The sequence below is a fragment of the Leucopleurus acutus genome (genome assembly GCF_964270905.1).
Source record: "Leucopleurus acutus genome assembly, chromosome: 16".
In the NCBI taxonomy this organism is placed as follows: Eukaryota; Metazoa; Chordata; class Mammalia; order Artiodactyla; family Delphinidae; genus Leucopleurus; species Leucopleurus acutus.
In genome coordinates, this window is record NC_139158.1 from 74,581,803 (window position 1) to 74,725,981 (window position 144,179).

General features: G+C 49.0%; 1 protein-coding gene across 3 annotated transcripts; it reads right to left on the bottom strand.

The window, feature by feature from the left end:
• Nucleotides 1-811: 811 nt before the first annotated feature.
• Nucleotides 812-113,480, bottom strand: SULF2 (sulfatase 2; the record flags this gene model as incomplete). Of its 3 annotated transcripts, none has more annotated exons than XM_082856781.1 (20): nucleotides 812-982; nucleotides 1,942-1,995; nucleotides 2,237-2,270; nucleotides 2,965-3,088; nucleotides 4,148-4,290; nucleotides 4,486-4,655; nucleotides 5,064-5,123; nucleotides 6,050-6,144; nucleotides 6,612-6,708; nucleotides 6,833-7,049; nucleotides 21,767-21,959; nucleotides 23,865-23,994; nucleotides 25,185-25,241; nucleotides 26,671-26,799; nucleotides 30,966-31,141; nucleotides 32,335-32,485; nucleotides 37,115-37,284; nucleotides 47,509-47,660; nucleotides 96,797-97,036; nucleotides 113,306-113,480. In XM_082856781.1, 20 exons carry the CDS (start codon nucleotides 113,478-113,480, stop codon nucleotides 952-954), a joined length of 2,598 nt encoding a protein of 865 aa, XP_082712907.1. The 3 variants fall into 3 exon arrangements, with proteins under 3 accessions (XP_082712907.1, XP_082712908.1, XP_082712909.1); XM_082856782.1 differs by having other exon boundaries at nucleotides 2,237-2,261; nucleotides 113,306-113,453; XM_082856783.1 differs by lacking the exon at nucleotides 1,942-1,995 and having other exon boundaries at nucleotides 952-982; nucleotides 113,306-113,453.
• Between the last annotated feature and the right edge of the window lie 30,699 nt (nucleotides 113,481-144,179).

Below are 144,179 nucleotides of genomic sequence, written 5' to 3' on the forward strand. Positions count from 1 at the left end.
CTTTTTAACTAAAAAAAACCAAACACACCCAAAAGACTCCTAAGAGTGGCCTTTTAGAAAATGTCAAAGGTTCCCTCATACCACCTGCTGGTCACTGGCTGGGGTTTCCAACGTTGTTTGACAATACTTAGACTACAAAATTTCTTTACAAATACAGTTTTATTAAAACTTGGGACATACATCAACTTCGTGTCTTTGCAGGACTTTAAAAAACATCAGTTCTGGGACAGATAACAAAGGAATCCTGGGAGAAATGGCATCTGGTCAGGAAGAGGAAAGTGTACAACTGCACGGGCTTTTCTTTTACAGGGGCCACAGCGTTTATTGACACCACCACTCTTGAAAATTGGGCTTTCTTATTAGTCGAATCCCCCTAAAAGTTCCCGAGCTGGTTACATGTAAATAGTCACATATATACAGTGAAGTCAGTTTCTTCAGAGGCAGCCAGGGTTCTAGTGTGAAGTATAAATTTATGACTTTTGTGCTGTTGACTCATTGTGAAACTCGGTCACCATTTCCTGCCTCTGTCCTGCTTCCTAGTTCCTTCTTTGTGAAGGGCCAAAAGAATAAGAGGATTTAAAACAGGGTGGTTCTTACCCTGTGCTTTAAAAAAATTCCAGTGACTTTCACCCTTGGGGAAAATTTCCAAGAAAACCTCTCTGTTGTTCTTCCCTTGCGAGCCTCTCAGAGAGGGTTAGTGGTGACCTTTTGATATGAAAATGCATTTTGTGCAGCTGGTGAGGTATACTCCATAGCAAAAGCAGGGGCAAAAACGGACTCCCAAGTCTCACTACTCCTGGATGCTTCTCTTCCAGAATCTGCCGCGTTGACTGAAAGCGAATTCTGTGTGTCTCAGGCTTCTTGGCTAACATCATAGGTCTGCTGGAAGTCATTCAGAGTTTTTCATTGTACAGGTGATGCCTCTGTTTTTGGAGGTCCATCTCATGCTTCTTAACCTTCCCAGCCTTCCCACAGTTGTCCCCTGTGGAACAAAGCAAACTCATTTACCACGCTGCTTATGGATTTCTTAATTGGTCCTACAGCTGAGTCAGCTTCGCTTCAAGGATGTGGCTGCTGAGAAAGGAATATTTCTAGATCCCTCAGGGCTTGCTATCACCTAATCATCTAGATTGTCAGTTGGCTTACAGAGTCAGTGGCTGGCAAAGATGTCATTTAAAGATCTGGATAGGATAGTGGCTAAGGAGAAAGTGAGATGTAAAGATCAAGTGCTTTCATTCTGGTAGCACCAAAGAAATGCTTAACTGGCCCATTATTTTTCCTGTTAAAGCCACACAGGTTTATATGCATATAAAGACAGAAATGAATAGGCCACAGGTTGCAAATGGCAGCTCACCAAGGGGGCTGGTTGGCCTGCATGGTAACTTCATGTCAGATTAGTTGCCAACATTAACAAATTCTCACACATATCTACGTTTCTGGATTTTCTCGATGAAGCAGAGGATTCAAATTGCATCCCATTCCATTCTCTTTAGACCAGAGTGACCTCTCCAGGTTGCCACAGCCTCCTGGCCCCTACCAGCCTCTGTTGGCCCTGGAGTTCGTAGCACGGATGTTTTGGAAACTATTCAATGAGGCCACCTTGCCGCTGACACGGTGGACCAAGTAGCACCTCTGCAGCCACAGCCTTCAAGACGCCTGGCACTTAGCTGACTGACATGGTTCTCAGCCTCTCAGGAAGGCCTGGAGCTTACCAAGCACAGATGATGACGTGGAGAACAACGGTGTATTAGACAAAGTATAATCTAGAACATGAAATATATCCAAGTGTGTTATTTTATGGGAAAGACTGACATGACTGCTTCCCCTCTTACGGGAACAGAGGAGAGGAATAAGTGAGAAAGGGCACGCATGCAGAACAGCCTCGGCAAAACAAAGTGGATCAGGCCAGATGTCGATTGGTAAACTGGTTCCTCAACTCACAGTGATTTGGAAGAAGGTCTCTTCATTTCTGGCCACTTTCGACGCTGAAACTGCCTAAGGTTTCGAGTGTCAGAAGGAGAAAGAGTGTTAACCGTCACCAAGAAAGAAAAAGCGACCCCCAAAGAACTAGACAAAGAAGGTCTCTTAGTGGACACCTATCGCTGGTGGGTGAGCTAGGCCCCTGGCAGACCAGAGAAAGGTAGCATCCCAACCTCACACGTGCAACCTCGAGGTTAGACTACAGGATGGGCCACCATATGGGGCGACTGTCAGGCTTTAAAAGCAAAAGCAATACCTGTATTGTTCATAGCTTCCCGCATCTTTCAGTCCTAAAGGAGGGAGAAATGCACGACATGGAAACAGGTAAATAAGGGCAAAAGTGGCACAAACAAGGACAGGCTTTGTAACTGCCTCTTTTTCGTCTTTAGAACACTTCAGGTTTCTTTGTCACAAACCCATGATGTTGGTAGTGGCTCCTAGACAGAGGGGACTGAATCACCAGGTGAGCGGTCCCTAAGACTCTTGGTAGGTCGCCTACACTCTCGTGGCCTCTTACCGATTTCAGGCTCCTGCTGCAGTCACTCAGCACTGACCTTGGTCATAGCGGGGGAGCCACATGTGGGCACGGAACACCTATGCTACAGCGGACAGAAAGCCGAGGGCAGCGGGGAGATCCCGAGTGTGGGCTCTCGGCAAATTTCCCAGAGGACGTGGTAGTGTGACCAAGTGCGTGGGCTCTGGACCCAGTCACGTCACTCATCCATAAAACGAGGACAAGCAGATTCACCTCAGAGGCTTGTCGGAGGCCTGTCAGTTAATGCAGGTAAAGCACTCAGCACCCTGGTGGGCTGACAGTGAAGGCACTTAGCCTAAAAGCACGTGGTTGGTGAATGTTAGGAAGGTGATATTATAGCTACTGGTGAGAATTCACCAACTCCTGGTGATTCTGGGTTCCCTCTTCAGACAGGACCTCCTCTGTCCCCTCCTGTGGTCACCCCGCACCACGCTGGGGCACCTGCTCACCCAGGTCCATGTTCCGGGTCCGGGGGTTACACTGCCTGTAACCCTTGCAGCTCCTCAGCTCCATGAGCTGCACATGTAGCTGATTGAGGATGTCCCTGTCCAGGGTGTTCACTGCATTCATCAACTGGTTGGAAAAAAGGTAGGTTATCAGTGAGGTGAAGACTCCCCCACCCAGCCCCCTTCTACCATCTGGGGGACTGACTTCAGGCAGGTGGGGAGTACAAGGTGTGAAGGGATGGTGACCTGTACTTCCACAAGAGCTGGGGTTTGGAACAGTTAGAACTACCTTTTGCCTCTAGCCCCACGTGCATGAAATCTCAAAATAAAAACCGCCTCTGTACACGTCACATTGAACTCCTGGAGCCACTGGTCAGGAAATTTACCAAGCTTGCAAAGAAGCTTGGAACCCAGCCCCGTATTTTTAAGCAGCCTTCCTTCACAGCCCCTCAGGTCCTCTTGATGGAAAAGCAGCCATCTGGCGAAGGGCTGGGTGAGTGACCTTGTCCTTACCTGCTCTGGGAGCCGCTGGTGACCCACTAACCTACCAGCTCTGTCGCCCCCTTTTGTAAAATACAGGGATGACCTATCAAAGGAGAAAGACTGGTGGCCTGTACGGTAATTAGAGCAAAACAAGACAATCGAGTTGCTTGCACTTACAAATCGTGTAAAAGATTACTTTCAGACTTTTCTTGAAACATGGAAGACTGGGCAATGCCGAGGCCATGCTACTGAGAAGCTCTAGCGCTGAAGCTGGGTCGTGACCATCTGTTTCAGAAGGGACACGCACGTTCCAGTCACCAGGCTCCGTGGCCGCTTCAGTCCCGCATGGATTCAGTTGGGTTAATATAGGGGAAGCGCCGAGTAAGGGCTGCCTGAGTGTTAGTTACCGGCCTGTCGTCTGTAGGGTTTGGCCTGACCCTAAGGACCCCTGAGCCTCCAAAGTTCTAGGCGTCTTCCCAAGATCCCACAAAACCTGCTGGAACCGTGCCAGGTGCGTAAGTTGGAGGGAAGAGGCTGTACCCGGACGCAGGAAGGGCAGATGGCACAGAGTCCCAGCCTTCCTGGTGGCTTCAACTCACTTCTGCTGTCGTGGGGACTCAGTGGGACTTGAAAAACCGGTTATCACTTCCTCGGGGGGCCTACCTGGCAGGGGCCCCATTTCTCCAGCCTGTGTTGTCCGTACCTGGTAGGGGTCTGTGTTGAGATCGAAGTACTCTAGGAAGCCAGTTGCAAATTCACAGAAGAGGAAGTTGTGGGTCTCATTGATGGTCCTCATGCACCAGTACGTGTTGTTGTTGGCGCTGGTGCAGGCGCAGAAGGGCCCCACTGCCAGGGAGGAGAGCACGCCCTGAGCCGGAGAGGCCCTGGCTGCCAGCCCCTTCCTGCCGGAGCACTTGACCCCTGAGGTTGCTGGGGGACCTGTTCCTGAAAGACCCTCAGGGTCTGTCCAGGAAGCACTCACAAGCTGGGGGGCACTGGGACCCCCGGGAGGACCCCCCGCCCTGGGCCCGGCTGGCTCACGCGTCCAGAGGGGTGCCGTCTGCCAGTGCTGGTTGTCGTGGGTGAAGCACGTGAGGCCGGGCATGCTGCACGTGTCGTTGTTCTGCAGCCGCCTGAGCAGCTTGCGGAGTTTCTTCTTGCGCTTCTGCTCCCGCAGCAGCCACACCTTGTCCTTCTCCTGCAAACCCTTCCTAGGGGCACACAGGGCCGCACCCCTCACACCTCCCCTGACCCCACCTTGGAGCCTCTTCCTGCCCAGGGAGCCAGGGTCATGGCCCTGGAGGGTTCCCAAAGGGAAGGCCCTTTGCCCAGGTCGCACTGCTGGTCCTTGGCAGGGCTGGGGCCAGACGAAGCTCCTGTCGTCCGAGGTTTAGCTCCTGCGGCAGCACAGGGCTAGGGCGCTTCCTGCTCACACCCGCCCCTGGGGCCTGTGTCCCGCCCTGCCCTGCAGTAACCCGCTCTGGCCACAGAGGGGCACCCGGACCCCTGCTCGCTGTTGATCTGGCAGTCGGGCCTCTGCGCCTCCCAGGGCAAGGCCAGGACTTGGCTTGTCCTTGTTTGTTTTGGCTTAAGGGAGGGCCGGCCGCCGCTGCCCTTACCTGAACGGATGCAGGCTGGAGCCTTTGTGCTTGAGGCGGCCTTTGTGCTGGGCGTGGTAACTGCAACAGACCCCCAGCCTGGCTTTCAGACACTGTGCCCAAGGCCACACCGTGGGGTGGCTGCGAACCGCGCTTCTCTGGGATCCCTGTTTCTCCTTCTGGGGCGGTGCTGGGGAGGTACTATCCCCTGAGTGGCAGCCTGCCCAGCTCCTTCCTCCATACGTGACCTGGGAGCCCCCGGCTGAAGGCCTCAGCCAGACATAGAAGGTCGGGGTAGAGGCGAGTTAACCAAGTCTGGAGACTGGGCCTGGCTCTGCCTGGCTTTAGCCTCAGCATCTCCAGGCGGGTTGCCCCCAGGCCCCCACCCACCTCACGCCTGCTCAGGGCCAGCCCTGGGGGAACCCATATTTTGTAAGCCCTTTCTGGAAAGGCAGCAGTGACTACAGCAGCCACTAACCACATGTGGCTATTTCAGTTTTAATTAAACTACCAATTCGGTTCCTCAGCTCCAGTGGCCGCAGTTCAGATCTCAGTAGCCACGTGTGGTTGGCTGGTGGCTACCATACGGGTCAGCACAGATGCATGCAGCTGCTTCCATCACCAGAGAGGTTCTGTTGGACGGCACTGCTCGCGAGTTCAGACCCTTGGGCTGGGGGTTCCCTGAGCTGGTAACGTGGGCCTTGGGCCACGTGGGCTGTTCCCGGAAGGGCAGTCAGCAGAGGCACTTTTCCCTCCCGGGAACCGGCTCCACAATCAAGGGCCTGCCTGTCAGCAGTGCATGAATCTGGGTGGTACCCGAGGGGCGGTGCTTTCTGCCCAGTGGCTGACAACGGGGATCTGAATTATTACTAATTATGTCTATCCTAAGCAAGGAGACAGGGATATAAAAATAACGAAAGGAGTCACAGAGGAGGGGATGCTGCATCTCTAGAGTGATCCCGCAAGAGCACTGGGGCCTTCCCGGGGCCTTTCTGCTCCCTCCTCACCTGACTTTGTGACAGTCACATTCTTCTGGCCGCTTTTTCTTCAGGTGACCTCGGACTTCCCTCAGGTTCTTAATTTTGTTCTGCAGGGTCTCGATCTGAGGGAGGGAGCAGGAGAGGAGGCCGTGAGCCTCTGGGGGCTGGGTCAGCAGGGCTGGCCTGGCGGGGCCTCCCAGCCACTGTTCGCGTCTGTGGGTGCTGGGCGGGGGGGCGCTCCTTGGTTCCACTTGCTAAAGGAACTGTGGGTCATTCTCCTGTCTTGTCCTGCCCGAGAACCCGCTGAGCCCATGGGGGACTTCAGGGTCTCCCCCCAGGCCTGTTGGAAGGGCTGAGTGTGGTGTGAGCATCTTGTCGATCACAAAGGGGTACGACGTGGTTGTGCTGTTCCCCCCACCCCAGTCTGGCAGGAGCTGTCTGTCTGAGGCCAGGACCGACACTGCCGGCCCTGGTGAAGGATTCTGCGGGGCCTCCCTCCCCTGGGCCTGGCTTCCCTGCCTCCGGCTGTGGCTGGAGGCCCCGCCGAGCTCGGGGTCGTGAGAACCCTCCCGGCCCAGACTCCTGTCACCTCGTGGTCAATGTGCAGCTTGTGGTCCTTCCAGGCCTGCAGGGACTTGTACAGGTCCAGGTCGCACTGGACCGTGTCGTTCTCCAGGATGTAGCACCTGTTCGAGAGAAGGGGTCACGTGGGGCCCTCGGGGCGTTGAGGGGGCCCAGGCAGGGGCTCAAGAGATGTGGGCACCCCTGCCAAGGTCCAGCCACCCCCCAACCCCCACCCTAGACTCTCACCGATGTGTGACTTTAATGGGGTTGGGGGCTGAGTAGTCCGGAAGGCCCCCGGTGCCACTGAAGTCCCCGCCGTTCCTGTCGTCTTGGTCCTCAGGGGCGCCTGGCCAGTGCCGCTTGGTGCGGTTGCGGGGCTGGGACCAGTCGTCCAGGCCGACGTGGTGCCCCTCGACGGCCACTGAGCGGATGGAGCGATTCCGGGCGTAGCTGGCCTTGTACTCTGTGGGGTCAGAGGGGTGGCTGGGCTGGGAGGCTGGCCAGGCTCCCTGGGCAGCAGACTCTTGATTCAGACAGGGCTGTGCTCCCAAGCCAGGGCTTCAGTGCTGCCCGAGACTGGGGGGCTCAGGAAACCTACCTACGGGAAAGTGGGCCCTGGATCCCAGTGGAAAGGACCTCAAGGTGATTCACTTGGGGAAACTGAAGTCCCAGAGCTAAGAAGGAATTGGCCTGAGATAATCTCAAGGAGGAGCTGTGCATAGGTAAACTGGGACATCCACACGATGGAGGATTCGAACACAGAGAACTGAAGCAACAATGCCGACGAATGTCAAAAACACTAATGTGTGAAGGAAGTCAGATACAGAAGTCACACATTGTATGATTCTATTTACATGACAGCCAGGATAGGTGATCCAGCAATTCCACTTCTGGGTATTTATCTGAAGAAAACAAAAATACTAACTCAAAGACATCTGTACCCCCCTGTTCACTGCATTATTTACAATAGCCAAGATATGTCCACCGATGGATGAATGGATACAGAAGATGTGGCACGTACACAACACACACACACACACACACACACACACACGCACACTGGAATATTACTCAGCCATCAAACAGAAGGAAATCTCGCTGTTTGCAACAACAGAGGTGGACCTTGAGGGGATTATGCTAAGCAAAATAAGTCAGAGAACGACACATAGCATATGATCTCACTTATCTGTGGAATCGCTAAAACCAACCAACCAACCAAGCTCAGAGAGAACAGATTAGTGGTTGCCAAATTGGGGGGGGGGTGGGAGGTAGGAATGGTGGGCGAAATGGGCAAAGGGGGTCAAAAGGTACAAACTTCCAGTTACAGAATCAGTCAGTCCTGGGGATGTAATGCACAGCATGGTGGCTATAGTTAATAATAATACTCTGTTGCATATCTGAAAGTTGCTGAGAGAATACGTCTTAATAGTTCTCATCACCAGAAAAAAATTTTTTGTAACTATGTTAAGTGGACTTGTTGGCGTGATCATTTTGCAATATATACAGATATTGAATCACAATGTTGTACACCTGAAACTAATGTAACATGTTAATTATACAGCAGTAAAACTCCACAAAACAAGATAAAAAAAACCCCATTAATTTGAACTGGGTAAAAAAGAGCCAAGCAGCACATTCTCCCAGACAGAAAAGGGAGGGGGGGGCTTGGGGAGGTCACTGATCTTCTCAGAGTCTATTTCCCCAGCAGTGAGCTGCATGCTCTCCACAGGGTGGGCCGTGAGGCGGGGCTGAGAGGTGTTTTTTCCTAAGCTCTAAGTCACCTATGGAAAACTGAGGGCGTGCAGGTGCTGGGGCTCAGAGCAGGCCACCCCAAGATGCCACAATGGCATGTTGATTATTTTGAATTAAAGTTCTTTGAAACACAGCTGGTGGGGGAAAAAATGCTATTAAAAAACACTCTGACTCCACCTCTTTCCCCCTGAATGCGGGAACCTCTCCTCGGCCTGCAAATGACCAGGAGGCGGCTCAGCTGGACGGAGGCTGATAGTCAGGATTTGACAGGAGTGATACTTGAGGCCTTTCCCCCTAAAGTTAGTTAGTTTAAGGTTGAATTCTGTACTCGGGAGGAAAGCATCCCAAAGCCTTTTCGAACATTTCATGCAAACTTTTCAAAGGCACACTGCCTTTAACTTGGAAGCCCCAGTGCACAGGAATCTCTTCATATCTGCTCTAATGGGAAACTGTTCCCTGATATCAGAAAGCAAATTCACAACAGTTTGGTAGGTTGGTCTAGGCTACTGCTAAGTGTAATAACGGAGGCTGGAGCTCCATTCTTCGAAAATAGTTTCCAGGAATGCAGAAAAAAAGAATTAAAAGCAACAATTCTTGCTTTGCAATTTGAACCTTTAGGGAAACAAAAGCATCACACCTACGGTCAATGAGTCTTCGACAAAGGGGGCAAGAATATACAATGGAGAAAAGACGGTCTCTTTAGCAAGTGGTGTTGGGAAAGCTGGACGGCCGCTTGTAAATCAACACCCTCTCACCATGCACAAAAATAAATTCCAAGTGGCTTAATTAAGACTTAAATATAAGACATGATACCATAAAACTCCTAGAAGAGAACACAGGCAAAACATTCTCTGACAAATCGTACCAAGGTTGTCTTAGGTCAGTCTCCCAAGGCAATAGAAATGAAAGCAAAAATAAACAAATGGGACCTAATCAAACGTATAAGCTTTTGCACAGCAAAGGAAACCATAAAGCAAAAAGACAACCTAGGACTGGGAGAAAATATCTGCAAACGATGCAACTGACAAGGGATTAATTTCCAAAACATACAAACAGCTCATACAACTCAGTAACAGAAAACCAACCCGATCGAAAAATGGGCAGAAGACCTAAATAGACATTTCTCCAAAGAAAACGTACAGACGGCCAATAGGCACATGAAAAGATTCTCATCATCACTAATCAGTAGAGAAATGCAAATCAAAACTACAATGAGGTATCACCTCACACCGGTCAGAATGGCCATCATCAAAGTCTTCAAATAACAGATGCTGGAGAGGGTGTGGAGAAAAGGGAGCCCTCCTACACCGTTGGTGGGAATGTAAAGTGGCGCAGCCACTACGGGAGACATTATGGAGGTTCCTTAAAAAACTAAAAATAGAGTTGCCATATGATTCAGTAATCTCAATCCTGGGCATATACCCAGACAAAACTATAATTCAAGGAGATACACGCACACCTATATTCATAGCAGCACTATTTACAATAGCCAAGACATGGAAGCAACGTAAATGTCCACTGGCAGAGGAATGGATAAAGAAGATGTGGTATATATATACAATGGAATAATATTCACCCATAAAAAGAATGAAATAATGCCATTTGCAGCAACATGGGTGGACCTAGAGATTGTCATACTAAGTGAAGTAAGTCAGACAAAGACAAATACCACATGATATCACTTATATGTGGAATCTAAAATATGACACAAATGAACTTATTTCCAAAACAGACTCACAGACATAGAAAACAAACTTATGGTTACCAAAGGGGAAAGGGGGTGGGGGAGGGACAAATTAGGAGTTTGGGATTAGCGGATAACACACTACTATATATAAAACAGATAAATAACAAGGTCTTACTGTATAGCACAGGGAACTAAATAGAATATATGTATAACACTGAATCACTATGCTGTACACCAGACGCTAGCACAACATTGTAAATTATACTTCAATAAAAAAAAGAACAGAAAACAAAAGCATGACTCTGAGAGTAGCTCCAGGCTCACACAGAACTCTTCCTGTTTGCCTCCAGACAACTGCAGGTATTCTAAGAAATCGCGACAATGGAAGAGAAATTTGTCCTACACTCAAGAGAAAGGAGAGTTTAAGAAACAATCCCCCTAGGCCCCAGCATGCCCAGAAAGTTCATTCTTCTCCTTCTGAGGGACAATTCCTTCTCAAATGACGGGGTCAGCCAATCCTCAGTTGCACCCCAGAGGCTACTTAAAATAGAGGATCGGGAACTGGATTTCTTAATTGACACCCATGTGCCTTCCTCTACCGTCGCTCAGAGGATTTATCTCAACCTGTCACTGCTGATTCTATACAAACAGTCTCTGGACAACCTACTACGTTACCCACATCTCAGCCCACCCTAATATCTTTTAGGGCCTCTTAACACCCATCGTATCTAATTTCCAGCTGCTCACCAGCAAACCTCTTGATAGAGATTTGTTACGTAAATGTGATGCTCCTCTAAAATGTAATCAGAAGGGCGTTTTTATTTCCTTGCCCTCAGACCAAGCCCCAGATCGACTTTCCTTATTAGAAACTCGTCCTGATTTAAATTCCTCTGAAGAGGGTGAGTCTTTAACAGATGTCCCAACTAGTCCCTGGGCCACACATGCCAATGAAGTTGGATTGCTACCAAGTGCTGAGCCTGTATGCATGACCTGGAAGAAAAATAAACAGGTCCCTTCTCTGCAAAGAGATACAAAGTGAGGAATTAACCCTATGATAGACTCTCTTAGAGCTGGGTGTGCTTGTCTTTACTTCCTCACCTTGTCACACTCCAAGTGAAAGTAGGTACATTTGTAATGAAGGAAGGTAAATTAGGCCCAGACGGGAATCGAATCTCTTGATTTGCACAAACCCTAAGAGCCATAAACTCTTGTAATTCCCGGGCACCCTGCGGTCCCTAACCCAGCTGTTAGCTTCACTGCGACTCCTGCTGACCCAGCTTGGTTAATCTGAGCTCCGCTCAGATTCCTCTTCAATCCCATGCTCCTGACGCACCCCTTGTCTGCATTTACCTCTCAAGGGAGACCGGTAAGAAGGACTGGCATAGCCGTCGGGGAGAAGTTTTCCTTCTACCCTTCTAGGTTCTTCTGGCTGGTCTAAGAATTAAGTTGACTTGAGACAGGTTAACAGGAGAAAATCAAACAAATGTTTAATAATGTATCCATGGGAGAAACCCAGAAAAACCTGGAAGCCCTCACCTGAAACCCTCAGCCAAAGACAAAAGAGGATGTAGAGGGTGGGCGATCCAGTCAGGGGAGGCGACCAGGAAAAGCACAGTAAACAAGGGCGGCTGTGACACAGATTTAAGCCCTGGCCCTCTCCATGGAGAAGAGTTTCCAGAGATTTGGTCAACCTCCTCTTACAGGGACAGAGAGGGAGACACCGTTACAAATGGAGGTTTCCCTTACAGACGTCAATGTTTCTTGCAAAAGGGCAACTCCTACCAGGTTTTCAGTTTCCCGTGTCTGCTGTTTCCTAGAAAAGAACCAGCTCAAGATAATATGCCAAAGAGATGTATTTTAGGGTAGCAAATTCTGCTCCCCTACGAAGCCTTACATTAGTTCTGTCCACACCTCTGGTTCTTGGCTTACCTGATCGTGATAAACCTTTTCATCTACACTGGCCATGGAATGATGGGATTACTCCTGGCATTCTGGGACAGCCTTTTGCCTCAGTTAAGTCCTACAGCGTATTTCTCATGTCAGTTAGACTCTACGGCACCAGGTACGCCCCCCTTATGTACGTGGCCATGCTGACTACAAAGCCAGTGCTCTAACCATAGGCTCCCCCAGCCACCTCTGTTTCCCATGCTGTGTCTGCTATGTTACAAGTTCACAGGATGCAGCACTTCTCTGCGTGGCGAGAGACCACCTGTGAGCAGGCTCTTAATCTACCCATCACCGTCCATCATTAATACTCTAAATCTGGCTCCTCTACCCCCCTCCCTGATGGTGGAGAGCCCCACTCCATGCCACACGAGTGCCTCGCAACTACAGGAACGGTCTCAGAGCCACGAGATGCTCTCTCAGACATCCCTTTAGACAACCCAGACTTACTTCGATTTTGTGATGGCTCCTGTAAACGAAGTTCCCAGCGAAACATAATAACTGGTTATGCTGTGGCTCCCCACGTGAACCACGTGAGGCATATTCCGTGCCCACTGTAGACCAGCCCACGCGGCTGAACTCATCGCTCTTCCTGGAGCACACAGACGAGCAAAGGGGAAACTGCCACCGTTTACACAGACTCCAAAGATGCTTTTGGAGTCCGCCATGCTGTGGGTACGATTTGGAGATCCCGTGGATTGCTGACTTCTGCAGGTCCTCCTGGCGCTAACGGGTATATAATTGCTGCCCTGTTATAAGCTAGTCACCTCGCTTCTAACGCTGCTGCTGTTCACTGCTCAGGAGACTGATGCTTTATCTTTAGGAAATGATAGGGCGGAAAGAGCTGCTAAAATTGCAGCTCAACATGCCCCCTTTATCCTCTCTCCACCCAATTCTTAAACCTGCCTTTATCCCTGACTGATATTAACTATCAGGCAAATGCCCCACAATCTAAAAAGGACAAATGGACACAAAAAAGGTACCAGACAATGCTCAGATAAATTAGACACTGGGCCACATGTACTTCAGGTGGTTCCTTTTCCTTTCACCTTGTGGCTTGAGCTTACCTCCCATCAAATGAGATGTACTGTGCAGACAGGAGAGTCGTCTTGCCCTGGCAGCCATGGAATTTCTGACCAAATTATTTCCCAGTGCACTACTAGTGAATTGCGCCTAACTTCCGGGAGAAATCGGTGTGCCCTCGGAAGTCTTACCAGGCCCACACTGCCCTTTGTGGCACTCCAACAGATCTTATAGGTTCGCCCCCAGCTTTAGGCTCTTCTTGCTACTTGGTTATCTTTTACATGGTTAGTGGAAGGACTGAATGCTATCCGACTAGATGTGGTGATGCCACACAGTGGTAATGAACTTAATAACTGAGGTTATTCCTAATTTTGACATTCCTTTATGGATTGAATCAGACCAAGGAACTCATTTTATAGCAGAGATAAACCATCTGCTTGCAAAATCCCTGGGGTACTCATTAAAATTCCATACTCTGTACCATAACTCCACCATCAGGGCAAGTGGAACATAAAAATCTAGATATAAAAGGACTTTAGGAAAAGCTCTGGAAAGTAACTGGGCTTAAATGGTCAGAAGCTTTGCCCCTGGCCTGTATAAGGATCAGGAACACTCCAACAGGAGACATGGATTAAGCTCTTCTGAAATAGTGCTTGGATAACCCATGCCTACTGGCATCTCTAAACTTTCTATTTCTGGATTAAGTGGACATTGTGGGAACATAAGTGAATAATTTGATGCTCTGACCAGCTGCCTACAAGAACTGACGAGTGTACTTTAAGCTTACTGCCAAGAGGGAAAAGGGACGTGGCCTCCCCGACTGACACCCTGACGTCCCTTTTGACCGGGAGACCAGGTTTACATCGAGGACTTTAGAAGAAAACATGCATTGTCACCTCTCTGGGAAGGACGTTATGAGGTACTGCTATCTACCTACACTCCCTGTGTTATCACCAGAATAAAGGGAAAATCCTCCCGGGTTCATGCAAGTCATGCCAAATTGGCCTAGACCATCGCTCTCAAAACAGCTGGGAGACAGTCCCCACAGGTGACCTCAAAGTAAGGATTTCCAGGGCCACTTCCCAGGCCTGGAAGAAGCTGGCATCACGAATTAGACAGCTTTTCCCAAGATCATGGATCAAGAAACTTCACTTGCAGTCCCACTCCTGGACGTACATCTGTGGAAAACTCTAATTCGAAAACATACATGCACCCCTACGTACAGCAGCACTATTTACAATAGCTAAGACATGGAAGCAACCTTAATGTCCATGGACAGATGAATGGATAAAGAAACTGCGGTACGTATATACAATGGAATACTACTCAGCCATAAAAAAGAACGAAATAATGCCATTTGCAGCAACATGGATGGACCTAGAGATTGTCATACTAAGTGAAGTAAGTCAGAAAGACAAAAAACATATGATATCACTTACATGTGGAATCTAAAACATGACACAAATGAACATATCTATGAAACAGAAACAGACTCATAGACATGGGGGACAGACTCGTGGTTGCCAAGGGGGAGAGGGGGTGGGGGAGGGAAGGATTGGGAGTTTGGGGTTGGTAGATGCAAACTATTATATACAGAATGGATAAACAACAAGGTCCTACTGTGTAACACAGGGAACTATATTCAGTATCCTGAGATAAACCATAATGGAAAAGAGTATGAAAAAACATGGGTGTGTGTGTGTGTGTGTGTGTGTGTGTGTGTGTGTGTGTGTGTGTGTGTGTGTGTGTGTGTGTAACTGAATCACTTTCCTGTACAGCAAAAATTAACACATTGTAAATCAATTATACTTCAATAAATTAAAAAAACTTCGTTTTTACCTATCCCCCCCCCCTTTAAGACTCCCTATATATTCACACGCTAAACAAACAAACAAACATGCACCTTCTCTTACTAATGACCACTTTCCCACGTTCATTATCATTATCAGGAGGCTGAGCGGACAGTGCTTGTCTATCTAGCCCACTTCCCCTCTAAAAGTCTCCACTATGGGCTCCTTTTCAACCTGTGTCTTGCTTAGTAACCTTTACTTTGTCAACAGGTCAGGCATAAACCGAACACCCCGTTGTGCCAGTTTACCAAAGCCTGGCCACGTTAATCAATCAGTCTGACTGTTGGTTGTGTCAACATCTAGATGGTACAAGTGCCCCTGAGCTGGTCTGCGTTCCTGCCAAGGTGCACACTGTGGACTAGGTACAGAAGATGGTTCAATGACAGGGAATGGTATCCACGACCGAAAAACATCGCTCTGTCTCTCCTTCTGGGGAGTTATCGGGGCCCCGGAAAACCTCTATAGAAGCTCAAGGGCTGTCCCTCGCCCAGGCTAAAATCAATAGGTGAAAAATTTCCCTTTGCATTGAAAACAAACACTGGACCTTTCCTGGGTGACAGGCCAGGACAGTACTGCAGTCAGACTCAGGGGTTTGATTCCACAGGTGGCATCTTCAAACCTCTCATGGAGACTGGAAATGACCCTGGCACTACCCTTTTTAGTATAAACATCTGCCAACTCACCAAGTGTCCTGGATGGCTCACCAGCCACCCTTGGGGTATTACAGCTGCTCCCCTGATTAAGCTGCCCAATACCACACTATATATATATGGGTGGACCAGAAATCTGGACTTCCTTGGCTCAGTGACAACCAAGCTTTAAAGGAGCTCAGCAAGGAGGAGCCTGTGCATCACTGGTGAAAACATTGCTCCTGTGTAACCCAAATGGGACAAGGAGTGTCCACCTTACCTCTAGTAAGAGAGAAGGTTAACTCTTTGCATCAGTGGAGGGAAGCACGGCCATTTTATTGGACTGACCGACACGAGGACTAGGGACTGGTTTAATGGGGGTGGAGAAGGGGCTTCGATTTGTTCTTTTGTTTGTTCATCCTCATTCTAATCTCCGTTCTTTTCTCCCTTTGCAGAGCTCTTAGCACTCAGCTCCTAACCGCATTTCTCTCTCCATGGCCACCAACTCTCCTTTTAAAATGTGAAACTTCCTGGTCAATTTTAGAGGGAACGGTTGGGGCTCAGAGCAGGTCACCCCAAGATATGCCACAATGGCATATTGGTTCTTTTGAATTAAAGTTACTTAAGAAACAGCTGGTGGCCAAAGAAAACATAAAAAAACACTGACCCTTCTCTTTCCCCCCTAAAAGTGGGAAATAAATCTTGCATGTGAAGGTCCCTTCCCTATACCAGGAGAAGAGAAAGCATCCTTATCACCAGAGTCAGGGAATTCAAGGCTAAGAAAGCTGTATAAACTAACTTTCCTCCTTCATTAGTCTGCTGCCTCAAGTACCAGCCCCTTTGCTCTTATATCTTCACAAATAATTGTTTCCTTGTCTAAAAACGGTATGTAAACAACGTGCTTTGGTCGCTCTGGGGTCCCATTTCTATGAGACCTCTGTGTGTATGAACTAACTTTTTTCTCCTGTTCATCAGTCTTGTGTCAAGTTAATTATCTGACCAGCCAAGAGAACTCGAGAGGGGCAGGGGGTGAATTTCCCCCTCCTCAACACAGGCTCAAGTCAGAGCCCAGATTTCTCGTATCTTCTGTATATTAAAAGACAAAATTGATCAAGTTGCTAACACTTCAGAAAAAAGGGGTTGGGGGAGGGTGGTCACGGAGGAGCACAGATTTCCAGCTTCTCAAGAGAAAACGGGAGATGTGCCGCCCACACCGGGCCCACCGGCAGCGTGGATGGCGGGGCAGGAGCTGATGCGCTGCCTCTTCCTACGGGGCGGAGTGTTTCCCGTTTGGCCACAGTCCCCGCTCCTCCTCCCATTTTAGGTCTGACCTAGGCCGGCCTCAAGTCTGTAACCCCGCTGCCCTGAAACATCCATCTGTTTTTGGAGCAGGGCCTGGAGCCAGGCCCGAGCCGGGTTTCTGCTGGGCTCCTAATGACCACCAGGTGGCGACCAAAGGTCGAGGACTGGCTGGAGGCCAGGTGGTGGGGCCCAAGAAGGGAGGAGGGGGTTCCCTCTTCCGCAGGGCCCAGGCCAGGGCTCCAGGATCTGGTCTTGCGCCACATCCCCCAACCCCCCGACCCCGGGGCGCTGGCTTGTACCTTTCCTCCTTGTATCAGAGTCTCATGGGCCAAAGGATCTGGGGGGTCCAGGTCCAGGAGAGGCGTTTCTCTGACAAAGCCTTGGGCCTTTTCTGACTCCGGGCAGCTTTCTCCTTGGCTTCTTCCTCCCTGAGTTCAGTCTCCATGAAGCCACAGTGCCTGGGCCCGAAACGCACACAGTACTGAGCTGATCTCCCTGCGGGAGGAGGACACCCCTGCCTAAGAGGCCCAGGAAGCAGACCCAGGGGGTTCTTTCTGCTCCTCTGTGTTGCTGGCTCTGGCGTTCTCCACGCCCCCAGCCATACACCCAGGGGTCCCCAAACTGTGGCCTCCAGGCCCAATCCAGCCCTCTGCCTGATTCTGTACATAAGTTACTCTCAACCATTTGCAGAGCCCTTGGCTGTTTTCTTTCACAGTGATGGAATGGAGCGTTTGACACAAAGATTGTTTAGCTCCCACAGCCTCAAATATTTACTCTCCGGCCCTTTACAGCAAAAACCTGCCAGCCCTGGTGTACACCTTGTCTGGGACTGAAGCCACACCACTTGCTCTCTTTGTCACCCTAGGTGTCTTTGTTTCCAGGGTCCTGGAGGTGCCCTCCCTACCACATGTACTGGGAACGGGGCACTTCCTAACCCAGTGGCCAAGAGCTGAGGCTCTGGGGGCTTCCCTGGTGGCGCAGTGCTTAAGAATCCGCCTGTCAATGCAATGGACACGGGTTTGAGCCCTGGCCCGGGAAGGTCCCACATGCTGTGGAGCAACTAAGCCCATGTGCCACAACTACTGAGCCTGCGCTCTAGAGCCCGTGAGCCACAACTACTGAGCCCGCGTGCCACAATTACTGAAGCCTGTGTGCCTAGAACCTGTGCTCCGCCACAAGAGAAGCCACCGCAATGAGAAGCCCGCCCACCGCAACGAAGAGTAGCCCCTGCTCACCGGGACTAGAGAAAGCCCGTGCGCAGCAACGAGGACCCAACGCGGCCAAAAATAAATAAATAAATATATTAAAAAAATAAAAAAGAGCTGAGGCTCTGGACTCTGATTGCCTGGGTGCAAATCCTGAGCCAACGCACAGGCAAGTGAGTTAATTTCCAAGCAGCTGTGTTCTCATGACGATACCCGCCTTCCAGGGCTCTTTGGGCATGAAACGACATGAAACAGACCTGCTAAATATTTCAGCACCTGGAAGCTGGCATCCAGCAGCTTCTCTGCTAGTTAGGGACACTGCAGCTGTGACATCCTCGCCCAAGGTCACAGCTGGGCCCTCCCACCTCCCCAGGCCTGGGAAGCCCGATGCAGTGTGGCCCGCTCTCTGGGGTGGGACCCACAGGAACTTCGTGCTTCCTCTTCCCCTGACTTAGAGCACTTCCCCTCTGCTAGTCACATGGCCTGTTCCTTCTACATACTTGGCTCTCATTTAAATGTCAACCGACCACCCATCCTACAGCTGCCGCCCTTCTCCACCTGGTCACACCACTGTTTCACTTCCTCCATGCATTTTGCACCCAGGGAAGTGATCTTCCCACTTTGTTAACTTGCTGACACCTGGTCTCACCTACGAGGTCCGATCCGTGTCTCTCAAGTTCACCTCTGTAACCTCAGCAGCTGGCATAGGGCAGGGCTTGCGGATTTGCTGGGAGAAGAAATGAATAAACACCGGCCACCTGGACCCATCCCCGAGGCCTCATCTCCTCCCCCTGGGTCCCGGGTCTCCCCCGTGTTCTGGGTTGGCTGCTCTGCCTGCTTCCTCAGCCCACAGCCCACAGCCCAGGGGGTTAGGGTGAGCCGGGGTCTGAGCTGCTCTGGGCCAGGGAGTCTCAACCTCACAACTGGCAATACTCTGGGGCCGGATAAATCCTGGCTGCGGGAGACTTGACCTGTACCTCACAGGACGCTTAGCAGCGTCCACAGCATCTGTTCACTGGATGCCAGTAGCATCCCTCCCGCTGCCCATCACACACGGTTACGACAGCCAGAAATGTCACCGCACGGCCAAGTGTCCCTGGGGGGCAAAATCGCCCGCTTTTGAAAACCCCTGCTCTAGGCTGGCTACTCAGAAAGGAGTGACAGAGACCATCTTGCTGGCAGGCACGTGCACGAGGAAGAATACTGGGCCAGGCGATGGGGCCCAAGTCGCCCAGGTGGCCGTGTGAGCTGACCTTTCCTGTCTGCTGTGAGGAGCCACCCTCGCCTTGCTCCCAGGATGCTGTGAGGGGTGTATCAGACAGGGCTGTGATGTCACACCGTCCTCACAGGAGGGCCTGGGTTGAGCCGAGTCTCGGTTATTTAGGTGCATTTTTCTTTCCTCTAAGAATTAATAGGAAAAAAAAAAAAAAGGCTTAACTGAGTCGCAAGTTCTTGTCTTACTTAAACATTACCCGGTGTGCCACGTGCTGAAGCAAGATGTTAGCTGTGTAATTCAACCAATCATTTTATCCGCTAAAAAAAGATTAGCTTAGTAGTTACTAATCAGCTTGTGAGGAATTATAATGGGGGATCATCGGTTGGGATGCGCCACTTGAGGCAGCAGCCGAGTTGTTTTTATGGAGACACACCTGCTCTGTAACGAAGGTGTCCTCTGCAAAGACAGGAAGAGACCTCAGCCTGTCGCCAGACACCCAGTCTCTAATTAGGCTACAAGGGAATCTGATTCAGCCTGAAAAAGGAAGGGAATTCTGACACAGGCTACAGCAAGGATGCACCTTGAGGACATTATGCCGTGTGAAGTAAGGCAGTCACAAAAGGACAAATGGTGCGTGATTCTGCTCATATGAAGTACCTAGAACAGTCAAATTCAGAGAAAGCAGACGGGTGGTGGCCAGGGGAGGGATGATGGAGAGTTGTTGTTTGATGGGTACTGAGTTTCAGTTTTGCCAGAAAAAGAGAGCTCTGGAGATGGACGGTGATGATGGCTGCACAACGATGTCGATGTACTTAAAAAACGGTTAAGACGGTAAGTGTTAGATAATGCGTATTGTACCACAATGAAAGAAAACAGAACTAAAATCTCCAATGAGGCTTTGGCTCCCATTAGGTCAGGGAGCAAGACATGCTAGCCAGGGGACTGGATCTCACTGACGCCGAGTCCTTCGCACCCAGCAACCTGCCAAGCATCCTCAAAGCCCGGGCGCATCCTTATCTGAACGTTCGGCAGGGAGCGTGCTTCCCAGGGGAGCTGACCCTCAGAACGGGGTCATGACTACCCAGTGTGACAGCTGAGTCTTGCAGCCAGGTCCCCCCTTCCCCTCCTCTGCTTGCTGGTTTTCTAACTTTCTGTCCTTCTTCAGCCCCTGCTGGGGGGAGGGGTGAAGGTTAAGGCAGCTTCTCCAGTTGGGATGGGGGGCTCTTCCTCCTTGCAAAGTACAGTTGACCCTCGAACAACGTGGGGGTTCATCTGTGTATAACTTATAGTCAGAGCCCCGTATCCGTGGTTTCTCTGCACCTGTGGATTCAACCAACCACAGACAGTGGAGAACTGTAGTATTTACTATCAAAGAATATCCATGTGCAAGCGGACCTGTGGAGTTCAAACCCGCATTGTTCGGGGTCAACTGTATAGTCGATTCCCGTCATTCACGGTGGTTCCTGTTCTATAGCGTCACCTTGATGCTGAACTAGCGAGTGTGGAACCAGTGCTCCTGGGGGAAATACGGGGTAAGATTCCTGCGAGCTTCGGGTCACAACACGCTTGTCCACCATCAGTACTGGGCCTTACTGCATGTGTGTCTCTGTTTAAAGACACCCGATTTGGGCTTCCCTGGTGGCGCAGTGGTTAAGAATCTGCCTGTAAGGGACACGGGTTTGAGCTCTGGTCCGGGAAGATCCCACACGCCGCGGAGCAACTAAGCCCGTGCGCCACAACTACTGAGCCCGTGCTCCACGACAAGAGAAGCCATCACACGGCCAGTGATGGGCCCGCGCACCGCAACGAAGAGTAGCCTCCGCTCGCCGCAACTAGAGAAAGCCCGCGCACAGCAACGGAGACCCAATGCAGCCAAAAATAAATACATAAATAAGTAAATAAATTAAAAAAAAATAAAGACACCCGATTTAACGCACGTGTTGATTCACTGACATTGAACTCACGGCAGCAGCACCAAGACTCATGCCTGAACGAAGCTTTCTCACAAACGTGTTCCCCTCCATAAAGCACATCACAGCCGCCCTGGGCTTGGGGACCCGACACAGGATGTCAGCGCCACCTTGGGGCCACTTTACATAGGGAAGTCACCAAAAAAAGGTACGAAATACCGCAAACATGACACTAAATAGACATGAGGGCTGACGGGAGAAGGCAGAGCGCCACCTTGGCCCAACCTCGGCTGGGAGCCTGCACGTTGGTTGACTCGAAATGTTGTGCCACTTTGCAAGTGAACCCGTCCAGTGCCCGGAGTGCAGCTGGAGGGATCCTTTGAAAACACAAATCTGATCCCGGCTCCTCTGCTCAAAACCCTCCGGGGGCTTCTTTCTGGTCTCAGAGGGGCCCCACCACGTGGTCCGGGGCCGTATCCCTCTCTCCTCACTTTCTCTTTCTGGTCCTGCTCTTCTTGGCCCTGGACACGGTCCGCTTATCTTCCTTCTTTATTACTCTCTGCCCCCTGGGACGGGTGGATCGAGAGGGGTGGGATGTGGATCCGTTTGAAGGAACTACTAGGGCTGCCCAGGTGCGGTCCCTCCCCTCCCGTCCTGCGTACTCTTTTTGAAGAGCTTCTTCCGGCGTCCGGACAGGCTGAGCTGCTCATCCCCGCTGTCGCAGACGCAGGCCTCGCCGCCCTGTGCGTAGTACTTGGGCACCAGGTTGGAGACGGCCCTGCCCCCGGGCCGTGCGGGGCCCTTGCACTTGTGCAGTTTCAGCTTCCCCGAGGCGTCCTCCACGCACTGCCACTTCTGCAAGACACACCGGGTCCTCAGCCCTCCGGGCCTGGGCCAACCTGCTCGGCCGCTTCTCCTGACTGGCGGCTGCCCCACCGTTCCCGTCCACCCCGGAGACTTCCCTCTAGCGGCCTTAGCTGGACACGGGCTCAAACGGGCTCTGTGATTGGAACGAGCTGGTCCATCACGGATGGACACCTGTCCACCGTGGGAGGAGCACAGAAATGGTACCCAGGGTGATGCGCTGTGGCCGAGGGTGAGCCCAGTCACAGGGAGGCCCCTCTAAGCGAAGCTCCGGGCCCGCGGGGCACGGCTCGTGTGCAGGGAAGGGCCTTCCTGGAAGGTGCAGCATGAGACGGGCAGTGGCACTGGGGCTGGGGGGATGGGGGAGGGAGGGCAGTTGAGCAGGGCCGTGACTGCATCCGCCGGCAGGGGAATGTCTGGGCTGGGCTGGGGTCCTGGAGGACCTAGAGCTGTAAGTCTGGGGGCCATGGCTCGATGCCTCCGCTGCCAGTCTAGGCCCCCAACCCACCCCCGGCGCTCCTTTCCTTTGGGTTAAGCAGTGCGCTCAGATAATCTGTTCTGAAGATGCCGATACTTGCCCTCTCCCCTTCCTGGGACTACCAGACCCTCAATCTGCAGGGAGAGAGGGGGGATGGGCCAGCAGGGGGATTCGACAACAATCCCAGGGGGACAAAGGGCCCCTTGGTCTCATCGGCTCATTTCTTGTAGCTCAGAACTGAAATCGGAACCGCTTCTGGGATCTGCCCAGATCATCAGCTCCAGGAGGGCAGGGCTTTCTGTCCAGGGCATCTGAGGCTGTTGCTGCCCCAGTGCCTGGAACCGTGCCCGGCTACAGAGGCAGCGCTGAATGCCACTCCAGTGTAACCCAAAGCTCTCGCTCAGTGGCGCAGACAGGTACTTCCCAGACAAGATGCCCTCCAGGGCATGGGGAGGGGTCGGGGGTTGTGAACAAACGCTGGGCGGCCGGGGGCACAGCCACGAGGACAGGTGGCTGCTAATTCTGAGTCTAGTGATAAGACAGAGCTGCCTGGATGCAGCCTGTGAGACCCACCCAGCTCATGCCCTGGCCTTGGCAGCCTTGGTCTATTAATGAGAAATGGAATGGGGAGGCCCTGGCTTTACTTATTCTTACTGGTGAAACAGGCATGCATCTTCAGGCCTGAGCCGCTGTGGACGAGCTCAAAGTCCCAGCTCACAGACCGAGGCAGGGAAGCACCTCCTGTCTGCCCTGTTTGCTCGTCAGCCCTCCCCTCCCCGCAATCTCCGAACCGCGCCTCCTGCTTGGGTCCCTCTTTACAAGGTTCTGCCCCCACCCCTCCCCTCTCCTCTCCAGCGCCCACCTCGGCCTCCTCAGAAAGTTCAGACTCTCCGAAACATCAGTCACAGTTTCTGCTACCTCTAAATACTACTTGGATTATAATTTCCTTAATATTTCTCTTGAAATCAATTCACATTTTTAAAACTTCAACTTATTTACTTAAAAAGGTAATTTCCTATTATTCCTATATAAGTGGAAAACCAGCCACAATGATGCTCTGGGAGAGTGAATACAATGTAAATGGTTATTTAACTTTGTAAATACTGTGCAGAGGTTGGCTATGTCTTTGTTAAAGAGGGATTGGGCATGAGTCACAGCAGCTAAAGACACATGTGCACCCCCAGAAGACTTTGCCTCTAATGTGAGCAGGATTGGAAGAACTTTCTGAGTGTCGCCTGTACCACCTGGTATCACCCTGTGTCTCACACATCGGCAGGGGCGCTGGCCCCACTGGCTCCACTGGTCTGAAGGCCGAGGAGCAGGCCTGCGTCGTGGTTAGCCGGGGTGGCCACTGGGAGGGAAGAAGGGAGGGCAGGGGTACCACCCCCAGCCCCAGGGCACCAGCCGAGCATCCTCACCTGCCCCAGCTGCTCGCACGCGGTCTGGTACTCGGCCCGCTGACACAGGTCTTTCACACGCTGGTACTTGGGCAGGAAGTTCTCCTCCGGGGCATCCACCTTGTCACTGTCCCTCTTGTGGAGCAGTTTGCTGTGGGGCAGAGAGCGGAAGTGGGGCTGGCCGCCCAGCTCTGGAGGAGTGCACGGCCCCGCTCAGCCCTGGTATAGGGTCACCATGGAGGTTGCAGGTCCAGCCGGGCCACATCTTCTGATTGTCAACAGACTTAAGAAATGGGGATTTTCTACAAACAACAAATGCTGGAGAGGGTGTGGAGAAAAGGGAACCCTCTTGCACTGTTGTTGGGAATGTAAATTGATACAGCCACTACGGAGAACAGTATGGAGGTTCCTTAAAAAACTAAAAACAATTACCATACGACCCAGCAATCCCACTACTGGGCATATACCCAGAGAAAACCATAATTCAAAAAGACACGTGCACCCCAACGTTCATTGCAGCACTATTTACAATAGCCAGGTCATGGAAGCAACCTAAATGCCCATCGACAGACGAATGGATAAAGAAGATGTGGTACATATATAAATGGAATATTAGCCATAAAAAGGAACGAAATTGGGTCATTTGTAGAGACGTGGATGGATCTAGAGACTGTCATACAGAACGAAGTAAGTCAGAAAGAGAAAAACAGATATCGTATATTAACGCATATATGTGGAACCTAGAAAAATGGTACAGATGAACCGGTTTGCAGGGCAGAAATTGAGACACAGATGCAGAGAACAAACATATGGACACCAAGGGGGGAAAGCGGCAGGGGTGTGTGTGTGATGAATTGGGAGATTGGGATTGACATGTATACACTGATGTGTATAAAATGGATGACTAATAAGAACCTGCTGTATAAAAAAATAAATAAAATTCAAAAATTCAAAAAAGAAATAAAAGGAAATGGGGATTTAATAAAAATTCTCCCAAATTACATGAGTTGGCAATAAGTTAAAAAGCATGTGAGACATTATACAGACAGGACAAAACGTGTCTGAAGGATACAGGTGGCCTCCAGATGCAAATTCTATGTCAACCATAGGAAAAGCGAACGGGCTTCCTGGTATACAGGAGGCTGTGGACACAAATTCCCAGCCCCTGGTGGAAGGTGTCATAATAGCAATGGGATCCCTCCTGCCCTCGACAGTGAGATCTTTAATATCATGGGTGCAGGTGGGGCTGCCAGGTGCTTCCTGGGACGGGGCAGAAGGGGGTTACCCGGTGCTGCTCAGCTCAGATGTCCTGGGGCAGCTCCTCCAGGCCCTGGCACTCACCCTCTCTCCACCAGGAAGGAGTCCCGCCAGACCCTCATCTTCTTTTTCAAGTGAAACCTGGGGGAAAAAAGCACACTTCCATCTTCTCATCAATGTGTGGGGCTCATGTGTCCCTCTGTCCTCCCAGAGGCAGGGATGGTGCTCAGAGCCAGCCTTGATTCACAATCAGCACAGACCCGGGGGCCAGTTGGGGCGAGCGGAGGATGCTCACACCCCCCAGGGCAGAGCTGTATTTCCCCAGAGACTTGGGTCTGAAGGTACCTGGGGCAGAAATGACCCAGGTCAAAGTTGCTCTAAGTCACACATAGTCGTGTGTGTGTCTCCGTGCCTCCCAGGAAGTCCAACAGTTCCCCAGTGTCAGAAGAGATCGCTTCCTCTTTAGTTCAGCACCAGATGCAACTTGTCCTGACTTCAGGTTAATTACATTGTGTTTTCGCAGGATTTTTTTCTCTTTGATCCTCTGCAGTTGGATTTGTGTAATTTAAGTGTGCATTTCATGTCGTTTCACTCTATCATTTCCATCTCCCAGATGGGGCCTCAGGCTGAGAGAGGAAGCTTCCATCCTGCACCTGACTCCCGGGTGTCCTGGCTCCCAACCCAGTGCCCCCGCCCCCCAAAACATGCCCATTTTGTACTCTTAAAGCTCATAACACCTTCTAGTCAGAGGGAGGAGGCTCAAGAGAGGTGGTTCCTCCTACAGGACAATCGGATGTGGACAGACAGTGCCCATCAGGGCTGGACCCGCTGAGCTGCCGGAGATACAAGCTGGAGGCTGCATCAGTGCTGTGAGGCTAACTCAGTGGGCAGTAGCACTGGTGGCCACTAGATGTCGCTGCTGCCGCAGCAGTGAAAGTGTCCTCCTCCTTTCCTGTCCCCGCCAGACTCAACTCACCTTCCCACCTAGTTTTTGCTCACCATCACTGTTCTTTTTTCTGCCTCCAGCACACCTAGGAATATGTTCCCATCATACCATCCGGCCTTAGAGCATGACGATTAAGAGACTCTAGCTGTAGCCTAGAGGCTGAATGCCCGGAGTTGGGTCCAGACCTGCCAGGAGACCTCTGACAAGTCACTTGACTTCTCTGGATTCAATTTCCAAATTGCTAAGCTGGGATCATAATAATGCCTACCTCACTGCGTTACTGTGAAGATCAAAATGATAAAATCCCCTACGAAGCGTAGCAAAGGCCTGGCATGTAGTACGTGCTTAATTAGTGTTAACTGCTGTGGATATTTTTTCAAGTTTTATACAATTTTAGTGCTGGAGGGTCCTCGACTGGTCACCGTGGCCATATTCCAGCTGGGAAGGTGGACTCTTAGAGGGGGGCTTCCTTCTCTCCCACGGCAGGTTAAGTGGTCAGGATGGGGGGCCCTAGAGCCCCAGCTCCTGACCTTGGAAATACCCCTTCTCAGACCCACACAGCTCGGCCACGAGTTCATACAGTTCGGGATGCCCGGTACCCCAGCACCCACCCCGGCCCCTCACCGATTTGCTGGCCGCTCTGTGTCCAGCAGCTTGAGGATGGATTTCCCGTCCATATCCGAGGGGATGTCCAGTCCTGCGATGTCCAGGATGGTGGGGGCCAGGTCAATGTTGAGGACAATGTGGGGATTCCTGAGGGAGGCATGGAGAGCAGGACTCAGTCACCTGGGCAGTGATGACCCAGCCTCCCTCGGGAGAGGGGCCGCCGGAGGGATGGAGACCGCCAGGGGCTGACGCCCTGAAGTTGGGAAAGCTGCCATTGATCGTGTCACTCTCCTGCACCTCAGCCCTCAAAGCTCCCCTCTGTGCCCCAATTCAGCTAAACCCCACCCCTAACCTGTACCCGCCACACCACCACAGGCCCCAGCTGGCTTCTGCTGGTCTGTTTCTTCTGCCAGGAATGCCCTCCCTGCCCCCACTCTCTGAACAAAGGACACCTTCCTTTAAGACACACCCCAAATCCTGGATCTTCCCCTGGACCCTTCTCTGAACCTCTGAGGCAAACACTGGCCCCCTTGCTATTCCTAGAAGGCCAAGAACATTCTGGCCTCAGGGCCTTTGTCCTTGTGTCCCCTCTGCCCGGAATGTTCTTCTTCCAGACTCCAGTGAGCACTCTCACTCACCACCTTTAGTTCTTCCCTCAACGATTACCAAGTGGCCCCAAGATCCCCATGCTCTGGGGTTCACACCTCCCTGTGATCCCCTCCCCTTGAAGGTGGGCCAAACCGCTGGAACATGGCAAAGGTGATGGGGATGTCAGACCAAGGTGATGTCACGAGACATACGACTCTGTCTTGTTAGCTGTCCCTCCCTCATTTCTTTGTCTCCCCTGGCTGGCTCTGAAGAAGAAAGCTGACGTAAATTCGCCCCTAGCAAGGACGCCTGCTGAGTACTCTGAGAGGCAGGCTGTGTGAGTTCAAGTCCTCTGTTTGCACTTGAACAGCCCCTGGAGTGGGGAAACAGGTCCTTCCCCAGTTGAGCCTCCAGATGAGACAGCAGCCCTGGCTGATGCCTTCATTTCAGCCTAAGCAGAGGACCGACCTAAGCTACGCCTAGACTTCTGACCCACAGAAACTCTGAGATAAAGCACGTGTGTTGCTTTCAGTTGCTAAGTTTCTAGTGATTTGTTACACAGCACAGATTACTGACACAAGGCCCTTCCTGAGGACCCCATTTAGACCTGCACCCCTCCCCGTGCTCGGCCCCTTCTTTGCTCTGTCTTGCTCCTGAAGCCTTGTCACCCTCGCGTTTTACTATGTCTTTTACTCATTTATCTGGTTGGTTGTCTATTGCCCAATTAGAATCTAATGGGAAGGCAGACGTTTTTGTCTGTCTCGTTCACTTCTCTATCTGTATGTGGTACTTTTACACTTAGAGAACACAGTAGGTGCTCAGTAAGTGTTAGTTAAGTGAGTTTTGTTATTTACCGCTGCCACGCGTCTGCCACTTCTCCCGTGTCCTGTTTCTACATGGGGTGTTCCCGACATGGTGGTTAAGTGACTTTCAGGCTGTGCCCGGCACAGGGCCTGCACCGGTTGGATGGATCATGGCCACATGGACACATTCTCCATCAAGGTGGCACAGTGCCCTCCCTGCCCCTGTCTGGTTTCCTGGGGTTGGGGGGCAGGGCCTGGGTCTGAGGGTCTCGGATGTCTTTCACTTCCTCTCTCTCCCTAGCCCAGCACCTTGTGAACACTGGACAGGTAGTCAGGTGTGCTGGTTTCAGGGGAACCACTGACTGAAACCGCCCGTCCTGACCAGGCAGGTAGTAACCATTTGCATGAGTTATCTTACAGCAGGAGGTCCTGGTAAGGAACGCGGAACTGACACGCTACCACCAATCAGAAGAATTCGGGAAAGTTCAAAAGGAGAGAGGAGACGCCAGTCCGTATGTCCTACCAACCTCCCAGAATCCTTCTCGCTAGAATCTATCTTGGTTGAGCGATGTGCGGGCTACCAGGAAGGACCCTGAGTCAGAATGATTGGCCAGAGACAACCCGGAAACTAACCCCATTACCGCAAAACCCCAGACTGTGAGCCACGTGGCAGAGCAGTTCTCCTGGGGTCCCTGGCCCTCCTGCTCTCCCGCTGGGCGCCCCTTCCCAATAAATTCTCTTGCTTTGTCAGCACCTGTGTCTCCTCGGACAATTCCTTTCTGAGTGTTAGACAAGAGCCCACTCTTGGGTTCTGGAAGGGGCCCCCATTCCTGCGACACTGGGGTGGTCATGGGGGTGAGGCTGGGGAAGGTGGGTGAAGCTGCCTGGTGGAGGGGCTTGAAGCTAGCAAGAGGCGTGACCAGACCACTTAATCAGGCAGGAGGAGGGAGCTGGAAAAGTCCGTTGGGTGAGGGGGCGCCAGGGTGAATGTTGGCAACTAGCAGCTGGATTGACCTGAGGTCGTCCACGGGTCCTGCTGCCCCTAGGCTGGGTGGGATGGACAGGACTGCTTTTCCCACGCAGCACCCACACCTTGCTTGGTGGGAAGAGTTTCCAGTTCTGGAGGCACTACCTGGCCCCATTCAGATTCCACCGCCTGATGTACTCAGCCTGGTCACACAAGGTTTTCTATCACCCTGGCTACAGTGAGTGGCTCAGGGATGGACACGTGACCAGTCAGGGCAGTGAGAGTCAGCCTCAGGGCTTCCGTTCAAACCACTTTTAGGCCATTTCCCAAGCTGAATGGCCTAAAAGTCTGGGGTTGTGGTGACCCTGCCATCATGAGAAAAAAGCTGGCCTGAGAATGAAGCCAATTCAGAGGATGCAGGACTGAGAGATGGAAAATGAGAGCTTCCTGTTGTCATTGTGTGACTGCTGGATCCCACCATACCTGAAGCCAGCACTAACCTTGGACTTTCCAGTTACTTTAGTGACTGCATTCCTCACATCTTATTTTATTTGCCTTGTTCATTTTGAGAGTCATTTCCGTTCACAACTCAAAGAGTCCTGGCTGTCAGCCCCAAGTCTGACATTAGCACTCTCTTTCTCTGTGGTTTTGGGTCCTAAGAACCAGATCACAGACTCTGAGGCTGACCAATACAATAAGAGATGCTGGATTATATAGTTCTGTCCACCTTCGTTTTTCGAAAGCAAATAATCCCAGTGACTTTAATGGTCATATATATTCTTACCTAAAAAGGAAAAACATTTACAAATATCAAAGTCCCAGTTTTGAGACGAATTCCAGCTCCTTCCTCCCTGTGCCATGTAACCTCAGGCAACTTAACCTGTGCCTCTGTTTCCTTGCGTTTAAAACAGGGACAATCCTAGCATCCACCTTACAGGGTTGCTGTCACGCGTAAGTGGATTACCTGGATATAAGCGCTTAGACCAAAGCCTGAAGAATCAGCACTGGATCAGCACAGCTATCGCTATAATAGCTATTATTATAGGCGGGGCCCTGAAATCCAGACAGGCAGGGATTTGATGAGGTTGGCAGAGGAACAGTGATGAGGCTGGGCTAGAGCTCACACAGTCTGCTTTCTGGAATTTCCACCAAACATCCCAGGCGGTGGGAACATCTTGGTCCTAAGACGGCGCCGCCAACGCCCTTTCGGGAGGAATTCTGAACAAAGCCGAGTCCGTGCCCGTGTGTGTTCCCGGCTCAGAGGGAAGTCAGACCTGATGCGCACCTGAGCGGTGACTTATCTGCATTTCAAAACACGTCGGAGTTGGTCTCCATAACGTCTGGGCTCACCCGAGGACGCTGCTGCTGTGATTCCTGGCCTTTCTACCTCTCCCTGCCCCAGACACGGCATTTTTGCTGCCAGAACATGTCATTTCAAAGGTTAACCCAAGGGCAATGCTGGCCAAGGGCCCACGTGGCCCTCGAGGAAGGATGGGGGAGGCTGCTTCCCTTAGCGCTGTGGCCAAGCTGGCCCAGCTGATCTCAGTGGATGACGCCGCCCGGGCCGAGATGGCTGGGCTCCTCCCTGACAACCTCCAGACCCAAAGACCGCTCAGGCCAGAGAGAAGTCGAGGTGGCAACCCCATGCATTGGTGGTGACACATACACAGTCCAGGTCCCCGATTCCCCGGCACAGTGCCCACCACGGACGGTCTGTTTTCACAGGTGCTAACAGCTCCCGGCCTCTCCTTCCCCAGTAGAGGGGTGTGCAATCCTCCCCGGGTGGCATCACCACCGTTTCGCTCGGCACCGAGGTCCGCCTGCCTGAATCGTGTGCCGCCCCGGGGAGTGGCACGGGGCTGCCCGCTGAGCTGCCTGCCCATCCGGGTGCCAGTGGAGCCTGGAGGCCTCCCTGGGACTTTGGGGTGCTGGGGAGGGGTGGGTGATGCACTTACAGCGAGCCGGCCTCCACGTTGGGGCCCCTAACGTAGAACGGGACCCGGATGTCGAACTCGTAGGGCATGGACTTCCCTTTCACCAGGCCGAACTGGCCGATGTGGTAGCCGTGGTCGGCGGTGTACACGACATACGTGTTGTCCAGCTCACCTGTCTCCACCAGCATGTTGTAAATCTGAAACGCAGGCGGGGTGGTGAGGACACGCGGAGGGAAGGCGGGCAGTGCGCCCGGCCCACTGTCCCAAAACACGACGCTGTGCTGGGGGCTCAGGCCCCTGTCCCTCCGGCTTCGGGTCTTCGCTCAACTGTCACCTCTCGGCGGGGCCCCTGGGGCTGACCCATGCATCACTGTGGCCTCCCCACCTCCTTTCCCCCTTTACTTGTCTTCCCAGCACTTCTCACCTCCCTCTCTTCTACTTATTCGTGGACTGTGTCCCTGCATCAGAATGTACGCCCCATCAGGGCAGGGACTTCTGTCATTTTATTCCCTGCTGTGTCCCATGTGTGCTGGCACTCGACAAATGCTGTTGGGTGAATGAGTGAATGAGTGAATGAATGAATGGCCTGGGGCAGGAGTCTGTGATCTACAACAGTGCTGCGCGACAGAACTTTCTGCAACGCTGGCGATGTTGACACCTACGGCACCAGCCACACCTGGTTACTCAGCACTTCAAACGCGGCCAGTGCACCTGAGAAACTAAATTTGAAATTTCATTGTATCTTACTGAATTTAAATAGTCATGGATAAAATTTAAGAAATATATCCGTGCAATGGAGTATTATTTAGCAATAATAATAATAAAAAATGAAGCGCTGAACATGCTCCCACCTGGATGAACCTTGAAATCATCATACTGAGTGACCACATGTTGTAGGACTCGTCTTACATGAAATGTCCGGGATCCACAGAGACACAAAGTAGACGAGCAGGTGGCTAAGGCGAAGGGGTGAGGTGAGGGGAGTTTGGGGTAATGGCTAAGGGCTGCGGGGTTTCTCTCTGGGGTGATGGAACTTCTAAAATCGACCGTGATCGTACAACCCTGCAGACATATGAAAACCACTGAAACGTACACTTGAACTGGGTGAGCTGGTGGTATGTGGATCATAGCCCCATAAAGCTGCTAAAAAAACGTCTGCAGCTGCGGGCGGCTCCTACAGTGAACAGAGCAGAGCTGGAATACAAGCTCCCCAGGGCAGGGGTTTCGTCTGGATTGCTCAGAGCTCTTTCCCTGGCCTGGAAGGGCGCCTCTTCCTTCTGCCTCTGTTTCCATTCCTCTCCAGATGATGATGCTTGGAGGGGTGTGGGGGGAGGGGCAGGGAGGCTGCCGGCCTGGCGTGGCTGGGATGCTCGGGGGGAGGGCGGCCTACCGTCTCCATGGAGTCATCCACGGACAGGAGGGTCTGCAGGCGCTTCCGCTGCAGCATGTTGGTGAACTGCATGTGGATGGGCTTCATGGGCCCCGTGTAGCGCATGATCCAGTGCTTGTCGGGGTTGGGGGCATAGTTGTAGCTCGGGGTGCTGGCGGGCAGACAGGCACAGAGGTCAGGTCAGGCCGGGGGTGGGGGGGTGCCTGGGCCCCGCCCCCAGGTCCCCCCACGCCTCAGGGGAGCAGCCTCCCTGCGCTGGGGCTGCAGCTCAGGGTGAAACCGCCCCCACCTGGACGCCAGAGCGTCGGGGGCTCTGCCCCACGTCAGGTCAGCATCTCTCCACATGCGGGGCGTGCACGTGGGAAGACTGGGGGGCACAGCCATAGGTAACCTGGAGCCCCAAAGGGAGAAATGTCCCTCCCATTTAAGCCCGGTCAGCATGCCCCTCACGTGAAGGCTAAAGTCTCAGTCTGTGCTGGGCTCTCCTCAGCACCTCTCTAGAATCTGCTCGCCTCCCTTTTGAAAGGAGGAGAGGGCCTCCTGTGGGCACAGCACCCAACTCTAATTCAATAGCACTGCACTTACTTTTCAGTTACCTTGGGTACATGGCAAATGACAGTTATCGTGGTTAATTAAGGCGTGACTACCGAATTTCCTTTTGCAATAGATTTTGGTTAAAAAAAAGGAAACTGGTTAAAAATTAGGTTCATAATAGGCAAAACTGTGAGGATGGTGCCTGAATGTGTCCATTTGGGACACGCCACGTTCTCTGACTTAGCTGTCACAGCTATTCTTCCCGCGTGGTTTAATTTCCCATTTACAAAAGAGGAAACGGGGTCAGAGGAGTTCCGAGACCTGCCCATGGTCTCACTGAGTGGACGGTGGAGCCACTGGCCTCTGTGACTTGTGCTGTGGGGTCAGCTGTGATGCCTAATGATAAACGAACAAATACATGGTAATCTTTGACCAGCCCCGAACGGGCACTGACCACGCGCTGGCCACACCCGGAAGGGTCTGCCTACATCATCTCATTTAATACTCAGAACAGTCCTAGGAGCTGGTGCTTTCCTTCTCCTTGTGTGAGACATGCGGACACGGAGGCTCCGTGAGGGGACAGACTTGCCAAAGGCAGAGGCTGGGGTTTGAGCTCCAGGAGTGGGAAACCCCACAAGGCTGGGTGTCCCTCGCACTGGGTCTGGTGATCCTTGAGGGCCAGGCTCCCCTCAGGTCTTACCCACCCCCTCCCCAGGCAAAGGTGCAAAGAGAGGAAGTTTCCACTGCTTGAAGACAAAAAGCTTTTCCAGACGGCTCTTCAGCGGGCAAGGGCTGCGGGGCGTGGGGGAGGGTAGGAGGGCCCCAGACTCCCTTCCTTCGTCAGGACCTCAGCCCCTCCCTCCCCGGGGTAGAAGGGAGGACACTGCGGCTTGCGGTGCAGCCTGATAGCTGTGGAGACTGTTGCTATGTAGAGCGGGGGTGAGTCATAAGATTCCTCCTGGACTTCGCTTGAGTTTCTGGCTGGTCTGCCGCCGGCTGGCCTCCTTTGATTATGAGAAACGCCGCTCTCTCCTGTGGGCCGGCTTAGGGCCTGACCCTCGTGTAGAACATCCCAGGAGCAGGGCCACCCCCCCTCGCCGCCCTCCCCCACCGAGGAGCTGGAGGGGTGCTGTTGGGCCAGGGGCTGCACAAAGAGATGCCCTCGGGGCTGTTGGGGGTTTTGGGAAAATTGTTCCCGTGGCCCCAGGGGCCCAATTCAGGATGTAATTTTGAGCAATCATCCCTGAATCTCTTAGATTCTCTCGGGCTGGTGTCTGCCCTTGAGAACAGTGAGGGGTGAGTCTGTCAAGAGTCTGATTTCAGAGGCCGTTTCTCTGGAGACGTCTTTCGAGCAGGATCTGGAGGCCAGCAGGCTGCGGAGCCTGGGGTCCCGCGTGGGGCCGAGGCCGGCTTTCTGGTCCCCTGCTTGAGGCCAGGCTCCCCCTGCTACCCCGGGATGGTGTCACATTTTCACATGAACCCAGATGCCTGCAGAACAGAGTCGAAACCCTCACCTCCACAAGAATCCGAGGAATGTCTGCTCGTTCACAACCGGCCTGAAGCAGAACATCCCCTCTTGGGCTGGGGGCCCTTCCGGCCCCTCCCACCGTGTGTCTGGAGGCCGAGGGGCCGGAGCCCTGGCTCCCAGCCCCACCCCGAGGATGTGAGCTCGGGCCTGGCTCCCAGGCGTGATAAACGGAGCGTCCGTGAACCCGTTCAGATGCCACGCGTCAGAGGAAGCTCTGGGGGCTGTGGGTGCGTGTGCCTATGTGTCTTTTGTCTGTGTGTGTCTCTGTGTATGTTTGTGTGTCTGTGTATGTTTCTGTGCGTGCGTGTCTGTATGCTTGTGTATCTTCATGTTTGTGTGTATCTGTGTTTGCATCTGTGTTTATCTTTATGTGCGTTTGTGTGTGTGTGTATATGTGCTTGTATCTGCGTGTGTTTCTGTGTATGTCTGCATATCTGTGTGTATGTGTATCTGTGTGTCCGTATATGTGCTTGTATGTATATGCCTGTGTTTGTATATGCATTTGTGTCTATATATGTCTGTGTATTTATTTGTATCTTTGTGTGTGTTTGTGTCTGAGTTCTGTGTGTCTGTGTGCATTTGTGTATCTGTGTATATATCTGTATGTATCTGTTTGTATCTTTGCGTATTTGTGTCTGTATCTGTGTGTGTATGTGTTTGTGTGTGTCTGCGTGCATCTGTTTGCATCTTTGTGCGTGTACGGAGCTGGCTGGGGGGTGGATGGGGCCCTGGGCTGGTGCAGTGGGACGACATCGCAACGAGCAGCATTTTTCAGAACCCACAAGCCCAGCCCGAGAACATGGCGCAAGGCTTGATGGGGTTAGAGTCTCTGACAGGAGTCTCGTGATAGAAAGATCTGGAACTCGGTCCCCTCCTCAGCTCTCCTGACTGTCATAATTAAACATCCCAGCTGCAGAACTTTCTGGTTTTGGGTTTTGTTTTGAAAATGATTATACCCCAGAGATAAGAGAGCCTTTCACACATAGCCCTAATAAGGCACAGGGGGTGCTCTGGGTAAGTAATGGCAGCAGGCGTTGCTCATGTTCAATTTCTATAATTTTCATTTCAAAGGGAAAATCAATGAGCAGGCAATGTCAAACCGTCTCCTCATGAAACTCCAGGGCTGCTGGGGGGCAGGGTGCCGGCGCCCCTTTTAGAGGAGACACTGAAGAAGCAAAGTGTGCCTTCCCCCACTCCGCGGCTCCTCCCTTCGGGGGACTGAGCTGGCCACACGCCCCCTCCCTCAAAGGTGGGCTGTGGGTGAGGGTGGGAGGCTGGCATCTCAGGCAGGAGGAGAGGGCTGGGGTGGGGGCAGCCATGGCAGATGTGCAGAGAGGCAGTGCTGCCGTCTGTGGAGTGAGAGGGGTGCTGCAGTCCCTGGAATGCAGTTCTCCACCATCTGTCAAATCCTGCTCCCCAAAGACCAGGGGATCAGCAGGTTAACACACTGCCTCATCCTCTCGGAGCCACTCTGGGCTCTGTCAGAAAGTAATCACGGCGAGGGGGTTGAGGAGGGCAGTGCATTCTGATTGCAATGAAAATTAAACACCCGGAATATTCAGGCGGACTCCAAATCACCCAGTCCTTGTCGCCCCAATGTCACAGCAAGGGCTGCTGAGTATCGCTGCTAAGCAGGAGGTGGTCTGAGGCAGAGAAAAGCAGAAGAACTTTCCAGAAGGATTTACTAGCCAGCTGGAGGGAGGAGGACTGGAGGGGTGGGCAGAGAGATGGGAGGCAGGAATGGGCGCCGGATTTGAATTCAAGCTCTGCCATTTACCAGCTGGGTGACCTTAGGGGAGTTACCTCACCTCTCTGTGCCTCGGTTTTCCCGTTGGTAAAATGGGAATACCAAGTGTGACAAGCAGCCTCCAAGAGAGCCCTCAATAGCCCCCACTTCCTGGTAATCACACACCTGTACTCCCTCCCATACTGTAGGAGCACTGGTCTGGGCAACCAATAGAATGTGGGAGAGATGGTGTGTCACTTTGAGATTAGGTTATAAAAGACTGCATCAGCCCGATGGTGAGATCTGCTGGTTGAGGGGCAGCCGTGTGAGTGAGCCCCAGGCAAGCCTCAGATGGCGGCAGCCCCAGCTGACACCTTTTTCACAACCTCGGGAGACCCTGAGCTAGAACCTTCCAGATAGGCCACTCCCAGACTCCTGACTCACAGACACTGCGCGGTGATATGCGTTGGTGTTTTAAGTTGCTCAATTTCGGGGTAACTTGTTATGCAGCAATAGATAACTGATACACCAAGGGTCACTGGGAATATTCAGGGATTCACTGCAACGTACAGGGCTTAGCACAGAGCCTGCCATGGAATCAACAGCTTATAAAGGCTGTGAATATATTAGTAGTCTGACGAAGCTATGGACCCTTTCTCAAAAGTGTTTTAAAATGTGCAAAATAAAATACACAGATTGCAAAGGAAAACTACTATACGGGTATACACCTGAAATGCTGTTCTACCCACAGACCTCTCGGTGGGAGGATGTGGGTCCCAAGTTAAAAACTCTTGTTGCCTGCTTTGCGTTGTTATTACTGGATCTGTATCCCAGTTTCCTCAGAGATCAGCTGTGTGTCCCTGGCTTCTTTAAACCGGGAGGGTTAGAGACAAGAGGCAGCCTCGTCTCTGTCATTACATCACTGTGACGGAGCCGGACCCTCCCACCTTCGTGCCACCCAGCAGCTCTGGAGGCAGCGCCCCGAAGCTTACATGTGCTGAGACGCGTTGGGGAAGAGGCTTGAGTACTGGGGGGCCGAGTCCTCGGGGCCGTGAGGGGCTGCGTGGCTGATGACCATGAGAACGGGCCTGTGCGGGTACATCTTCTTGGATGTACGGAAGAAGCTCACGCTGTCGTTGGTGATCAGGTCTGTCAGGTAGTCCTGGGGGGTGGGGAGAGACAGGAGAAGGTGTGAGGAGCTGGGCATCCGTGCTGAGTGCCTGCCACGTGCCAGGCGCCGTGCCGGGCATCGGGGACACAGCAGTGACCAAAATAGACAATCCCTCGCAGAGCCGACGGTCTAGGGGCAAACAGACAATAAATAAGCAAGTAAAACAGGGAATGTCAAATGATGTTATGCACAACAGAAAAAAGAAGCAGAGAAGGGGTTAGGGAGGACGGGAGAGGAATTACAATTTGTCACTCATCCGTGATAGATCTTAAAATAATAATAGCTAACACTATTGAGTTCTTATGGCGCTCCAGGAATTGTTCTGTGTTTACATGTATTAGCTTGTTTAATTCTTATATAGCCCTAGAATGTAGGTGTGATGATAAACCCTGTTTTCCAGAACAGGAAATGAAGACCCGGAGAGGTTAAGTGAATTGCCTAATGTCACACAGCTGATAAATGTTGCAGCCAGGCCTCCTGAGTGCTGGTCCCTAAGCCTGACATCTCTTCAAGGCTCCAGGGATACCATCATGCAGGGTGGATACATCCCTGCAGTCCTGGAGGGTCCGTACTGGGGGCGGGAGCAGACAAACATATAAACGAAGAGCCAAGATAGTGACGACGTGTGACAGAAGAAGGAAATTAGACAAAATGTGACAAAGAGTAACTGGGAGCTGGAGTGGGAGGAATACTTTAGCTGGGGCAATCAGGGAGGGCCTCTCTGAGGAGGTGACATTTGAGCTGAGACCTGAGTGATGAGGAGCTGGGCATGAGGGCTTCAAGAGATTAAAGCTCATGACACGGTGCCCTGCATGCAGCCAGCTCTCGGCAGGAGTCAGTGAACATTACGCCGTCTTGGGGGCGGGGCAGATTTTCTGCACGTCCATGACTCTCCTATCTTTCCTGGTCCTCCTCAGAGCCACTCCTACGCTAAGCCTTTGCTGGTCCCCTCTGTCTGCATTAGGGCGTCTACGATGACATCTGACACTGGTGCCTGCAGCCCCATCCACCCATGTGGACTGGAGGGGACCACACCATCCTGACTCTGGGGGTGGGCATGAGCCTGGGTTGGGCCAGTGAGAAGCAGCCCTTGGTCCCAGTACGTGAGCTGAGTCCTGGCTCAGAGGGAGGGCCGAGGGGGCCGGGGCCTGGGCCAGGGCGGTGGTGGCACTGTCCAGTGACGGCTGGGAGCAGACCCCCCCAGACAGGTCATGTCCACTGACTGGATGTGTGGGGTGCATGGAAGGGGGCAGTCAGGCCCCACCCTCGTCCTTGCTTTCTGGTTTAGGTGAAGGGTGCAGAGACGGGGGTCCAGGAGAATGTTGGGGCGAGGGTGGAAATGCAGAGTTCAGCCTTGAACAGGTTGAGTCTGGGGTGCCTGGGATCAGTCAGAAATTCAGAGTTATTCACAGAAAGGGGGAGACAGGTGGGAGGATGATGCAGGTCAAAAGGTGAACTTTCTAGAAGCTGGAGACTGGCCGATAGACCATGAGGAAGTCACCCCCTGCCTCCCTTTGGCTCTGGGCCAGGCGCACTCCACCTCCCAGGTGAGGCGGGCACACCTGGGTATTCGGGAGCTAGATCTCCCCTCCCCACCTCCGTACTCCTGGCCACACCTGTGCAGGGTGGCGGTGATGCCAGGGTCCTGGGGACTTTGCTTCTGCTCAGAGTTTCGCAACCACAGCTGGCAGCCAGGGACAAGGACAGCCTGCCAGACACCCAGGAGGGCGTATCCCCACCTCCCCCACCATCCCGACCTTCTTCGACAATTTGCTCAGGTAGCCAAGAGGAACCGCAGTGCATCTGAGGAGACTGCTAGCCTGCGGCTCTGGGCTGTCCTCCTCAGGCAGTCATTTACCAGTAGGATTTCTCGGGAAGGAAGAGGGGGGCACTCCTGGGGACTGGGGACCCCAGTGACAGGTGGGCTTGCGAGTCTCCCTGCCTCTTTCCCAGGCTTGGCCTTTGCCACTGTTTCTGTTGCTGGATTTCTGAGCTCACTTAGATGTTGGGTGCCTATTCCCGGGGTGCTGGGCTCCCTGTTAACGGTGGGTGTGTGGCCGCGGGTCCCTGTCCCCAGGGTACAGTCCCGTGTAGGGCGCGGAAAAGCTGTGCCGTTAAGAGAGGGGAGAAGGAAGCAGGGGGGTTGGGGAGGGGTGGAGGCGGGGGGCAGAGACTGTAAGGACAAGAGGGGGGCGTGGCTGACAGGAAGCCCCTTTTTCTGTCTGGGTCCGGGCGTGGGGAGAAACGTGTCTTCCGTAGGTGCTGGTGGGAGTTGCTCACACTTTGCCCCGTGGAAGCCCGAGTTTCTGCCTCTTGTTTGAACTTGGGTGAGATAAGCCAGTTCACCCCATATGTCACAGGACATCTCCCCAGATCAGAGTCCCCTGGCTCCCAGGACTAAACTTTCTGCTTGGGAAGCCCCACCCGAGCGCCACTGGGTGGCTTTAGGGCTGTGCCGGGAAACCTGTGGTTTCACTCTCAGACAGCTGGTGGAAGGCTGGGTGGGGGTGGGGGGGAGCAAGGAGGGGAGGTTGTCTCGGCCTCAGGTGGCAGCTCCCAAGCCCACCTCTTCGTATTTTCTTCACTTGGCAAGTCAACCTTGCGTGACAGAGGGTCTCCTTTCCCAAGCCCTTGGCTTCCCTGGGCAGCAGGTTTGTCCAACTTTCATTCCCAATCATGATGCTGATCCCTCACCTTCGGAAGCGTCTACAGCAGTTTGTGTTTAAAAGAGATTCACGTCTCTAAGGAGCAATCATTTTACAAAGGGTGAGGGCTCTGGAGTCAGAAACACTGGGTTCAAGTTCCAGCTTTATCACCTGCTAGCTGTGAGCAAACAATGCCTTTCTGCACCTCAGTTTCTGCATCTCGAAAATGGGCCCAATAACAGTCCCTTGTTCAGATGGCGACAAGAGCACTTGACATGGACTTGCTAAGTGAATAAAGCACTTAACATGGAGGCTGGTACGGAGGGAACCCACGATGGACACTGGCTCTTACTGTTATCAGGTATTTGCTCGACTGACCTTCACAGCAACACTGCGAAGTGGACACCATGCCCATTTTACAGATAGGGAGACTGAGGCCACAAAACTAATAAGCAATTTATTCAGAGCTAGAGCTCAGGCCTTTGTGTTTTTTCTCTGGTTTCTCTCTTTTTTCCCCCCACAAACAAAAAGATTAATGGGAGGAGTAGATGGTGGTTTACAGCAGGTCTCAACAAACCTTTTCTGTAAAAGGCCAGATGATAAATATTTGAGGCTTTGCAGGCCAGAAGTCTTAGTTACAATCACTCATTACTGCCATTAAAGCTCAAAAGCAGCAACTGCATAAATGAATGGGCGCGTCTGGCTGCAGTAAAACTTTATCCACGCACACTAAAATTTGAATTTCATGTAATTTGCACATGTCATGAAAATCGCTGTTCTTTTGATTTTTTTCAGCTGCGTAGAAATGTAAAAACCATTCTAAACTCAAGAGTTGTAGCAAAACAGTTGGCAGGCTGGCCCATGGGCTGTAGTTTAGAGAACGGATTTTGAAGCCAGACGGTCTGGGTTCGAATCCTGAACGAACCCCTTACTAGCTGTGTGGCCTGGTTACTTAGCCTCTCTGGGCCTCAGTTTCCTCCTCTGGTGATTGGACATAGTAACAGCAGACACCTCATAGGCTCTGGTGAGAAATGCATGGGTTAATTCGTGTACAACGATTCCAGCGGTATCTGGTGCGTGATACCCTCTAAAAGAGTGTTAGCCATCAGTCCTCAGGAATCACAACGCCTGCATTTTCCTTGTGAAAATTAAAACAGTACAAACAAAGCTGAAGTTCGCTTTGACTTCCTCTCATCCCCACTCCCAATCTTGGCCTCTTTTGTCCTCTACTGAGAAAGAAGTGTCTCTCCAGATGTGTTATTACATATGCTAGAGTATATCGCTTTATGCATCTTTTTACATTAATCCTATCACACCGTGTACATTCATTCATTCATCCAACACACAGCAGTGAACGAGATTAACGCACATTCCCGTCTTCATGAGCCTTGTATTCGAATGAGAGCACGATGAACGCATGAATCCATGATATATATACATAGGTCTGGCGCATCAGTGGTGACGGGGGGTCGAGGGGGGGTTACCCTGAATACAGGGTGGTCTAGGAGGGTAACATCTGACCAGGGACCTGAAGGAGTCCTGAAACTTGCTTTTCCCACTCAGCCTTATGTCCTAAGCTTTTCTGATGGCTTTAGGCACAGATCCCCCTTGTCTTTTTCCAGACTTCTCCACGGTCATTCAGTCGCTTCCCGCATTACTGGGCTTTCTTGGTTGATTTCTTTCCATGACAAGGTTGCAGCCCACAGCTTGGCTATACACGCTCTGCACACAAGGAAGCCTTCTCCAGAACAGAGAGAGAGAGAAGTGCACATGCTGGGTTGAGGGGGGGTGCACTCAGGTTCCTGGGGACCGCCGTTTCTGCAGAGCGCCCCCCCGCCCCCGACTCACCTGGACCCTCCTCCATCTCCCGACCTGGTCACGCCTATCTCCCTTCCACTGCCTTCTCCAGCCCTCTTCGACCATTAGTGCTGGCTCTGCATTATTCTTTTCTCATCATCACTGCCTCTCTTTCCACTCTGCCACGAGGACCCCTTTGGTGGCATCTGCCCACCTTTGGGATTAGCGATGTGGGACAGAGTCCTCAGAGGGCCTTTTGAGGGGCACTTGGGAAGGGCTGCCACTTCCTCCCTACTTGGGCTTCCCGCCGAGGCCCCCAAGGTCAGTGTCAGCATGATGCTCTGACCTGACAGAGGCTCCCGCCCCGCAGCTCTGCCTCAGCTGGAAACTCCAAGCTCACTCCTGTTCCCTCTCGGTGCTCTGGCTTCCGCTGCCCGCCGCTACCCCTGGGAGTTGAACTCTGGACCTGAGCCAGCTCTGACCCCACAGGGCCTCCCCTCCCTCCGTTTCCAGGCCTCTGGTAACTGGGGCTCCAGGAATTCTCCCACCTTTGGCACAGGGGCTCCTCTCATTCACAGGCCGAGATGTATGGATGGTAGGAAATGGGGTGACAAAGCGGCCACTGCATGTCCCATCCTCAGCGCCAAGGGGATGGAGTATCCCTGGATGACTTCATTATTGGGCTGTGCTGAGGCCAGGCGTGGACATGGTGAGGAATTTTAAAAAGGAGGGAGTGGAGTTTTCTGGGTATTTGGAGAATCTGCCTGCACTGAGGCTGGGAGGAGAGAAAAGGTGTGTTCTGCACTGAGAGACTGTGCTTTGTACTGCCAAGGAGTCCAGCAGAGCTGCTAAATCCCCCCCAACCAGGACTCTGGAATCAATTCATTCGGGAGTTCCTGAAGGCAGGCCTACTACGTGCAGGGGGAGACACAGGGTCAGGGAGAGGGCACTGCCCACGTGATGTCACGTGTGGTGCCTGCCACCTGGGGCCCGGACTGATCAGACTTACACTCAGGAAGGGGACACGTGGGCGGTGATTACCTGTCAAAGGAGGGAGGGCTCCCCAGATGTGCTGGTGTTCCCAGAAGGGGAGTGGCATTGGGTGTGTTTCGGCTGTTGAGCATGTAGTCAGCCTCCTTCCAGTGGAAACTCTCCATTTTTATTTGGGGCTCTATTCTCAGCTGATGTTCCAGGGTTAAGCTCAGTGGTAGGGCTCCCGCTACACCCTCCTCTGGGTCAGGAGTGCAGCGTGTGATTTACAGCCCATCAGAACACTGCGTTCCCCTGGCCACACTGGTTGGTTCAGGGACAGACATGTGACTGATCCAGAGCCCATGAAACTAGCTAGGAATCCTGGGAAGGAGACACCCATGCTTGCAGCTGGGCAGGAAGCTGAGAGGATGCAAGGATGGCCATATTGGTACCAGGAGAAGAGAGACAGACATACAGTCTGTGGATGAGGTCGAAGAGAAGAAAACAGAATATATAGGAGTGAGAAACCACTGCCTAATCCAGCCATGTGTGATGCCATTACTGCTGGATCAGTTATTAAAAAGGCTAATATGTTTCCTCTTCAATTAAGCCATTTTGATTTGAGTTTTTGTTCATTTCTGCTCACAAACAACTGAAAGAGGCCAGTCTGATTCAGAAAAGGATAACTCGGCTTCCCTGGTGGCGCAGTGGTTGAGAGTCCGCCTGCCGATGCGGGGGACACGGGTTCATGCCCCGGTCCGGGAAGATCCCACATGCCGCGGAGCGGCTGGGCCCGTGAGCCATGGCCGCTGAGCCTGCGTGTCCGGAGCCTGTGCTCCGCAGCGGGAGAGGCCGCAACAGTGAGAGGCCCACATACCAAAAAAAAAAAAAGGATAACTCCTATAGTTTAGAGTAATCCAGAAACGCTTCATGGAAGAGAAGACAGACAAAACCTTGGATAAACTCAGGACAGGGAAGCACTAGTGAAGGTTTTGAGATGGTTGTAACAACTGACAAGGCTGCTCTGGTTGAAATGGCTCATACTGGGGATGACAAAATAGGAGATTGGGCTGATGTGCTTGTGTGCGTGCGTGCGTGTGTGTGTGTGTATGTGTGTGCGCGCTTCTACACTGTGTGTGGTGTTCTGACTCTAATACAGGTGCCATCACTTCACAGTTCATAACACACCTCCACCTCTAGACCACAAACTCCATGAGGACGGTACCTGGGTCTGTTTTTGTTCACCCTTGGATACCCAGCACCTGGCACATAGTAGGCTCTTAATAAATACTTGTTGAGGGAATAAATGACTAATGTAATCAACTCCCACTAGTCCACTCACTTGATATGATTGTTGTGAAGATTAGATATATTGTATATAAAACACCCAGCATAGTGCCTGGACCATAGTAGGTGCTCAGTAAATAGGAACGCGCATTATTAAGATGCTAGGATGTGCCCATTTTCCAGATTTGGGAATTGAGGCTCTTAGGAATGGGTAACATATCCAACAGCACATAATACGTTCAGAGTCGGGCTTTGAACCCCCAGTCCACTGCACAGCCCCTGGAGGGCAATGGGCAGCAGAACAATACAATGGGCTGCAAATCCATGGGTCAGGTCTGGGCCTCAGGTGACCTTGATTCATGCAGTATTTTAGAAATGTCTGAATTAGCTGCCAATACTTAAAAATCAGACTTCACAGGAAAAAAATATACAAATTTGTGGCTTCTGTTGAAAAATCAGAAAACCTGGCCGTCTCGGGCCCACAATGCTACGTGGGACAGACAGTCCTGATCCGAGAGTTTGCTGCACCGTTTTAGACAGCTGAGTCTCCACAGTCCCCACCGCTCCATGCTGTCTCACCTGCTCCCAGCCTGCTCTCCTGTTTGCGTGACGGCCTGTCCCCTGGTGACTTCTGCCTAGGAGCCTCGTGTGGCGTTTTAGAGACGACGAGAGGGAGGCCCCAAGGAATCGTCCTCAGAGAACCCTGGTCACGACAGTAAGTCAGGCCCAGGGCTAGTGGCAGTGGGAATGGGGAAGAGAAAGAGGTGGATTTGACAGACCAGAGAAATAATGTATCTGCTGTGGTGGGATGCCGGAGCTGATTCTGAAGATTTAGTTGGGGCAGGAGTATTTGTGAGTCTCCAGATATATTTTATTTAATGGTAAGTTTGGATGAACTGTCAGTGTTAGCCTCTCCCTCCTTACCACCATCATCATCATTATCTAAGCCGGGGGTCAGGAGACTACCACCCACTGGCCAGGTCAGGCCCCCTGCCTGTTTTTGTAAATAAAGTTTTACTGAAACACAGCCATGCTTATCAGTTTACATATCATCTATGGCTGTTTTTGCACTGCAAGGCAAGACCTGAGCAGTTGCAATAGAGACTATGGCTTGTGACGTCTAAAATATTTAGTATTTGGCCCTTTAAGAGCAAGTTTGGTGTCCTGACCTGGACTAATATGTTCTGAATATTTACTATATATGCAATGGTCTCCTCTCATGCTCTACATGTATTAACTTATGCGATCCTCAAAAACATCTGTGGAAAAACCACAACGAAATACCACTATGCCCCCAGCCAAATGGCTATAATAAAAAAGACAATACCTGTGTTCAGGAATGTGAAGCAACTGGAACGCTTAAACATTTCTGGCGGGGAAGTGTTAACTGGTTCAACCATGTAACATATCCTATATCCCAGCAATTCTACTCCCAGGTGGATAAGCCAAAGAAATGGGTTCATATGTCCACCAAAAGCCACGTGTAAGGATGCTCACGGCAGCTTAGTTCATAACAGACCCAACCAGAGACAACCAAAATATCCATCGGTCGTTGAATAGATGAATATCTGTCATCTATTTATACGACAGAATACTACATAGCAATGAAAAGGACACGTGGCTGACATACACAGCCATGTGGATGAATCTCACAGACGTGATATTGAGTGAAAAAAGCCAGATATAGAGAGCACATATGATATGATTCCATTTATGTGAAGTTCTTGAACAGGCAAAACCAATCCACGGTGATAAAAGTCAAAATAGAGGTGGTGGCGGTTTTGGCTGGAAAGGTGTATGAGGGAACCTGCTGGGGGTTGGAAATGCTCTACAGCTTGACCTGGGCGGCACTTACACAGATGCACAGACGTGTGAAAATTCCCTGAAAATTCACTTAGGATCTATGCTCCTTACCTTATCTCAGTTCAACAAATCAGAACTAGAAAAAGTATGTCCTAGGGAACAAAAAGATTAAGGTATAATCACACAATGGAAGGCTATGCAACAAGAATGAAGGACCTACACTCACACGTAACAACATGGGAACTTCAAGAGTGTTAAGCAACAAAAGCTGGATATAGAATTAGTCTACAATGCTGGAAGTCTGGGTAATGGGTGTCCTTTTGGGAGGGGTGGTTGCTGGGAGTTACATGAGGGGAACTTCAGGACCTACGTGAGCGCTGGTTACATGTGTCTGCTCAGTTTTTGAAAATTCATTGAACTATACACTCTATATGCACACTTTCTGTAAGAAAGTTCTGCTTTGGCAAAATGTTATAAAATAGTACCCTCATATCACCTGGCACACACCACACACACACACACACACACACACACACCCCACACACCACACACACACACACACACACACACACACACACACACACACAATGGAACATTATTCCGTCCCGAGAAAGAAGGAAATCTTGCCATTTGCATCAACACGGACATACTTTGAGGACATTATGCTAAATGATGTAAGTCAGAGAAAGACAAATACTGTGTGATATCACTTGTATATGGAATTCAAAAGAGCTGAACTCATAAAAACAGAAAGTAGAATGGGTGTTACCAGGGGCGGGGGGGGGGTGGGAGAAGTGGGGAGATGTTGTTTAAAGGGACAAACTTACAACTAGTAAATAAGTGAGTCCTGGAGATCTAATGCACAGCACAGTGATTCTAGGCAACAGTACTGTATTATAGACATCAGACTTGCTAAGAGAGACTAGGTCTTAATTATTCTCACCACAGAAAGGAAAAGATTATGCAACGTGATAAAGGTTTAGCTAACATGACAACAGCAATCACACTGCGCTATACACATGTATCGAATAAGCATGTTGTACGTGTTCAACTTACACAATGTTGTATGTCAAATATATCTCAATTGAAAAAACCCAACACTCTTACATTGCCATTTGCAGCAACAGAGATAAACCTAGCATTACACTTAGCGAAGTAAGTCAGAGAGAGACAGATATGTGATATCACTTATATGTGGAATCTAAAAATAAAACAAATGAATCTAATACAAAACAGAAACAGACTCACAGACACAGAAAAACAAACTTATGTTTACCCAAGGGGAAAGGGATGGGGGGATGGGGGGAGAGATAAATGAGGAGCACGGGATTAACCAACACTACACATGAAACAAATAAGCAACAAGGATTTACTGCATAGCACAGGGAATTATATTCAATATCTTGAAATAACCTATAATGGAAAGTAATCTGGAAAAATATAACTGAATCACTCTGCTGTACCCCTGAAACTAACACAATATTGTAAGTCAACTTTACTTCAATTTCAAAAAATGAAAAATAAAACAATACTCCTAGAAACAGAGACTATTATTTGAGAAATGAGAAAACTGAAGCAGAGGATGTAAGTAAGCTGCTCAAGGTCACACATGTAATAAGTGTCGCCGTCTGAGCCCAGGTAGTCGGGCTCCCGTGTCGTGATCGCCAGGGCCGAGCCCCACCGCCTCTCCCAGCCAGGAAGGGGGACTCACCTTGGAGTAGTCAAAGCCGTGCTTCTCCTTCACTCCGTTCCGACACAGTGTGTAGTTATAAAAGCGCGAGTTTTTAAGGAGGCCGACCCACTCCTTCCAGCCAGGCGGTACGTAGGAGCCGTTGTATTCATTAAGGTACTTCCCAAAGAAAGCTGGAGGGGAGAAGGACCAGGAGGCCACGTGAGCACACAGAGAGCAAAAGCCATCTCTGTCCGTCAGCCGACAGCCATTTCTAAACCATGGCAGGCCCAGAGCCTGGCGACAGCACTGCCCTCTGAGCCGCGGAGCCCTTTGGCAGGCAAGTGCAGCCTATGACCCCCTTCTCAAATGTTCTCACGCGCAGAAAATAAAATATAGAAGATTACAGAGAAAATCAATTATTTTGAAATACAGTTATCAAAATATTAGGAGAATTTGCCATATAGTAACGTGTCCTTAAAAAAAACGAAGATTAAACGCAAAACCTTGCAAGGAATGATCATTTCAAAGTAGTGATGAGTGAGAATATTTGATTTCACAACACCTACAGCAACTGCAACGGAATACTGAAACACCAGCGATTTCTACGATGACAACGGTATAGATTCTGCCGATGCACCGTGGTTAGGGGCTTACATTCAGGACTGAAGCAAATGTCAAGTGTCAGTCGTAGGTCAGTGAAAACCAGAGCATCATTTTTTTCCCACTCAAGTTTATAGACCCGCTTGGATTCTATCTACTACATGGCGTCTAGAAGGGCTAACGTTTAAAAAAATGGACCGAGACCGATTGTAGGTGGGGGCATGGGGCATCTGGAGCTCTCACACGCTGCCGGTGGACGTGCAGACCGATCCAGGCGCGGTGGAAAACTGCTCAGCAGGGTCTGCTAAACTTAACCATAGTCACGCCTTCTGACCCAGCGATTTGCATCCTGGGTATTCACTCAGAAGAAATGCATTCCTAGGTTCGCCAAAAGTCACAGGCAGGACAGGCTCAGAGCGGCACTACTGACAATAGCAAATAACTAGAAACAAAACAGATGTCCATCCACACAAGAATGGAGAAATACACCGCATGTTTGTATATCCGAACATGACATAGAACTAAGAAGGACTAGTGCCACGTTCACTAACACGAACACATCACAACAACCAAACAGTGTCAAGAGAAATAAAGCAGATATAAAAGTATGATCCCATTTACGTGAAGTTCAAAGACAGGCAAAAGGAATCTATGGTTTTGAGAAGAAAAGCCGTGTCTATTGCTGGACGTGGGGCGAGGGGGATGGAGGGGGCGCGGGACTTCTCGGGTGATGATGGTTTTGTTCTATTTCTTGCTGGAACACGGGTGGTTCAGTTGGTGAAACTCCACGGAGCTGGGCATTTAGAGCGGCTAAAGTGCACGTCTCTGCAGGCGTGCTTCACACCACCAGCAAAGCTTACTTAAAAAAAGAATCACCCTAATTCATCGGGACGCGGATACACCCCCAAACTTTCTGTGGGTGGTGAGGTAACACAAGATCTTTGCGATACTTTTTTGTTCTCTTTTTTTCTCCTCAGTGAGCAAGTGTGATTTTTAATAATTAAAACCTATAAAGCCATGTTTTAGCAATGGAAAAATCTGTGAGAGTTTTTCTAGAGACAGAGGCGCTAGGCCAGCCCTCCCTTCCAGAGGAGGGCACTGGGGCTCCGACACTCAGAGAACCGCTGCCGAGAGAGCGGCGCTATGGAAGGGACTGGAAGAGATGCCGCAAGCAGAGGGCTCAGCACCCCTCCTGGCAACAAGCGAGGGTCTAGTAGGTGTCAATTCAGAGCCCAAGATGAGAAGAGACAGACGGGGAGGCGAACATGCATAGAGGAAGGAGGAGTGGGCCAGGGTTGCTATGATGCCAGCAGAGGTGAGATGGGCCCTTCCACTTAGAACCTTCTAGAAAGCACGAAGGGCTGCTTGAGACCTGTTGGTCCAGAGAAGAGAGGCTTGGGCCAGGAGAGGCTGCCATGGAGCCGGAGCCCTCTATGGGGTTTTCCTGGACACCTGGCAGATGGCCGGCACTGCCCAGGGGTAGGAAGACCACTCAGCCCCAAGCAGCCGGATTCCAGAAGCCCCCAGGCTCTAGGCAAAGGCAAGCATTTCCATGAAATCCTCCCCTGGCACAAAGGACCAGGAAGTGAGTGCTCATGACGGAGGAGCTGATGAACTGCTTCCTAGAAGGATGTGGGCATGAGGAGGAGGTGAAAATAGGAAGGGAAGACCCCCAGCAGCCTCGGGGGAAGGCCCAGGGTGCGGCCTCCCTTCACGTGGTAGAACAGTGCAAAAATAAACGGAAAGGAGCCCTGGGCAGCAGGGGAGCTGGGAAACCGGCTGCCCTGGCTGAGTCCTGGGTAACATCCAACATGCACAGAGTGAAACGTAACCAGGTGATGGGTGCCCAGTTCAACAGCACCTGCATGTCCCGGCTGGGTGCTGGGGCATCAAGGATGGAGATGCCGGCTGGAGGTAAGAGGCAGCATAAAAGCATCAGGTAAGCCCAAGGCTTGAACCTCCTTCTCTAGAACGTGGCACAGACACTTGCTCCGTCCGCCCCCGGAAAGCAGTGGCTCTCAGCCAGGGGCAGTTTTGCCCCTTAGACACTTGGCAGTGTCTGCAGACATTTTAGGTTTGTCACAACTTGGGGAAGAGGATGCATCTAGCGGGCAGAGGCCCGGGAGAATGCTAAGCATTCGACAGAGCTCAGGACAGCCTCCATTACAGACAATCATCCGGCACAAAATGTCAATACCCTGGAGTTGAGAAAAACCCTGATTTAAGTAACTCCACTTGGCCCTCAGCACCTCCTTCTCATCAGTAGAAGAGCCACACTGTGAGAGCTGAGAAGGCCCCTGGAGACCAAGCACAGTCCAGGAAACAAGATCTACCAAAGCTCAATAACCTTACTCCCCACTCCCGACGCTTCTTTCCATAGGTAGGGAGCTCTACTCTGATAACACGCCTAGCCTCTTCCTTTCTCTCCTATTCTGCCTTGGGGAAGACCGACACAGCAGGGCCAGCAAACCTTTCCTGTAAATGCCCAGAGAGTAAATATTTTAGGCTTCAAAGGCCAGACAGCCTCTATTGCAACTATTCAACTCTGCTGTTGCGGGAAACAGTCACAGACAAATGGGTGTGGCTGTGTTTCAATAAAACTTTATTTATAAAGGCAGATGGAGGGCCGGATCTGGCTTGTGGGTTGCAGTTTGCTGACCCTTAGCATATGTGTCTGGTGAGTTTGGTGGGACAAATTGGACACACGTAACCCAATCCTTCCGTTGCCTTCCTGTGGGGAGTGATCTACCCCCAGGCACTGCTAGTTCAAGGGGGCCTGGCTCAGTGAGAAGTCTGTCTGACTCTGGAGTTTAGCATCAGGAAGCCCAAATGCCCTCAGAAGGAAGCCAGATCCTCCAACTTGGACTTCATCAGATTCCTCAGAGTACTATTTTGGCTTCCATCTGCTGACTCCTTAATTTTATTTCTCATTTGGTTCAAAACTTCAACAAGGAAGAAGGTGATCTTAATAAGCATCCCCCTCAAAGCTCCCCAACACTTTCTCATGATAAATAATATTGGTGGTGGTGTAAACGTTTTCTTTTCAAACAACTGAAGTAAAAAGAGTAAAACAATCGAGAGAAAAATATGAAGTAAATGATAGAATCAGTGTCCCAGGCACGTAAAGATCAATATATCCATTTAACAACTATTTATTAAACACCTAAGGTATGCCAGGAGCTGTCTAGTCACTGGAAACACAGCAGTAAAGAAGACCCTCAGGATCCCTGACTTCACGGGACTCATGTTCTAGGGACGAGGACTGTGACACATAAAGATGGTGGTGATCGTGACAACACGATGAAGAAGATAAAGCATGATGATGCAACCAAGTGGCCAGAGATGGACCACGGCAGGTACCACTGGGCTGGGTAGTCAGGGTTGAGGAATGATGAGAATGAGTCAGAGGGAATATGGGAATATAAGGAAAACTTCTCCAGGCCGAAAGAACAGCAAGTGCAAAGGTCCTGAGGCAGGAACAAGCTTGGGGGCACACATCCCCTGAAATATTACATGCCAGATTTTTCATTTCGTGTGCATTTTCCTGGAAACACAGCTTCTGACACATTTTGAAGGGAAGACAGGACCACAAGTCATTTCAGAAGCACGGAACTTCACTCTCTTGGTTTGCAGAAGAGTGAACGAAAGCCCAGAGAAGGAGGCTCACTGAATCCCCCACTGGGGGAACAAGGTTCCCTCCCAGGTCTCTCCAGTCCCCAGCTCATGATCCTACTGGTTTGTTCCTGAAGATATAGGCTAAGGTCTTTCTGATGAATGTGCAACTTGAAATGCTAAAGGCCTAAATTCTTGGCCCTGCTGGTGGGATAGATATTGCTTGGGGGTGGGAGGTGGGGTGACTTTTTGGAAGCCCACCCCTGCCTATTATTTTCCAATGCCATGGGTGTCAACACATCCGGAGCTGCTTCCTCTGTTAGAATCTTCTCTTTCACATCTCCCTCCTCTTTCTAACCCCCAATCCTTCAAAACTCCAGAGTTTATTATTCAGCCTCCACAAGGCCCTAGAAAACAGGGCTTCAGTCAAAGGCTTTCGGGGCCAAATTAGATTTTGCTCTCACTTGATTAGATTTCACCAAGGCAGTTTTTAAAATGGTTACTCCGGTACCAGCTGAGGTGCGAGAAGCAAATTAGCATGGGCCCCTGGGGCACCGGGACTGGGAGATACAGGCAGGAGAATGAGCTGGAATTAAAATCAAGATTAAAAATACAGCCCATGTCATGGTTGGAGACTGGAGTCGCTGAGCCTTCGCTGCTGGGACGGTATAAAGGAAGAGCAAACTGGGGGCTGCTGCGGGGGTGTAACAACTTGGCAGGCAGATTAAGAGGAATTAAATGCCAGGCCAGGAAACACCACTGACAATGTGCTGGCTGACGGCTGCCCCTAGGACGCAGGGCTGGCATCAACGGAAGGGACAGAGCACTTACTGGCTCCTGTGTACCAGGCACCGGGTAGAAATTTACACCTGGCAACAGAGACTTTTGTTTTGCCTGCCTCGTCCTGACTACGATTCTTTGGGTACCACTGCTTCCTTCTGTAAGTATGCATGGCTGCTCTTAACTCCTGACTCCAGGGCTGCATGCATAATCTCAGCCTGACCAATCAGAGCTCTACATTCCTCTGGCTCCTGCCATTGGTTCAGGGATAGGCATGTGACCCAAGCTGGGCCAATGAGAGTCAGCCCTGGGATTTTAGGGAGCTACTGGGAAGAAGTTTTTCTTTCATGGGGCTTGAAGCTGGTGGGATATTAGCTTGAAACTGCTGGCAGCCATCTTGCCACCAAGAAGGGGAGAGTCTGTTTGAAGGTGAAGCAACATGGAAGAAAGCAGCAGAGGTGAGTGATGGAGACATGGAGAGAGAGAGAGAGGTGGAAAGAGAGAGAAATATGCTGGTTTGAGTTCCTGTGTCCACTCTTACCTGAAGCCACCTTTAATGCTAGCATTTTCAGTTACAGTGTTTCCCAATTTTAGGGGACACTGGACAATGGGGACATTTTTAGTTGTCACAACCAGCATCAAGTGGGTGGAAGCAAGGGATGCTGGTAAGCATCCTATAATGCACAGGATGGCTCCCCAGGAAAAAGAATTATCTGGTCCAAGATGTCAGCAGTGCCAAGGGTGAAAAACCCTGAGTTAGGTAAACCAATAAATCCCACCACTCCACTTATGTTGTTGTTTTGTTTGCTTAATTCACTTTGGGTTGAGGTCTTTCACCTGCAATTAAAAGACCCAAGGAGAAGACAGTGAGGTGCTCAGTGTAGAGCAGGGTTTTGGCAAACCAGATCTGGCCCGCCACCTGTTTTTGTAAATAGTTTCACTGGAACACAGCCACATCCACCTGTTTACGTGCCTTCATGGCTGCTTGCACACTGCAATGGCAGAGTTGGGTAGCTGCAACAGAGACCATGTGGCTGCAAGTCCCAAATATTTACAATCTGGCCCTTTGCAGGAAAAGTTTTCTCACCCTGGGTGCAGAGCAAAATTCCCTGCATGGGGTGAAGGGTCCCTCTGGGATCTGAAACACGGCTGTGGTGACCTGGAGTGGTGATGCCAGTGCAGCAGAAGGAGACTCTGAACCGGGCCAGGGTGGTGTGGGCTCCAGAGTGCAAAGGAGTGACACAAGGGGGATGGCCACGACAACAGAACAGGAGCCGCCAGTTACGGGCTGTCCTCGCCCCTGCACGGTCCCAATATGCACAAATGTCAGTTTCCACACTTTGGTTAAATGATACCAGTCTCCCACAGCATGGTTCAAATTTAGCTACGGCAGCATACTAACTGTAACTGCATGGAGTACAAATTTCACTACTAGCTCCTCTGTCCACACATCACTGTGTCAATAACAGATGCCCATCATGGTCAGCCACATCTCCTCTTGCGAGGTCCATCAGTGACTGGTTATCGTCCACCTGTTATTCAGTTCACGTGCAGACAGCAACGCAAGTAGTTGTGTTGCCTCCCTGTCTCCCAGGGATACACCTACCAGACACTTTACAAAAGTGAATTCTCAAAAGGAGACAGCTGGCCACCAGAGGCGAAAGTGCAGCAAAGAAATGAAAAGTTTGAACGCTGAAATTGAAACCTGAGTTGAATGTCAATGGAGTCATAGAGGAGGTGGAGCTGACCGTGGGAATGTTGACACTCACTGTTCGGGAAACTCTAGACAAGTGGCTGAACGAACTTAGCCAAAGGTGAACTTAATCATCGATGTAAGTGAGGAAAAGTGGTTGTGATGACAAGGAGGAAGATATCCCAGGGGAAGGGATGTTAAAGGGATTCTTGGAGATACTGCACAACACTGAAAGCTGTGTGACCTTGAGTAAGTTGCTTAATCTCTCCATGCCTCAGTTTCTCCATTTATAAAATGGGGATAACAACAGTATCTACCTCCTGAGGTGGTCGTGAGAACTAATATATGCACATTGCTTAGAAACGGCACATGACAAGTGCCCACTAAGTGTTACAGTTTCATTAGCACCAACGCATCCCCCTTTTTGGCCAACTTCTTCCTCCGTTAATACCATGTCTAATGGAAGCCCTGCAGAGACAGATGTCAGAACCCAGCCTCTCCCCCTCCCCACACAGAGGGGATTCTCATCCCCCAGGTCCCGCCCTATCGCTCTCTCCTGGTCCTGCAGGCCCGGGCAGGCAGCTCTTGTCGGAAAGCTGAGCGCCTGCTTCCCCTCCTGACTGCTGCTTTCTTTGTGTGTGAGTTTAAGTGCTGCTGGGGAATCACTCAGAGGCTGATGGGAGAACCAGGCCCTTCTGTTATCTCTCCTAGCCCTGATTCTAACTGAAATTGCCCCGTAATGATTGCATTTGTGGTCTGTAAAAACTGTGTCTTGCGGCGACCGGAAACTGATACTAGCTGGCGGTAAACCTGGCACAGGAGGGCAGATGGGGGCATCACTTTGCATACGGGGGAGACGGAGGGTTTCGGCAGCTGGAGTAAAGCAGGCACGCCGGGTCATTCTCTGTGCTGCAGAGCGGGTCAGATCGGGCCAGGGTTGGGGGCACTATTGTTTTGCACCTCCAGGCAGTGATTCCCCTTAGTCTGGGTGGTGACTGTATCACATGGGAGGTGGTGCAGGAGAGCAGCCAGGCGCGCCAAACCGTCTGGTCTGCTGCCTCCTAACACTCACCCCGGCAAGTGGCTTCACCCCTCTGTGCCTCACTGGACAAGGATTATGGTACACCACTGCCTGCCGTCACGGGGAGCGGAAGACCCAACATGTGTACGGAACAGAAAATTGTACCTGGCACATTCCAAGTACCTAGCAAGTGGCGGTGAGCGGGACCGACAGCACCTCCACCTTTGGGACCCTCCCCTCCCCCATTGTGGGACATCTGGATGGAACTGTCAACAGGGCTGTTTCAAGGACACTGGCGTCTCTGAGCACACATTCATCCCAGACCATCTTCGCCCACGTCCTACATTAGAGAGAATCGATAAATAACTGAGTCAAAATATTCTGGGGGCTTCCCTGGTGGCGCAGTGGCTGAGAGTCCGCCTGCCGATGCAGGGGACACGGGTTCGTGCCCCGGTCCGGGAAGATCCCACATGCCGCGGAGCGGCTGGGCCCGTGAGCCATGGCCGCTGAGCCTGCGCGTCCGGAGCCTGTGCTCCGCAACGGGAGAGGCCCGCGTACTGCAAAAAAAAAAAAAAAAAAAAAAATTCTGGAATGGACTGGTTGATCATGCTACATTTCACTATTTATATCCAAATATAAACATTTCATTAAATATTTATTTTTGATTGGTAGTTTCCCCCATAATTTGGAGCCAATATACCAATATATACACACATGCATGAATACACACGTGTGCGTGCACGCACAGACACACACTCCCTCTCTCTCTCTTTCAGGTGACCCCTGAAAAGCCATGGTCACTACACCCCTGGTTCCTCTTAAATACAAAGGTCCCAAGTGTCCATCAAGGTGTCCTTCCCCACCCAAGGGGCAGGTATATGTCTGAACTTGGCCAATCAGACTCTGCCCTGGGACTTTGAATCTTGAGCTAGGAGACTCAAAAGTGGAAGAAAGGGTTGGATTTCTGTAACACCGCCCATGAGACAGTTGCTCAAAAGCTGCAGTTGGAATCCTCAGATCCAGTGTTTGGGAATCCAAATGAAAGCGGCAAGGCCATCAGGATGATGTAGTCCCCAAAGAGAAACGTGTCTTTTTGCTCCTCCATCCTCATGTCTTTGCGTACAGAGGAAATGGCCTCCACCTGGACTTGGTGCCGCCCCTTTTGTCCCTATAACCCAGACCCCGCCCCCAAATGGCCAGAAGGACCCTTCTGAACCCAACACCCTTCTTGTCATTCCCCTTCAGTGACTCCCCCGCCTGTCCTGCTACCTCCGCCCACATCTGCCATCACTCACCCCTCTGCTCACTGTTCTGGCCACTCCCAGTCTCTTGTTCCTTAAAATGTTCCAAACTCACTGCCACCTCACGGCATTTGCACCTGCTCTTCCCTTGGCCTCGGACACTTGCCGTCTCCCTTCTCACATGGACTGGCTCCTTCTCACTGTGACGTCTCAGATTAGATGTCACCTCTTCTGAGAAGGTGTCTCTGATCACCTTGCCTAAGGCCACCCAGCCCTCTCACCAGGCTATTTATCTTCTCCATAGCACTCAGCGCTCTCTGAAATTATCCTGTAGGTGTGTTTGTTTTCTTGTTCATCATCATTTCCCCAAGGATATTGGGTCCACAAGGCAGAGGCCTTTTCTGGGTGCTGTAGCCCTAGCCCAGTACCTGGCTAAGAGTGGGCACACAGTGACAGCTGCTGACAGGGTGCCTGGGCCGATGGGCTTCGGGGAGGCACACAGGTCGGGCAGTGCAAGACTGCCCCCGCCAGTGTCTTAAGCCTCACACCCTCCCTGGGAGGGCAGGAGGGCTGGAGAAGTGGCAGCCAAATGTTTTACTAGAAGGGATTTCTATCACAACATCTGCAGGAGGGAATGCTACACGTTGGAAAAAGGCTACGCGGAGGTGGTGGAGATGTCAGTCCGAAGCCTGTCTGTGTGCAAAGCACAGGGAACATGTATCAGACCAACTGGGGCGATCTGCACCCCCCAGCGGACACCGGCGATGTGTGGAGCCTTTTCTGTTTGTCACAACTAGGGGAGGGGGGTGCTACTGGCATCTAGTGGGTAGAGGCCAGGGATGCTTCTAAACACCCTCCAGTGCACAGGACGGTCCCACAGCAAAGAATGATCTGACTTCAAAGCATCAGTGGCGCCGAGGTCAAGAAACTCTGTGCTGGGTGTACAGTTTCAAAAGTTACGTGGGTCTCTGGTGATGGGGACAGGGGTGCGGTGTGGCTTTGAGGAACTTGGGTTCCAGAATCTGGAGGGCCAGGGTTTGAGCCCTGCCTCCTTGGGCAGACGAGTGTTCCTCTCTGAGCCTCAGTGACTTCATCTGTAAAATGGGGGCCACAGCGAATGAGATCATGTCTGTCAAAGAGTGAGAACTCCAAAAAAAGGAACTGTGAGTTCCCAAAATATAGCCTTTACGGGGGCGGGGGTGTGTGTGTGTGTGTGATGAGAACTCAGGTCCCTGGAGAAATGAAAATGGTTGTTAGAAACCAGATTCGACGGCATCTTGGAAAATGACAAGGCCCCTTGGAGACTCCAGTAATGAGCTCAGGGAAGGATGTTTACACTGCACGAAGACACCGGCTGAGCATGACACACATCTATTAGCGGAGATGGGCCAGAACGCGGAGCCGAGCCAACGACAATAAACAACGTTTGCCAAAGCGATTCGGAAAGGTCAGTGAAAAATGAAGTAGAACGCTGGAAAAGTCCATCTTTCCCAGGATAAACCACCCCGTTTCACAGGCAAGGAGTTTGGGAAAACACAAAGGGGTCTTCACCCTCCATGACCTCTTCCAAATTCCAGTTGGCCCGTGCCTCTTTCACACGTTTTGCCATTGTTTAATTAAATATTTATTGAACATCTACCACATACCAGGTACTGTTCTATGTCTTAGGGGTGAAATGGTGAACAAGACAGACAAACTTCCCAGTTCCAGATTATTTCCTGTCTTTATCCCTCTCCCAGTGAGATGATAATATCTGGCCATCTTTATGTATCGTGTGGATGGTTAACAAAACTTAATCTTTTCCTTCAGGTCAATTCATTTGATGCCAAACAGGCATTTCAAACTGGACTTTTGATTGGTTCCCCTAAAGTTGCTTCTCTCCCCACATTCTGGTAAAAGCCAGCTGCTCAGGCCACACACCCCAAAGGGGTCTTCAGTTGCCCTCTCCCCCTCACTGATATATATATTGACGAAACATCACAGTAGTTCCATGTTCAGAACAGACTCAGGACTCAGCACCTCCTACATCTCATTGGGACCAGCGTGGTCCAAGCCCCCAGCTTCTCTCGCCTGGACCTTGCTGGGGCCTCCTCCCTGGTCCTGATGCTTCCCTGCCCCAACCTCTAAGCTCCAGCCTCCCATCCAGCCTCCATAGTCACCAGAAGGCTCCTGTTAAGTCACAGATCAAGCCCGAATTCAAACCCTTCAACGGCTACGCGTCACACTTGAACTGAGATCCAGAGTCCTTGTCGTGTCCCACAAGATCCCACGTGATCTGTCTCCTGCTCCGTCCTGGACCTCGTCTCCCCGCTTTGCCTTAGCCCATGCTGTTCCCGCCGCACTGGCCTCCTTCTGTCCTCCCAGCCCTTGAGGCTCATTTCTGCCTCAGGGCCTTTGCCCCTGCTGTTCCCGCTGAAGGAAGCATCTTCCTCAGACACCTGCATGGACCACTTCCTCACCTTTCCCAGGTATTTGCTCAAATGTTACTTTATTGGGTTACATCCCCAAGCATCCTATTAAAATGGCCTCTCCCCGCCCCTGGCTCTCCCTCTTCTCCTGACTTTGTTTCTCCACAATATTTAGCACCACCTGACAAATTTGTCTTGTGGCTTTTCCCCCCTGCCTGCCCAATTGAAACACCTGCTCCATGAGGGCAGGGGTTTCTGCCTGCCTTGTTCCCACTGTATCTCTACATCTAGGACAGAGCCCAGCAAGCACGAAGACCTCAATAGGTATCTGTGGGATAAATGATGAAATGATGGAACCAACGAATGCCCAGGTGATGGGAGGCCTGTGGGAATCCTGTCCAACTGAGGGACACGCAGATTCCTGTCGCCCAGCACCCAGGGTGCACCGTCCTAGAGCAGAAGAGCAGGTGGAATTGTTAAACTGTCGTCTTTCTATCTGATTTTGTGGCGTCTGGTGGGCTGAATCAGGATCTCTTCCATCCACATGGGGCAGGGCTTCCCTGGGGGTGGAGGGGGTTCCTGCACAGCTGAAGAAGGGCCCCAGGCCAGTGTTCGTCAACAGCAATCACTCTCAAGTGTTTCAGTATCAGGGTCCCTTCAGACTCTTAACTGTTATTGAGGATGTGAAGGAGTTGATTATGTCTAGCGATAGTTACCATATTAGAAATAAACACAGAAATTTAAAACATATGAGTTCATTTAAAAATAGTAATAATAAACCTACTTGTTGGTATTAATATATGTATTTCAAAAGGATAAATAAATATATTTTCCCCCAACAAAATAACATTAGTGAGAAGAGCTGGACTGTTTTATAGTTTAGCAAATATCTTTAAGTATCTGGTTTAACAGGAGAGAGCTGGATTCTCACATCTACTTCTGAATTCGATCTGTCGTGATCAGGTTGTGTTTTGTGAAAAATCCAACCTCACGTAGAAATGCACACAGAAAGTGGGCGAGTCTCTTCATACCCTTTTTAGATGGTTGTGGGTATGCTCTGTACCCATCAGAAACACCAGGAAGAAAATGAGAGTTAAAAGGCAAATGATGTCTTGGTATTATCGTGCAAATGGTCTGGGGTCCAGGGATCCTGGGGCACACTTTGAGAACCGCTGGGTTAGAAGGTGATGACATACCACAACAACCCAGTGAGGCAGATACTATTTCTGTCCCCATTTTACAATTGGAGAAACGGAGGAACAGAGAGGTGAAGTCCCCTTCGGCCCAACATCCTCCGGCTGGCGGGTGGCAGAGCTGAGACTCAAACCCAGATGGTCCGTCTCCAACCTGACTTTTGGCTACTATACCTCATCCTGCATCTTGGCAGGGCAGCCACCCAGTCCCTGCAGATTGGAGCATTTCCCATCCGATGGAGTAGGGAGAGGCAGGGAAACAAGGAACAGCCAGTGGACAGCTCAACGGCCAGAGGCAGGAAGGATAAACGGACCTCGTTATCCGAGAGATCCTGCTCCTTGATGGGCTCAGACTACCCTCCAAAGTGCTTTCTGCCAGAAGCGCAGACAGACGAGAGAGTCCACACTGAGGTCGCTCCACCCTTCCAGGATTCATCTGGCCGTGGGCTGGAGGGACGGCCATTCCCAGAGCCTGAGCTCTTTGCCTTTCTTGAAGCACAGGCTTGGGAATCCAGGAGGGAACCACAGACATCATCAAGATCGGTGTTTCCAGATGTATGGGTTTGGAGGGAGAATTTTTATCCTGGGAGGCAGTCAGGCATGAAGGTTGAGCGTGAGCTCTGGAACGGACATCCTGGGTTTAAATCCAGCTAGTTTCACCTGCCAGCCTCAGTGTTCCCATCTGTAAAATGGAGATAATGATATGCCTACCTAAGCTGCTGGGAAGGATTTAGTGAGAAAATGCAGGGGAACTGCTCCCAAATGATGATTACTGTTTTTTGTTTTTTTGTTTTTTTGGCTGCGTTGGGTCTTCATTGCTGCACACGGGCTTTCTCTAGTTGTGGCGAGCGGGGGCTACTCTTCATTGCAGTGCACAGGCTTCTCATTGCGGTGGCTTCTTTTGCTGCAGAGCACGGGCTCTAGGTGCCGGGGGCTTCAGTAGTTGTGGCACATGGGCTTAGTTGCTCCGCGGCATGTGGGATCTTCCCAGACGAGGGCTCAAACCCGTGTCCCCTGCATTGGCAGGCGGATTCTTAGCCACTGCGCCACCAGGGAAGTCCCTGATTACTGTTTTTTATTATAAAACTATGATTTATCAAGATGTTACATATTCATTCAGTGAGTCAGTCAATAAATATTAGAAGAGCACTCTTATGTACCAGGCATGGTTCTAGGAACTAAGGATACTATTGAACAAAACAGAAGAAATTAAGAAACAAACAACCCCGAATCGTGCCCTCATGGAACTTAACATTCTACAGTTGGGAACAGTCCAAAGTGGGGAACTGTGATTCTAGGAGGCTGTCCTAGTAATGCAGGAGAGAGACTGGAATGGTTCTAACCAGGTGGGCTCAGAGGGGTTGGTTGGTTTCAGGCTATTTCTGAAGGCAGAACAAACAGGATTTGCAGATGGATTAGACGTGGTGTAGGAAAGAAGTGAGCAGTCAAGGATATTGCAAGGTTTTCGGCCGGAGCATCAAGGACAGATCTGTCATCATCTAGGAAGGGGCTGCCATGGGAGGGGCAGGTTCCACAGCGGGGGGTGATAAAGAGCTCAAGGTCAGACCCGTTAACCTCGAGGTGCCTGACAGACGGCAACTGGAGATCTGAGTCCAGGTTGAGGGGAAAGGTCTGGGCTGGGGTAGAAATTTGGGAGTTGTCAGCATTTAGATGACAGTTAATGCCACAGGACTAATGAGAGTGAGATCACCTAAGGAAGGGGTTCTTAATCGGAGGTCTGTGAACTTGGATGGGAAAACCACATCTTTCTTTATTTTCCTGGTCCTCTAACTGGCATTGCCTTCAATTATGAATGAAAGCAACAAGTCGTAGTAACAGTAGGCCCTGTGCCTTTGTTACCCACACAAGACAGATATTTTCATATCATAGGACAGTTAATGCGGACATCTTGAAATCTCATTTAAGCCAGCACTACTTCCAAATCACACAGTTATCACACTTATCAGTTATCAGCTAAATAACTATTCTGTCGTGCTATTCAGTGTGTAAAAAAGAATACCTATCACAGCTTAAAAAGTATTTTGGTGAATGTATTTTGACGTAACTGGCTTCCTTCGTAATTCTGTGTATTTTCTTCTATGCATTTAATTTGAAAATATTATTCTGAAAAGGACCCACAGCCTTCACCAGACCCCAAGGGGGTCCCATGGCACTAAAAGGGGTAAAATCCCCGGTTAGGGAATGAGGGTAGCTGGAAGAGGGCCCAGGTCCCGGGCTCTGGAGTCAGGGGTCAGGGTGATGGGACACCAGCCCTAGGAGGCTTGGCTGGAGCTGCGGGTGGCACAGGAGGAGAACCAGGTGAGAAGCCAGATGTAGGAAGCTATCAGCTCAGCTCCACGCTGCTCAGGATGATGGCCCTCCCTTCCCCAGGATGAGTGACAATAGTGACCGCAATCCCCACCCTGTATCACAGCTCCCAGAATGCATCTCTTCCTCTGCCCAGCCCCAGAGCTTTGCGCGTTAGATCTGAGAGTGTATTCAGCTCAACCATTTCCCAGTCACTAGTTTAGATAACAAGGGGACACACTGTGCACGATTCCACGCCTGCAACCTTCCCTCTGCCCTTGGAGTTCACTGGCTCCCTTTCTTCCTCTCCCCTGGGAGAGAACGTATATAATTTACAACAGGGCAAATGTAAACAGGATTCAGGTGCTCCCATGAATGAATGAAATGGACCAAGAATAAGAGAAGGAGAGGTGTGCTGTGAATGGAGATCTGGGCCCTGCCGATGAAATACCACAGAATCTGCTGTGTCACCCAGGGTCTATGTGTTCCTTCTCCACAGAATGAGAACTACCAAGCTGGGCACAAGGCTGCCGGAACGGAGCTTACAGACTCAGCCTCGCTTGCAGCTGGAGGTGGCCATGACCAACTCTCGGTAGAGATGTGGATAGCTGTGGTATGTGAATTCTAATAATGGCCCTACTGGAAGTGGGTGTGCCTCCTCTGTTGCTTCTACTTCGTGCTGGCTGGATGTGGACGTGGTCAGCCATTTTGGACAAGGGCAGTCCCCCAGGAGGGTGGAGCAATGTGACAGGAGCCTGGGTACCAATCCTGTGTGTGCCGTATCACACCTGGGCTGTGATGCCCAAACTGTCAAATGAAAGAGAGAGAAATAAGCATCTATCATCCCTAAACCACTGTTAGTTGGGGACTGATGTGCCCTCAGCTGTACCTATATTCTAAAAATACTGGGGGTAGCTGCAATACAGACACAGCTGGCTACTGCCATCCAGGGGGTCAGCAAACCTTTTCTGCAAAGGGTCAAACTGAAAATATTTTCAGCTTTGCGGCCATATGGTCCCTGTTACAAAATCAACTCTACCACTGTAGAGCAAAAGCAGCCGCAGACAATACATAAATGGATGGGCATGGCTGTGTTTCAATAAAACTTTATTTATAAAAACAGCTGACAGATCCCTGTGAGCTGTAGTCTGCTGACCCCTACCATTCAGGAATGTTGCCAATATTGGCAAGATCATCTTTTTTTTTTTTTTTTTTAAAGAGCTTGGAATCTGAATTTTTGAGTGAAATTTCTAGGTTTTAAAAAACACCTTGTAACTCAAACAGAATATATTTAGCCTTGAAGTGTGGCTGCCACTTTGCAAGACCCAAATTTGGTCCTAAGGGTGCAGAATTGAAACTGAGCTGGCCCAGGCCACATTCCCATCCCACCCCTGCTGCCGGTAGAAGGGCCCTGAGCTGTGAGACCATAGACATTTGTCATTTGTCTTTCAGAGCTCCTGGTCGGAGCAGAATATAACAACCCCACTAACTTTCTGGGGGTAAAGCTGGGGTCTCCTGAGGAACAAGTGATAAATGAGAAGGAAGTGCTTTTGCAAACTCCAGAACGCTACAGATATTAGATGCAAAATGCCACAGGGCTGAAGTCTTTTGTTTTTGTGGCAGACAAATTGGCTGAGGAAGCAGGGCCGGGAAGAAATACATTAAATAAACCCAGAGCCCCAAAGCTCTTAGGACTGGAGCATTTCTGATCTTCTGTAACTGGATCCTTTCAACTTTGGGCTGCTTACAAGGTAACATGAATCTCTTTCTTCTGCTTTTGAAAAGACACCAAACGTAGATTGCTGCATGAAGTGATAAATCAATGCTGTAAAAGTTCTGGGTGCCAGAGATGGGATTGTGCTGAACTGAGAACTGTGGGAAAACGAATGAGGAAGGCGGGGCATGATTATGCATGAAGGAGGCATCTTGGGCTGGAAGCAGAGAGAGCTGGGGGCTGGGGAAAAGCCTTCTTTCCACTTGCCTCTTGAGGTGGAAGCTGGATTTGGGTTTCTGTAGTAGACATCTGTTTTATTTATCTGCCCAGCATCAATTCTCCTGTCTTTTGGTAACTGTGCTTCTGAAGGAACCAACATTTCCCCTCTCTCAGTGTTACCTGTTCAGGAGAGGCTGCATCTAGCTCCCAGCTCCTGGGCTAGGCACATGATCTGGGCCTGGCCAATCAGGGTATCCCACGTCCCTTGGCCTCTGTGATTGGGTGAGGGAGGGACATATGACTCTAGCTAAGCCAATGAAAGCCTCCCCTGAGACTTTTGCTGGAGCATCAGAAAGCTGCTCTCTCTTTCAGGCAGGGTCACTACCCTGGTAAGATGGGACGTGTGGGGCCATGTTAACATCACAAAGGTGAACTTTCCTAAGAATAAAGCCAACCCAAATGAAAGAAAATCCAAGAAGCAGAAAGACTGGGTTCTGATGACAATATTTGAGCCCTGGAACTCAGCCAGATTTGCCTGAACTAATTTCAATTATATTTCTTACGGCAGAGAAAGTCAGAGAGCAACCCCAATTCCATTTTGTTTTCATTTTCTGCTAACTTCAAGCCTAACGCCGAAGAGTCATCCATTCATTCACATTTTTATTGGGTACCTAACACCTGCCAGGAACTGTTCTTGGATCTGGGGATGTACGTAATGAACATAACAGGTGGGAAATAAGTTCAAAACACCTGAGATATAGGCCACAAACAACTGTCAGTTTGAGGACAACATCGTTTTACGTTACTTCACTTCTTTCACCGTGAATGCACTCACAGAAGCACCTTTTTATGTTGACCTAGTTTTCAAGACTCGGGTGATAAAGATTTATTCTGCTTTATAAAACACCAACAACAAAGCCAGCCAAAATCCTACCCCAATCTGAGAAAAAAGAAAAGAGTCATTTTTTCCCTCCCTTAAGCAAATATAAAATTTCTTATACCTATATTGTTGTGTAAAGCACCAGAGAGTTACACCACAGCTTCACACAAAGGCATTATCCACATTTTCATAGCGCTTCTTGCAGTAAGATAGAGCCATCTGACGGCGAGTCTCTAGGGGGTTATTTGAGTTTTCCATTTTACTCAGATCTCCATGAAAGCCTGAGAAACGCTTCATTGAAATCGGCACGGTGTTGAGGAATGTTTAGCAAGGACTCTCAAAGCACATTTGAGCATGTAAATTATTCTTGAAAAACATGTCACGAGTGGTATATAATTCGCATTTTGTATTATCGTTCAAAACACAACTACATATCAGGAAACGGAATAGTTCTATTTTCCCATGAGAAAACAACAGTAACAACAACAAGAGAACACCTGAGATGATTTCAAGGTGAGTGATAAGTCCTACAAGAACATAAGCAGGGTATCATGGTAGAGAGTGGTGAGGGTGGGGAGGACTCAGTGACACAGGGAAGCAGCAGGGACGCTAAGACGGAAGTTGAGGGCTGACAAGGAACAAGCTGTGTGAGCCGTGCTCTAGGCAGCGGCAACCAAAAGTGCAAAGGCCCTGGGGAAGGTCTGACCTGGGAATGTTTGAGGAACAGCAAAGAGGCCAGGTGGTCTGAATGTTGTCAGAAAGAAGAAAGAGGGGTAGGAGATGTGGACAGAGAAGTGAGGAGGCCGAGGCCATGCAAGGAGCTGTGAGTTTATTCTTTTTTTTTTTTTTTTTTGCTGTACGTGGGCCTCTCACTGCCGTGGCCTCTCCTGTTGCGGAGCACAGGCTCCGGACGTGCAGGCTCAGCGGTCATGGCTCACGGGCCCAGCCGCTCTGCGGCATGTGGGATCTTCCCGGACCGGGGCACGAACCCGCGTCCCCTGCATCGGCAGGCGGACTCTCAGCCACTGCGCCACCAGGGAAGCCCTGTGAGTTTATTCTTAAAGTAGTGGGCAGCCAGTAGAGGGCTGGAAGCAGGGAGTGACATGATTATATGTCCACTTTGCAAAGCCTCGTCTAGCTGCTGAGTAGGGAGGAGGAATGGCTAACCACTGGGGAGACGCAGGACAAGCAAATACCCAGAGGGAAGGCTGGGGCTGCCGCTTGCGTGCCCCTTCACCAGCCCCTGTGTTCTCCCTGCTGCTTTGGGGGAGGTCGTTGTTATCGAGGAAGGCTGGGCTGTAGATGACACTGAGGCCCTGGCCGAGCTGTCGTGTTGGCAGCATCGAGGGTGGGCTGCTTGGGCCTCTAATTAAATGCTGGCCTCAGCCACCCACTCCTTGGGAGGGTCACGCAGTTTCAGTAAATGAGGACCGGGGCCCATCCGTTCCCTGGAAACTCGATTAGCGGGGAGTGGACCCCTCCCCCACACCTGCCCTCATTGGGATGAGCTGTATCTGAAAATCTTTTTGATCCTTTTCTTTATTTATTTTGGCCGTACCGCACAGCATTCAGAATCTTAGTTCCCTGACCAGGGATCAAACCCGTGCCCCCTGCAGTGGAAGCATGGAGTCTTAACCACTGGACTGCCAGGGAAGTCCCTTTTTGGTCCTTTCACAGTATGATTTTGTCCACATTCTCTGACGTAAATCATACCAATGTTTTCTTCGGTCAGTCTCCGAAGCAATAGCTATAAAAACAAAAATAAACAAATGGGACCTAATCAAACTTATAAGCTTTTGCACAGCAAAGGAAACCATAAACAAAATGAAAAGACAACCTATGGAATGGGAGAAAATGTTTGCAAATGATGTGACGGACAAGGGCTTAATTTCCAAAATATACAAACAGCTCATATAACTCAACAAATAAAACCAAACAACCCAATCAAAAATGGGCAGAAGACCTAAACAGACATTCCTCCAAAGAAGACATACAGATATGGCCAAGAGGCACACGAAAAGCTGCTCAACGTCGCTAATTATTAGAGAAGTGAAAATCAAAACTGCAATGAGGTATCACCTCACACCAGTCAGAATGGCTATCATTAACAAGTCTACAAATGACAAATGCTGGAGGTGTGGAGAAAAGGGAACCCTGTTACACTGTTGGTGGGAATGTAAACTGGTGCAACCGCTATGGAAAATAGTATGGAGGTTCCTCAAAAGACTAAAAATAGAGTTGCCATGTGATCCAGCAATCTCACTCCTCGGCATATATGCAGACAAAACTCTAATTTGAGAAGATACATGCACCCCTATGTTCATAGCAGCACTATTTACAATAGCCAAGACATGGAAACAACCTAAATGTCCATTGGCAGATGAATGGATAAAGAAGAGGTGGTACGTATATACAATGGAATATTACTCAGCCATCAAAAAGAATGAAATAATGCCATTTGCAGCAACATGGATGGACCTAGAGATTATCATACTAAGCGGTCAGTCAGAAGGAGAAAGACAAATACCATATGATATCACTTACAGGTGGAATCTAAAATATGATACAAATCAACATATCTATGAAACAAAAACAGACTCACAGATATAGAGAACAGACTTGTGGTTGCCAAGGGTTGGGGGGTAGGGGAGGGAAGGAGTGGGAGTTTGGGATTAGCAGAGGCAAACTATTATACATAGGATGGATACACAATAAGGTCCCGCTGTAGAGCACAAGGAACTATATTCAGTATCTTGTGATAAACCATAATGGAGATAAGGAGAAGATGGCGGAGTAGAAGGACGTGCTCTCACTCCCTCTTGTGAGGGGACTGGAATCACAACTAACTGCTGAACGATCATCGACAGGAAGACACTGGAACTCACCAAAAAAGATACCCCACATCCAAAGACAAAGGAGAAGCCACAGTGAGATGGTAGGAGGGGCGCAATCACAATACAATCAAATCCCGTAACCGCTGGGTGGGTGACTCACAGATTGGAGAACAATTATACCACAGAAGTCCACCCACTGGAGTGAAGGTTCTGAGCCCCACGTCAGGCTTCCCAACCTGGGGGTCTGGCAACGGGAGGAGGAATTCCTAGAGAATTAGACTTTGAAGGCTAGTGGGATTTGATTGCAGGACTTCAACACGACTGGGGGAAACAGAGACTCCACTCTTGGAGGGCACACACAAAGTAGTGTGTGCATCGGGACCCAGGGGAAGGAGCAGTGACCCCATACGAGACTGAACCAGACCTACCTGCTAGTGTTGGAGGGTCTCCTGCAGAGGCGGGGGGTGGCTGTGTCTCACCGTGAGGACAAGGACACTGGCAGCAGAAGATCTGGGAAGTACTCCCTGGCATGAGCCCTCCCAGAGTCCACCATTAGCCCCACCGAAGAGCCTGGGTAGGCTCCAGTGTTGGGTCGCCTCAGGCCAAAGAACCAACAGGGAGGGGACCCAGCCCCACCCATCAGCAGACAAGCAGATTAAAGTTTTACTGAGCTCTGCCCACCAGGGCAAGTCAGCTCTACCCACCACCAGTCCCTCCCATCAGGAAACTTGCACAAGCCTCTTAGATAGCCTCATCCACCAGAGGGCAGACAGCAGAAGCAAGAACTACAGTCCTGCAGCCTGTGGAACAAAAACCACATTCACAGAAAGACAGACAAGATGAAAAGGCAGAGGGCTATGTACCAGATGAAGGAACAAGATAAAACCCCAGAAAAGCAACTAAATGAAGTGGAGATAGGAAACGTTCCAGAAAAAGAATTCAGAATAATGACAGTGAAAATGATCCAGGACCTCAGAAAAAGAATGGAGGCAAAGGTCAAGAAGATGCAAGAAATGTTTAACAAAGACCTAGAAGAATTAAAAAACAAACAGAGTTGAACAATACAATAACTGAAATGAAAAATATACTAGAAGGAATCAATAGCAGAATAACTGAGGCAGAAGAACGGATAAGTGACCCAGAAGACAGAATGGTGGAATTCACTGCTGTGGAACAGAATAAAGAAAAAAGAAGGAAAAGAAATGAAGACAGCCTAAGAGACCTCTGGGACAACATTAAACGTAACAACATTCGCATTATAGGGGTCCCAGAAGGAGAAGAGAGGGAGAAAGGACGCAAGAAAATATTTGAAGAGATTATAGTCGAAAACTTCCCTAACATGGGAAAGGAAATAGCCACACAAGTCCAGGAAGCACAGAGAGTCCCATACAGGATAAATCCAAGGAGAAACATGCCAAGACACACATTAAGCAAACTAACAAAAATTAAATACAAAGAAAAAATATTAAAAGCAGCAAGGGAAAAACAACAAATAACACACAAGGGAATCCCCATAAGGTTAACAGCTGATCTTTCAGCAGAAACTCTGCAAGCCAGAAGGGAGTGGCAAGACATATTTAAAGTGATGAAGGAGAAAAACCTACAACCAAGATTACTCTACCCAGCAAGGATCTCATTCAGATTTGACGGAGAAATTAAAACCTTTACAGACAAGCAAAAGCTAAGAGAATTCAGCACCACCAAACCAGCTTTACAACAAACGCTAAAGGAACTTCTCTAGGCAGGAAACACAAGAGAAGGAAAAGACCTACAATAACAAACCCAAAACAATTAAGAAAATGGTAATAGGAACATACACATCGATAATTACCTTAAATGTAAATGGATTAAATGCTCCAACCAAAATACACAGATTGGCTGAATGGATACAAAAACAAGACCTGTATATATGCTGTCTACAAGAGACCCACTTCAGACCTAGAGACACATACAGACTGAAAGTGAGGGGATGGAAAAAGATATTCCATGCAAATGGAACTCAAAAGAAAGCTAGAGTAGCAATTCTCATATCAGACAAAATGGACTTTAAAACAAAGACTATTACAAGAGACAAAGAAGGACACTACATAATGATCAAGGGATCAATCCAAGAAGAAGATATAACAATTGTAAATATTTATGCACCCAACATAGGAGCACCTCAATACATAAGGCAAATACTAACAGCCATAAAAGGGGAAATCGACGGTAACACAATCATAGTAGGGAACTTTAACACCCCACTTTCACCAATGGACAGATCATCCAAAATGAAAATAAATAAGGAAACACAAGCTTTAAGTGATACATTAAACAAGATGGACTTGAGTGATATTTATAGGACATTCCATCCAAAACCAACAGAATACACATTTGTCTCAAGCGCTCATGGAACATTCTCCAGGATAGATCATATCTTGGGTCACAAATCAAGCCTTGGTAAATTTAAGAAAATTGAAATCGTATCAAGTATCTTTTCTGACCACAATGCTATGAGACTAGATATCAATTACAGGAAAAAATCTGAAAAAAATACAAACACATGGAGGCTAAACAACACACTACTTAATAACCAAGAAATCACTGAAGAAATCAAAGAGGAAATCAAAAAATACCTAGAAACAAATGACAATGAAAACACGACGACCCAAAACCTACGGGATGCAGCAAAAGCAGTTCTAAGAGGGAAGTTAATAGCAATACAATCCTACTTTAAGAAACAAGAAACATCTCAAATAAACAACCTAACCTTACACCTAAAGCAATTACAGAAAGAAGAACAAAAAACTCCCAAAGTTAGCAGAAGGAAAGAAATCATAAATATCAGATCAGAAATAAATGAAAAAGAAATGAAGGAAACGATAGCAAAGATCAATAAAACTAAAAGCTGGTTCTTGGAGAAGATAAACAAAATTGATACACCATTAGCCAGACTTTCCAAGAAAAAAAGGGAGAAGACTCAAATCAATAGAATTAGAAATGAAAAAGGAGAAGTAACAACTGACACTGCAGAAATACAAAGGATCATGAGAGATTACTACTAGCAACTATATGTCAATAAAATGGACAACCTGGAAGAAATGGACAAATTCTTGGAAATGCACAACCTTCCGAGACTGAACCAGGAAGAAACAGAAAATATGAACAGACCAATCACAAGCACTGAAATTGAAACTGTGATTAAAAATCTCCCAACAAACAAAAGCCCAGGAACAGATGGCTTCACAGGCAAAATCTATCAAACATTTAGAGAAGAGCTAACACCTATCCTTCTCAAACTCTTCCAAAATATAGCAGAAGGAGGAACACTCCCAAACTCATTCTACAAGGCCACCATCACTCTGATACCAAAACCAGACAAAGATGTCACAAAGAAAGAAAACTACAGGCCAATATCACTGAGGAACATAGATGCAAAAATCCTCAACAAAATACTAGCAAACAGAATCCAATAGCACATTAAAAGGATCATACACAATGATCAAGTGGCATTTATCCCAGGAATGCAAGGCTTCTTCAATATACTCAAATCTATCAATGTGATAAACCATATTAACAAATTGAAGGAGAAAAACCATATGATCATCTCAATAGATGCAGAGAAAGCTTTTGACAAAACTCAACACCCATTTATGATAAAAACCCTGCAGAAAGTAGGCACAGAGGGAACTTTCCTCAACATAATAAAGGCTATATATGACAAGCCCACAGCCAACATCATCCTCAATGGTGAAAAACTGAAAGCATTTCCACTAAGATCAGGAAAAGACAAGGGTGCCCACTCTCACCACTCTTATTCCACCTAGTTTTGGAAGTTTTAGCCACAGCTATCAGAGAAGAAAAGGAAATAAAAGGAATCCAAATTGGAAAAGAAGTAAAGCTGTCACTGTTTGCAGATGACATGATACTATACATAGAGAATCCTAAAGATGCTACCAGAAAACTACTAGAGCTAATCAATGAATTTGGTAAAGTGGCAGGATACAAAATTCATGCACAGAAATCTCTGGCATTCCTATATACTAATGATGAAAAATCTGAAAGTGAAATCAAGAAAACACTCCCATTTACCCATGGCAACAAAAAGAATAAAATAACTAGAAATAAACCTACCTAAGGAGACAAAAGACCTGTATGCAGAAAATTATAAGACACTGATGAAAGAAATTAAAGATGATACAAATGGATGGAGAGATATACCATGTTCATGGATTAGAAGAATCAACATTGTGAAAATGACTCTACTACCCAAAGCAATCTATAGATTCAATGCAATCCCTATCAAACTACCACTGGCATTTTTCACAGAACTAGAACAAAAAATTTCACAATTTGTATGGAAACACAAAAGACCCCGAATAGCCAAAGCAATCTTGAGAACGAAAAACGGAGCTGGAGGAATCAGGCTCCCTGACTTCAGACTATACTGCAAAGCTACAGTAATCAAGACAGTATGGTACTGGCACAAAAACAGAAATATAGATCAATGGATCAGGATAGAAAGCCCAGAGATAAACCCACGCACATATGGACACCTTATCTTTGACAAAGGTGGCAGGAATGTACAGTGGAGAAAGGACAGCCTCTTCAATAAGTGGTGCTGGGAAAACAGGACAGCTACATGTAAAAGTATGAGATTAGATCACTTCCTAACACCATACACAAAAATAAACTCAAAATGGATTAAAGACCTAAATGTAAGGCCAGAAACTATCAAACTCTTAGAGGAAAACATAGGCAGAACACTCTATGACATAAATCACAGCAAGATCCTTTCTGGCCCACCTCCTAGAGAATGGAAATAAAAACAAAAATAAACAAATGGGACCTAATGAAACTTCAAAGCTTTTGCACAGCAAAGGAAACCATAAACAAGACCAAAAGACAACCCACAGAATGGGAGAAAATATTTGCAAATGAAGCAACTGACAAACGATTAATCTCCAAAATTTACAAGCAGCTCATGCAGCTCAATAACAAAAAAACAAACAACCCAATCCAAAAATGGGCAGAAGACCTAAATAGACATTTCTGCAAAGAAGATATACAGACTGCCAACAAACACATGAAAGAATGCTCAACATCATTAATCATTACAGAAATGCAAATCAAAACTACAATGAGATATCATCTGACACCAGTCAGAATGGCCATCATCAAAAAATCTAGAAACAATAAATGCTGGAGAGGGTGTGGAGAAAAGGGAACACTCTTGCACTGCTGGTGGGAATGTGAATTGGTTCAGCCACTATGGAGAACAGTATGGAGGTTCCTTAAGCAAGAAGTACCATATGACCCAGCAATCCCACTACTGGGCATATACCCTGAGAAAACCAAAATTCAAAAAGAGCCATGTACCAAAATGTTCACTGCAGCTCTATTTACAATAGCCCGGAGATGGAAACAACCTAAGTGCCCATTATCGGACAAATGGATAAAGAAGATGTGGCACATATATACAATGCCATATTACTCAGCCATAAAAAGAAACGAAATTGAGCTATTTGTAATGAGGTGGATAGACCTAGAGTCTGTCATACAGAGTGAAGTAACTCAGAAAGAAAAAGACAAATACCGTATGCTAACACATATATATGGAATTTAAGGGAAAAAAATGTCATGAAGAACCTAGGGGTAAGACAGGAATAAAGACACAGACCTACTGGAGAACGGACTTGAGGATATGGGGAGGGGGAAGGGTGAGCTGTGACAGGGCGAGAGAGAGGCATGGACATATATACACTAACAAACGTAAGGTAGATAGCTAGTGGGAAGCAGCCGCATGGCACAGGGATATCGGCTCGGTGCTTTGTGACCGCCTGGAGGGGTGGGATAGGGAGGGTGGGAGGGAGGGAGATGCAAGAGGGAAGAGATATGGGAACATATGTATAACTGATTCATTTTGTTATAAAGCAGAAACTAACACACCATTGTAAAGCAATTATACCCCAATAAAGATGTTAAAAAAAAATCTTCCAACAAACAAAAGCCCAGGAACAGATGGCTTCACAGGCAAAATCTATCAAACATTTAGAGAAGAGCTAACACCTATCCTTCTCAAACTCTTCCAAAATATAGCAGAAGGAGGAACACTCCCAAACTCATTCTACAAGGCCACCATCACTCTGATACCAAAACCAGACAAAGATGTCACAAAGAAAGAAAACTACAGGTCAATATCACTGATGAACATAGATGCAAAAATCCTCAACAAAATACTAGCAAACAGAATCCCACAGCACATTAAAAGGATCATACACCATGATCAAGTGGGGTTTATCCCAGGAATGCAAGGCTTCTTCAATATATGGAAATCAATCAATGTGATAAACCATATTAACAAATTGAAGGAGAAAAACCATATGATCATCTCAATAGATGCAGAGAAAGCTTTTGACAAAACTCAACACCCATTTATGATAAAAACCCTCCAGAAAGTATGCATAGAGGGAACTTTCCTCAACATAATAAAGGCCATATATGACAAACCCACAGCCAACATTGTCCTCAATGGTGAAAAACTGAAAGCATTTCCACTAAGATCAGGAAGAAGACAAGGGTGCCCACTCTCACCACTCTTATTCCACCTAGTTTTGGAAGTTTTAGCCACAGCTATCAGAGAAGAAAAAGAAATAAAAGGAATCCAAATCGGAAAAGAAGAAGTAAAGCTGTCACTGTTTGCAGATGACATGATACTATACATAGAGAATCCTACAGATGCTACCAGAAAACTACTAGAGCTAATCAATGAATTTGGTAAAGTAGCAGGATACAAAATTCATGCACAGAATCTCTTGCATTCATATACACTAATGATGAAAAACCTGAAAATGAAATTAAGAAAACACTCCCATTTACCATGGCAACAAAAAGAATAAAATATCTAGGAATAAACCTACCTAAGGAGACAAAAGACCTGTGTGCAGAAAATTATAAGACACTGATGAAAGAAATTAAAGATGATACAAATAGATGGAGAGTTATACCATGTTCTTGGATTGGAAGAATCAACATTGTGAAAATGACTCTACTACCCAAAGCAATCTATAGATTCAATGCAATCCCTATCAAACTACCACTGGCATTTTTCACAGAACTAGAACAAAAAATTTCACAATTTGTATGGAAACACAAAAGACCCCGAATAGCCAAAGCAATCTTGAGAACGAAAAACGGAGCTGGAGGAATCAGGCTCCCTGACTTCAGACTATACTGCAAAGCTACAGTAATCAAGACAGTATGGTACTGGCACAAAAACAGAAATATAGATCAATGGATCAGGATAGAAAGCCCAGAGATAAACCCACGCACATATGGACACCTTATCTTTGACAAAGGTGGCAGGAATGTACAGTGGAGAAAGGACAGCCTCTTCAATAAGTGGTGCTGGGAAAACAGGACAGCTACATGTAAAAGTATGAGATTAGATCACTTCCTAACACCATACACAAAAATAAACTCAAAATGGATTAAAGACCTAAATGTAAGGCCAGAAACTATCAAACTCTTAGAGGAAAACATAGGCAGAACACTCTATGACATAAATCACAGCAAGATCCTTTCTGGCCCACCTCCTAGAGAAATGGAAATAAAAACAAAAATAAACAAATGGGACCTAATGAAACTTCAAAGCTTTTGCACAGCAAAGGAAACCATAAACAAGACCAAAAGACAACCCACAGAATGGGAGAAAATATTTGCAAATGAAGCAACTGACAAACGATTAATCTCCAAAATTTACAAGCAGCTCATGCAGCTCAATAACAAAAAAACAAACAACCCAATCCAAAAATGGGCAGAAGACCTAAATAGACATTTCTGCAAAGAAGATATACAGACTGCCAACAAACACATGAAAGAATGCTCAACATCATTAATCATTACAGAAATGCAAATCAAAACTACAATGAGATATCATCTGACACCAGTCAGAATGGCCATCATCAAAAAATCTAGAAACAATAAATGCTGGAGAGGGTGTGGAGAAAAGGGAACACTCTTGCACTGCTGGTGGGAATGTGAATTGGTTCAGCCACTATGGAGAACAGTATGGAGGTTCCTTAAGCAAGAAGTACCATATGACCCAGCAATCCCACTACTGGGCATATACCCTGAGAAAACCAAAATTCAAAAAGAGCCATGTACCAAAATGTTCACTGCAGCTCTATTTACAATAGCCCGGAGATGGAAACAACCTAAGTGCCCATTATCGGACAAATGGATAAAGAAGATGTGGCACATATATACAATGCCATATTACTCAGCCATAAAAAGAAACGAAATTGAGCTATTTGTAATGAGGTGGATAGACCTAGAGTCTGTCATACAGAGTGAAGTAACTCAGAAAGAAAAAGACAAATACCGTATGCTAACACATATATATGGAATTTAAGGGAAAAAAATGTCATGAAGAACCTAGGGGTAAGACAGGAATAAAGACACAGACCTACTGGAGAACGGACTTGAGGATATGGGGAGGGGGAAGGGTGAGCTGTGACAGGGCGAGAGAGAGGCATGGACATATATACACTAACAAACGTAAGGTAGATAGCTAGTGGGAAGCAGCCGCATGGCACAGGGATATCGGCTCGGTGCTTTGTGACCGCCTGGAGGGGTGGGATAGGGAGGGTGGGAGGGAGGGAGATGCAAGAGGGAAGAGATATGGGAACATATGTATAACTGATTCATTTTGTTATAAAGCAGAAACTAACACACCATTGTAAAGCAATTATACCCCAATAAAGATGTTAAAAAAAAAATCTTCCAACAAACAAAAGCCCAGGAACAGATGGCTTCACAGGCAAAATCTATCAAACATTTAGAGAAGAGCTAACACCTATCCTTCTCAAACTCTTCCAAAATATAGCAGAAGGAGGAACACTCCCAAACACATTCTACAAGGCCACCATCACTCTGATACCAAAACCAGACAAAGATGTCACAAAGAAAGAAAACTACAGGTCAATATCACTGATGAACATAGATGCAAAAATCCTCAACAAAATACTAGCAAACAGAATCCCACAGCACATTAAAAGGATCATACACCATGATCAAGTGGGGTTTATCCCAGGAATGCAAGGCTTCTTCAATATATGGAAATCAATCAATGTGATAAACCATATTAACAAATTGAAGGAGAAAAACCATATGATCATCTCAATAGATGCAGAGAAAGCTTTTGACAAAACTCAACACCCATTTATGATAAAAACCCTCCAGAAAGTATGCATAGAGGGAACTTTCCTCAACATAATAAAGGCCATATATGACAAACCCACAGCCAACATTGTCCTCAATGGTGAAAAACTGAAAGCATTTCCACTAAGATCAGGAAGAAGACAAGGGTGCCCACTCTCACCACTCTTATTCCACCTAGTTTTGGAAGTTTTAGCCACAGCTATCAGAGAAGAAAAAGAAATAAAAGGAATCCAAATCGGAAAAGAAGAAGTAAAGCTGTCACTGTTTGCAGATGACATGATACTATACATAGAGAACCCTAAAGATGCTACCAGAAAACTACTAGAGCTAATCAATGAATTTGGTAAAGTAGCAGGATACAAAATTCATGCACAGAAATCTCTGGCATTCCTATATACTAATGATGAAAAATCTGAAAGTGAAATCAAGAAAACACTCCCATTTACCATTGCAACAAAAAGAATAAAATATCTAGGAATAAACCTACCTAAGGAGACAAAAGATCTGTATGCAGAAAATTATAAGACACTGATGAAAGAAATTAAAGATGATACAAATAGATGGAGAGATATACCATGTTCTTGGATTGGAAGAATCAACATTGTGAAAATGACTCTACTACCGAAAGCAATCTATAGATTCAATGCAATCCCTATCAAACTACCACTGGCATTTTTCACAGAACTAGAACAAAAAATTTCGCAATTTGTATGGAAACACAAAAGACCCCGAATAGCCAAAGCAATCTTGAGAACGAAAGAAGGAACTGGAGGAATCAGGCTCCCAGACTTCAGACTATACTACAAAGCTACAGTTATCAAGACGGTATGGTACTGGCACAAAAACAGAAAGATAGATCAATGGAACAGGATAGAAAGCCCAGAGATAAACCCACGCACATATGGTCACCTTATCTTTGACAAAGGAGGCAGAAATGTACAGTGGAGAAAGGACAGCCTATTCAATAAGTGGTGCTGGGAAAACTGGACAGCTACATGTAAAAGTATGAGATTAGATCACTCCTTAACACCGTACACAAAAATAAGCTCAAAATGGATTAAAGACCTAAATGTAAGGCCAGAAACTATCAAACTCTTAGAGGAAAACATAGGCAGAACACTCTAGGACATAAATCACAGCAAGGTCCTTTTTGACCCACCTCCTAGAGAAATGGAAATAAAAACAAGAGTAAACAAATGGGACCTAATGAAACTTAAAAGCTTTTGCGCAGCAAAGGAAACCATAAAGAAGACCAAAAGACAACCCTCAGAATGGGAGAAAATATTTGCAAATGAAGCAACTGACAAAGGATTGATCTCCAAAATTTATAAGCAGCTCATGCAGCTTAATAACAAAAAAACAAACAACCCAATCCAAAAATGGGCAGAAGACCTAAATAGACATTTCTCCAAAGAAGATATACAGAGTGCCAACAAACACATGAAAGAATGCTCAACATCACTAATCATGAGAGAAATGCAAATCAAAACTACAATGAGATATCATCTCACACCAGTCAGAATGGCCATCATCAAAAAATCTAGAAACAATAAATGCTGGAGAGGGTGTGGAGAAAAGGGAACCCTCTTACACTGTTGGTGGGAATGTAAATTGATACAGCCACTGTGGAGAACAGTATGGAGGTTCCTTAAAAAGCTACAAATAGAACTACCATATGACCCAGCAATCCCACTACTGGGCATATACCCTGAGAAAACCATAATTCAAAAAGAGTCATGTACCAAAATGTTCATTGCAGCTCTATTTACAATAGCCCAGAGATGGAAACAACCTAAGTGTCCATCATCGGATGAATGGATAAAGAAGATGTGGCACATATATACAATGGAATATTACTCAGCCATAAAAAGAGACGAAATTGAGCTATTTGTAATGAGGTGGATAGACCTAGAGTCTGTCATACAGAGTGAAGTCAGAAAGAGAGAGACAAATACCGTACGCTAACACATATATATGGAATTAAAAAAAAAAATGTCATGAAAAACCTAGGGGTGAAACAGGAATAAAGACACAGACTTACTAGAGAATGGACTTGAGGCTATGGGGAGGGGGAAGGGTAAACGGTGACAAAGCGATAAAGAGGCATGGACATATATACACTACCAAACGTAAGGTAGATAGCTAGTGGAAAGCAGCCGCATAGCACAGGGAGATCAGCTCGGTGCTTTGTGACCGCCTGGAGGGGTGCGATGGGGAGGGTGGGAGGGAGCGAGACGCAGGCGGGGGGAGATATGGGAATATATGTATATATATGACTGATTCATTTTGTTGTGAAGCTGAAACTAACATACCATTGTAAAGCAATTATACTCCAATAAAAAGGTTAAAAAAAAAAAACCATATGATCATCTCAATAGATGCAGAGAAAGCTTTTGACAAAACTCAACACCCATTTATGATAAAAACCCTCCAGAAAGTATGCATAGAGGGAACTTTCCTCAACATAATAAAGACCATATATGACAAACCCACAGCCAACATCATCCTCAATGGTGAAAAACTGAAAGCATTTCCACTAAGATCAGGAAGAAGACAAGGGTGCCCACTCTCACCACTCTTATTCCACCTAGTTTTGGAAGTTTTAGCCACAGCTATCAGAGAAGAAAAAGAAATAAAAGGAATCCAAATCGGAAAAGAAGAAGTAAAGCTGTCACTGTTTGCAGATGACATGATACTATACATAGAGAATCCTACAGATGCTACCAGAAAACTACTAGAGCTAATCAATGAATTTGGTAAAGTAGCAGGATACAAAATTCATGCACAGAAATCTCTGGCATTCATATACACTAATGATGAAAAACCTGAAAGTGAAATTAAGAAAACACTCCCATTTACCATGGCAACAAAAAGAATAAAATATCTAGGAATAAACCTACCTAAGGAGACAAAAGACCTGTGTGCAGAAAATTATAAGACACTGATGAAAGAAATTAAAGATGATACAAATGGATGGAGAGTTATACCATGTTCTTGGATTGGAAGAATCAACATTGTGAAAATGACTCTACTACCCAAAGCAATCTATAGATTCAATGCAATCCCTATCAAACTACCACTGGCATTTTTCACAGAACTAGAACAAAAAATTTCACAATTTGTATGGAAACACAAAAGACCCCGAATAGCCAAAGCAATCTTGAGAACGAAAAACGGAGCTGGAGGAATCAGGCTCCCTGACTTCAGACTATACTGCAAAGCTACAGTAATCAAGACAGTATGGTACTGGCACAAAAACAGAAATATAGATCAATGGATCAGGATAGAAAGCCCAGAGATAAACCCACGCACATATGGTCACCTTATCTTTGATAAAGGAGGCAAGAATATACAGTGGAAAAAAGACAGCCTTTTCAATAAGTGGTGCTGGGAAAACTGGACAGCTACATGTAAAAGAATTAAATTAGAACACTTCCTAACACCATACACAAAAATAAACTCAAAATGGATTAAAGACCTAAACGTAAGGCCAGACACTACCAAACTCTTAGAGGAAAACATAGGCAGAACACTCTATGACATAAATCACAGCAAGATCCTTTTTGACCCACCTCCTAGAGAAATGGAAATAAAAACAAAAATAAACAAATGGGACCTAATGAAACTTCAAAGCTTTTGCACAGCAAAGGAAACCATAAACAAGACCAAAAGACAACGCACAGAATGGGAGAAAATATTTGCAAATGAAGCAACTGACAAACGATTAATCTCCAAAATTTACAAGCAGCTCATGCAGCTCAATATCAAAAAAATAAACAACCCAATTCAAAAATGGGCAGAAGACCTAAATAGACATTTCTGCAAAGAAGATATACAGACTGCCAACAAACACATGAAAGAATGCTCAACATCATTAATCATTAGAGAAATGCAAATCAAAACTACAATGAGATATCATCTGACACCAGTCAGAATGGCCATCATCAAAAAATATAGAAACAGTAAATGGAGAGGGTGTGGAGAAAAGGGAACCTTCTTGCACTGTTGTGGGAATATAAATTGATACAGCCACTATGGAGAACTGTATGGAGGTTCCTTAAAAAACTAAAAACAGAACTACCATATGACCCTGGAATCCCACTACTGGGCATATACCCTGAGAAAACCATAATTCAAAAAGAGCCATGTACCAAAATATTCACTTCAGCTCTATTTACAATAGCCAGGACATGAAAGCAACCTAAATGCCCATCGACAGATGAATGGATAAAGATGTGGTATATATATACAATGGAATATTACTCAGCCATAAAAAGGAACCAAATTGGGTCATTTGTAGAAATGTGGATGGATCTAGAGACTGTCATACAGAGTGAAGTAAGTCAGAAAGAGGAAAATAAATATATATTACCGCATATATGTGGAACCTATAAACATGGTACAGATGAATCGGTTTGCAGGGCAGAAATTGAGACACAGATGTAGAGAACAAATGTATGGACACCAAGGGGGGAAAGTGGTGGGGGTGGTGGTGGTGGGATGAATTGGGAGATTGGGATTGACATGTATACACTAATATGTATAAAATGGATAACTAATAAGAACCTACTGTATAAAAAAAATAAATAAAATAAAATTCACAAAAAAACCCATAATGGAAAATAATGTGAAAAATATATATGTATAACTGAGTCACTTTGCTGTACAGAAGAAATTAACACAACATTGTTAATCAGCTATACTTCAATTAAAAAAAAAAAAAAGGTAAGGTTTCGTCCTGAAGGATGGGACAAAGGAAGGGGAGAAAATCCACACGAGACCCTTAGAACAAGGCCCGGGAAGACCATCAATCAACAGATATTTAATTGTTACCTCAGAGGAATGTGACACTAAGCTGATCCTTCAAAGAGCTGTTCTCATCACCGTTAGACTGATGCCCCATTTCTGTGACAAGTATTTTGTAATGCTCCTTTATTTTCCTGCAGGGAAACTTATAGGTAACGAAAGCTACGTATGCACATCATTTCCAAAAAATCAATATAATGCTCTAACTGCAATCTAAAAGAAAAAAAAAGGAAGGCAATTTATAATAACAAAAAATTTCAGCGTGAACTTTCAAACACATCCATCAAGGAGACAGGATGGAGCAGTCGGATGCGTGCGCTTAGATTCACGGGGAGTGTGACAGCTACAAACACAGGGTGGGCGTGGCTGTATGTCGGATGCTTCAGGTGGCCCTGCCATCAGTGAGGAGATTGTCAGCAACAGGGAATAACTCTGGGAAAAGTTCTGCATCAAGTACAATAGACCCTCCATCTACTTATCCTTATGTTCCTGGAAAATTCAGAGTGTATTAAAAGAGTGCAAAAACCCCTTCAGTTTTTATATATAAAATGGACTTATGGTCAAGGCTCAGAAAACAATAAACATCAAATAATCCACTCATATAACGATCTGGCAGAAGACTCAGAAGCCATGTGGAATGCAAGACAATTTGGGGGCTGTGTGGGGCTTTCCTGTGCAGAGCAGGGCACAAACGTCCCCGGTCCCTGCCCCCCAGTAGCACCCCTCAACTTTTATAACCACTGGAAATGCCTTCATAGATGTTAAGCCTTAGGGGGAGGTGTGCTCTCTTAACAGGTTAGAAACGAGTTTGCAAACATGGTGGCCTGTGGGCCAAATCCATCCCACAATTATGTTTGCTTTGGACCTGCCTGGTGCTTTCATTGATTTTTTTTAGAAAGTAGAGCAAATAATCTGCATTAAAAATCTGGGCAATTTCAATCAAAATCTGGATATCACACTTCCGACAAAATCAGAAGATCTGGGAACTTTGGGCCCGTTCGTCGTCTAATGGGCACACCTGGTGGGCTGTACAATGCTGCCCCCTTCCCCGCCCCGGTCCCCTGATGCCTTAGAGTTTGTCTTTCCCGGGTAGAAAGGGTTCACGCAGACACGGCAGCGAGCAGACCTCTCCTTGGTGCTGGGAGGGCTGACGCCTGCGGTGCCCAGCTCCCCTCCTCTGCTGAAAGCCCTCTCTCCTTCTACTCTGACCCCTGCCACAAAACCACAGATGCATTGTGAAAGGGCTGGACGTGTGCGCTGGAAGCGACCTGCTGCCCAAAGCATGGGATTTGCCGGGTGCTCAGAGATCAAGAACCTGTCTACGGACAGGTGGGGCCCATAGGCCCCAGGATGGAGGGCTCCTTTGTGGCTGCCCCTGGTCCTGACCCTGACCCATGACACAGCCATAGGATGGCCTGGGAAGCCTTAGAGAGGCAGGTACAGGAACTGGATCCCCTGGCTCGGGACCCGAGGGGGCACTATGGGAATAGGAGGGGGCACGGCTACTTCAAAGGCTTGTGCGAGGATTCGGTAGCATGACTTATGTGAAGCACCTGCCACAAGGTCCGGGCATGGTAAACGCTGCATAATAACAACCAGCATTTTGTTTTGTTTTTAGTATTGTTGTTGCAATGATCATATTCCCAAAGGTTTGTGCCCCTTTCCAAAAAGATTTTGCTTGAATCACACTATTCCAAGGCCGTCCAAATAAACAGAACACTTTGCAGTGATGGAAACACTCTATATCTGCACCATCCCACCTGGCACCTACGTGTGCCTACGGGGGCACTTGAAACATGGCTAGTGCGACTGAGAAATGGAATTTAAAGTCTGATTTATTTTTAATTAATTGAAAGTTAAGTAGCTCCCGGTGGCTAGTGGCTACCATATTGGGCTCTAGTCTAAACCCTTCTAGGATGTTCAGGGGAATCGCAGTTTGTGCTGGGGAAGGGCCTGCAAAAGGTCACACTTACCCTGAAAACTCCCTCATAGACTCTTGAGGCTCTAGGTGGACAGGGTTATGTATTCACCCACCACAGTCGTCCTTCCTCTCACTTCTATTTTGACTTCTTCTTTTTTTTTTTTCTTACATCTTTATTGGAGTACAATTGCTTTACAATGGTGTGCTAGTTTCTGCTTTATAACAAAGTGAATCAGTTATACATATACATATGTTCCCATATCTCTTCCCTCTTGCGTCTCCCTCCCTCCCACCCTCCCTATCCCACCCCTCTAGATGGTCACAAAGCACCGAGCTGATCTCCCTGTGCTATGCGACTTCTAAGGTCATTTGAATGACCTCCGTGAGCAAAAGCAAAGCATGGAGCTGACCGGCTGGGCGGCCACACTGCCCCGCACTTAGGCCCACAGCCCCGGTGGCGACGGGGAGACACCTGGTTTCTGAGCACCCCTGCAGCCTAAATGGAGGATTAAATAAAGTGGTGTGTGGGAAAGAACCCAGCTGGTGTGGGCTGGATCCTGGCCCCCAAAATATATGTTCGAGTTCTAACCCCGAGTACTTGTGAAGGTGACTTTATTTGGAAATAGGGTCTTTGTAGATGTAATCAAGTTAAGATGAGGTCATACTGGATTAGGGTGGGCTCTCATCTGGTGACTGGTGTCCTTAGAGAAGAGGGAAATTTGGAGACAGACACGCAGAGAGGAGAAGGCCATGTGAAGAGAGGACACACAGGGAGGTGGCCGTGTGAACACGGTGGCAGAGATGGGAGTGATGCAGGTACAGGCCAAGGAACGCCAGCGCTTGCGGGTGCCCACTGGAAGCTGGGAGAGGCAAGGAAGGATTCTCCCAGGGAGCCTTGGGAAAGGGCACGGCCCTGCTGACACTCGCTCTTGGGCTCCTGCCCTTCAGAACGGAGAGGATACATTTCTCTTATTTTAAGCCACCCAGTTTGTGGCACTTTTGTTACAGCAGCCATAGGAAAGGAATATACCAGCTAATGGGCTGGGACAGAGGGTGCTCGAAAGTGTATAAACCTTGTCCCATTAGCCTCACACCCAGTTTTTGAAAAGTCGAGGAGAAGCATGACCACCTGTTTCCTCTTTCCTCTTGTGGCCCCCGGGTGGCTCTCCTCCCAAGATCATGGGCACTGGTCCCATGACCCTGAGGATAAAATCACAGCAAAGAGGCATCGGGCAATTTACACATAGACGGTGCGACTCCACTGCACTGATGGGGAAACTGAGGCCCAGAGGGGCAGGTCTCTGCTCAGGATAACAGAGAAGTTAGACGCAGAGCCTAATTCTCTGGGCTCCTGCACCAATGTTTTACTTGTTTTGAAGCTTGAAGGTCTTGGAGGAAGGGAGTGACTATTACACTGGAGTTTAAAGAAATGTAGCTTGAATGTGTATGTGGAAGGGACAAATGTGTACCCCCTAAGGATGCCCTGGGCCCTGGAAGGGGCTGCTACACCACCACCAAGCCTGACTTTCATGGTGGGGAAGGCGGGGTCGTGGTGTCAGGAGAGGAAAAGCCCCCTACTTCCTGGGGCAAATGCAGACGCTCTAGTGCCCCACCACAGGCTGGAGAGGGGGTGGGGTGGGCAGGGCGGTGGAGGGGGGCAGCTGGACGGAGGGAAGAAGGGAGCTGTGTGTACACTCAGGGGAGAGGAAGAGGGTGGGGAGCAAAACCAGGAGAAAGGCCAAGCAGAGAGAAGGCTGCCATTGTACACGCGGGACAGCTGCACGGGGGCCCGGAGGCATCGTCCCAGGAAGAGTCTAAGTCCTTTCTCCTCCGTGCAGGCAGAAGGGCCAAGGAGAAAGAGGAGGAGAGGCTGAGGCGGCGGGACTGGGGGCGGGGAGGAGAGAAACGGGAGAGGAGAAAGGAGCACAGGCGAGATGGGGGAGGGTCGGGGGCGCTGCCAGTTCTGGACAGAATACAGATACATCCGCTCATCCTGCAACCATTCAATGAGCAGCTACTACGGGGCAGGCCCCCTTCCAGCGCAGGGATACTGGGAGGACAGACCACGTATCTCTGCTTCCATGGAGCTGACATGTTAGACGGGAGACAACCAACAAGACACGTGGCAAAGTGTATCATCAGCGGTGAAAGGGCCAGGGAGGCGGATGAAGCAGGAACCAGGGCAGGGAGAAGCAGAGCGGGCAGGAGATGTAACTTAACACGGGAAGTTGGACAGACAACATTCAAATATACGTTATGTGGCAACAAGGGCTCTGACTTAAAAAAGCAGGGTGAGGGGAAAAAGGGGGAAGGGAAGCCTCCTTCGGATGGATAGTCAAGGAGGGCTTCCCTGAGGAGGTGGTATTTGAACAAAGGTCTGAGGAATGGATGGTTTGAGGAACAGGAAGGAGGGGAGTGACTAAGGTGGAGGACAAGAGGTGAGGTGGTCAAGAGGGGAGGGACAGGGGGGCAGATCATGAGGACCCTGAGGTGACTGTGGGAGCCTCTACCCTGAGTGAGGGGGGAGTCTTAGGAGGGCTGTGGGCAGAGGAGAAACGGGATCTGACGTAGGTTGACAGCATCCTTCTGGCTGCTGTGGTGAGAACAGACCCTAGTGGGGTGAGGGCGGAGGTAGGGAGGCCCGAGACGAGGAAGCTGGGGCAGCCCAGCCGAGAGATGATGGAGGTTTAGATAAGCATGGTGGCACCAGAGAGGGTTCTGGTGTATTTTGAAGGGAGAGTTGATGGGGTTTGCTGATGGATTGAATGTAGAGTGTGAAAGGGAGAAAACAAACAAACAAACAAACAAGAATAACACTAAGGTTTCGGTCTGAGCAGCTGGGACACTGGAGCTGCCAAGGGGGAGACTGTGAGAGGTGCCTGGGAGGGGGAGGGACAGGGTCAGGAAGTCAGTTTGGACATGCCAGGTTCGAAATGCCAGGGAGACATCCAAAGGCAGATGTTGAGGCAGCTGGAGGCTGGTGTGTGGGTTTCAGGGCAAGAGGCTAAGAGCAGATCAAAACCGAGTGGTGGAAAGAGGGAGGGGTGAGGATTACTTCATAGACGAACACCAGCTCTAACGCCTTTGTGGTCTTAAAACTGCTTTGGGGAAAAAATAAATCACACACAAGTGCGCAAACACACACACACGCGCGCACCCCTTTACACGCCAGCAGCAAATCTTTGTCAGGGATGCCCAAATGCCAAGCAGATTCCTCTCCATCCTCCTACATCAGGGGGATGCCCCAGCCTCCACCAACGCCCCAGGCATCCTGCCACAGGAGGTGTCATGGCACAGAGGTCCCCCCCTCCAAGTAAGGGTGGCTGCCCAACGTTGACAGCCAAGTAGTCTAGGTCCTCAGCTGACCTCCCCTCCCCAGCTTTGTATGAGGAGAAGAGTGAAAATAATTGGGGTGCTCAGGGCCTGGTTTCAAAACAGCTGTGACTGGGAGCCCTGGCACACCTGGGGCCTGTAATGAGGGGCTTCCTCCCCTCCTCCCACGGTGCATGCTAGAACACGATGAGGGAAAGGCAGGAGGCTCACCCCCAGTGCTCACATCTTTACAAAAGTCTGCACCAGATGGCAGGAGCTAGGTGGGGAAACAGCTTCTGAACTGCCAGACTCTGACGGCAACGTGGAACGAGAAAGCAGTATCCTAACGAGAAGAAAATGGGTACTCCTGTCCAATTCATCAGGAAGGGCCGGAAGAGGTGTATTTTCTTTCCCCTTTGGTGGTGGTTGCTTTGCCCACGGCAAGGTAGTGGAAATTTGCGAATGTCACTGTAGTATGTGTTTCTCCTTTATCCTTTCCAACAGCTCCTGATTTCTATTCGGGAACCCAGGCGCTGGGGGAAAATGACTCCCCCAGCTGCTCCAGGAACAGGTGACGTGGGCTAAGCTAATTGGCACATACCGTCTGCTCTCCGTGGCGACTGGTTCAGGGGTTGGCATGTGACTCAAGCTGGTCCAGTCAGAAAGACTCTCACCACTTGGGCATTCTGGGAAAAAACCCTGCTGAATGCTAAGGTACCATACAAAGGAAGAGGCATGGGGCCCGTCCCAGTGCCGGTCATCCTCTAGAGACCTCAGGCCTTATGATAAAATCGTGACACTGTCAAACCACAGAATGTGTCTCTGTATAAAGCTCGCCTGTATCTTTTTGGTTTAGGGAGCAAAGAATTCAATCTCTTGTCACTTGGGAACTGGGGTTTCTGTCAATTGGATCTGAAGGTTATCTACCAGCCACGAGCATCACCAAGAAATACCCTCTCCTTGCTTGAGCAGGACTACATATCACCTCCTCAGAACTGAGGGGTGCAGAGCCAGAGAGTCGCTGAATGGAAAGAGATGAATGTTTTCAGCTTTGCCAGAAACTTCCAAATTGCTCTTCAAAGCAGAGGTGCTAATGCGCATTCCCACTGCTGGTCTTCCTGTTTTCTCACATCCTCACCATCATTTGGTGTGACAGGACCTCTGATTATTTGCTGTGGTGATGGGCGAGAGGTGATAGTGCACTGTTGGCTGAATCTGCATTTCACTAATTACCAGAGAGGCTGACACATGCTGCCACCTTTTGATCCGTGGGTATAAACTTATTTTCATCACGTGATGCTACATGTTGTGACATTCATCTGAATGCTGGTCTGGGGTAGGTTGTGCAGTGCTGTGTCTATCATTGCTAATGTTTCTTAAGTGCTTACTAGGTATCACTGTTCTAACATACTTAATCCTCAGAAAACCCTACGAGCGAAGTAACATTATTATTCCTAGGTGAAGTAACCAAGGCATGGAAGTTAAATAACTTGTTCAAATTCACTCAGCTAGTAAGTGGCGGAGCCCAGATTTGAACCCAGTCAGAGTCCTTGCTCTCAACTGCTTTGCAAAAACCTGGAAGCATCTCATTCCACGGATGATATGACTTTAACTCGTGGGTATATAAGGGAGCACAGTCAGGGCAGCTGAAGTGTGCTGAAAGATCACTAAGCACATTTTGTAAAAACGTAGGATACAATTTATACTTTCAAGGGTATTTATATTTGAGATCTGAGTCCCTGAAGTGAGAGGAAGCCAACACACAGAAATACCCATGAACAAATTGATATTTATCCTGCTTAAACTTAGCACCTCTCACTTCATCCTGTGTCAATCTCTACTGCAAACACGGGGAAGCACAGAGCAAGATGACGGCAAAATGAAATGGCAAATCTTATGAAAGATGCAAGGTTTTGTGAAATTAATTAAAGTGATGCGGGAGGACAGCTTAAAGCATGTGCAGATCCACTGACAAACAATAATCTGGTCTATGAGATAACTGAAGAAGAGACCACTGAAAATGACGATGAGGGAATCAGCACTTCACAGGGAAGACTCAGATGTCAAAGGATTAAGAGAGGCCCTTGGGAAAACTGATCGAATCCTCAAATACGTTTGCAAAAATGACCCTTTACGATTTTGCTGTGAAAACTGAAGGTGAAGTAAAGGATATCATATTGTGCTATCATTTAAATTTGTTGAACAAGTTATCCCCTCCACTGCCTTGAACTGACACTTCATCAATTCATTTGATTAAAGAATCAATCCATTCGGCATAATTTTTTTTTTTTTTTTGGCGGTACGCAGGCCTCTCCCTGCTGTGGCCTCTCCCGTTGCGGAGCACAGGCTCCGGATGCACAGGCCCAGTGGCCATGGCTCACGGGCCCAGCCGCTCCGCGGCATGTGGGATCTTCCCGGACCGGGGCACCCTGCATCGTTAGGCGGACTCTCAACCACTGCGCCACCAGGGAAGCCCCGTTCGACACAATTATAACCTAACCGTTGTTAAATACTATTAGAATATAACACAGAATAAAGTTATTTTTAAAACTGTGTAGTTTCACTTTTTCAAGATAAAATACCTAATTAAATACATTAAAAGCACTATTTACATGAACTGCTGGTCCACTTAAGGAACAGTTTTCTGGTTCCAGTTTTCCACATTTCCAGCTAACCTCCTGTCTTAAAAAGGGTATGACATACACAAATGGACTAAGAACCATTATTGAGGTTGTGACTTTAATCTTCCCTCAGTATCCATGTCTTCTCCCATAGTAATAGAATTTTGAGCTGGGCAAATGGCCACCCAGAATAAAGACTACATTCCCTAGTTTCCTCTGCAATCATGCGTGCTCATGTGACTTGTTTCTCATCAGTGGGAAATAAGGAGAAACAGAAAGCAGTTGAGTCTCTAACCAATTTAAGAGCACCTAAACATATAAAGCAAATATTAATAGACCCAAAGGAAGAAATAGACAGCAATAGAATAATAGTAGGGGACTTTATTACCCCACTTTCACCAATGGATAGATCATCCAGACAGAAAATCAATACGGAAACATAGGTCTTAAACTATACGTTGATCAGATAGACTTAGCACACATGTACAGAACATTCCATCCAAAAGCAACACAATATACATTCTTTACAAGTGCACATGAAATATTCTCCAGATAGATCATATGTTAGGCCACAAAACAAGTCTTAATAAATTTAAGAAAACTGAAATCATATCAAGCATCTTTTCCAACTACAATGGTATGAAACTAGAAATCAATTACAAGAAGAAAACTGGAAAATTCACAAATACGTGGAGATTAACAACATGTTACTGGACAACCAACTGGTCAAAGAAATCAAAAGAGAAAAAAAAAACCTTGAGGCAAATGAAAACGGAAATACAACACACCAAAACATATGGGATGCTGCAAAAGAAATTCTAAGAGGGAAGTTCCTTGTGACAAATGCCTACATCAAGAAATAAGAAAAATCTCAAATAAATAACCTAATATTACGCTTCAAGGAACCAGAAAAAGAACAAAGCCCAAAGTTAGTAGAAGGAAAAAAATAATAGAGATCAGAGCAGAAATAAATGAAATACAGAGACTAAAAAGACAATGGAAAAGATCAATGAAACTACAAACTGGTTCTCTGAAAAGAGAAACAAAATTGATAAACCTTTAGCTAGACTCAACCAGGAAAAAAAGGGAGAGGACTCAAATAAATAAAATCAGAAATAAAAAGGGAGACGTTACAACTGATACCACAGAAGTACAAAGGATCATAAGAGACTACTACGAACAATTATATGCCAATAAATTTGACAAGCTAGAGAAATGGATAAATTCCTAAAAACATACAACCTACCAACACTGACTGATGAAGAAAGAGAAAATATGAACAGACCAATTACTAGAAAGAAGACTGAATCAATAATCAAAAACTTCCCCAAATATAAATGTCCAGTACTAGACAGCTTTACAGGTGAATTCTACCAAAAATTCAAAGAAGAATTAATATCAATCCTTCCCAAACTCTTCCAAAAAATAGAACAGGAGGGAATACCTCCATACTCATCTTATGAGGTTAGCATTACCCTGATACCAAAACCAGCCAAGGACACCACAAGTAAAGAAAATTATAGGCCAATATCTCTGATGAACACAGAATGCAAAAATCTTCAATAAAATACTGGCAAACTGAATTCAACAATACAGTAAAAGGATCATATACCATGTTCAGATGGGATTTATTCTAGGAATGCAAGGATGGTTCACCATCCCCCAATCAATCAATGTATACAGCACATTAAAAAAAAAGAAAGATAAAAATCATCTCAACAGATGCAGAAAAAGCATTTGACAAAATTCAACATCCATTTATGAGGAAAACTCTCAAAAAAAGTGACTGTAGTGGGAACATACCTCAACATAATAAACGCCATACATGACAAGCCTATAGCTAACATCCTATTCAAGTGATAAGCTGAAAACTCTTCCTCTAAAATCAGGAACAAGACAAGGATGCCCACTCTCAACACTTTTATTTGACCTAGTATTGGAAGTCCTAGCCAGAGCAATTAGGCAAGAAAAAGAAAGAAAAAGCATCCAAATCGTAAAGGAAGAAGTAAAACTGTAACTATTTGCAGGTGACATGACATTATACATAAAAAACCCTAAGGACTCCACCAAAAAACTGTTAGAACTAATAAATTAATTCAGTAAAGCTGCAGGATACAAAATCAATACACAAAAATCTGTTGTATTGTGTATAAAAACAAACTATCAAGAAGATAAATTAAGAAAACAGTCCCACGTACAACTGCATCAAAAAGAATAAAATATCTGGAATAAACCTAACCAAGGTTAGAGAAAGACTTGTACACTGAAAACTATAAGACATTAACTAATGAAAGAAATAGAAGAAGACACAAATAAATGGAAAGGTATTCCATGCTCATGGACTGGAAGAATTATACTGTTAAAATGTCCATACTATCCAAAACAATCTACAGATTCAGTGCAATCCCTATTAAATTTCCAACGGCATTTTTCACAGAAACAGAAAAAACAATCCTAAAGTTTGTATGGAACCACAAAAGACCTCAGAGAGCCAAAGCAATCTTGAGAAAGAAGAACAAAGCTGGAGGCATCATGTTCCCTGATTTCAAACTGTATTACAAAGCAGTAGTAATCAAAACAGTATGGTGTTGGCATAAAACCAGACATAGATCAATGAAACAGAATAGAGAGCCCAGAAATAAACCCACACATATATGGTCAATTAATTTATGACAGAGGAGCTAAGAATGTATGATGGGGAAAGGACAGTCTCTTTAATAAATGGAACTGGGAAAACTGGACAGCCACACGTCAAAGAATTAAAGTGAACCACTATCTTACACCACAGACAAAGATTAACTCAAAACAGATTAAAGACTTGAACGTAAGACCTGAAAACATCATTTGACATGGATCTTGGCAATGATTTTTTTTGGATTTGACACCAAAAACAAAGGCAATAAAAGCAAAAGGAAATAAATGGAATGACTAAAAAGCTTCTGCACAGTAAAGGAACACTGTGCACAACAAAAAGAAAAGAAAACCTACCGAGTGAGAGAAAATATTTGCAGCTCATACATCTGATAAGGAATTAATTTCCAAAATATACAAAAAACTGATGCAACTCAATAGAAAAAAACCAAACAATCCAATTTTAAAAATGGGCAACAGATCTACATAGGCATTTTTCCAAAGAAGATATACAGATGGTCAACAGGTACATCAAAAGATGCTTCACATCATTAATCATCAGGGAGATGCAAATCAAAACCACAATGAGGGCTTCCCTGGTGGTGCAGTGGTTGAGAGTCCGCCTGCCGATGCAGGGGACACGGGTTCGTGCCCCGGTCTGGGAAGATCCCACATGCCGCAGAGCGGCTGGGCCTGTGAGCCATGGCTGCTGAGCCTGCGCGTCCAGAGCCCGTGCTCCGCAACAGGAGAGGCCACAACAGTGAGAGGCCCGCGTACCGCAAAAAAAAACAAGAAAACAAAACCACAATGAGATACCACCTCACACCTGTTAGAATGCCTATTATCAAAAAGGCAAAGAATAACAATGTTGGCAAAGACTTAGAGAAAAGGAAACCCTTGTTCACTGTTGGTGGGAATGTAAATTGGTATAGCCATTATGGAAAACAGTACGGAGGTTCCTCAAAGATTAAAAATAAAACTACCGTATGATCCCACAATTCCACCTCTGAGTATCTATCTGAAGAAAATGAAAACACTAACTGGAAAAGATATCGGCACCCCCATGTTAACTGCAGCATTATTTACAATAGCCAAGATATGGAAACAACCTAAGTGTCCTCATTGGATGCAAGAATAAAGAAAATGTGGTATACACACACTGGAATACTATTCAGCCACGAAAAAGAAGGAAATCTTGCCATGTGCAACAACATGGATGGACCTTGACGGTATCAGGCTAAGTGAAATAAGTCAGACAGAGAAAGACAATTACCATATGATATCACTTACATATGGAATCTAAAACAAAGCCGAGCTCATAGGTACACAGAACAGATTGGTGGTTGCCAGAGGTGGGAGGTAGCGGGTGGGTGAAATGAGTGAAGAGGGTCAAAAGGTACAAACTTCCAGTTACGAAATAAATAAGTCATGGGGCTATAATGTACAGCATAGTGACTACAGTTAATAATATTATGCTGTACATTTGAAAGTTGCTGAGAGAGTAGATCTTACAAATTCTCATCACACACACACAGACCTTTGTAACTATGTATGATGACAGATGTTAACTAGACTTATTGTCGTTACCCTTTTGCAATATATACAAATATTGATTCATCATGTCGTACATCTGAAACTACTATAACGTTATATGCAAATTATGCCTCAGGAAAAAGAAAAGGAAATGGTTGAGTCTCTGATCGATTCACGGGCAGGTTCATCAAAGCAGCACAGACTTTTAGTTGAGAGAGTAATAAATGACTTCTGTCTTGGGTCTCTCACACACAGCCAAAAAACTTAAATCTAATTCAATCAGTTGCCCTAGACACTCATGAGAATGCAGGGTTGAATGTGTCCAAAGACCTGGTAAGAACAGTTGACCATTGTTCCCTGGGAAGCTAAAAAGTTATTATCCTAATATGAGTCTAATTATTCTAATGTGAGTCATACAAATCAAGTTAATCTAAAAGGGATTTTGAATTCATTCTAGTTTTCTGTTATTTTTCTCAATCAACCTACAAGGACCAGCATAACTGGTCATGTTTTCACTTTAAGCAGTGGCTTAATATAAAACTCAAATTTCCATTGACAGATGAACGGATAAAGAAGATGTGGTGTGTGTGTGTGTGTGTATATATATACACACACACACACACACACACACACAATGGAATGTTACTCAGCCATAAAAGAGAATGAAATAAAACTCAAATCTGAGCTTCCTAACTACCAGGGCAAAAAGGGAAAGTATACAGGGTACACAGCTCTTGTTCTTTAATGACAAGAGCACGTAAGTTCATCACAGTAAACAGACATTTTCAGGGTCCTGAGTTCTCAATGTCAGGTTGGAACAGAGTTCCTTGCAGAGAGGGACATTCTAAACATAACGGATAAAATTCTCAGGGACAGTTTTACAAAAACCATAAATGTCCTATATATGGCAATTTATACTTGGCATTACACTCCCAGTCTTCACTGAGGGTGTAACAGTTAAGCATAGTTGGATGAAAGCAATTCTTTGGGGAAAGCGCTTTTTGGTAATTTGTTTAAATTCAAGGACAAAGTTTGCGGAAATCAATTTTGAAGAAATGTTAAATCCTGAGAGATGGCTCCTTCCCTAGTGCCAGCTACATGATTCTGAAACACCAGGCTTTGGCCCCTATCGTGAGCCCCTAAGATATCGCAGGATATAGGTTTCCTTTCAATTTGATGGATGTAACAACATCCATACTCCCTTTGAAGTCCTACGGTCTTGGTTTCCATTTTGATGACGCCACAGGCACCTGCTTTTACGACTATGAGCAAGTCTCTTTTCTGGGCTGCAGCTGTCAAATGTGGGGGGTGGATGAGGTAAGGGTCCTTACTGTTCCTTTGGCATCCAAAGCTAAAGGTTTCTACACAGACCTTTCAGCTAGAGGTTCTAAAAGTGGGTCTCACAGCCCTCAGACACGTTTTCTCTGTGGGTCCACACTGTGTATTAAAAAAACAAAACAAAACAAACTGAGTTTTGCCAACATGCTTTAAAATCAGATTTTGGCCAAGAATTCAGATTAGAAATATTTGAAGGTTGGCAACCCTGAGCACGAATGGCTATAATTACCTGGACCTGAGTGGCAGATGCCCCTTTTCAGTAGGTGCCCTGGTCTGTCCTGCTTCCTCCATCTATATCCAGGTCTCTGCAACCAGATGGGTGGTGGCCTGGGGTAAACTGAGCCATGTGGCTTTCTGCAGAGATCCCGGAGCCAACAGGGTCATGTGTATAGGACTGCGGCCTTCCTAGTTCTCTCAGCGGGGCCCGCCCGCTGGGTGATGCTGGCAGTGGAAACAGTCTGCAAGACGACACACCTCACCGGCGCGCTCCTCACCCCGATGTGCCCACGCCAGCCACACCGTGTATGTGAGGGGCAGCTGCCCAGCTTCCAGGACGGCTTCAGTGCCCTGAACCCAGCTCAGGGAGGTATCCGTCCTTCTCTCATGTCACTCCTACCCAAACAAGCCCCGTCACTTGAACACAACTTCCCAGGGTTACAACGTTCAAGCCACAGTATCTGATTTCACAACTGCCTTGGCTCCTTACCCAAGGTGAGGAGTGTTTATTTTTCTAAATTAGAGCAAGTTTCATTGAGTTTGGAGGATTCTGCAGCGGTGCTGCAGATAAGTGACTGTAATTGTGCCTCGGCCTCAGGCAACCAGCCTGGCAGGTGAGTCTTCAGAAGGCACGAAAGTACCTCCTGCAGGATAAAGAGACAGGACACCTTGCTCGCTCTACACCCCGGATGCAACCAACACTGCGGGCACCAGCTGCAGGAGGGATGGAGCACCTTGGGCGGTGTAGACGATCAAGTGTAGACGAACAGTCCCTTGCCGTCTGTAGAGTGGCCACAGGCCCCACATACACTCCTCTCCATCCCCCGCCCCAATGTTCTTCTGGAAGCTTGTTCCATGCTGATGGCCTCAAATTAACGAAGTAGTCCCCCAACGACTTAAACAGCACAATTCACAGAGAACTCATACTCCTGCCCGAGTACTTCAAGGCCTCTCTGTAGTATATTTCATATTTTAAATAGACTCATTTTTTTTTTTTAACTCAAATTCCTTTGGAAAGGTCACTTTCTATCACCCCTGTAGGCGAATAAATCTGTATTTTTCGAACACATCTAGAAGTCAATGCACAACTTTTAAATGAAAAGAAAGCTGTTCACGTACTACAGGGACCCCTCGCAGTACAGGGACCACAGTGGGAAAGACAGTGGTCCGAGGCAGGACAGCGGGTACCACGTCGGAGGTTCCCAGCCCACTCGTGTGCCCGCCCGTGGCAGCCTGGCTCTCTCACCTGTCCGGTAGCCCGTGCTGTTGAGGTACACGGCAAAGGTGCGGCTCTCGTGCTGCGACTGCCAGGAGGGCGAGGAGCAGTTCTCATTGTTGGTGTAGGTGTTGTGGTTGTGGACGTACTTCCCGGTGAGGATGGAGGAGCGCGAGGGGCAGCACATGGGCGTGGTCACGAAGGCGTTGATAAAGTGCGCCCCGCCCTGCTCCATGATGCGCCGTGTCTTGTTCATCACCTGCATGGAACCTGCAACCAGAGCGAAAGTGACATGTGGGCCAGTTTTCCAACGAGTGCGTCCCAGTCGGGCACCAAACAATTAGAGATGGGTTCTGAGTGGTCCTCAACAGGGCAGCACCCCATCCCGGGGGAGGGGAGTGCATGTTGGAAATCTCCAGGGACAGATTGGGGGGCACCCCTGGCATTTCTGGGCAGCGGCCAGCAATGCACAATTGGATGGTCCTGTGCAATGAGGAAGTACCCTGGGTCCCCAGTTCCACTAGACATTCATGGGGGCGGGTACGTAAAAACCTGCTTATAAGTTATCTGAGCCTAGTGAAGAACTCTTGTCTTGCATATAAACAGAACATCTTTCTTTTGCAGGGTATTAATATATGCTGACTTTTTTTTTTTTGGAAAGCAACCACTATGTAAACAGAGAGAAGATTATACTTTGTTTCATCTGGAACTTCCCCAAGAATTGTTCCGTCTTAATGAAATCCGATCACGTCAACCTGGCAACCCCTCCCCCCTCCACCTTCTCTCTGAATACTTCTCAGCTGACATGCTCTGCATCAGTCATAACCCACTGTCGCCGCCTTTGTCCACATGGTCCTGCCAGCTTGGAACCCACTTCCCATCTCCCCGCCCCCCCAGATCTGACCCATCAGTACAGTCGCACCTCTTCTCATTGCTCTTTTTTTAAAAAATAGATTTATTTATGTATTTAGTTTTGGCTGCGTAGGCTCTTTGTTGCTGTGCGCGGGCTTTCTCTAGCTGTGGTGAGCGTTGCAGTGCGCAGGCTTCTCATTGTGGCGGCTTGTCTTTGTTGCTGAGCATGGGGTCTAGGTGCGTGGACTTCAGTAGTTGTGGTTCGCGGGCTCTAGGGCGCAGGCTCAGTAGTTGTGGTGCACGGTCTTAGTTGCTCCGTGGCATGTGGGATCTTCCCGGACCAGGGCTGAAACCCGTGTCCCCTGCGCTGGCAGGTGGATTCTCAACCACTGCGCCGCCAGGGAAGCCCTTTTTTTTTTTTTTTTTTTGGCTTCTGGCTTCTGATTCCCTTGAACTCTTATCACGCACGTATTATTAGGACTTAACGATAAACCACTAGGTATGGTGATTTCACTCATGCCTATTCTTGTTTTTCAATGAAGCTGTGAGCAGAGCAAGGTATAGGAAGGAAAGGAATTTGTGTGGAAACGCTACTGTGCGCCGGTGCCTGCACACTGCCTGCTCCACTGAGGGCTCCAGGAGCTCAAAGACTGCGTGCCTTGCTCAGTGCCGAATCCTCAATGCCCCTACAGTGTGTGACACACAGTAGGTACTCAATAAATGTGTGAAGAATGGATGTGAAATCGTATACCATGGCTGGTACCCAGATACTTAGTAGGTTGAACAGAAATATTCAACGGAAATCCTTTTTCTTTTCCTTCTAAGGCCATCCTCTGTTTTTTTCTTTTCCTTGCAGTTCTTAGGGTGGGTTGAATGATGGTCCACCCTCCAAAGATAAGCCCCTGTCCCAAGTCCTGGCACCTGTGAATAGGACCTAATTTGGCCAAGGGTCTTCGCAGAGGTACTAAAGGATCCTGAGGTGACATCGTTGTGGATTACCTGGGTGGGCCCTACATCCAAGGACAAGTGTCCTTCCAAGAGACAGAAGGAAGAAGACACACAGACACGGCGGGGAAGGCCATGTGAAGATGGAGGCAGAGACTGGAGGGATGCCACAAGCCAAGGAGCTCTTGGGCCTCCAGGAGCTGGGTGAACTGAGAAGGATTCACGCCTGCGCCTTTGCAGGAATCAGAGCCCTGCCAACGCCTTAATTTCACACTTCCGTCTCCACAATCGTGAGGGAGCAAATTTCTGTTGTTTTAAGCCACCTGGTTGACGGCAATCTGTTAGGACAGCAGTAGGAAACCAATCCAGGGTCTACCAGGCATTTGAAGTTCTTGCCAGGGAGCTGCTGATCCCAATTCACCAACTAGCTCACCCCCTAGTGACCTGAAAACAACAGATCAGACCCCCCTTGGCACTCTGTCCCTAAAGGCTAAGAGTGAAGTGGAGATTTACATGATTCTTTTATCCCGTCTTTCCACCAAACAGGGAAGGAAACAGCTAGAGCTTCCCTGAGGCAAACATAGATCATATTTCTTCACTGTTTCAAACCACCTGGCAGCTTCCCATCACACTCAGAAGAAAACCCCAATTCCTTACTGTGGCCTAAGACCCTTCCAGACCGGCCCTCCCTGCCAACCTACCTCCCGTGTTTCTTTGGCCTCATCTCTTCCCTCTCCCTGGCTCCCTGGCTCCCCTGGCTTCTTGTTTCTCAAGGGCTCCAAGCTCATCCCTGCCCCAGGATCTTTGCACTTGCTCTTGCCTCTGCCTGGGACTCCCTCTCCGACACTTCCCTTTGCTGGCTTGTCCCATTATTCAGATCTCAACGTAGAGGTCACCTCCTCAACAAGGCCTGGCCGACCTCCCCATCAGAAGGAGCCCCCTGTTTACTTGCTATCATACCAATGTCTGTTTGTTCTTAGCATTTCTGTCCTTCTGAAACGGTCTCCTTTACAAGTTCACTTGTTTATGACCTGCCTTTGCTTCTGCACTGAGAGTTCTGGGTGATCCAGGGCGCTGTCCACGCTACCCCCAGGAACATACAATGATGCTCTGTAACATCTCACTGAACGACCGAAGGAAACAGCGAAGCCTGCCCTTTCGAGCCCAGTGCTGAGGCAGTTTTATAAGGGACGCCCACCGGGAGCCAGCTGTGTTCCCTGAGGCTCTTGGCCGAGGTCAGCCCAGTGGATAGAGGAAAGAACCGGCTTTTTGTCTCAACAGGAATCGTCAGGCCTGGAACTACATGAACATCTGTTGTCAAGGTCACATGCCCTCCTGAGAAGTCCCCAAGGGTCCCACCTGTAACTGGTGGCAATTATAGGGTTTCTACCAGGTGTGGCGTCTCCCTCTGGAGGGGATGGAGGAGGTGAGCTTTCCAAAGCCGCCCACCACCGGCTGGTGCGAACTCATCAGAACCTGCAGAGGGAGCGGGCCACGGCCTCAGGGTCCAGCAGAGCCCCGGGCCCCACTGGCGCTGCGGTGCATCCTTCCAGCCTCCTTCAGGTTATGCATCAAATGTCACATATCTGATTCCATTTATATGTGGAATCTAGAAAAATGGTACAGATGAACCTATTTGCAGGGCAGAAATAGACACGCAGATGTAGAGAATGGACGGGTGGACACAGGGGGGGAAGGGGAGGGTGGATGCATTGCGAGGTTAGGGTTTACATATATATGCTACCAGGTGTAAAATAGATAGCTAGCGGGAACCTGCTGCCTAGCCCAGGGAGCTCAGCTTGGCTCTGTGATGACGCAGATGGGTGGGATGGGGGTGGGGTGGGAGGGAGGTCCAAGAGGGAGGGAGATACGCATACGTAGAGCTGATTCCCTTTGTTACACAGCAGAAACTAACACAACATTGTAAAGCAATTATACTCCAATAAAAAAAAAAGGTCACATGTCTGAGAGGCCTTCCCTGGTCTCACACTGAAACTGCCGCCCCCCCTTCCAGCACCCCTACACCCCCTCCCTGCTTCACTTGCTCCCCAGCACTTACTGCCCTCGGACCGTTCTCTTATTTGCATGTTGCCCACTGATCCCACCGGACAGCTCCACGGGGGCAGAGATCTAGGCTTACTTTGTTCACTGTTGTCCTCCCAAGCCCAGAACAGTGCCTGGTACATAGTGACTGCCCAGCAAATATCTGCTAAATTAACAAAAAAAATTATCTCGCTCTTTGCGTTTCCATATAATTCAGGAGCCCACGCTGGTTTGTGTCCATGATATGCACGCGTGTGTGTGTGTGTCTGTGTCGTGTGCAGTGGATTTAAAATATTTGACTTTAAAAGCACCAGATGGTGTGCACTCTACTGTGCCACACTCCCCAGCCCTCCCTATAGTCTTACACCAACCTTGCCCATTCACATTACCTGCCTGGTCCCTGAACGCCCTGGTTTGGCCACTCTTAATATAACTTAGCTGTTGAGACAGCTCCGACTTGTCCCTGGGGTAGAGGGCAGTGTTCCACGTCAATAACAATCATTACCATTAATGTGGTGACTGTCACTGGCTGAATGTTTGCTGTATGCACTGTGCTGGGCACACAATGTGCATCGTGTTACTTAATCCTCCCAACAAACCATTTAACAGAAGAGGGAACTGAGCACAGGAGTTAAACGACTGGTCACAGCCACAGAGCTGGGGAAGTGGGATGTGAGGACTCCAACCCAAGCTTGTCTGACAGCAGAGGTGGACGCTGGGTGTCACGTTCAGGAAACGTCCAGTTTATAGCACGCAGGAGGTGGTGATAATGAACCCAGGAAGGGCACAGAGGTCCCCACACACTTGGTCAACTCTCGGCTTCCATGAGGCTCAGAATCGTCCCCTGGACTATCAGGTCCCCTCATCATCCCAGAGGGGACTTTAGCTGGCACACCAGTGAGACTGGCACAGGGTCACATCGCCAAATGCCAGGGACCCCAGCGGTGGGAAGGTGATTCCCGTTCACTCTTTCTGATCAACTCCAGGAGAAAGTCTCGGGTGGCTGCGGTCACGTGGTCACGTCCTTAACACCCTCACGCCTCCTATTTCAACAGGAAGAGCCCCGGCCACCCGGCTGGAGCTCTGGCCGGGCAGCTGTGTTAGCTTATACTGGATTGCCCGATTTAATTTCCTTTGACTTAGGGCAAGCGATGCTAGCTTCTCTCATTTAGGGCAGTGGAATCCTGTTCTTAAAAAACAATCAAGTCTGTTTAAAAAAAGTAAATAGTAGTACAGGTGGCGAGGTGGCAAGGTGAGGGGATGGCTGGCGTTTGGCACAACCTGCAACTGTCTACCCGGTGACGTTACTGGCTAAGAGACACCTCGGGTGTACCCTGAGCCCCTCCCCTCTCCTCCAGTGACACAGGCGACGATCTTGGCTACTCCTTGGTCCCAGCTGTCTGTTCCCACATCCAATCCATCAGCAAAGCCTGGTGTTCTTTCTTCAAACAACATCGAGACTCAGAGTCCTGTCGCCTCCTCGCCGGGCAGCGGTCATCCTCTTTCCTCTGAATTAGGTCAGCTGCTTCCTGCCTGGACTCCGGCCATTCATTCCCCGAGTAGCAGCCAGAAAGCCTCCTCTCCTCGGCACTCTCCGTGGCTCCCACCCGCTCGGAGAGCAGAGTCCCCGCGGTTGTCCGCAGGCCCTGCGGGCTCCGGGCCCCCTTCCGCACCCCGTCTCCGCAGCCACGGCAGCCTCACTCCCGCCTCAGAGCCTTTGCCCGTGCTGTTCCTCCCGCTGGGAACGCCTTTCCCCAGCACCTCCAGGGTCTGTGCCCTCACCCCCTTCTTGTCTCTACTCAAAAGGTCTCTCCTTGGGGGGAGGGGGGACATACGGGTAGGGGATTGAGAGGTACAAACTATTAGGTATAAAATAAACTACAAGGATATACTGTACAATGCGGGGAAATACAGCTCACGTTTCACAATGACTGTAGATGGAGTATAACCTCTAAAAACTGCGAATCACTACCTAGTATGCCTGTAACTTAATACGGTACAGCAACTATACTTCAATTAGAGGAATAAACGTTCTCTTCTTAGTGAGGCCCGCCCTGCCCACCACATCCACAATTTTACTCCCCTGCCCGATATTTCACATCCTCTTCCTTGTTTTACATTTTCAACTCTGCACGTGTTGCTCTAACACGTTATACACTTTGGCACATTTACATATTTATCTTGCTGGTCACCCCCCTGCAGCCCTAGATGTCCCAGCCATGAGAGCTAGGGCCACTGACCACACGTCACAGCCCTGAAGCCTAGAACAGTGCCCGGCACATAGTAGGTGTTCAATAAATATTGCTCGAAAGCATGAATCTAGGGCGCTCCAGGCAGAATCAAGCCTTTGACTGCTGTTCACAGACTGAAGAGAAAGAAGGAAGCAGCTGGTAGTGAGGACTTGGCCCTGCGCAGGCTCCAGAGACTGCAGAAAGGACAAAGCTGGCCAGCCACCCGACCTGTCAGACCCTTCTGGAAGGCAAGGGGGCCGCCACCTGGTGAATAATTCACCTGCAGTCAGCAGCCTCGAATGCTGCGTCGGCCAAAGGCAAACTGCCGGAGGAACCGTTTCTTTCTTTTAATGGGCTCCAAACCAGGGTCTCAGAGCCCTTGCACCGCCATCCTCCTTATTGCAAGGCAAATGAATGACGGTCCACTCTTTCCAGCAGTTCCCCACACCTGTCTGCTCGGGGTGCTCACCCCGGCCCAAATAAGCCGGCTGAAGGGGAGCTGTGTCAATCCACTATTGAAGCACAATTTAACGGTGCCCTGAAATGACAGCCGCACCTGTGCGTAAGCCTCCCCTTGGGGACCGTAACCTGTTTTATTAAAGCTGCCACATTGACGAGGCTCGATAATCCACATCTGGAACAGGAAAACATATGATCTAATCTCCTTGCCCAGCACAGACCTAATGCAGATGGACAGCTCTGAGGGGAGGGAAGGGCCCGGAAGACCAGGCCACACAGAAATAAAAAGGCCAGCCAACCAAAACTTCTGTCGTCCAACACAAGCCTGGGGACATGCAGACAAAAACAGACCTGGCTTCTTTCCGTGATCAAACCTTCCGCCCTCGCTGGGCCAGGGTGAGGTCACCCTGACACCTTCCTCGGTGACTCTAATAGACTGCGGAGGCCTCACCGCCCCCCTAGGATGGCGACTTAAATTCTGGTGCCCAAACCACTCACCTGCCAGAAACACGGTGCTTCCTCCACGTACTCATCCGCCCGTCCCCTTTCTGATTGCTTTTGCGGGGGGCTCTCAGTGTACCACCTGGGCTACTATTTATTTGATTGGATATTTTTCTCTAATGTGACTTTAAAAAAATAAACTTTCATCTCAACCCAAGTAACTATGTGAAATTCTGGATTTGATGTGCTACTTAGATTTCTTTTTTGGGTGCATATCGAAAGAAGTTTGTAAGTAGTAAAATCAATGTTTGTCGACCTGTCACACAAGATGATTTCGTGCACAGCCTGTGTCCTAAAAAGGCATTTTGGGAGATGCTGATTTAATGTGCTCTTCTAAAGGTTTCGGTCAGGGCAACTGCTGTCTCTGGGGACTTAGCAGGTGCTGGGGGCTCTCAAGATTCAAAATATGACCCAATTTTGGCCATTCCTGGGACTTGGGTGGCTCACATCTACTTTCTGTCCTAGAGCTCTGCGTCAACTAGGAGAAGATGCACCCTACGTGCCACCCCCGCCCCAAGACAAAGTCCTGCGGCCCCCAACTTGGGTGGCATTACATAGGAGGCATTGGTTTTGATGGATAACTAAAGAGATGATGTTTTCTGATGTTTGTTTTCTTAAAATTATAGGTAAATAATTAAGAGTCTGTGATGTCGGACCCTCCTTGGGAAGTAGTGGGAGATGAGACACGGTTAGCAAACCCAGGGTCTTGACTTAAATCTATGTTTAACCATGGCTTTTTCTTACCTAGACTATTGCAGAATTTTAACTGAGAAAAATATATGCAAAGCCTTTAGTTCAATGCTTGGCATACAGAAAGGACTCAAAACATGTTAGCTTTTAAAAATTTAAATTACAGTAGCTCCCAACTATATATGGTGTAACACAGGGCTCGCAAATCAAGCGCCTTTGGACAGACTCTTGTCTGCGTGTGTTGGATTTAGGTCTGCTCAGAAGTGTTTAAAAATCTGAATTAATTGCTAACTTTTATTTGGGAGATTTCACATCAATCCTGATTTCAGGCTTTGCATGAAAATACACAGATCTGGGCTTGATGGGCCCACAGGTGGGTGGATCTGAGTAGCAAAGGCTGGCTTCAGAAGGGCTCCCCTCCGGTTCTGCATGGCCCCCATCAGGGCCACTTCCCTCATCTGTGGTACCAGCCTGGCCCTGCAGGCACTGGGTTTGCAACCGGTAGCTGATTCTACTCCAGCTGAACTGACCAGCTAAGTAAACTCGCAAAGTAACACTGTGGCCTGGACACCCACAGAGCCCAGGCTTTAAGGGAGCGAAGAGGGGGTGTGGGTTTGGGTAAAGGCTGGTACAGAGCCTTGACCAGGACAGGCCGGGGGTGGGGGCCGTGAGCTCGGTGGGGAAGCACGTGTGTCCTATACCACCTCGTGGTGCCCATCATTTAACCACACACCCCCTGCTGGGGGCGCTGCCCCTTCGGGGTACCCTTGCTCCTGATCTCTGGTGTGGCTGAGACCCCAGGCTGCCCACCAATAACTGTTTCCCCTTCTTCCTTATTAACACGCCCCGATTTTAATCTTCAACACACCCAGCTAGGAAACCGCATTTCCCAGACTCTCTTGTAGCTACATGTGGGAGTGGTCCTTCCTTTAACCTTCCAGATCCGCTGTCTGCCTCGTTCTCCAGCCCAGGGAGCTGACCTGGATGGGCTGTATCCACAAGGGGCTTTATACTCTGGCTTTGGACTAGGTTTGGCTAACGGGGGGTCCTGGCAGGAGATCAGCAAAAGGAAGAACTGAGGTTCGGGTAGGGATTCCTCCATCTTGCTCCCTGTGGTGTCAACAGAGGGTGACAGCTCCTACTGAATGGCCCTGTGTCATGAGTTTCCAGTAACCATTTGCTGCCCTCACCCTCTTGGTCTTGGAGTGGGGATGACCCCACTGTTACTAACTAGCCTGGAGTGCTGCGCTATCACTAGTGATTTCCCCATACTTGCTCATACCTTAGCAAAAAAGTTAAACCCTCCTTGAATAACTCAAGTTTGAATGTGTCTTGCATTTCCTGCTGAGATTGTGTGGCTAATTAAATAAGTTCTGTCTGTGTTGTAGGTGATGTTTGGGATGCGGTTCTTAAAGGGAGCTGACTTAACTTGAAGGTCCGTCCTTTTTGCCCTTCTGCTTCCTACTCCTCCTTGCTGCCTGGAATGTGGCTGTGATAGCTGGAGCTCCAGCAGCTCTTCTGAATGATGAAGGTGACCTTAAAGATGGAAGCCACACAGTAAGCATAGTAGAATACAAAAGTAGAGAAGGAGCTTGGGTCCCTCATAACCTTGAAGCCACCAGGCTGGCCCTGAACTGCCAACCTCCAGACGTTTTTATGTGAGTAAGAAGCAGAACTCTGTCTTGTTTAAGCCACTGTTATAATTTCTTTTACATGCAGCCAAACCTAATGCTGACACACTTAGCTTCCAGAACTTAAGTGATCTCCTAAGTGTTGCTGAATTAAAAAGAAAAAACGTTGCAGGAATGTGCTTGGCAAGTTGAACACCGGGGTGGGTCCACATGAGCCTCTCTTCTTCCTGAGATAACCTGCATCTACATGTTTTTCTAACTCCAGTGAGCAGCGGCAGGAACGTCAGGACTTGGTATCTCAGAGAGGCTACGCTGGAAGTTACCACCGATCTGGCGTCCGGAATCTGGGCACACTATCCTGGGCTTCCAGCCATTTGGCCCCAGCAGAGCACCCAAGCCTGCAATTTAGAATTGATTTCTGGATATCAGGCTGCAGCACAGGGTGTGGTTTCCTCGTGTTCACAGATGGAAAGAGGCAAACAAATGCCTGGCCAGAAGCCCCCCTGAGCCTCTCTCGCAAGAGCCAGCCTCTCCTACAAGACAGCCCTCCAGGCTGAAGGCCTGCCGTTTTCAGGATCACAGGCCCCTCTGAGAATCCAGTGAGGGTCTCCGACCCAGGAAAGCACAAACAGGCACACGATCTGCATATAATTCCCACCCTCCCCCACTCCAGGCCCATCCAGGCCTGGGCCTCCCCCCTGAGCTCCTGTCTCTGAAGGCTGGCTGCCTTGGACAGCTCCTCTTGGCTTTTCGTGGGCATCTGCAGCTTACCAGGTCCAGAACTGAGCTCCAGACCATAGCTTTGCCCCATCTCTGTAAACAGAAAATCCCTCCTTGCAGTTGTTCAGACCAAAACGTTGGAGTTATTCTGGACTCTTCTCTCCCACTCCACAACAGATCCATGAGCACATCTTATCAGCTCCACCCTCTAACTCTGGGCAGCGTCTGACTACTTTTTCCACTCTGGTCTGAACCACCATCCTCTTGTGCTTGGACTGTTGCAGTAGACCCCTCACTTCTCCTATTATATCTCTTCAATCTATTCTCCATAAAATAGCCAAAGGAGTCTTATTAACACGTAAGTCAGGTGATGTCAATGTCCTTGCTCGTGTCCATCTCATTTAGAAAGCCACAGTCCTCCCTCCGGTTCAAAGGCCCGGCGTGATCCCCCTCCCCGCCCCCACCCCCGCCACTGCCTCTCAGGCCTCATCTCTTCCCGTCTCTTTCGCCCACACTACTCTGCCATTGTGGGCCATCTGCTGCTCTGGGAGCCTGCTGGGACTGCTTCTGCTTCAGGGCCTTTGCATTCACTGTTCCCTCTGCCTGGAATGCTCTTCCTGGGGCAGGTTCCTTGACTCATTCCCTTACCTTCTTTGCCTAAATTTCCCTTTCTCAGTGAGGCCGCCCTACATAAAATCACAACCCTCCCTTTCCCCTCCCCTCCTTGCTGACTTCCCTTCCTTTCTTTTTAATATATTTTTCAGAGCGATTGGGAAAATCTCTGTGTTTGGATGACCCTTGGAGACCAACAGGGTCTCCTTAACCCTCAGACACAAGAGTTACTGCCAGGTGGCAGTTACATAAGCGTGGCCCCAACATTCAAACCCCGTGACTCACACTCGAGAAAGTCTTTCCTTTTCTAGTCTCCATCCTGTTGATTATGTCAAGGAGAGAGTCTCAGGGAGGGGCTGCCTCACCTTTAACGCCTCTCTCAAAACTGCCCATCACCTTTTTTTTTTTTAACACCTTTATTGGAGTATAATTGCTCCAATAAATGATTGGAGCTCCAGTATAGTTTCTGCTTTATAACAAAGTGAATCAGCTATACATATACACATATCCCCATATCTCCTCCCTCTTGCCTCTCCCTCCCACCCTCCCTAACCCACCCATCTAGGTGGTCACAAAGCACTGAACTGATCTCCCTGTGCTATGTGGCTGATTCCCACTAGCTATCTATTTTACGTTTGGTAGTGTATATATGTCCATGCCACTCTCTCAATTCCTCCTAGCTTACCCTTCCCCCTCCCCGGTCCTCAAGTCCATTCTCTAGTAGGTCTGTGTCTTTATTTCCGTCTTACTCCTAGGTTCTTCATGACCTTTTTTTTTTCTTTCTTAGATTCCATATATATGTGTTAGCATACGGTATTTTTCTCTTTCTGACTTACTTCACTCTGTATGACAGACTCTAGGTCCATCCACCTCACTAAAAATATCTCAATTTTGTTTCTTTTTATGGCTGAGTAATATTCCCTTGTATATATGGTCACCTTATCTTCGATAAAGGAGGCAAGAATATACAGTGGAGAAAAGACAGCCTCTTCAATAAGCGGTGCTGGGAAAACTGGACAGCTACATGTAAAAGAATGAAATTAGAACACTCCCTAACACCATACACAAAAATAAACTCCAAATGGATTAAAGACCTAAATGTAAGGCCAGACACTATCAAACTCTTAGAGGAAAACATAGGCAGAACACTCCATGACATAAATCACAGCAAGATCCTTTTTGACCCACCTCCTAGAGAAATGGAAATAAAACCAAAAATAAACAAATGGGACCTAATGAAACTTAAAAGCTTTTGCACAGCAAAGGAAACCATCACCTTTCATAACAAAGCCATCCAGGCCTCGGCCTCAGGGGAGGCAACATCTTGCTGAAAGGTGAAAACACTGCTGTTCTCATTAGACTTGGTCTTGCAGTGACCTTCACTAGTATCCACTAGTGAAAAACCAGTGGATACCAGTGTTTCAAATACAGTCATAATTAAAGCTTCCTGTTAAAATAATACTTAAGCTTCAAAAGGTAAGTCCAGTTCAAGTCATAGAACAGACGGTCCTGGGATGTCGCAAATACTCTCTTGCTCCAGGCAAGGACCATGTCCAACTCATCTTGGTGTCTCAGAGCCTGTTCCAGGCCTGGAGGCTCACCAAGGGTTTGCCTGGATTGAATTAAACTAGTAAACCCGGCAAAGTCCACCAGTTTCAAGGCCTATTTGAAGGACACATGCAAACGAGACCTTGGCTTCTGTATTCTTCTCCCTCTTCTACCCTCCCGGTAAAGACGGTGGCCAAGACCCTGCTGGTCTCCAAGGGTCATCCAAACACAGGGATTTTCCCAATCGCTCTGAAAAATACATTACTAATGGAGGCCACTTACTGACCAATACGCCCTGGAACCTGTTCCCCTGGGCACTGGACACTTTCAAATGACAACTCAGGGAGGCATGTTAAATGCACCCCCTCACAATTAGGAAACAGAAAGAGCCCCTCTTCTGTGCTGTGTCCCATACCAGCTCTCTCATCCAGACCCTAATTAGGATGGATGGCTGTTCTCCGCCCCGGGACTGGAAGAAAGGCCTGGAATCATCTTAGTTGCGAAGTCTCCAGCCCCAAGAACCGTCAGAACTGCCGCCTGGATGAGCAGAAAATAGCAGATGATAAATTTTTTAGGACTACCCTGTGTGCCAGTTGTTGCTGACTGTGAGATAATGTGCTGGCCTTTTGGGGGAACATGCATTATTGATCTGGGTCTGTCTGGTGGTTTATAAAAATCCCCCCCTCCCCCCTCTACCACCTTGCCATCATCCCTCACCTCCTAAAAGAAGCACAGCCTCCTCCAGATGCTGTTGGAGGGGCTGTGGCTCCTTCGCAGAAGGGAAGACTTGTAGGCACCGATCTGTGCAAGTGAGTGCTGCGGGGGGAAAGTGACAGATACCACCAAACACGAGGGATCCAAACCTACTGCGTCCACTTCCCAGAATTTATCTTTCAGAAATCCTCGCTCACCTATGCAAAGATGCACGTATAAAGACATTCTCAGCAACGGTACTGGTAATAGTGGAAACTACTAACAAACACACTCCCAATCTGGAAACAAGTGAATAGCCATCCCAGGAGACTGGTTAAGTAGAGGAGTGGTTAAGACCACAGGCTCTGGGTTCAAATCTCATTTAGCCACGTTCTAGCTGTGTGACCTTGGACGAGTGACTTCATTTCTCTGGGCCTCAGTCTCTCCATCTAAAGTGAAGAGGATGGATCTGGGTGTTGTAAGTTAGCCCTGGTTTTCTCTGCTTTCCTCTCTCCCACGTCCTCATCACACCTGGAGGCCCTTTCCTTATATTTGCATATGCTGCTGGCTTTATTTGAGAGTCACAGGTGCAAACTTACAATCAGATTCTGACACGAGGCTTAGTTAGATCACGCAGCTGCAGCAAAAATGCGGCGCTCCTAAGAGTGCATGTTCAATCATTCACCTTGGTTCCAGCCAAAGATCTAGGAGTCGCCACTAATGCTCCTCCTTTCCTCACCACCCACAGCCCCCGTCCAACCCGTTCATGCATGTCTTCCGGGTTCCACTGTTCCTGCCCTGGTCCAGGCTTCCATCCTCGCCTGCCCCGTTATGGTCCTGTCCTCCTAATGTCATTTATTTCAGCGTAACAGCCAGAGGGATCCTACTGGAACCTAAGTCAGGTCACAGCCCCTCCTTTGCTCAAGGCCCATTTTCACTCATGTCTGTTTCACTACGAATAAAACTCAAAACCCTCACCATGGCTGCAAGGTCCCGCACGACCTGGCCTCATCTCTCTCCACTTATACCCGGGGTCCCTCCACCTGGCTCACAGGCATTCTTTCTGTCCCAACCCACCAAGCTCATTTCTAACTGTCTTTGCATTTCCTGTTCTCTCCAGCTGGAGGGATCCTTCCCCAGATCTCCCGCTCCCGGCACAGTGCGCCGCACAGAGTAGATGCTTAATCAATATCTGTTGAATGCATGAATAAACGTCTGGGGGGGTCCCCAGGCAGAACTACGAATGGAAACAGCTTGAGGGGCCCCATGAGGCAAGACCAAGGTGCCCTGAGGTCAGGTGCTGCCTGTGAGCACTCTTTGCAAAATTCTGCCAGAAACAATCCTCACAGTCCTACGGACACTTTCTGTAGGCTCCCCATGGCTATGGAATGTGGCTCATTCTAAATGCTGCCTGTGAGATAGGTATCATGTGTGTCAAACTGTCAATAAAAGCCCTGGGCTTTGATTGCTTCCTGGCTGCAAATTCTTTTTGCACAGATAAATTCCCGAGAAACATCTATACTTGCGTTCATTAATACAAATCACGATAAGGAATGGCTCGGATGTAGAGAAGTCACCTTTACTTGGTGCTTAAAAGACTGATTCATATTTTTAATAATGGATCCAGAAAGGGTGCAGACTCGCAGTTGGATCTTCACCGCAATCTTATGTTTGGCTGCAAAGGCTTTTTTCCAGTAAACCTTTACATTTGTTGCGACCAACAACAGTCAGTTGCCCTTCGATAGTGGACGAGGCTAAAGGCCCACCACTCACCTGGTCCACTGCTGGCACTCTTTACCACAACCCAGGAGAACCTCCAAGATCTGGCTCCCTTCCTTCTCTCCAGGGTCATGCTATGACCCTTCCTCAGGCTCCAGCCACATCTGTCTCCTTGGTCCTGTCTCAGGGCCTTTGCACACGCTGTTCCCTCTGCTTGGAAGGCTTTTCCCCAGATCTTCACAATACCCAGTAGTATGTCTATCATCATCACTGATGATGAGAAGGGAAATCTAACTTATAGAATAAGGAAAATGCAGAGGGGCTTGTATGCTGTCCAGTACGGTAGCTATAAATGGTTACCGAGCACTTGAAAGGTAGCTGGTCCTGAGACGTCCTCTAAGTGTAAAGTACATGCCAGGTTTTAAAAGCAATATAAAAAATGTAAACTGTCTCATTAATGATTTTTTATATTGATTATATGTTAAGATGACAATAATGTGGATATATTGGGTTCAGCAAAATATGTCTTTAAAATTAATTTCGCCCGTTTCTTCTTAATTTTTAAAAAAGTATAGAAGGTTTAGAATTACTTATGTGATTTGCATCTGTGGCTCGCCTCCCTAGATGCACCTCTAGGGCAGCGCTGTGTAGGGTTTAATGTGGAGAAATGGAACCAGTAAAATCAGTGAATTCGAAGGGGGAGAAGACACAAGAAAAGGAGAAAGAAGACTGACGTTGAGAGAGACCCCCAAAGGTAAGCTGGAAATGTAGGTGGAGTTTGACCCTGGGGAACAGAAGGTCCAGCTGAGGTTGACTCTGGGGGCCTCCTTCCTGGTGGCCTCATTTATGGGGACTTCTTCTCAGGCGAATGAAAATGTGGTGAGAAATGCCTCATGTAAATGAAGACGCCCAGCTGGGTGGAGGAGCCCAGGGCCTTGCTTGGCAGGGACAGGGAGAAGTCCAGGATGGTTTACACAGTGAAGCGAGGATACGGCTCAGGGAGGACGCTGTGTGGGCGATAAAGGGAGGGTGACCTTTTCCAGCTTGTCATCGGTGTAAATGAACTACATCTTGGCAAGGGCCCCTGTCCTCACCCGCTCTCCCTGGAGCCCACAGCACTAAGAGGGGAAGCAGCTCAGGACGAGAGGCGGCTGCCCTCACCCTCCTGCAGCACCAAACCTGTGAATTGAGTCGGGTCACCGGCGATAGGGCCCACCTTCCCTTCCCCTAGATGCCACCAAGGAAGGCTGAGCCCACCCAAACCTGTTAAGATTGGTGGAGCAGGGGTACGTACACACACACACACACACACACACAAAACACACACACATGCCCCAGGCTGGTTTCTTCTTTCTGTTCAGCGTCAGCTCAAATATCACCTCCTCTGAGGGGCCCTCCCTGATAACTAATCCAAAATAGCTCTGACCATCCCTCCCCCGCATCCAGCACCCTCTTCAGTTACCCCAGAGCATTTCTCCCTTCTTGAAATTATCTTCCATGTGAACTAGCAATGATTCTGATTATCTGTCTCCCTCATTCCAAGAGAGTAGAGACTGTGCCTGCCTGACTCACTACTGAAGTTCCAGGCCCTAGAATATTGCCTGGAATGTAGTAGGTTCTCAATAGAAATTGGACAGAAATAATGAATTGGTCTTAACATCTCTTCTCCTTAAGACTTTGGAGGAACCTAGGAATGGTCCCGCATTAGAAAAAGGTTGGAGACCCCTAACCTCGAGGACCCAGCTGTGCATTCACGCGTGTGGGACCACCCCAGGACTTGGTTCAATCGACTGGACATGAACCCTGCAGGGTCTACCCGAGCGTCCTGCATCAGGATCCTGAGAGCCAGCACGGTGAGCTTGGTCGATACCGCCTGCCAGCGGCCAGGGTCTTACCGAGCTCCACATCCTGGTCGTCCGTCAGCACGAGGATGATGTTGGGACGGATGTTTCTGCGGTCCCTCTGAAACCTGCCTTTCAGGCGGTGGTGGGACAGGAACGCCACACTTCCATCCAGGAGAGAGAAGACAGTTGCAGAGAGCAAGCAAAGCAGGACACCAGGGGGCGCCATTTTACGTTCCCGCTGATCCCTTGTTTCTGGCAGGATGCAGGAGTCTGGAGCTGTGTTTTGTGGATTTGTTTCTTTTCTCTCCTCCCTCTCTACTCACGGATCTAAAGTAAGAGGAAAAGATTCAGGTCAATCTTTTTGTAAAGGCTGCCCAACTGCTCAGACTTGCATAATGATTTCTACGATGCCTTCTGGCAGTGACAGTGAGAGTTTCTTTGATCAGGGACAGCTACAGCAGAACAAAAACCCAACTCGGCTAAAGTTACAAGGAAAGTATCTGCAACTGGCTCAGAGAATAGACTGGCAGGAAAGCCTTCGGAGACTACTTCTGCAGACAGAATTCCTCTCTTGGACCCAGCGATTCTCTGCATGCATTGGTGGCAGCCCAAGTCCCGAGTCAGGTTGTCAGCCTGTCTCTGAACCATCCAACCAATGCAAGACAAATCGCCCCCCAGTGAAAGGAAAGGAAAGAGCCCAGTCTGGAGGAGCAGACATTTCTGGTCATCTGTTCTCTGCCAGCCCCACGGAGGATGCAGAGGTGAGTGGACGGAGCCCCAGCTCTCAGGTAGCGTGCGATTTGGGGAGGGGTCTGGACGAGCCAGGCTGATGCTTTGGGCTGGACAACTCTGTTTCAGGCCTGGCTCTGTCACTCACCAGCTGGGTCTCCCCATCGATAAGCCAGCGAGGAAGCTCAGTATCCCCACGAATAAAATGGGGATACGTGACTGTTATAAGAACTCAACCCAACGGGGATGCTCACAAAGGTCCCCCCATCAACAGACCCCGTAACTGGGCAAGTTATTCGTATCGGTTTTACGTGGCAAAATAAACAAAATGACAACAGAGAAAACCGAGAGCTAAAAAGCTGAGGGAGAAGAACTGTCACATTCCACTGCAACCTTGGTCACCCCCTGGACCCCGGGTCAGACGGGGTCACAAGCAAAGGTAGGGGAGGGGAAGGTGGGCCAGCTAATCTTGGTTCAGGCGGGTCTCAGATCTCACTCTGCTCTTTGCTCTCTGCAGTCATTTTTCTACTTCCTGAGGAAATAAGCCTTCAAGTCCTGTCCAGATATAGACTTTTGGTCTCATTTGTCTAAAAGGAAAGAAAAAGCAAGCAAGCAGACGTGTTGGGAGGAAACCAAGGTCGCTGGAGTCGGGCTGAGTCACCGTTCCCGTGACCTTGAACGATTCCATTTGCCCCTGCTGTCATGGGGAACCCCACCCCACCCCAACCCACAGCTCAGCGGACTCATCACGGACCCCAGGTTCCGCACAGGGGGATGTGATGCCTGTATCATCTCTCCCAGGGACAGCATCAGCCTTCTAAGGGGTCTCCCACTTCCTCCCCTGCCCCCACCCTCCATGCCCCCCCAGGGGAAGCCCGCAGGATCTTTCTAAAATTCAAATCCAAACATACGAAACACAGGGTCTGGACTAGGTGAGATCAGGGAGGTGCTCAGTGCACAGGTTTGAAGGGGCACCCACTCCAGGTGGACGGGTGCAAGGCACCCAGCTCACCTTAGTCCCAGTCCTGTCATTCACGTGCTCAGACCCTCCCCTGGCTTCTCATGGCTTGGGGTCCAAAATGCAGACTCCCCACCAAGCCCACACAGGGCGGGTGTGATCCGACCCCTGTCCACCTCTCCCCGGTCCTCTCAATTGCTCTCAGGCCCTGGCTTCTTTCTGTCACTTAGACAAGTCAAGCTTGTTCCTGCCCCAGGGCCTTTGCACTTCCTCTTCCTTAAACCTGAAAGAATGTTTCCCCAGATTCTGTTTGATGGGCTCCTTCTCCTCTGCCAGGTCTTGGCACAAATGTCGCCTCCTTGGAGAGGCCTGCCCTGACTGCCCTATCTGAGGTGCTGCCCCCGCCCCAGGCACTCTCTGTTTTATAACCTGCTTTATTTCCTCGCAGTCCCTACTACACCTGCAATTCCCTTATTTATTGCCCAGTTCTCCCCTGGGGAGGGTCAGCTCCACGAGGGCAGAGGCTGGCTTTGTGTTGCTCACAGCTCTGTCCCCAGCACCTAGGACCATGCCTGGCACAGAAGAGTGCCAAATAAATATTCAGCTAAATAAAGGAATGGAGATTTTGGTGAGGTTCTCTGTGTGCTACAGAGTGAGAGAAGGCTGAGAACAGAGAGCACGCTCCACACAGGGCTTCCCACCCCAGGGGCCTCTGAAAGGACATCTGTGCAGACAGATGAGATGAAGCCCACATTATCGGGAAGCTGACCTGGGAACCGTGAGTTTCACGGGACCGGCAGGCAGGCCTCGACTTCCACCCCCATCTCTTTATCTGCTAAAGCCCACATCTTGCAATAGAAAGGGTGGCTGCAGTGACACGAGTTGGGTGGCTGCTTTGTGCCCATGTTATATGATACTTAATTCATGGACTTTAAAGTTACTTGCTGGGTGTCCCTAGGCAAGTAACTCAACCCTTCTATGCCTCGGTTTCCCGATCTATAAAATGGACATGAAGGATTAAATGAGTTAAGGCAGAATGCTGAGTCCAGAGCCTGGCACATGGTGTGTACTGACTGGAACACATCATTCACAGTGAGAACCATTATTAGATTATTATCAGCACCACTGCAGCTGGGTCCTGTGTCAGGCACTCGGCAGCATCTCCCTCAATCTCCCCTCTCACACAGGTACTACTATTATCCCCATTTAAAAACTGAGAACAGGGCTTCCCTGGTGGCACAGTGGTTAAGAATCCGCCTGCCAATGCAGGGGACATGGGTTCGAGCCCTGGCCCGGGAAGATCCCACATGCCCTGGAGCAACTAAGCCCGTGCGCCACAACTACTGAGCCTGCGCTCTAGAGCCCGCGAGCCACAACTACTGAGCCCGCGTGCCACAACTACTGAGCCCGCACGCCTAGAGCCCGTGCTCCACAACGAGAAGCCACCACCACGAGAAGCCCTCGCACAGCAATGAAGAGTAGTCCCCGCTCACCGCAACTAGAGAAAGCCCAGGCGTAGCAACAAAGACCCAACACAGCCAAAAATAAAAGCAAACAAAGAAATTAATTAAAAAAACAAAACAAAACTGAGAACTGAGGCCTAGTCACTGTCCTAAGGTCACCTGGAGAGAAAACAGCAGGGACAGTGTTTGGCCTCTGTTCTCCCTGACAGGTTGGTGAGGGCCTCTCACCACTGAACTCGTTTCCCAGCTTCTCACATTCAGGGGCCATAGCCCCAATTTCTGCCGGCCCTGCACAACCCTTCCGCTATCATTTGGTTCACATGCTCCTTTAAATAGCCTCATTTAAAAATAAAGACATAAACACATAGTTTTGAAAAAGACGAAACACATGGTTTTGAAAAAGGCGACTTTCTATCCAAGAATAAATGGAAAAGCAGCGTCCCTTTCCTGTAGAACTAATCACACAAATAAAGTCAAACAGAGCAGAAACTGTCTTACTCCGTCCGTCTAACAGCTTCTAGTTCACATTTAAGGCTCTAAGCTGAGCTCTGGGCTGGCAGCTCTCAGACTTGTACTGTCTCTGTTTAAGGGAAATTAGCAGGTGTTGAAAGGCAACGAGGCACATTAGCACCATCCAGAGACTTTCTGCTGGAGGTAATGGGAGGCTTGAGAGGGTTGAAAAGGAGACGCGCCCTAGACTCTAATGGGTCCCTGAATTATCCCAAATCATGGGGGGCGGGGATCCTTGAATCACGTTGTTTATCAGTCCATGTCTCCCTACCTCGGGAAACACACCGGGATGCTTTGTGCTTTGCAACTGAAACCGTGAGCTTGACTGACACTCCAGCCAGCCATTCATAAAACAAACTTCCCAGTCGAAAAAGAGGCAGAAGACCTAAATAGACATTTCTCTAAAGAAGACATACAGATGGCCAAGAAGCACATGAAAAGCTGCTCCACATCGCTAATTATTAGAGAAATGCAAATCAAAACTACAACGAGGTATCACCTCACACTGGTCAGAATGGCCATCATCAAAATTCAACAAATAATAAACGCTGGAGAGGGTGTGGAGAAAACAGAATCCTCCTACACTGTTGGTGGGAATGTAAATTGGTGAACAGTATGGAGTTTCCTTAAAAAACCAAAAACAGAGCTACCATATGACCCAGCAATCCCACTCCTGGGCATATATCTGGAAAAGATGAAAACTCTAATTCAAAAAGATACATGCACCCCAACGTTCACTGCAGCACTGTTTACAATAGCCAAGCCATGGAAACAACCTAAATGTCCATCACAGGTGAACGGATAAAGAAGATGTGGGATATAAATACAATGGAGTACTACTCAGCTATAAAAAGGAATGAAACATTGCCATTTGCAGCAACATGGATGGACCTAGAGATTATCATACTAAGTGAAATAAGTCAGAAAGAGAAAGGCAAATATCGTACGATAGCACACGTGGAACCTAAAAAACTGATACAAATGAACTCATTCACAAAACAGAAATAGACTCACAGACAGAAAACTTACGGTTACCCAAGGGAAAAGGGGAGGGGTGAGGGATAAATTAGGAGTATAGAATTAACAGATACACATCACTATATATAAAGTAGATAAACAACAAGGATTTACTGTATAGTACAAGGAACTATATTCAGTATCTTGTAATAACCTATAATGGAAAAGAATCCGAAGCTGTACACCTGAAACTAACACAATATTGTAAACCAACTATAGTTAAATAAAAAAAAAATACGCATTCGTGTTCCTTCAGACAGACATCGAGTGATAAACTAGCGAAATGCTGACGGATACCCTACAAACAGCAACGCTCTTATACCAGGAATCGTAACAGCAAATGCTTATTGAGGGCCTGCAACGCTCCAGTCCCTGCTCTAAGCATTTTATGCATTGATATATCAACTGTCTAATCCGCATATCCACCCATCGATATTATACCCATTTTATGGATGAGGAAGCTGAGCCACAGAGAATTAAAAGCACTTTCCCATGATCCCATGGGCAAATAAGGGGCAGAGACTGGGTTCAAACCCACTCTGGCTTGAGTCAGCGGCTCAACCAGAACCTCCTGGAAGCAGATCTCCAGGTAAGTTCCTAAGAGTCTCCCAACCTCAGTTTCCTCATTTGGCTCTGAAACAGTAGGAGGCCAGGTGCCCTTGGAGGGCCTTTTTGGCTCTGGCCTGTGATGCGGAGGTACAGGGGGGCCGGGCCAGATCGTGGGTGGAGCTGGGGGATATGGTCGACTGGACTCTTCCTGGCACCCATGTTGGTCTTCTTAGCAATGCTCCCCTCCACTCCCAGGCAGCTGTAAACCCTTCAGCCGGGATGCTGCTCCTCTGCATGGAAGTCAAATCTCCATGACCAGAGACTGGAGGATAATAGGAGCTAATTATTTCATCAGCTCAAGTCATCAGTAGGTCGATTTTTGATGAATTCCTCCAGCTCCCACTTTCCCTGGACTTGTGCCAGCCCCTCTCTGTATGCTGGAGAAATCAATTAAAAATGACACAAGGGATTCTGCCTCCATTCTCCTCCTTCTTAGTAAAGATTCAAGGTGGCTGAACGGAGAGAGTATCTGGTGAATCTGTGCGGCGCTAGCTGAGCGATGCTCTGTCCATCCCGCGGACACCACCACTCATTCCCACCAGCTTGAGGAAAGGTCCATCCCGCTCCTCTCTTCGTCCTGTGTCTTTCTCACAGACCTTGGCAAAGCCCTCCCAGCCCAGGAAGACATCACTGGCAACGCCTAGTACCCTGAGCGTTCAGAAGCATCGCTCCTGCTTCTGGATTTATCTGACCTGCAGGGAGGAGTGGGTCTCAGGCTGACTGTGCATCACAGCTTTGGGGAAACGCCTGGGACCTCACCCAGGCCTGTCCAGAGAGATGCCGATGGCTGTTTTCCTCTGAGGAGCCCCAAATCCAACAAGAGTAGCTGAGAGGAGTTTGGGAGCGATCAGGCAGCCCAGGGAGAGGGAGAAGTGGTCAGAACAAGGCATTGATCAGACGGGAGAAGTTCCCTGGGAGGTGAGAAGAAAGGAAATTGTGGGGTGTGAAGATGCCCTGTGCTGGGGCCGGAGCCCCTGCACCAGACCTGTGGACCTTTCTAGGTGGTCTAGAGAGCCAGACCACTTATGTCTTCCTTCATTTACTTTACAAATATGTATTTAGGGCCTACTGTGTCATAGGGTTAGGTTATAGGATAATCCTGCCTGGATTATAACAGCCTCCTAATTGATTTCCCTGCTTCTACCTTCACCTCCTTCTATCAAGCAGGCAAAAGGATCCTGTTAAAACAAAAGCAAGAGTCTGTCTTCCTCTACTGAAAAGTCCTGAAGGGCTCCCATCTAATGCCAAATAAAAACCTCCAAACCCTCCAAAGGACCTACAAGACCCTACGCAGTCTGCCCATCCCTTCCTGACCTCATCGCCTTCCACTTTCCCCCTTGCCCACTTGGCTCTGGCCACACGGTGTCTGTGCTGCTCCTTGCACATGCCAGGCCATGTCCCCACCCCAGGGCCTTTGCACGTGCTGTTCCCTCTGCCTGGAGCCTTCATCCAGATCTCTTCACGGCCCTTTCGTCACCTCCTTCAGGTCTTTGCTCAAATTTCGCCTTTGCACGTTAAAACGGAAAACTCTTTCCTCCCCAGTAGCACCTGCCACCTCTGACAGCGAGTTATTTTCCTTGTTTCTTTGCTGGTCTCCCCCACTAGAAAGTCAGTTCATAATCTGACGGTACGGATTTTTGTCAGCTTTGTTCACATCTGTATCCCAACACCTAAAACAGTGCTGTGACACTACTACTGACTTGGCAAAGGATTTTCTCCCTCCTGGTAACAGTACCCGTACTCCAGCCCTGCTTGGGGGCACTGACAACTCCTTTTCTTCTGGCTTACCTGCAGTGTGAGTGCAGGACAGAACATGTGACCCAAGTGTAGCCAATCAGCACACCTCATCTCTCTAGCTCCAGTGATTGGCCCAGAGACAGACATGTGACCCAAGCCTGGCCAATGAGAGAGAAGTAAGAAACAGTTGGGTGGGTACTGGGAAGGGGTAAGCCCAGCCCAGCTACCAACTGGCCCCCGAGAGAGGATGCTCCTGACGGTGGACTGAAGCAAGTTCCACCTTGTAGCCAGTTACAGGCTCAAACAAGTGCCCTTTGCTGCTGAAGCTAATCTGAATTGGGCTTGTCATTTGCAACAGGAAATGCCCAGACCAACAGTTAATCCCCTACAAGAATAATGAAGAAATAACTAAAATTTGTATGATGTGCTTATCACGGGCCCTGGGCACTTTTCTAAATTCTAAGCACTTTTCCTGTGTCAACTCAGGTCACCCTACAACAACATCATGAGTTAGGAGGCTCCATTTGCGGGTGAGGAAGCTGAGGCATGGGGAGGCTCGAGAATTTCCCCAAGGTTGCGCTGCTTGGGTGCTGAATATCGTCGCTTGGATGGACCACATCAATGGGCTCTGTGCTCTCTGGCTCCTGGCTGGATGTGGCTCAGGGAGACGCTGCCCAGGGAAGGCAGTATGGGAAGACAGAGAGGCCTGGGTACTTTCCAGGGGCCTTCTCTGCCCAGTTGCTAGGAACCGACCATATCCCTTTATTGCTCTACTGAAGGCCACAGCTCCTGTGGGCGGCCCTTGCCAGGTTCCAGCAAATGCTCCCCACTGTTCCCAGCCCTCCGTACTATTCATTGTCTTACACTCTGCTCATACCTTTGTTAGAGGCGTCATCTGTTTCCTGCAGGGCATCTATACTGATAAAACAAGCGGATAGCACGCCCGAGATTTGCATCCAGATATTCTGATCCCACGAGTCCTCTCCTGACTCCCATGCCTACTTGGAAACTGAGAAATGATACAAGAGGCTGAGGTTAAGTGTGTGGTACGAACAGGAAGCAAAAGGGGGGAACTGCTGGCCTGCGGGCATTCAGGGAGGGCTGCGTGGAGGAGTCCTTACAGAGAAAAGTTTGAGAAGCCTAAGAGGAAAAAAGTTCTGAAAAATCCACAGGATTTGGGTGGGCTCCAAAGAAGGCGTGGAGGACAGAGTGCCTCAGGCAGGGGAAATAGCTTTAGCAAGCAGAATGGAGGAGCGGAAATGTGTGGTCCCCAACCTCACAAGCCTAGAAGCTGTCTAGACAGAGGATGACACATGCACATCTGTTAAAACTTACACTCCCCTGGTATCTCCTCTTCTTCCTGGCCAACAGGTTTTGCCAGCCTCTCTCCTCCTCTCCAGGGCTGTCAAAGAAAGGACAGGAGCTCCCAGAACCTACAGTCCACAGACTCTCCCTGTCTCCGTTACCTAAGTCCAAGGGCATCATCAGGTGGCCCTCTGTGCCTGTTCTTGGAATTTCAGCTGGAGGCAGAGGACCAAGCCAGCAGGACAGGGGATAAGAGAGGGGTCCTTAGAGGTTGGAGAGAGAGGTCAGGTTTCAAGACAAGGGCTCAGGATCTGGAAAGGAAATTAGGGCATAAAGAGCAGAACCTAAGAATCTAGTTGCCTGCCTAACTATTCACGTGACAAGAAATTCTTGAAGCCTTGCTCTGTGCCAGGCATAGTTCTTGGCACTGTAGATAAAACAGTGAAAAAAAAAGTACCTGCCCTCACGGAGCTGACATTCTGAAGAGTCAACATATAAGAAGCTGGAGTTGAAAGACTCCTGCTAAAGGTGAGAAGGGTCAGAAAACAGGATTGGAAGTAATAGTAAACCACGAGTGAACTCTTAGAATGGGGTCATGGATTATAGTTAGAGCTCAAAGAAAGTTTAGAAACGATACATTTGAAGTCTTGGGAAGCTGAGTATCACAATGCTTTGCATGTCAAGTGCACGACCATATAATTCACACACTCAAATATATGAGCAGATGCTATGTACCAGGTACCGTATCATGATCAGTGGGGGAAAACAAAAGCAGCCAAATCCCTGTTCTCACGGAGCTGACAGAGTGGAGAAAGGCACACAGACTGCTAAGTGCTGGGGGGAAACGCAGCAGGGAACAGGCTGGAGGAGGGGTGGAGATGGGAACTAGAAACAGAATGCCTGGGTTCGAGTCTCGGCTCCACTACTTACTAGCTTGTGGGCAAGTACTGTAACCTCTTTTGGCCTCAGTGTCTTTATCTGCGAAGTGGGGCCAATAATAGCACTTACAGAGTTGCGAGGATGAAGTGGCTTAATGTCTGTGAAGTCCTTAGAACAGAGCTGTATACAGTAAGTGCCTGATAAATGTTGGTTAGTGTTATTTGTTGAGTTTGGGCCACCCTCCTTTCTGTAACAGCACTCAGTTTTCCTTTAGGGATCCTCTTCTCCCAGTTATTGGTCCATAAAGTTCAAATTAGGCCCTGGCTTCAGAGCTCCAAGACTGGGCCACGGCATGCAGACCTAAGCCAATCAGAGCCTTCCAATCCCCCTGCCTCAGTGACTGGCCAATCAGGGTAATCCAGGCACTTGGGTCCAACTAGAAAGAGGCGCCTCCTCCTTCCAGCTGGCTAACTCGGTCCATGTCAGCCCACCATGAGGATGAGGGAAGACTGACGTCATTTTGCCTCATACGGAGTTGGAATGAAGCCAACACACAGAAGCGAACAGAGCTTCGAGACGGAACGTACTTGGGTTTTGCCAACATCCGAGACCTCTATCCAGCTAAGCCTGAAGGAGGAAGATTTACTTCTGGGTTCTTTGTTTCAGGTCCCTGTAAATTCTTCCATGTCCTTCAACTGCTTTTTTTTTTTTTTTTTTTTTGCAGTATGCGGGCCTCTCACTGTTGTGGCCTCTCCCGTTGCGGAGCACAGGCTCCAGACGCGCAGGCTCAGCGGCCATGGCTCACGGGCCCAGCCGCTCCGCGGCATGTGGGATCTTCCCGGACCAGGGCATGAACCCGTGTCCCCTGCATCGGCAGGCGGACTCTCAACCACTGCGCCACCAGGGAAGCCCTTCCTTCAACTGCTTTGAGATATTTTCTTTCAGGTCCCTTTCTCATACTTTGACTCTTTAAGGATACGAATCAAATTCTCTTTTTCTCTTAGGTCACTCGGAGTTGCTTTCTCTGTCACTTGCGACCGAATGAGCCCAACTGGCAGAGCAAGCTGGGGGCAAAGTGTTGACCCAGGTGGCTTCCCAGACACCATCTGCCTCCGTCTATAGAGAGATCTGATGACAGGGCTGCTAACCCTTGGCCTGGGCCCAACTCTGCCTTATCACAGGCAAACCTTCCTCATCCTTATTTGCCAGCTGATAAGAGAAAGGTGGTGCAGAAAGGGGGAAGAAATGTGGGCGTGGGAGTCCTGACTTCTGTCCTGATTCGGCCTCAGTTTCCTCACCTGCCAAGAAAAACAGGCTGCTCCCTGGGCATGGCCTGGAACCCTGGGATGGGTGGAGTCTGACAGGTGGGGAGGGAGCCTTCCCTCACCTCCCTCACTGCGGCAGGCCTCCCTGTTATTCCTGGCCTCATCCAAGGTTTGTTCTCTTCAGAGCACTCATCACAACTTCTGATTCCTTGAGGCATTCTTCTGTTTGAGTTTGTATCTTGTAGGGGGTCATTTTCCCTGCTGGAAGCTCTGCACAGGTAGGAGCTGTCTCTTCCTCACTCCATAGCCCCAGTCCCTGGCAGAGCCTGGGTGCTAATTCTTTGAGTCAGTCAGCAAATATTTACTGAGCAGTTACTATGCACCAGGCCCTATTCTACGTGCTGCAGATTCAGAAACCAATACTCTGTCATGGATCAGACACCAAGATAAATGACGGGCGCATGAGGTGATGAGTCCTGAGGTGACGAGCGGGAGGCTGGAAGTGCTGGTGGGGGGAGTTCGCATCTTTAAATAGGAGGGTGGCCAAGGCCTCTCTGAGAGATGACACTTGGGCAGAGCCCTCAGGGAGGTGAAGCAATGTGCCTTGTGGATATTCAGGGGAACACTATTCCGGGCAGAGGGACAAGTGCAAATGTCCTGAGGTAGGAATGTGGCTGGGGTGTTTGAGGGACATAAAGTGGGCAAGTGTGGCTGGAGTGGAGTTGAGTGGGAGTGGGACCTGGAATGTTCTAGCCCAGGAGTGCCGTGATTGGTTGTAGATTTTAACAGGATCCTTCTGGCTGTGTGTGGAGAACAGACTATAGGCAGTGAGGTGGACACACGGAGGCCTGTGAGATGACTGCCATAGACAGTGCCTGGACCAGGGTGGGGGCAGTGAAGGGGTGAGAAGGGAGATTCCAGATATTGTTGAATAAATGAATAACTTATTGAACAGAGGGAAGACAGGCACACGCCAAGTGTTCCAATGACTACTTCTCTGTAACAATTTACCCCCAAACTTAGCAGCGGAAATATATATATATATATTTTTTTATGCTCAGGGACTTGGGTTCAGGAATTCCGACGGGACACGGCAGGAGTGGCTGGTCTCTGCTTTATCATGTCTGAGGCCACAGCTGAAGAGACGCAAGAGCTGGGGACTTGAATCCCCAGTCTGGTGGCGGCTGCTGGCAGTCAGCTGGGGCCTCCGGGGGGCCCTTGCCATGCGGCCTGGGCTTCCTCACAGCATGGAGGCCTCAGGCTGGCGGCTGATTTCTTACGCAGCGGCTTAGGGGTCCAAAACTGAGCATCCCAGCAGTCAAGGGGAGCCACTTCATCTTTTCTGACGGAACCTCATCCTTTCTGCTGTCCCCAGCATCAATCCCGCCATTCTGTTGGCTGCCAGTGATACACGTGCCTGGCCAGACTCATGGACGGGACACCAGGGATGCCCCACTCCAGACGGAGGGGTGAGAAGATCGCACTGGAGATGAGCATGCGGGGTGTTATCTTGTGGCCCCACAGGGAGCCCTGCCAAGTCACGGAGGCCTGGGCTCGGCCGTGGGTGAGAGCCTCTCCCCTGCGCACGTCACCCCTTCTAGGAAGTGAAACTTGATCTGAGTCAGATTCTGCGTGTCTGTGTCTGCCAAGCTTTGGAGTTTGTGCCCAGGCCCATTTCAAAGATCCCTGAGCCTCAGGAAGCCCTGGGGTGACCAGAAGCCTCCCCCATGCCCACTCCGCTTTCTCGAATGACCCAAAGGGGTTAAATCAACGGGGCCCGTGCTGAGGCGGTTCTGAAGGGAGCAGAAGAGGCAGAGGAGGCAGAAAGCAAGCTCGCCCTGGATGTGAAAGCACAGTGACACCCTCTCCTCCTCGCTGCAGAGAATGGAGGTGCCCCAGTTACATCGGCATTGAAAACATTGATTTATTTTCACTTTTTAAAAGGTCCCGTCTTTTTAAGCAGAAAGGAAGCCACCTCATAAATGCAGAAACCCAAACAGAACTGGGTGACCTGATTTTGGGGAACTGGCCCTCACTTCCCCCAGACCTTTCCTCCTGCTGACGTGAGCAATGACCCTCCTCAGGGTTGGCCCTTTGGCCCCAGGAGCTCAGGGCCACCGTCTACCGGGAAGCTGCCCGGTCCAGAAGGCTGCCGTCCCCGGTCTCGTTGGGTGGCCGCTGGCTTGTCCTGGGGGGAGACTTCGACTGGGGGGTGCCGGGCTGGGTTTGGGAGGAACGTTAACATAGCCTGGCTGGGCAGCAGAGCTGCAAACAGCTCCAACCTTCTAGAACTCAGCCTGAGACATGAAGCTTCTCCCAGAAGCAACCGCTGCAGTTTGACAGGCAGCTCCCAGGGATTTTCTGGCGAGATGGGCAGCTTCCAGGGTCGGGGCTTCTGGTGTGAAGCCAACAGTCTGCTCTGCTCCCCGAAAGGGCGACATGACTGACCTTGACCCCAGCATCCCACATGTCAGGGTCTCGGAAATTCTGCTTGTCACCTGCACTCTTGTTTGTGCCAGATACAGCTTTCTGTCCGCTCCCTTTCTTATTTCAGTAAATTTAGTTACAAAGGCAGTTTTCTCCCTCCGTGGGGAATAAGCACCACTTGCCCTAAACCAGGGTCTTTCAACTTGGGCACTGCTGACATGTGGGGCTGCGTCATTCTCTGCAGTTGTGTGCACTGTACAGTGTTTAGCAGCATCCTTGGCCTCTACCCGTTAGATGCAAGCAGCAACCACCCACAACGATGACAATAAAAATGTCTCCAGGGACTTCCCTGATGGTCCAATGGTAAAGAATCCACCTTCCAATTCAGGGGACACGGGTCCAATCCTGGTCGGGGAACTAAGATCCCACATGCTGCGGGACAACTAAGCCTGCACGTCACAACTACTGAGCCCTTGCGCCTCAAGTAGAGAGAAGCCCACGTGCCGCAAACTACAGAGCCCACACACCACAACTAGAGAGAAGCCTGTGTGCCGCAAGGGAGAGCCTGTGTGCTACAACGAAAGATCCCGCATGCCACAATGAAGATCCTGCATGCCGCAACTAAGACCTGACACAGCCAAAAAAAACCGAAGTCTCCAAATATTGCCTAATGTCCCCGGGGGGGGGGGTACAAAATTGCCCCCAGGTGAGAACCCCTGCCATAAATGGAGAGCAGCACAAAGAAACAAATGTAGTGACATTACGGTTAAATTTCTGCTTGCCAAGGGCACTGAACATTTTCTTGCAAGAGGAGCAGGCCTCTTTGAAGACCACAACAGAGGGGTTAATGGAATTCCCTCCTTGATGATTCAGAAGGCTCAAAAGAGAGCACGATGAAGTTCAATGCCATTAATGGCCTGGGCACGGACTCCTAAGATGAGGACCACTGGGTCCTGCCCACTGGGAACCATGCCTCAATCCAGTCAGTGGAACTGGCTGGGCCGGAGGCCAGTGGACTGGCCCACCGCCTGGGCTCACAGGAATTCTAGACGCTGTTTGGTCACCTGTGGAGAGACACCTGTGTGCAGTGGCCTTTGTCTAAAGTGGGGACACAAACTCAAATGCCCGCAGGGCCCAGGCAAGAGAAGTGAGTGACATGGCCTGGATTTAGGGTCACAGGGAGGGGTGGGGACCGGACCACACCCGTGGGGATGCCATTTTCAGAGTAAAAACAGTCAATACATTTTAAACACTGAGCGGGCCAAGCAAAGCTCCTCTGGAGCTTGGCTGGGGGCCCATTTGCAACCCTTCGAAGGTACCTGATCTTTTCTGAGCACCTACTTTGTGCTAGGTGCTGTGTGGAATGCGGGGAAACAGCTGTGATCACCAGGCAGGCCAGGCCTCTGTCCTGAAGGAGCTGAGATTCTGGTGGGGGAGACACAGATTTAACAAATGAAGATGAATTTCAGATGATCTTAAGTGCTTTGAAGGGAGTTGTCAGGATGACAGGATAGAGTAAATCAGGGGAGACCTCTAGGAGGTGATGTCTGCGCCGACACCAGAAGGTGGGTGAGAAGTCAGTTGTGGGCGCAATGCTTTCTAAGCAAGGGAAAAAGCAAGTGCAAAGGCCCTGTGGTGGGCATGAGCTGGGTCGGTTTGAAGACCGTAATAAAGACCAGAATGGCAGCAGCAGGGAGCAGCTGTGGCAGCCTGGCCTACCTGAGGTTGGACGTCACTTGCCCCCTGCCCAGGCCTTCCGGGTAGGCCACACCTGCTGCCCTTCCCGGGTGCTTAGGGGAAACGGGAATCAGATACAGTTCTTCCCACCTCTGTTCTTTGTTGTTTTGTCTTGGCCGCCGACAAAAGCTTCCCTGGCAGCAAGCTACGAAGTTATTTCTGCAAAGGGCTTTTGGCCAAAGGCAATAAAGTCGGACCGTGACAGAGCCATTATTCACGCCTAATTGCGGGTTGGTTCTCGGCTTCAACGGCCCGGCCAGGGCTGGCAATGCCGGTCACTGCCCCTCCCACCTGTTAACCCCGCACGTTCTCAGCACTGTTCACCCCCACAGAACCCACATTTAGGTTTCCAGAGACTGCAGTCTCCTTCGAGAAGAACATAAAATGGATGAAAGGCTATTTTAGCTGCTCGGTATTAATTATCCAATTATTTCTTCCCTTTCACCCAATCTGCAGCCACGGGCACCGTGCTCACCCATCAGGCCCCTGCTATTAGGAGATGCGCGTCTCATTAGCTCACCTTGGAAATGGCCTGACGCTTGGCAATTATTTGATAAGACTGTACTCACAGGCAGGGGAGAGAGTCTGAAGCAACTTTTACCAAATAACCCACTAAATTTAGAGATGGGAGTCAGAGAGAATCTCGAATGACAGGTCTGTTTCCAACCCTGGACTGCTGGGCTGTCTAATTAGCAGCTGGAAATAGACCGTCACGTGGGAGGACAGCCTGGGTCACAGGTGTTCTCTGAGCTGGGATCAGTTTCTCTGGGGGACTCACTGGGTGTCACCAGGTGTTACTGTGTGTCCAGGTGCCCAGTGGCTGGAAGAAAGGGAGTGAGGGCCGGGCTGCCCGTGTTCATGGTGGGGCGGGGCCTGGGGGTGGCAGGAGCCCACCCACTGCGCAGGCCGGTCCCTTATTACTGTGCACGCTCTCCCTTCCGGGGCCAGCTCCAATCAGCCCCATCTTCGGGGTGAGGATGCTGAGTGCAGCCAGGATTCTGGGAGCTGGCTTTGGCCCATAAAATGAGGGGGGCTCCCAAACCCTCAGCAGTGCCTGAACTGTGGGGCCCCTGCCCGGGAAGAGCTGCCACACAGATTTGGGCATTCTACTTATACCAGACTTAAAAAAAATTCATCTATCCATCCATCCATCCTCCATTCATTCATTCATTCATTCAAAAATGTTAACTGCTCATCCTGGGGCAGAGCCACTTACTCAGGGGCTGTACAGAAGTTTTCTAACTATTTTTGTCTGTCCAGCATCTGGTCCCCTTCTCTTGACAACAGTACCCCAATTTCCTCTTGAGGATTCTCTCTCCCCTGCCAAGATGCCCCACCCTCTCCTGCCATGTGACCAAAGTTGGCCAATCAGACTCTCTCACTGGGCCCCTGACATTCAAATAGAATGTCAAGAGCAGGAAAAAAAAAAGCAGGGGTGCATTTATCTCATTGGAACCCCTCCTTCAGGAGGCTGCCAGTCACTCCTGCTCCTAGGCCCCTAGAACTTCTAAAGCTAAAGCCTTAAGAAGGCCTGGCAGCTTTTACATGTGCGCTCTTAGAAGTCAGGCTACCCCGAGACCGCCATACTGTGAGGAAGTACAAGCAGCCATGGGAAAAGGCCACGTGGAGGAGGATGCAGCCATTCAGCTGATGGCCCCAAAGGAGCTCCCGCCTCTTGATCAACACTAGCTGCCAGCCGTCTGGGTGGAGCCATTTTGGACCTTCCAGCTGACATCATCTGAAGCAGGAGAACCACCTGGCAACTCACAAACTCATCAGAAGTAAATAATCATCGCTTTCAGCCACTGAGCTGGGGACACACAGCTAAAGAATCCGCAATGACACTGATTAGAGCCTGTTCCTCCAACGGGAAGGTCTCAGATGACCTATGATGAGTCAACATTTTTGGTCTCCTGGGGCCAAGCAGATGAACACTTAGAGGAGAACATCATTCATTCATTCATTCATTCAATCACTGTTTCGAACAGCGGTAAGCTGGCACAAAGATGAACAAGCTTAAGGAGCTCCTATTCTGGTGGGGGGATCACACACTGCCTCAGTTTCCTCAGGTATGAAATGGAGACGATAACAGGTCCTGATTAAGAGGACTGTCATGATGATTAAATGCTTGGCAACAAGTACCCATTAGATACTAGATTTTGTTATTATTATAATAAATTGAAGTTTCAACGCATTGTCCCTAGAAGGGTGGCCATCTGGTATGAACAAAGTGTTACAGCAAAGGAAAAACTCAAATGCCCACGTGGGCCAGGCAGGTAACGTAACCAAGTATAAGAAAAACTTGAAACCCACACGCCTCCTTCTTTCCATCTCTCACTTTACCACTTTTGATAGAGGCATTCGAACACAGAAATACTGATCCATGAGAGAGGAGCAGCAGGGCAAGTGCAATGATAAATGGCAAATGAACTTGGTTGTACCCTCAGACAATAGGGAATGGGGGTGAGGAGGACTGTGGCAAAGTGGAAAATATACCATCAGTGGGGACAGGAGCCCAGTGCCGCCACATATAGCCCACGTCTATTTTTCAGAAGCTGGAAACTCTCATTTTAAAAATGTGAAGTCTCACAGTTGTTAAAAATCTGCCAACTTCCAAAAATGTTAAAAATAGTGTGTAAGTCAGGGGCTTCCCTGGTGGCGCAGTGGTTGAGAGTCTGCCTGCCGATGCAGGGGACGTGGGTTCGTGCCCCGGTCCGGGAAGATCCCACATGCCGCAGAGCGGCTGGGCCCGTGAGCCATGGCCGCTGAGCTTGCATGTCCGGAGGCTGTGGTCTGCAACGGGAGAGGCCACAACAGTGAGAGGCCGGCGTACCGAAAAAAGAAAAAAAAGTGTGTAAGTCAAACAAAACATTTCTGTGAGCGGAATATGGGCACTGGTCAGCCAGCCTGTGATGTCCTATTCCTAAAGGATGGCAGAGCAAGGAGACCTCTCACTTTGTTCATCTGTAAAACGGGGATTAGAATATCCCTGTGCTATAGACTGAATGTTTGCATCCTCCCCAAATCCCTATGTTGAAACCTAATCCTCAATATCATGGTATCTGAAGTTGTGACCTTTGGAAGGTGATTAGATCACGAGGGTGGAGCCCTCAGGAATGGGATTAGTGCCCTAATAAAAGACCCCAGAGAGTTCCCTTGCCCCTTCTGCCATGTGAGGACACAGAGAGAAGATGGTGCCATCTATGAACCAGGAAGGAGGCCCTCACCAGACACTGAAACTGCTGGCACCTTGACCTTGGACTTCACAGCCTCCAGAACTGTGAGAAATAAATTTTGGTTGTTCATAAGCCACCCAGTCTCTGGTTTTCTAGTACAGCAGCCAGAATGGACTAAGACACCCTGAGCAAGCACTTAGACCACCACCTGGCATGCAGAACCTTCTCAGTTGTGTGTGGGTCCCGGAAAGGAGGTGAGAGAGGCAGGTCTCCTGCACGGTGATAGCTTCCTCCAGGAGGGGACAACTTGGGGAAAGGGGGGTAGTTGTCATTCCCAGGGCCCAGGGCAGAAATCTTCGATCTAAGAGCCCTCATTACAAGGTCATGTCACAGATCCCTCATTAGAATGTCATGCCACTGATCTCACGGATTAACTTATATATCTCAGGTGGTCTGAGACTGGTCAGAAGCAGAACATCCCACCAGCCCTTCTGCAGGGCCTGATGTCCCTGCTGTGGTATGAGGGAGGTATCTGCCGCTGTGAAAAGGACGTTAGCACAAAGCCTGGCTCCTCCACTGGGCTGGGTACCGGCAGGGGACAGGGACTGGTGACTAGGTGAGAGCAGCCCCCTCCACTCTCACCTGTGCTTTTGGCAGATGACAAACAGGTTTCGACTCCCTTGCCTTGAGCAAGGGTCCCCAGACACTAGATTCAGATCCACCAGCACATCTCCAAGCCTCCTGCCTTGATTCTTTCTTCCCCAAAATATTTCCTGAGCGCTCAGAGTGCCAGGCCTTGTTCTAGGTGCCGGGATACAAACAAGGTCCCCTTCAGGACAGAGGCCTGGCCTGCCTGGCCTGTGTACTTTTTAGCAAGAGGACAAAGAAGCAAGTAAGTAAATCCAGGTAATTCCAGAGAGTGAAAAGCGCTATAAACATAAACCGAGGAGGCGTTCTTGACATTCTGAGGAGGTGACATTTGAGCTGAGACCTGAAGCATCCAGAGGGGCCCGACCTGTGATGCTCTGGAGGAAGAGCGGTCCAGGCAGTGGGAACAGCAAGAGCAAAGGCCCTGAGGTCGGAACAAGCACTGAGGCAGCCAAGGAACAGAGAGGAGGCCAGTGTGACTGGGTGTAGCATGCTTAGTGGAGTGAGACGGAGGTGGAGGCCAGGCGGTGCAGGGCAAGGTAGACTTTATTATGGGTGTAGCGGGCCCCTGGAGGGAGGGTTTTATTCGAGGAGCTGCTAGCTCCTACAAGCCCTTTTGGGATTTTGCAGTAAATGCACCCTTTCTAGCACTTACTCTCCTGCTTCAGCAGCCCTCAGCCTCAGTTGTACATTGGAATCATCTGGGAGCTGTAAAACAGCCTGCTGTCTGCCCCTCCCCCTCACCCAGGGGTGCTGATTTAATTGGTCTGGGTATGGCCTGGGCACTGGAACTTAAGAGCTCCCCTGGAGATTCTGTTGGGAACCCCGGCTCCACTCACAAGCATCTCCCTGTGCACACAGTGAGGAGTCCCATCCTGGGCTCCTAGGACACACTCAGGGCCCTGTCCTATAGGTCCTTCCCCTACAGGTCACCTCCTTTCCTGAGATGGACTCACTGAGGCCTAAAAGAGGAGGTGGGCGGGGCAGGGTTAGGGGTGGACATGACGTAGCTCATCAGCTCAGGAAGCCACAGAGTCAATCTCTAAGCCCAGTTATGCCTTCAGCCTGCTCCTGTCTCTCTGAGCTGGACGTTCCTCATCAGCAGGAAGGAAACCAATGGCTTTTCTTATGAACGGAGTGGCTGAAAAGACCATACAGGATGCTAGGCGTAAAAGCACTTCAAAAGTTAAAAAGAACTGACGCAGCCACTATAGAAAACAGTGTGGAGGTTCCTCAAAAAATTAAAAATAGAACTACCACATGAGGGACTTCCCTGGTGGCGCAGTGGTTAAGATTCCACCTGCCAATGCAGGGGACACGGGTCTGAGCCCTGGTCTGGGAAGATCCCACGTGCCACGGAGCAACTAAGCCCATATGCCACACATACTGAGCCTGCACTCTAGAGCCCGCTAGCCGCAACTACTGAACCCATGCGCTGTAGCTACTGAAGCCCACGCGCCTAGAGCCCGTGCTCCGCAACAAGAGAAGCCACCGCAATGAGAAGCCCGCGCACCGCAACGAAGAGTAGCCCCTGCTCGCCTCAACTAGAGAAAGCTGGTGCAGCAATGAAGACCCAACGCAGCCAAAAAAACAAAACAAAAAAACCAAAAAACTACCACATGATCCAGCAATTCCACTTCTGGGTATTTATGCCAAGGAAATCAAATCACTCGAAAAGCTATCTGCGCTGACCCCCCTGCCATGTTCACTGAAGCATTACTTACAGTAGCCAAAATATGGAAACAATCTAAGTGTCCACTGATGGATGAACGGGTAAAGATAATGTGGTATATGTCTATAATGGATTATTCAGCCATACAAAAGGAGGAACTCTTTCCATTTGTGACAACATGGATGGACCTTAAGGGCATTATGCTAAGTGAAATAAATCAGAGAAAGACTAATACTGCATGATCTAAATCTAAAAACAAAAAACAAACCCATAATTGAACTCATAGCTACAGAGAACACATTGGTGGTTGCCAAAGGTGGGGGGTGGGGGATGAGCGAAATGGGTGAAGGTGGTCAAAGATATAAACTTCCAGATATAAAATATATAAGTCTTGGGGATATAATGTACAGCATGGTGACTACAGTTAACAATACTGTATTATATTGTACTATACTGTACTATACAGTACAATACTGTACTGTAATACTGTATATTACAGTACACATACAGTATAATTATACAGTATAATTAATTATAATATTACAGTACATATACAGTGTAATACTGTATAATACTGTTAATATAATACTGTATATTAACAATACTGTACTACATATTTGAAAGCTGCTAAGAGAATCTTTAAAGTTCTCATCACAAGGAAAAACTGCACCTATGCGTGGCAGTGGATGTTTAACTACACTTACTGGGTAACCATTTTGCAATGTGTACATGTATCAAATCATTACATTGTAATCATTATGTTGTATATCTAAAATGTATACAATATTACATGTCAATTATATCTCAATTTTAAAAAGCTAAAAAGTATCTACAGATATAAGCAATAATAACTATGACGGCAATAACATCTACGTTTTGAGGCAATTTCCATGTACCCACACACAGTTCTAGTGTTTCACAGTAACTCTAGGGGGAGTCTACTGGGATTGCCCCCATTTAACAGAAGAGGGCTCTCAGGCTCAGAGTGGTCAAGTGACTTGCCCAGCTCCACCCAGCTTCTGAATGGCCAAGCTGGGATCTGAACCAGGAAGTCTGGTTCTGGAGTCTACGCCCTTAACCATTATGACACATGGATTCTCAGGGAGTTATGTTCAATCATCTGTACCATCTTCATCTCCTGTCCAGGTGGAAACCACTGATACCCAGATTAACCCGAGAACTCATCACCCCATTCACTGGAGAGCCTGGTCCACGCCAACCACATGCGTTTATTTCACTGGCTGGACTGGGACATTTTAGGAACATGTCAACAGGAAGGGTGAGGGGCAGAAAGAGGGGCTTGGGGACAAATCTGAGGCAGAAACTGTGGGTGCCTCCCCTTCCGGTCATTCCCTGGTCTACAGGACCCCAGTTTTTTCAGGGGGTGGATCTTCCCCCACCCTGGCAACAAACCAGCATCAGTCTAAGCCAGTGGTTCTCAAGGGGGTGAAATCATTCCCCAAAGAGGCGTTTCTCTGGAATTTGTGAAGTTTTGGTGGTCACATGACTGGGGGATGCTTCTGGTGCCTAGTGGGGTTGCAGGGATGGTGGATAATGCAATGCTCCACGCGGTGAAGAATCGCCCCATTTCCAGCATGACTTTTGGACATCCCACCAGACACTCATGTAGGTGAAAAAGCTTTTACATTGCCTGACCTTAGACATGAACTCCGCTTCGCATATAAACGCCAAAGATGTATTTGTGGGGTTCTACCCTATGCTGAATTTTCCAGGAATGCAACCGCTAAGTAAACTGAGGGAAGACCGTAGTTTGTTTCATTTGGAAAATTTGGTAAATTGTTCTGTTTTGGAAAATCATATTACTTATGGCCATAGCACTTGTGGTCTTCAAGTTGCCAAACCCAAACATCTGTATCCCACTGCATTTGTAGCTGTCAGATTTATGTGATTCTATACTAGTGTGAGCATCTGACTGCTTCATTACACCTTCTAATGTAGTTGTGTCTAAGTGTTCATAGGCTGCAATATATATGCTTAATTATAAATCACTTTCCTTTTTAGCTTTTCTTTAAATTACAGTGAGGGTACTTTATTGATTAAAATATATGTGTAGACAGGTTATATTATCTATGAATTTACTTCAGGTAAACTTGGCAAAATCTGTTTGTTATAAGAAGAAGGTGTTTGACCTGCTAATTTGGGGAACAACTAAGCTAAACCGAACATAAAAACCCTATTTCCCTTTGTCAGTGTTTGGCTTAGAGGCTAGTACAAAACCCAACCCCAGGGCAAGGAAGCTAAACCTAAGTCTGCTGGGGTGGGGGTGTTCTTGGAAGGATTTTGCTCTCTAATTAAAAGAGAGATCGCAAGGAATCCTGCTCTTTATTCCCATTTTGTAGGGGGATGTGATGTCTGGAGCTGTGGCAGCCATCTTGAGATCATGAAGCAACAAAGACCATGAAGCTGAGGACAGAGGAACAGGCTAGGAACATCCTGGGTCCTTGAGGACATTATTTTTTAGCAACAAATTGGCCCTTGGGCTCCCCCGCTTTGGATTCTCATTATGTGAGAATTAAGTGTTGCTACTGCACAAGCCACTCTCAGCCAGGAATTCTATTACTTGCAGTGAACACATCTCGATTCACACTCAAGTGATTAGGACTCCAAACCACTAAGACTCTAGTAGGCTTTCCTCCTCTCTGAAATATCAAGGTAAGTGGCCTGCAATCAGAAGTCTGTGGACAGTGCCCGTCTCTAGAACAGGCCAGAAATGCTGCTTTTGGATGATGTGATTTTCACCAGAGCATGAACATCTCCTGGACTTTTGTGGCTAAAAACACTCCCCTTTTCTGGCTGCTGAGGTGGGTCAAGTCACCCGCTGGGACCCTGGTCTCCAGCCAATAAGAAAGGCTGTTGGCAGCATTCTTCTCCTAACACATCTGGCTTCCACCTGGCCAAACACATCTCGGGTACTGTTCATGGTCCCCGGGGACAGCCCTATCCATCAACTCACACACACAAGCCCTGCTCATAACGACTCTGAGTTTGGGATAGAACTTATCCAAGTTTCAAGCAAGGCCCAGGTGTATAAAGCAGTGGATACAGGCCTTTCGTAAGACGAAGCTACACGTCAGAGGCCAGGGCCACCGGGCAGCATGTGTTTTGGAATCACATTAAGAGACCGTGGAAAATTCAAAACAGTGGCAGATACTGGTTAGAGAGAATTCCACGAAGTCTGGGTCTGGGCTGGAGGAGAAGCTCTGAAGACCATGTGGCCAGCTGTTCTACCAAGGAGGCACTGTGCTGCCTGTAAGGCCCAGGATCCCATATGAACTTCAGCAGTTTCCCGAGGGCATCTGTTGCAGAGTGATGACTATTTAGCTCTGTCTGCTGATTACTGAGCAATGAGTAGATGGACAAGGTGGGGTGAAGGGGCTCAGCCTGAGCCTTTGGCAATTTCTCAGGAGGATCATAAAGAGGTGAGCGTGTGGGATGTGCTAAACATATTCATCCAATTGATGCATGACAGGCACTGGAGCGGGGGACGAGGGAGGAAAGCCCACCAGGGAATAAAATACATTCTCCCTAGATGATTGTGTCCAGTCCCAGGGCTTAAAATAACATGGATGTACCGATGACTCTCAAATTTCACTTGCCAGTACCAACCAGCTCCAGACTTGTGTATCCAGCACCCAGTGAGCCTTCCGCCACCCAGGTCGAGTGTCATCTCAAACCCAACATTTCCACAACTACATTCTGGATCAACCTCGCTCCTCCAAACTTTCTCTCCTCGTCTTCCCTACTTAGGAATCACCATACTCCAAGCTGCCCAGTCATCTTTGACTCCTCGGCCTTAGAGATATATGGGGCTGAGTCATTCTCTGTTGTGGGGTTGTCCTGCACATTGTAGGATGTTTAACAGCATCCCTGGCCTCCACCCACTAGATACCAGTAGCATCTCCTCCCTAGTTGTGACAACCAAAAACACCTCCAGACATTGCTAAATGTCTCCTGGGGGGCAAAGTTGTCCTTGGTTGAAAACTACAGCTCTTCCCTCACTTTGAGTATCCAATCCACCAGAAAGTTCCACTGGCTTTGCCCCCCAAATATATCTCCAATCCACCCATTTCACTCCATCTCCATTCCTACCACCAAAATCCTGGCCCATATCAGCTCACCATCCTCATATCTCTGCTTCCACCTGCAAAGTATCCCTCTCATGGTAGCCACTGACATCTTTTTAAAACACCAATCCTGTCATTCCCTGACTTAAAACTCTCCAGTGGTTTTCCATTTCATTTGAAATAAAATCTAAATTTCTGACCTTGGCCCCCATTTCTCACCACTGACCTCAACCCCCACCCCCACCCCACCCCGCCGCTTACTCACTACCCTTCACCCCACTGGACTTCTATTTGTGTTTTAAACAGGTGTCTTGAACAGGCCACTCCTCTCCACCTCCAGGCCTTTGCACTGGCTGTTCCTTCTACCTGGAATGCTCTTCCTCTACATCTTCCCCAGGTTGGCTCATCTCAAAATTTAGGTCAAAACTCAAAAGTCACATCCTCAGAGGGGCCTCCCTTGACCACCTGCCGGAAGTTGCCCTCCCCACTCCCCATAATTTCCCATCACGCCACTATCTTGTTGCCACCGTACAGCCTGTCACTTTCTGAAGGAGCCTCGGACTTGCTTGCTTGTGTATTATCTGCTTTCTCAGCCTCTGGAATGTAATTCCGTGAGAGTAGGGTTCTCTCTTGTTCATCCGAACGCCTAACACAGTGCCTGTCACACAATAGCTGCTCAATAAACACGTGTGCACTGACAAATAAGAGGAATGACCTCTTAATCTGTACTGCAGTTTCCAGAACACCTTTATATGCCTGATCTCATTTAGAGCATTTCCTCTGCCTTCTGGCTGCCCCTGCATCAGACAGGAGTACAAGATATGCACACTCGATGGGCACTCTTTCCGCCTCTTTGCTGATGCGGAACACACTCACACGCACACGCACACACACACAGGGCACTCTGGTTCCCTTCCAGCAGCCAGGGCCCTCCCTGGGAGTTTGATTCAGCAGGGTCTGGAATTTGAGCTTTTTAACAAATACCTCCAGACGACTCTCATGGTGGAAGGTTGGGCAAACACTGCCCCACCAGAAGTCACAGAATCGTAGAAGTCCCTCGCTGACTGTCTCAAGGACCTGTAGGGACCCGGGCCACTCTCTGCTGGAATGGGCTAAATGCCTTGAGCCGTCATGAGCCTTACTTCAAACTGTTGGAGCCTAGAAGACACTAGGGTCTGTAGCCCATCCAGGAGGAAGAGTTTCAGAAGAAGAGACCTTCAGCCCCTTACCCCTTAAGAATAAAGGCGTAGAGTCTCTCGCGGGAAACGAGACAGGCTGGGACCTGGGACCCTTTGCTGCAGTGCCGCAGTTCTTGCACCTGCTCCAACGTCTCCTCGAGCAACAAAATACAAAGAAACTATAAGGGATTAAAAATAACTGCGCGCATGCACAATCGGGGCAAATTCTGGACAACACGATACAAAGAGACCAAAAAGCTCAACTGCCACTTCTAAAGGGCCCGGAGCAAAAACAGGGCACTGCGCATGCCCCCTGCACACAACACCACCTAAGGGGGGGGCAGCCCACCTAAGCCACCGCTCCAGTCCGACCTCTGGACATACCCCTACCATCACCCCATATAAGGAATCAGCTCACACACCCTGAGGGAGGGAGCGAGCCAGCAAGGGAACCTGTACTTGTTCTTACACCCCCCCACCCCCTGCAGCAGCAGGGGCCCCAATAAAGCCTTACCTGAAAAAAAAAAAATCACAGAATTCAGGCCAGGTAGCACCTGTCAGACACTAAGGCAGAAAAGTCCAGCCTCCAGCACCTGTTAACCTCAGTGGAGGGGCAGGGGAGGCTGCCCACTCAGCAGCTGTTTCTGCGGTACCCCCTCGACCAAACTGGAAGCAGGTCCATCTGGCCATCATGTGTCACATTCATGTCCCCCCTCATCATAGGCACTGGCGGTCTGCCTCCCCAGCAGCCAGGCTCCCTTTCCCTGGTGTCCTCTGGGGCCTTGGGGTCTTAGTTGGTTTGCCCCCAGCTCCAGGGCGGGCCCTGGGAGCCTGGCCTAAGCCCATGGTCATTGACTCATTTCCATGGCCAGTGACTGACCTGGAGTGAGCACGTGACATAAAACAGTCTAATCAGGGACGCTTGGGGCTTGGGTGGCATTACCAGAAAAGAGGCTTGTTCTTTTCTGGTGGACTCAAACCAGAGAGAATGAGAGGACAGCTCTTGAGCTCAACTCCTTAATCATGAGAACAGCCAATGTTTCCCCAGCCAATGTTTCCCCAGGGCTTGCCTGTGTCAGACACCATGTTAAAGCCCTTGACACTGATGATCTCATTTTAGCCTTTCCTACCAGCCAGGAGAGAGGTGCTGTGATCATCGTCATTTGCTGGTTGAGAACACTGAGGCAATAGAAAGGTTAAGTAACGTGCCGTGGATCACATAACCGGGCAGGTAGCCACGCAGCCTTGCTCTCCTGACCACGGTGCTAGAGGCTGCCCGCCTCTCAGAGCTGGAGAGAGAAACCAGCCCCGTGGAAGAAAGAGCAGAGATGGACAGGAACAGATTTTCAGGCCAAAACCTGAGCCCTGACTCAGCTGCGCCTGAAGCTGTTACCTTAGCATTTTTTGGTCATGAAAGCCAGTAAGTCCCTTTCTCTTCTTAAATTGATTTGTGATTTTTTCCCCCCTACTTTCTGTTGCTTACAAGAGAAAAGGTCCCGGTTACTTCCCAGTCCTTCTAGGAAAGTACCCCTAACTGATAATCCACTTGCAACTTGCACACAGCTGCTGCCCAGTAAACACCAGCAGATGCGGGTGAGGACGGCTCTCGCTTCCCACCCGTTAACCCGCTGGGTCTGTAACCCTGACACCCACCTGCAGCCAGCCTAACGCCACTTCCCCTCTCCTCTCCGAGTGAGGCCTGGTTCCCTAGCAACCACCCCAGTTAGGCAAACACGCCATTTATCAGGATGCCAATTAATTATAATGATGTTAATGATCTTCCAATTAGGCAGCGCCTTGCATCTGGATCAGGGGCACTGCAGATTCCCCGCCAGGGCCCATCACAAGGAAGTGCATGGAAGGCAGGCCAGGGTGAGGCCTCCCTCACCTGGAGGTCAGCACTGAGAGGAGGCCCTACCTTCCACATCCACTGGTCACACAGGGCCCAGGCCTGAAACAAAGGGCCCTGGACCCCCCTCCCCCTCCCCCACCCCTCCAGGGACAGGCCGATGCGACTCCATCACCAACCACAAGAGGGCCACACCTCTTGGAGAATTTTCACCCTCTTGCCATTGTGCCTTCAGTGGGCACGAACCCTCCCCTCAGATCTCATGGCTTTTGGCTGTCAGCCGGCGTGATACATCCCTTTGCATCCTGACTCAGGGAGAGTGTGTGCGTACTTGCAGGGAGAAGGGAACATGGCCAGGCAATCACATATTTTCCTCAAGGCATCCCTCACCCCCAAAACCAAAATACAAACCCCAGCCTCCCCCAAACACTGGAGGTTTTTGGAGAGAAGTGGGACTACTGAGGGGCTTCTGCCTTTCAAAGTTTGATCGTCTAATTGTGTTTCTTTTTTTTTCCCCACTGCATATCTGTTTCTTCTACACTTGGAATAAAGGCCAAGGAGGGAAGAGAGTACAGTGGGTCAGAGTGGACCCCGGAGGCCCAGGGTCTCGCCAATCCCAGCTGTACCACTGACCAGCTGTTGGAAAGTCACGATCCTCTCAGTGCCTTAGTTTCCTCCTCTTTAACACGATGACAATCACAGGACCTACCTCCCAGGTGTTTTGAGTGAATGAAATGAGTTATTATGCCTAAGGATTTAGAACAGTGCTTGGCCCATGAAACACTACGTAAGTGTTAACTATCATATCAAGTCTAGACTAAACCCTTTCTTTTAAATACAAAATGGTCAGAAATGATGATATTCTTCTGCAGGACAAGGCTTTCAGTCTCTTTCTGAGGGAAGGAAGTCTAAAAACAGATTGGATGGAGTTGGGCCAGATTCCCTGGCTGGCTAACTCAGGAGACCAGAAGTTGCCCCCTTGAGGCAGGTCCAAACAGATAAAGCGAACATATCCAGGGAAAGGAAGAGGGAAATATTATTCCCAAATCTAAAGGATCTTCAAGTGTGAGGGTGTGCGACCACACACCAGCTAGGTCCTAGGGATGGCGGCTAAAGGGAGTTGTTGGGCAGGGGACACACACATGCACATACACCACACACAGTCTCACACACAGCCGCCTGGTCCTCCTCCAGGCGGAGGCTTTTTACAATTAACTCATCACTCAACCCTCAAGTTTGAAAACTTAACATGCTATTAAGGTTTCAGACAAAGCCATAAATTCAAATAAAAAAACCGAAAAATATACACAAAGCCCAAAGCCCAAACCCACACTGACTCTCAGCCATGGCAGCCATGCCGACATCATGCATTTATGTGCGTAAACTTGGCCCAAGGAAGATCCTTCGTGAGCAAACGTCCAACTGCCATCAGCAAAGCCTGCCACCATCTCCCCTCGAGCTGCTTATGAGAACACTAAGTTACACAGCCGGACAGGCTGTTGTGATGAGTTCTCTCCTCCACACGTGGGACAAGCACAGCTGGGAGAATCTCTCTCACCAGGTGAGTGGTCTTCAGTCTGTCCTCCCCACCCCCTTTCTACATGGAATGAATGCCTTTAATTTAATTAAAACCCTCCAGTGGCTCTGCAATGGGTAGTGGAGATGCAACAATAGCAAATCTCCTTCACTATTAACTACAAGATGAGAGTAACTGTTCCTGCTCCGGGAAGAGACACTGGGTGTCCTCCAGGGAAAGCCCATCCTCCCTGCTTCTCTGGCCCCCAGAGAACCTGCCCAAGAGCAGCCTCCCTTCTCTGCCCCAAAGGAAGGGAGAGCGGCGCTGTGGGAAAGAGGCAGGGGACAGATGGAGGGGCACGCGGGAGGGTGTCCCGACATGCACAGATGTGCAAATACCCAGATTCAAATATAAGCTAAATGTAATGACTTGGTTAATTAAATATTGACTTTTAACTCAAAAAGTGATTAAAACAAGCTGCAGGAAAGGCTGTCCAGAGAGCAGAGGGGGCAGGGAATTGATTCAGAACTTTCAGGAAGGGCGAAGAGGAGAAGGAAAAAAGGGACTGTCAAAATGAATGTCTGGGCTTGTCCTACTGTGTGCAGGGGCCATGGTCTTCAGTCTCTACACGGGGAGTTGCGGCCAGAGGTCACTGGGCAAAACTAGGATTTGCGGGTGTCACCTTACTGTTTCCCACCCTTAGACCGCATCTCTTTCCCTAGCTGCCCTCAAAGTGAACTGAAAGCTTGTGGTGCTCAGGAACTCGAGTCTGTTCATCGCTTTTCTCTGGGTCATAACGCGGTGCCGGGCACCAGGAGGTGCTCCATAAAGGCTTGCAGAACGAATGAATGAATTACTATAAAGAATATTAAAAGAAAAGAAAAAGTACAGTCCTAGAAATCGCTGCGGCTCCACTGTCACACTTCCGAAATCCTCGGGCGGCTGGACGGGAGCATCTCTCTACAAGGAGATGAGAACTGGTTCCGACCCAGCCTAGGAGGAGATTTGTCTTTATAATCCCATTTGCTTTCAGTATGTGCGAGCTCCCTATCACTCTGAAGATCCGGTCCACTGCTTTCCCGTGTCCTGCCCGGACAAGCCCCACGTGGTCTGGCTTCTAGCCGGTCCGTTGGGTCTAAACTCAAAGGGGTCAAAGAGGCCATCCCCCTGCGGCCGGCGAGCCCAGGAGCGCTGCCTCCAAGGTCTCCAAGGCTCCGCGAGGCGCGTCGGCGGGTCAGGGGCGCGGTGGAAAGTCCTCGCCCGCTCGCCCAACCCGCCAGAGGGGTCAAACGGGTCATCCTCCCGCGGCCCGCCGGCGCCGGAGCCACCCTGCAGCCCGCGCTCTGCGCTGGGGCCGGAGCCTAGCGGTGGGAACTGGCCCCAAACTCACCTGGAAGCAGTCGCGGCCGCGCGCGCCCCGGGGCCGACTCCGGCCGCGGGGAGCCCCCGCCCCGCCCACCTGGCCCCCGCTCCCCACTCACCAGCGCGCACGGCCCCGGCGGCCTCAGCGGGCGCTGGGCGACGCCGCCTCTACCGCAGCCCGGCCGGGCCGCGGGGCGCAGGGAGTCCGCGCCGCTGCTGCTGCTGTTGCTGCCGCCGCCGCCGCCGCTGCTGCATCCCCAGCGAGTGCTGCTGCCGCTCCTCCTCCCCTCCCTCCGCCTCCTCCCGCCTCTCCGCCCTCTGGCTCCGCCGCCGCCGCCCCCCGGCCCCCGCCCCGGCGCGCCGCCCTCGCCAAAGTCCGGGTCCGCGCCTTGCCCGGGAGGCTCTCGCATCGCCGCAGCCTGGCCGCTGCGCCGCCCGAGCCTGCCCCTTGGCACCGTGCGGCCCGGCCCCCCAACTGCCTGCCTGCCGCCCAGCTCCGCGCGGGGGAGGCGAGCGCGCGCCGCGGAGGGGAGCGGCGGGCCGGCAGCCGCGGGGGACCCCGCCGCGGCGCCCTCTCGGTGCCCCAGCGCGTGCGAGCTCTTTACCTCTGGCTGGAAGGACGGGCGGCCCGGCCGGCCCGGCCCTACTGTCCCCGGCGTCCGGCCCCGGCCCCGAAGTCTGGCCCCGGACGGCGCAACGGCGGAGAGCGGGGCTCCGGACAGCCCTCTGCCTCCTGATGCCTCGGGACCCCGCTGGCCGCGCTCCCGGCGCCGAGCGCGCACCCTCGCCGGGCCACAGACGCA